Source organism: Acanthaster planci, linkage group LG08 (assembly GCF_054643075.1).
Source record: "Acanthaster planci isolate LZ-2023a linkage group LG08, COTS_SCS, whole genome shotgun sequence".
NCBI classification, from domain to species: domain Eukaryota; kingdom Metazoa; phylum Echinodermata; class Asteroidea; order Valvatida; family Acanthasteridae; genus Acanthaster; species Acanthaster planci.
The window spans coordinates 16,217,618-16,347,985 of NC_141784.1; the positions used below are offsets into that span (position 1 = coordinate 16,217,618).

Sequence of the window (130,368 nt, forward strand, 5' to 3'; positions counted from 1 at the left end):
GGTTGCCCATGGTTATTGACAAATTTGAAAATGGCGTCGTTCCTGATATTAAGCTCTGGCACCGCTGTTGTCTGTCTGTAGGTACTGTATGCACAGACATGTAAAAATATTAACTGTTTCGAGTGGTATAGTAAGTATATCCTCCCGATGTGATCCATGGAACATTTACCTCGGGAAAATAGTATAATGATTTATGGACCACAGCGGGACACTAGTTTTACTACACTAAGAGATGAAGCAGTCAGTATTTGTTTTATACCACCTCACCCACAAATTTACGTTTTAAGCCGCAGAGGTGGTAGCAAGTCAATTTTGCAGGCCAAGTTAAACGGCAAAACTGATAGTTACACAAGTCAAGTCACGATTCATCAAAATAGGGACGCATCCACTTCAAATGACTCGAGTCTACTCTGATAGGCCAAAATACACGCCTGGGTACTATTCATGCGGTTTGTCGACTATGGTCTACAGCCCCCCTGGAAGTTTTCCAATACATTACGTAGACCGATGACTTAATATGTATAATTATATACGTGAAGATGAGATACTTTGTTTTTTTTCCAACAAGCTTGTCACCTTATAGTGGCTGCATGCTTCTCCTGTCCATTCACTGTCATCAATGACAGAATGTGGCGGTTCAAGCAAGGTACCCAATCTGTCCCATCCTTCGGCTTCCCAGCAAGTGGTGCCCCAATTTCCCAGGTCGCAATCCCATTTAGACCTCTTCTACCTTCCATCGCCAGCACAACCGCCCAGTTGTCCAGAGGCCCCACCGATGCAATCGCTCCCTAGCCATAACGTTCTTCTGTATGCCGTTTCATCGACAAGTTCGCTGATGTCATCCAGATACATTGCAAAGGCGTATGCCCAATTTTGGTTACCGATGACATTTTTGTTTAATGGAAGGTTAAAATCCCACATTGAGTTTTGGCACAAGATCGGTCCTCATGATATGCTCATTTCCATTATTAACGATGGTTATTTTATACCGTTCAACGAACGCCCTCCATCCATGTTTTTGCGTAACAATGCTTCTGCATTGCGAAATGACGAGTATGTTTCCAAAACAGAGCTCGAGTTGCTGGCTTCGGGGAGGGTTGTAGAAAAATTATCTCCTTATGTAACCAGCCCTCTATCAGTATCTTGTCAGAACGAAAGCAAGAAGAGATTAATTTTACATTTGAGTGCCTTAAATAAATTCAGTTCGAACGGAGCATTCAAAAATAGACGATTGGAAAATTGGTTTACAGTACCTTTCCCCTAATGCGCTATTGTTTTCATTCGATGTAACATCTGGGTACCATCATATCCAAATTGCTCCCCAACATCAGAAGTGTTTAGGTTTTTCCTGGGACTTTGATGGTAAAAAGAGATATTTTGAATATACGGTTCTCTCGTTTGACTTGTCCTCGGCTCTTTATATTTTTACCAAAATGCTGAAACCTTCGGTATCGCACTGGCGTTCATGTGAATTTTAATTGCAGTATATCTGGATGATGGTTTTGTAGTTGTCCCTCGAGAGCAGAATTCCAAAGACAAACACCTTGAAATTGCCACGTTTCTGATCATGTCGGGTCTGATTTACTAAACGCGGGTTTTATTTACAATGTATCCAAAGTACGTGAACAACCCAATCTTCACTAGTGTGGTTAGGCACGATTTGGGACTCTGCTCGGGGAACTCTGAAAGTAGTCGACAAACGTGTTGATAAACTTAAGAATTCCATGTCTTTGTGAAGTAATTCTCTTGTATGAACGGTCAGAGATTTACATTCAGTAGTAGGGCAGATTATTTCTTTGTCGCCCGTTGTGGGTAATGTAATGAGGCTAATGACTACATATTCACAAGCAGTCATAGCTTATTGTAAAGAAGAAGACATTGTTATCACCTTGGGCGGAATGTGTCAGAATTCTTTTGGCAAAGAAACCTTTCCAATCTTAATGAACGGTTTGTTTTTGCATCCTATAAGGTCAAGACAGTAAAGTGTTCTGATGCAAGCTCAATCGCTTTAATCAGCCATAATTTTACAAATTTCGTAAGTCGGCAGCATGAAAGTTGATCTCCAACATTTTGTGTTTGAAATATTCCATCTTTGCCTCAAACACCGAATTATGCTGGAAGTCCAATTTATTCCAGGTGCTTTAAACGACCAGGCTGACTTCGTTAGTAAGTTACTAGATACTGATGATTGGTCTTTGAAAACTTTTTTAATGTCATCAGTAATTCATGGGGTCCACTGACGGTGACTGCTTTGCTCCTTTTTACAACGCCAAATTACTATGCCTTTTTCCAGATTTTGGAACCCTGGTGCCCAAGCCATCGATGCGTTCGCTCAAAATTGGTCAGGGGAAAATGTCCTCTTAGTCCCTCCAGTAGTCCTGATCTCACAAGTTCTTAATCACCTTTGCTTATGTCAAGGCGCGTGATATATTGGTTTTCTCTTGGTGGCGAGCTAGTCCCTTTTGGCCCTTATTGTGGACAAAATTTTATCCTTATATTAAGGTATTATTGACGAAGCCGGGAAATACGGCCCTTGTAAAAATTATTGTACATGGAAGAAATAAGAATTCGCTACTGGGGTCGTCCGACTTTGAGGGTGTCATGGCTGCAGTTAAATTGTCGATCACATCTGATTAATTTGTGTCGTCCGACTTTGAGGGTGTCATGGCTGCAGTTAAATTGTCGATCACATCTGATTAATTAGTGTCGCATTTTCGCAACAGATTATCCTCAGTCAACCTTGTTGGACAGAGTTTCCAGCATCCCTTGGAGTACAAGAGCCAGTTGTTGGATGCTATTTTGGGCAAATCGGAGGAAACTGTTACTTCTTATTTTTATAGATGCAGAAAATTTTTGCACTGGTTGAAATCACTGGAAGTTCACTTACAATTCCCAATTCGGGACGAAGTTGTAGCAACATATCTATCCCAACTCAAAGCAAGCTGCGATTCGGATAGTGTCGTCATCACGACAGCTGCAGCTATTAGGTGGATGCACTAGAGTTACTATCTCGCCGCGGCGACTTGCTATCTCGCCTTGGCGAGTTAGCTAAAAGTACACTGGAAAGCAAAAGAAACTTGCCACTTCTGTCAAAGGCCACACATAAACATTCACTCCATAGAAATAAACAATTTTTGTACACAGGTATGCTGCGATACCCCTTACTAATCACGTGCCCAAAAGCAAGTGATTATCTTTATAACAAAGAAGAAATTGACATGCACAGCAACTTGGTTGCTGAATCAAAGGTCACACACAAAAGCACTCTCCACCAAGCAAAAATGACCCATGAACGGACATTTTAAACAACCAATGACAAACTGAACACCTGTTTTGTCAAAATGATGTGCATGAGTGGTTTCTGTATAGAGATGCCATCCCTACTGACTATGCATACACATTATTGAAAAGTTATTATTGTGACTTCTTTATTTCGTCCTGTAACATTGATTGCTGCGTAAAACTTTAGGCTCATTCTGTTACATTCTGTGACTTTTGCAACTGATTCAGTAATCAAAGTAAAGCCTGATAGTGAGTAGTTCACCCCGTCTGTCTAGAGAAAACCACGCCCTTTTTCTTGGTTTTCTCGAGTCTCTCGACCAATCAGAACGCTGGACTTTGCTGATTGACCGCCTTATTTGCCTAATTTGAGGAGCCGGCCCTTACCATGTCTAGTAGGGGTTTTCAATAAGTGAGGAATGTACTTATGATTAATTAAATTGTTCTTTGGAGTTCTTTTGTTTTGCTGTGTAGGCCTAAGTATTATGTTTTCAACTTTATGCCAACAGTACAAGACGGTACGGAGCGTGCGAATAAAATATTTAAAATGCTATTGTAGTATTTACGTACTTGTGTTTGTATGGACGTGCTTTTCAAATCGGGCATGGTGGATTCCCTTTGAAATCGCGGACTATTGTGTTAATGTTTATACTGTGTATGTTGGAAGTGAGCGTTGGTCCAACTAACCTTTGGACACTAAAGGAGAAAGAGGGCGCCCACGTGCTAACGGTCTTGCGTTTAGCTTACTATGGCTACCACGATTTGATCGATACGGGAAGACCTTAGGCAATCCTAAGGTAATCAAGGAGTAGGAAGGAGTGGGCCAGTCAGTATACCATCACACACTATATGACTCATCCTCTTTCATCATGTTGTGCCATAATTTCATAAGCAAGGTCAAATTGTACCCAAAGATTTACCCCGTGCCTTACTCCTATTTTATCCCATACACCAGGGTCAACCTGTACCAAACTTTCTGACCTTATTCTATGCCTATCCTTTACCAAAGGTCATTCTGTACTACAATTTTTCACCCTACACCTCATTCCTATTCATATCGATACCACAGTATTATTATACTTATGCGTATTAATGTGACCTTTTCTCTTTTTATGTCAAAGGTCAAACTACCAAACAGTCCCCCATATACTAACAATTTTTATTCGTTTTAATCTTTGTAACAAGTTTTACAATTTTGAGGAGCATTAAAGAAAAAGTGTTGACGTTAAACTGAATTTAATATGGACAGGATAAGTTCGAAATAATTTGACTATTCCCGGAAATCTGGAGGAGTGTTGGTTACGTGGACATGGGGTGACACAGGACCCTTGATTAGAAGAGTAGTCGGAATAATTGGGCCTTGTATCCATACCGAGTCTTAATATGCAGCGAGTTGAACTTGTTTTAGCTAACTCACCGTGGCGAGATAAATAACTCGCCGCAGCGAGATAGTAACTCGAAGTATCGCGAAGTATTTTTTTCTGAAAGTGGCCCTTATACGCTTCCGTACAAATGGGAGCGCTCGCCAATGCGGCGATATTGATGAAATTGAGGAACGATATGTTTTTTTCTATAGAAGTACAATTTGTGGGACACACTACGTGTCCGTGCGCAGGCCAGCCCTCATGAAGTATGTTTAGTAAATTCTGAAAAGCATATATTGTCTCACTTCTTATTTAATGACAGTCTGTGAAGTAAAACAGTTTTTCATGCGTATAAGCGAAGCGAAGTAGCATGAAAAATAAAAAACGCCGCAACCGAATGTGGACAATACTATCTTCAAGCGATATCAAGTAAACTGCACTGGGTAAGTTAAGTAAGCTACATTGTCGTGTTAGTTCTATGAGGTTTTTACGCTGGAACTGAGATATCAAACGGTGATTCATACGTCACCAGTGCCAGTGTCGTTCTGATAGCCAAGGTGTATGGAGCGTCAAAAGTGGACAACCCCATTTTCTCTTTTTCGACACGAAGATTTTCCGGTTTGGGACTTTGCCTAAAGCATTTTCAAAAACCGCAATTTTCCGCTGGCAAAAATCTGGATTTTACCTTAACAACTCTCGCGGCGCGTCAAAAGTGGATAACTAAAAACTTCAAATTCCCACTGGCAAAATTACTGTCAAGCTACAAAAGTGGACAACCCCATTTCCTCATTTTCTGCTAGTAGATTCGGGTTTGGGGAATTTGCGTAGAGTATTTTCAAAAACTCACTTTTCTGCTAGCAAAAATTTGGATTTTACTTTAAGAAGTCTTCGTAGCGTGTCAAAATTAGACAATTAAAAACTTCAAATTCCAGTAAGCACATTTTATTTGATGCTCTCAAAGAGGACAACCCCATTTTCTGCCGGTAGCTTTTTTTTTAAAGTTGAACCATCCCTTTAAAAAAAAACCCAATTTTTTGGCTAGCAGAAATTTGGATTTTACTTTGACGACGTCAGATTTCAATATGGTTTTACATACACCCTAGAGGGTTAGGGTTAAATTAATGTTAATATTTTACACTTAGAGATTTGCTGAGAGTACGGAATAGAAAATCCAGTGGGCCATTGATTTGTGTCGTGATCGGCCGTGTGGCAACATGAAGGCTGTCTGTGATGCGTCACAGAATTCAGTCCCATTAATGCGGGTTTGGATAATTACTCGCCATCAAGATTCATATGTGAGGTGAAAACAAAGAATGATGAAGACTACCCAGGGGAGTCTTCACGAGTTTTTGATTTGCGTTCAGCTTTGAGTTGAAAGGCATAATCGACATGTTCTTGTCGGATCCAGATTTCTTACAGCTGAGTAACTACGGAGTAATGAAAGAGCGAGCGAAGGCAGGTTTGGGAACTTACAATTTACTTTAAATCAAAGTAACAGACTCAATCGAATAACATGAAACGGCACTGGTTAAACTTTAGAACTACAAATTTAAAAGGTAGTCTTCCAATTTTCAATTTATAAATTTCAACTCGTTTCGGCCTCTTAGACAAACAAGCTGCGAGAATCCAAAATACAATTCCCAATCAAGTGCCACGCTGGTATTAAATTACAAGTTATTTACTTATTTTGTATTACAGCCTTTACTCGGTACACTGTGACTGACTTCGTACGTGCAGTTAAGTTCCCTTCGAGAATACAACAAACGTTCAAGTCCTGCTATCGGGAAACAGCCGCCGGTGAGACATCCATGCACGGTCGACCGGTCCACAGCGTCAAGCTGGGTACGGTGTAGTCTTGGGCTAAGACGGCAGAACTTGACAGCGGACTCGATCGAGCATATGAGTGCAGTGTCCCAATTCAAGGAAAATTCTCCGCCAGGTGGAGTTAAGTACTACTACACGACGCTATAGAGGGATCCCAATACGACGCATTTAGGGGTCCAGTCCACTAATTCAAGCCCCATTGAAAACAGTGTAAAATCAGCACCGTTCAGGGCCCAATAGCATGCACGCCAACATCCCTGAGATTTCTGAAACACAAATGAAATTCTTGTCTGGTCACTTATCTTTCAATTTCTTTTCAATTTTTTGTGGGTTAACCAATTACATTTTTAATTATTCCCACAAAACAAAATCACCCCCCAAAAAGTGATTTTTCCGAAGTCTGATTGCAGCCATTTTTCAAGTGGCAACCCTCAACTTTCTCGGGCACTTAGGACCATTTTTCAACCGTAGTTTTCAGCCCTTCTGCCCTCATGTGAAAGCTCAAAGACCCAGGAAGTTGATCCTGGCAACGATTTACACAATCTCACCGTTTTGGGGGCCAAACAATCTGCTTTTTCAAAAGATACTGTGGAAGGGGGCACTTTTAATGCTAATGAGCTGGTCAGAAATTCTCACTTGAATTAGTGGTCTGCACCCTTAGGAACGATCTGTGCACTTCCGCGTTCAAAGCGAGGCTGTATGTGTCAGGTTCGGGGGCCGGTGCAAAGCGGCGCTATACAATCTTTGGGTCTGTGTACGTACGTACGTGCACGATCTTCCTAAATCCACACACAGTGACTGGATCATGGCCGCTCACTCCCAACTTTCGCCATCTTGAGTGACTTTGACTGAAAATTGGATTCCAGATACAAAATACAAAAAGGTATGTGTGATAAAGACTTTTGAGCCTGCAAATTTTTGTTGAAGAGTCTCTTAGGATCTGTGAAAAGAACAAATTGTGGCTGTTTTTGTGACTCGATCTTCGAAGTGCGGCCGCACGCAGGCGAGCTAACATTGACAATGCCATGGCGGAAATCCGTAGTAGGCCTAGCACACTTCGACTTCGTTTTACCCTTTTTATTGAAACATCTGAATTCATTTGGTGAAATTACGGTTCGTAACACATGTGTTCAATCGTTGTGAGCAATTTTACCGTCGTGGAATTTCTTTCAAAATTCGAAAACAGCGTCGTCTGGAAACTGGGCACGCCATGTACATGTATTTTCTAAGTAACTTTCATCAGGCCTAGTTTCAAACTGAACGATCATTTCCAGTAATATTGGATACATAATCCCAGTAATCATTCCTTCATTCACTGACTAAGCAGCTTAGATGTGATCCAACAAGAAATTTACTTGAGTTTTTGTTCAACTTAATGAAAGCCAGGTTTAAGTTACAATAGGCATGATAGGCTGAGTGATAGGCAAGTTACAGGCACATGAACATGTACATGTATGGTTATGATGATGTTTTCCTCAGAAATGTGTCTCTTTTGATGAATTTCAAAAAGTGTACTTTATAACTATTCGTACCCAATACAGGTACTGTTATGATGTACCCCTCATTTTGGCCGGCAATGGCATGACTGAAAACTGAACTTAGCATTGTCTGACATAGGCCTTCATGTTCAACGTAATTGCACGTGCAGTTCGAATAACTGTAATCTCAGCTCCATCTACTCAGATTTTTTCCTCATGTCATAAGCTTGGGATTGGCATTTTAAGCTAAATAAACTGTTCTGTTATATTGAACAAATAAACTTGTATTTTTCAGGTGATTTGCTCCATCATGCCGCCTGTGGGGACTTCACGAGGAGTTGAATGTGCAGCATATGGTTGCAGTAGTCGCTTCTATAACAAGGACATGTCAAGATCGCCATTCCATTTTTTTTCTTTTCCCTCCGATCGGAAAAGACGAGACAGGTGGTGTATGAAAATCAAGAGAGTTCATGGTCGTAATGGGTTTGTTGTTGGCAAGTCCACTCAAATCTGCCATCTTCACTTTAAAGATGAGGACATTAGGAAAACTCTGAATGGAATCTGGCGACTCAAACCTGATGCCGAGCCAAAAGATGTACTGTCTGGTTTATCCCCCAGTAAACGCAGGGTGCTTCAAAGGTGTAACTTACATCGTTTCACTTCAAGTGGTTCAGCCAGTGAACAACCAACAGATGATAATGAACCAGTGAGTAGTGATGAATCCCTAAGTGACTCTCGCAGTGAATTTGATGCTCATATCAATGTACTGAATGAGAGTGAACACTCCAATGAAGTTACAGAACTGAAGGAAACAGTCCAGAGACTGCAAAGGACAATAAATTGTTTAAATGAAAAAAATGAGCAAAAGAAGTTCATAAATACTTTGGAAAACGATGATTCTTTGACGAAACACTATACTGGTTTTCCAAGCTACTCCGTGTTATTGGCGATGTTGTCTTTCCTGAATCCAGGGGATAATTGTGCAAATGTTATTGCCTACACTCCTAACACAGAAACTGCACCATCTGTTTTACAGCAACCTGTAACCAAAGATGCAGACCACACTTATGCAAGTTCACGTAGAACTCCTAATAAACCTGGGAAAGTGGCACACCTGTCAGCCAAAGAGCAATTCATTTTGGTTCTTTGTAGACTAAGGCAAGGCTTCTCTGTAAAACATTTGGCATATCTCTTTGGCACTTCAGAATCAAGTGTCAACAGACACTTCGTTACATGGATTAATTTTATGTATTTTAAGCTTAGATCACTCCCAATTTGGCCAAGTAAAGATACTGTCTTGAAAACAATGCCCCAGTCATTCAAAGACAAATACCCAGACACACGAGTCATTATTGATTGCTCAGAAATTTGTGCACAAGTTCCAGATTCTCTTACTCTTCAGAGCATGTTTTGGTCTAATTACAAGCATCACATGACATACAAGGGCCTTCTTGGCATTGCACCAAGTGGTGCAATAACATTCATCAGTCAACTTTATCCAGGATCAGTGTCAGATAGAGAAATAGTTATTCGAAGTGGTTTTCTTGACCCAAAGTTTTTTGAAAAAGATGATGTCGTGATGGCTGACCGTGGCTTCACGATTGAGGATTTACTCAAACGTATGGATGTGAAACTGAATATCCCTACATTCCTTAGGGGAAAAGACCAATTCGAACAAGCTGAAACTATTGAAACACAGCAAATAGCAGCCGAGAGAATCCATGTAGAAAGGGCAATTAACAAAGTAAAAAAATTTCGCATTTTTAACAGTCCTATTCCTCTTTCTATGCATGGCTCCATCAACCAGATTTGGACAGTTTGTTGTTTATTGACTAATAGCTTTAATCCTGTAATCTCATTGGCTGGTAATGTGTACACTTTGCACTCCAAGGAAAAAGCCACAAAATCTCACTAATATGTTTTGAGTTAAATATCCTGTATTTGCAGTTACTCTGGCATGTGTTTTGGCATTCAAACTGTTACTTTCAGTTGCAGAAACAAAAACTAAATTAAACTGGAGATGTAAAAGAAATTTTTTGAGTTGCACAAATGCCGTTTTGGCAAGTGCTCTGTACTGAGACTGGCAAGTTTGATCTTACATGGAAATCTTTAAAATTCCAATGATTGCTTACTCCTATTATTGGACTGTAAAGAAATTCATGAATTATTATCCACAGCTTCATAAATGTAAACAGAAAGAGTTCCACATAAGAAAGTTCATTCATTTTTATTTTTGGTAAACAATTAGTCCCCAGAAATCAGTTACAGGCCAGAAAAGTCAATTTTAGCAATGAGAGAGTACAAACATTTTCAATGAGAAAACAATTTTCAAGACTAGTCTCATAGGGTTTAAACACAGGGTGTCAAGTGAACTTTGTATATGGAACTCTTCCCATGTAAACCTTGATTCCTACATAAAAATATGGAACCATGAGATTCACATCAACCCTTAATGTGCATAAATTGAAGTCTGCAGCTGAATTGTTAGTGACCCCAGTATGCGCCATACATGTACATATACTAGCTTGAAGTTTTCACTGAAATGGTCTAAATAAAAGAAAGTACAGCGTGCATGTATAACTTTAAGGGGACATTGACTGAAATTTAACGCTAGCCACTGTTATGTAAAAGCCAAAATAAACGTCAGCTAATTTTTGGTACAGGGTGTTCCAAAATGCAGAGTCAAATGTTATCCATTGAATGATTAAGCCTTTATGTGTGTACACAACAAAATTGCACCATTCTGCTCCAGTTAATGCTAGCTGACCCTGCACCTGAGTGTAGTATGGATGATCTTTTTGGAGTACAGGCTTGCCACCTTCAAGTTTACAACAGAAATGGGGATCATGACATGCTGTCAGAGGGTCTTCGTCTTTCTGTTTTTCAGGACATTTTATTTCGAGAATTCCAAAAGGACTTTCTGCCAAACAGTCCACTACCTTGCGGTGTGGTGATGCACCCAACCAACACGCCTTTGGATCAATCACAAGTCCACACTTCTCAAGACGAACAGCATGCCCAGACCCATTCATGTACTGTGAATACTTGTGGGCAGCAACTGGCTCAAAATCATTTCCTTGTTTGAACTTTTTCTTCAAAAAGTCTGACACAGGTTTCTCCTCACCAGGTAAAAAACCTTTGGTAAATTTGCAGTCTAACTTCTTTCGAATTAATATTGAATGAAACTTGGAAGCCGTGAATCTAAACTGCCGGTGATTAAACCACTTGGCACATGAAGTTTGCTCCTGTGTATCATTTTCTATTTGGACTGTGTCAATTTGTTGAATGAAAGAATAGAAGTCTGATTCATGTTGTGAGGCAGGGACATAATTGATATTGTAGATAGGAACAGTTGTTAATGAAAATGATGGGTGATATCTCCAATCTGGCCCTGTTGCACTTGGATGGGCATTGAACGAGCACCTCTCAGGAAAATTACTGTAAACCTGAAAATTCAAAAATAGAACACTTGTAGCTTACTGGTGAGCCAAGTGGAGCAGGACCAAATATTGTGTTTTTGTACAATGTGGTTTCAACCTCCTCCTCGACAAGATACGAAAATGGGATTGAGGGACACGTTTCTTGAAGTGACTGCTGAAATTCAGTTAATTTATCATTGTCATTTACTTTACAGTAAAGGCACTCGTGTGTCAGACAATGTTGACTCAATTCCACAACCTGTAGTCATCTCATCAACCTTTAGCCGTTTAACTGTCACATCCATTACCAGCTTCTCGTCAACTGTGCCTTTACACCTTGGGACTACCCACAGACTTAGTCTCGAGGTGCATGCAACCTCTTCTGGTACAGCTTTTAACCATGAAGGTGGTAACTTGCCAACTCGAAAAGTAATGCATGGGTATGGTTGCACACATCCCCTAAGCCAGCTGGGCAGTCGCAGTGGGCGTGAACAATGTTTGCATCAAGAAATCGCATGGCAACACTCAGTTTTCTAGAGCAGCTCTTCATACTGGCCAAGCATATTGCCTTGCAGTAGAAAAAGTTGTTATCCAAACGGGTGAAAATAGAACCAGCACTGAGATCTCTCTCAGCTTTGAAGTGTGCACCATGTATTGCTGGTTTGGAAACTCTTGTCGATTCCTTCTGGGGTCTTGATTTCATGTTGGCTAAATCTACGTGCAGATTGATCTCGCGATGGGTAAGGGCTGGGAGGCTGCAGAGATTCCTCCCCCAGTCTGAAGCATTTCCCCACTGGTGGTAACAACCTTGTTGTGGGATACCAGTGGGGTCAGCACCATGGGTTATGCATGGTCTAGAGCATGGTGTCCGCTTCTCTGCCTTGTTTTTTGTCAACTGCTTGTTAGATGTGGGATCAACAATTGGAAACTGATCGCCATTTCTAACAATCAGCTGGATTCTAAAATGTTAAAAAACACAAACAGGAAAATTAGTACACAGTAAAAACCTAATTCAAAGGGCTTGTGTGCAGAAAATATCCCAACACAGTGATGCTGCCGATGAGTTGGCTAATATTTCAAGCTGCTGTTCACTTGCTGGTAAAAGCTTTCATATTTCAGCCTTGAAGATTTTGAAAGAAGGGGAAGGACAAATCTAGCATGCTTTTGTATATGAACGCAACATTAATTTGGATGCCAAAGGTGAAAGAGTCTTCCCAAAGATTATTTGTTTTGCCTCTGTATTCCTTAAAATTTAATTGAGATCATTTTTTACATTTATTTTGGTCATACTGTATACATGGTATTATGAGAAAAATGTTGAAAATGAACTGAACTGACTTGTCCCAACATGATCTTTTTGAGTTGGTCTCCCTGAACAATGACTTTCAGCTTAAAAAAGCAAGACACAAAATTTTGGTGTACTCCAAATTCTGCTTTTTTATTCCATTCAATATGAATCCCTTACTAGCAGTCAATTATCACCTTTGCTATTACATCAGTACAGTGAATGAACTTACTTATCCAGTTTACACAGCTTCATGCAGCTCATTGCTATTTCTTGAATGACATGAGTTTGTGAATTCCCAGAAGCCAATCTTTGAGTAGTATGTGGAAAAAACAGTCAGTTGCTGAATATTTTGCTGCTGAGTACTGTTCCAAATGAAGCTAGATGCAGTATTACTCCCACGTCAGGTGTTATTTTTTTGTCCCCCCAAAAGTGTACTGGAAATGCACCACCATGCTAGTTGTCACACCAATTCATAAAGTAATTGTTCTGGGATTCTACTTTTCCCTGACCATGACCCAATGTTAAAAGAGGCAATGATAGGGTCATAGTTATTTAGATTACCTCTCTATCATCTGTGCCTTGGTTTTAAGTCCCTTGCAGGAATCTCCACAGCAGCTTAACCAAAACTTGAGGTCTGAGCATTTCTTTTTCTGAAGGGCAGGTACCGTGATTGTAGGTCAACTCGCCCCCTGGCCGACTCGCCCCTTACCAGCTCGCCCCTTACCGACTCGCCCCCTAGCCGACTCGCCCCTTACCAACTTGCCCCCTTGCCAACTCGCCCCCCTTACCGACTCGCCTCCTGACTGACTCGCCCCCCAAGTTTGCCAGGCACATATGGCCGGCCCATTCACCATTTAAAAAGAAATACAATCAGTCAGAGATGGAATCGGTGAATGCTGCCCTTAAAAATAGGTTCTGGGGTTTGCAGCTGGCACTCAAAGTTGAGTGTGTTTAAAACTTGGTGGATATTCCCTTTGTGTGAAATTGGGGGTAACAATATTGTTTTTTTATATTGGTAAAACTAATTCAGTATTATCATTATCGTGTGTATGGGCCATGGCGCAGCGTTTCCTGTGTATTGTCTATGGGATTTCGTGCGCCACAACACCAACACCCTACCATAATAATTAACTTTGCGAACTATTTCAGATAAAAAAATGGTACATATTAGGCATAATGCTCGGCGACGCAAACCTACGGAAGTGTTAAGGAGACATGATTTTATGACAAAGGGTGTTACGGTCGCTACACACTTTCAGGTTCCGATAACTTCACAGGCTGCAATTATTAGTTCACAATTAACACTAAATACTGATTTATTTGGCGAGTACAGTCATCAAGGATCACATTGTTGATCGGCCATATTGAATTATATCCCAGCATACACTGTCGGTGTCATGACGTCAGGGAAAAACAGTCATGTCATCTGGTGCCCGTTACTTGTAAACAAATTAAGAGCTCTCTCAGAGATATTCAATTCCAAAAAAGGAATAAACATTCCGCAAATAAAAAAAATTAATAATGGGGCGTTAAAAATTGACATTAGTGTACAATGTACCACTATGACATTATACATCACACAAGAAGCGTATATCCAAGAACCTCAATCAATTTTTGCAGTATATGTGAGGTCCCAGTCGAGTGAATGAGCAACAGAACACTATAACTAACTGGATATCGGGTCACTTCAAGAAGATACAGTCACATACCCAAATATTAATGGGACGAATGGGTTCGAAGTTGTTGATCCTGAGGGTATGTTGGATGTACGAATAACCTAATCAGACAGTGGACGTAGGAAGCGTTTGAATAAATAAGTGATTAGTGGTGATGTCCAAACATCCATCACCGTCCGTCATCACACTTGCACCTCGCGTGGGGAGATTGACGGAACGGTTTTTTATTTTACTACCCGACTTTGAAGTTGTAAAGTGCAATACTAATAGTAAGTCTGATAGTGCCACAAAACATCCAGTAAGATGCAAAAGAGCTAAAATTTAATTCAAACACTTCAGGCTCACAATCGGGAATTGGTTTCAGAGACGAACCTGAGACGGAGACCGTCGAAAACGGCTAACAATCTCTAAAAAACACGCACTGGTACAGTGCTAAGAAACATGCGAAGATAACTATCATTATAGTCTGGATACTAGATCCAATGATTCTGACTACTCTACAAGGGTCCAGTATCACCCCATGTCCACTTTCATTTCATTTATTATTTCTCAGGGTTCAAAAACCAACACAAAATACAAAAACCGATACATATCAACATATAGGAACAATATTTGCTGACACCCCTGACGGATAGCCTAAAAGCGAACTGAATCACTGTCGAGAGGGTCTCCATAAAAATGTCAACAAATACAAGAAAAACACTGGAAAAAAAATGACCTAACATACAAAAATGCACAAAAATAAACTTGATAAATAAACAATGGAATGTACATTTCTGCATCTAGCCGCCCCCCTATAGGCCCGCAATGAGGGGCTTCCTGTGACAAATATTCCGAACTGGAAACTATCAGTCCCAAATTCGGGATGTATAGAAATATTTCTATGTTGCCTCCTGATTATGGCATGTCATACAAGAAAAACACTAGATAAAAAATGACTTAAAATACAAAAATGCACAAAAAATAAAACCAGATAAATGAACACTGGAATGTACAGTGAAAATACAGGATCAATATTATGGCATCAAACAATGTTAGCCTCAGTAGACAGCCACTGGTCTCTTTGATATAAAAGAATTAAGACTGAAAACAATTTCTGTTGTGACATCTATGGGTAAAGTGTCCCACAGTCTTGGGAATCTAACAAATCATCAGTCATAAAAAGTTTGTGTATGCAAGGAAAAGGGAAGAAACTTAACACTGTCAAGATGCCTAGTATTGACTACGGAAAGACTTTCAATATTAACATTAACATGAAACCTATTGTACATACATTTAGCAATGAAAACCACTGGCACAAAATTCAGCCTATTGAGTAAGGGAGGTAAACCCAGTTGGATGTGACGAGCAGTGTAATCTAAGTTGTTCATGTGAAATCCAGGTATGTGCCTACGGGGTAAACCTAAACAAGATCGAGTGAAATGACGAACACTTTCTATGGAATGCTGCAAAGAAACCAGACCGGGGAACCAAACCGGACAAGCATATTCGATAATAGGTCTAATAAGAACACAAAACAGTTTCATTTGGATTTGTGGATCTCTAAATAACCAACCTATTAACAAAGCCTGACATTCTAGTTGCTTTAGACACAGTTAAGTCAACATGCTTCTTCCAGCTCAGATCATTAGATATAGTCACACCAAGATACTTAAAACAGTCGATAGTCTCCAGTGCATGGGAACCCAGACATAACAACGACTAAATGATTTGGAACGAAACAGACACATTACTCTACACTTGTTAACATTAAGATTCATTCTATTTAAAGAGCACCAATTATCAATACATGTCAAATCATTTTGTAATATGCCTCTCTGCATATGGACTCTCTGCATGCGACCTGATACGAAGAGACCAAGTTTAAGAGGGAACCGCACACACCATATTTATGCAATTTATCAAGTAGAATATTATGCTTAAGTCTATCAAAGGCTTTAGCCCAATCTAAGAAGTGAATCCAAAGTTTCTGCCCAATCATGATACAATATAGAGAGCGGAGTAATACATGAGCCTTTAGGCAAAAAACCATGCTGGGTATCTGACACATAACCACGTGTGAGCATGTATTTGCGTAAATGATTTGCTACAATTTTCTCAAGGCATTTTGAGACAGTAGAACAGAGAAAAACAGGTTGGTAATTACTAAGATCATGCTTAATACCAGATTTATAAATTGGAACAACATTAATCATCTTCCACTCTGAAGGGACCTGCCCTGTAGAAAGTGAAACATTGAAAAGCTTATGAGTTAGACAATGGACGAGCTATGGAGTCCACTTGACCATGATTGGAGGAGTTTAGTGTAAGATTATCGTACGCGTAGTTACGACGAATACAGACCCTCGTCCGTCACATAGCACCCTCTGTTGACTGGCAAAATTTACTGCGCTAAAAAGTTCGTTAATAAATGAACACAGCTACAGATAGTAACGTCTTGGAACCAAGACTAGACTAACTGGCGAACGCAAACTCCCGTAGCTAATGTAGCTGTTGATTCTGCTACAATATTTGACTTTATGCTGAAATCGAAGGTCACCTAGGCCGAAATGCCAGGTGAAATGCAGACTATAATTTTCTTCGACCAGTGCAGGCTTTGTGCCTGAAACATGATACACTTGCAGTATTACCCACTGGATATAGGAAAAGCCTCATTTTTGAGATGTTGCCACTAATGAAATCGAAAACACCCGGGCTCTCAACTTGTGACCCCTGACCCTTGCGTCATATGTATTTATATCCGTGGGTGATGCCAGCTGACTGAAGATTTTTTTATCAAGAGTCGTCAGGGAATTTTTGGGCATAGAATTAACCAAACTATCAGCAAATGCAAAGCATTGGTTACCTACCAAAAATAAAAGAGGCCTTCTTTTACTGCGCACGTTTTATTTTGTTTAACTACTGCCATAGCCAAAACCATGGCAAAACAAGTAAAGTTTTGCCTAGGCCTACTTCAATCATAGAGCAAGGCCTAGTACTGATCTTTGGGTGAAATTTGGTTCTCCCGGCATTCTGCTGCGTCTGGTGGACAGGGTTGCTGTCAAGAGTGTCGTCTTTTGAAGTCCTAAAGTGAAGGTGATCTGGAGGGCACAAGTGGGTGTACTCCTACGTCCCAGTCCCAGAACTGTGAGCAACGTACGGGTCCGGGAGCAGCACGAGAGGTAGGCGAGTGAGGTGAGCTCACTCCAGAGGAGTACGTGATTCTTGGGGCATCAGGTCAACTCGGACCCAAATCAACTCGGACCCATTCCAACTCAAACCCATGCCAACTCGGACCCAGGACCAACTCGGACCCACGCCAACTCGGACCCAATACTAACTCGGACCCACCACCATCTCGGACCCACGTCAATTCGGACCCACGCCATTTCGGACCCACCTCGAGTCAACTCGGACCCACTCAGTCTCAAGGTTGCATTACACCAAATACGCGCCGGTAGACCGAAATAGCGCTGACTCTTGAACCTCGCGAAGAGGTTTGTCTTAATTATTTTGGCTGGAAATTCAAGATTATGGCCAGATTGATCACTTTTCGTTTCAATTTTATGAACTATTGTGGCGGGCATCCCCGGGCCTACCCTGAGTTGATGGGATCAAACCAAGCACTATTAGTGGCAGAGTCGATCTTCCCAACCTAAGGCTTTTCCCCAGACGAGAGACCACACAGAGCGACCTCAAGGCAAAGGGTGCGGGACCGTTTTGGAGGAAATATACCGCCGATTGTGACCGAGTGTTAATTAGTCTCTGTTGAATTACACAATCAACCTGTAAAGAAAGTAATCCCCGACAGAAGAACTGTCGGTACAGGACGTTCAATTTATTCAACAATAATCAACACAAATCAACAAATGAAATGTACAGTGAAGTGATTGGGAGATTGGTTTGGTTGCCTGTGCATTTACTTACTTGGATTGAGCACTAATTTAGCGTAGGGCCCCAGCAGCAATACGCCAATGCATCAACCATGGAGAAATAAAACACATGTGTTTTATTTCTCCATGCATCAACTATGCACCATGCGCATCAGCCATTCACTGTGCATCAACCACACACAGCGCATCTACAAAGTCACACTGCGTCAGCAATGCACCACTGCATATAAGCAACGCACCTCTGTGTAAACAATGCACACCGCTGTGTAAACCATGCACACTACATGCACTGCATCAACAATGCACACCGCGTCAGCAACGTACAACTTGTACAACTTCGTACGAGCTTCAGGGTGCACCCTGGTAATTAGGCCAGAAATATGTCCGCCGAGCTCATTAATAAAAGTTATACACTCAAAATATTCTATATTAGAGGGACCTGAGAGCCATGGAACTGAGGAATTCAAGAAATATGAGACTGGACCTCTGGGCCGGACTCGGGGCTTCCAATTCTGAGCAATTTGGATGCAATCGGGTATGAAAGTGGCACTATTTGAGCCATTTTGCTGAGGGAGGGTTTTTCAAAATGGCTACTTTTCTGGACAGGGACATTTTCTGCATTTTAGGGGTGGTCTGCTTCTGGTGAAAATTTCTCAAAAATTCATTGGTCAACCCCCCAAAAATTGAAAGGAAAATGAAAGAGGACATGTGGAACATCATTTTTCTGTGCAGCCTGAACACCTGTGAGAGTTGTGAGTATTTTTAAAATGTTTGTGAAGTATGGGGATTTATCACTGCTGTCTATGGGAATTTATTTGTAGTAGTGCACCCTTCACCTAACGTGCATGCGAGCCAGCGTCAGCAACGTACAGCTCTCACAGCTTTGTACTTCCAACGCGTCAGCTACACACACTAGTCAGCCACGTACAGTCTATACAATCACGTACTTGCAACGCATCAGCACCACGCAGCGCTTTGCACAGCGCTGACAATGCCTTAGCTCCGTGCCAACTGACCAACTTCACTCTGCGAAGTCCAACAAGCAACCAACTATAATGCGATCGCAGCGCTCACTGCAGTAGCACGACCATGTGCACACAGCGCGCTACGCTATGCCTAGCCAGCACACGTTACCAAGTCACTAGCCAATCAGGTACGCGCACTGCAACTCATTAATAAAATCAGACTAGCTCTAGTCCTATACACTTTCCGTCACAAAGGCCCGAGCATGGCTGGGTATGTTATTTTATTCGCCTTTTCCCGAAGATACCCCCCTAATAGTAGTTAAACTATGCGCTCATATGAATGTACCCGCCTTCCTCTATCCAAAATAGGCCCGCATTGTAGGGCTTTTTGTGAAAGAAATACTCTGAACCGGAAACTATCAATCCCAAATTCGAGATTTATATAAATAATTCTATGATCCCTCGTGATCGTGATTATGGCACGTCTTATTGTAAAAAATGAGAAACCGTGGGATCACAAAATATTAACAATGAACTCGCGAGCAGACATACGACGCTTCAAGACCGTTTCCAAGTTTAAGCCAATAGGAAATATTCCACATTTTTATTTTAAAATGATTTGATTTGTGTTGTTCAAAATTACCAACCTATTTGAGTTTTTTGAAGAGTCAGTTTAGGCCTGAATGGATGAATTCCTCCATCTCCCTTAATTTTGCCGGTATGGGGGGGAATGGGGCAAGGTGCAGGTGTAAGACTTGCCAGGCACTGTAAAAGGTCAGTGTTCGTGACATTGAGGTATATCTGCAGTATCTGTGGTACGTATGCAGCATCTCTTATGTACATCAGAAGGCCTATATGTGGCTTTTTATTGCAACAAAAACTTTGGGGGCTGTTTGGTGAAAGTTCATTCGATTTCTGCTGGTGATCTGGAGTGCCAAAAAAACTTTGGAGAAAGGGCGTCAATGATATGGTACTGTCAATCACACTCCAAAAGCTGCTCCCATTGGTTGTCCCAAGCTCCCACTCCCCGATCATAGGGTTTCAAGAATGGAAGGTGACAAAATCAGTGTTTGTGGTTAATCACGCCGGTACCTCGGAAGCTAATACGTGATTATTATAAGATTCCAGATTACAAGCGGCAAATAAGACATCAAAGGAAATGTGCCTCCATAAAAATATGACGCTCGTCGGTTACTTATCACTTGTTCCAAGACATCACTGATATCAAATATAGTCCTGTACGGTTTATAACCACCATGCCTGTTCAAACTCGAAAACGGAAAAATTTTGGGAAGTCTGTGCCACTGTTTCCATGCATAACGTGTAGAGAGGACATTAAATCTAGGCAGCATGCAGTGCAAAAGTGTCATTTACCAAATGCTAAAATGTAAAAGTGAACAAACTAAACATTTTCAACAAGTTAATCACGCTCTTGGGGTTGGGTCCGAGTTGACTCAGGGTGGGGCCGAGTTGGTCGTGGGTTCGAGTTAGTATTGGGTCCGAGTTGGTTGTGGGTCCGAGTTGGTCGTGGGTCCGGGTTAGTACTGGAGCGGAGTTGGCATGGGTCCGAGTTGGTATGGGTCCGAGTTGGTATAGGTCCGAGTTGGTTTGGGTCCGAGTTGACTCGAAACCATTCTTGGTTGCACTGCAGTTCCTCCAAAATGCTCCCACTAGTCCTAGTCATGCCTAGTGAAGTTTTAACCGGACATACCAGAGGTGATAAATGTGATGTTACACTTGGGTTGTAGGTCAACTCGACCGTTTACCAACTCGACTCCTGACCAACTCGACCCTCGACCAACTTGACCGTTGAACCAACTCGTCCGTTGACCAACTCAACTTCAAAGTCAAGTCAATTCGACCATTAACCAATTTATTAGACAAACTCTTTCCTTGAAAATAGATATTAAAAGGGGAAAAATAAAGATCGGACCGGTTCCGGTTTGAGAAAATTATGAATGCTAATTTCGGCTCAATAATTTTGGCTCAATGAACCCACAAAATCAACTGAAATGCAATCAATAATTGAACTTGTGCCAATGAGATACTCCAAAATAATGTTCCCAATTTGAGAAGAAGCACGCACGCACGAATCCCCGAAATCTGTCACCACACTATGCGCATGACAGATCACATCACGCACAGTACAACGAATTACATGTGTGATCCAGAACTAGGAAAAATGTGTTCCTTCGATGCCCTGTCCTGGTTGCACTGTTTGCACGGTTGAGTTGGTCGATAGTCAAGTTGGTTGAGAGTTGAGTTGGTTGAGAGTCGAGTTGACTCGAGTCGAGTTGGCAAACTGTCGAGTTGACCTTACACTTACACTCGTCTTTTACTTCCAGATTTTTCCCAGTTTTTGTATTGTTCTCCAGTCTGCCAGTACATGTACTACATTTGGGGTTCATTACTTTTAGGACCCTGTTCCTATTATAAGGGAACAAATGTTACTTTCAGGAAATGACTTATCTAAACAAGTTGTTAGTGATGTCCTCTTTCATATCAGAAAGACAAGAGAACAGGGCTTTTGGTTTTTGAGGGAAATTTTGGGGTAAAATGGCAGCGTACTGCGAAGAGCTGTGAAGGGTGCAGACCACTAATTCAAGTGAGAATTTCTGACCAGCTCATTAGCATTAAAAGTACCCCCCCCACAGCATCTTTTGCAAAAGGAGATTGTTTGGCCCCCAAAATGGTGAGATTGTGTAAATCGTTGCCAGGATCAACTCCCTGGGTCTTTGAGCTTTCATTTGAGGGCAGAAGGGCTGAAAACTACGGTTGAAAAATGGTCCTAAGTGCCTGAGAAAGTTGAGGGTTGCCACTTGAAAAATGGCTGCAATCAGACTTCGGAAAAATCACTTTTTGGGGGGTGATTTTGTTTTGTGGGAATAATGAAAAATGTAATTGGTTAACCCACAAAAAATTGAAAAGAAATTGAAAGATAAGTGACCAGACAAGAATTTCATTTGTGTTTCAGAGATCTCAGGGATGTTGGCGTGCATGCTATTGGGCCCTGAACGGTGCTGATTTTACACTGTTTTCAATGGGGCTTGAATTAGTGGACTGGACCCTGAACGACAAATAAGTGAATGTAGTCTGGTTCCTTGACCTGGATGGAGATTTGTTTCGATGAACCAAAAAAGCCTAAGTCAGGTAACCAGATGAAAAAGAAAATGGCGTAATTCGACTGAGTGGCTGTCTTTTGCGAAACTCGGAGTAGGAATTTGAAGTTTTCTTGCTTAAATATTGTAAAAGTTTACCTAAACTAGGCCTATCAGGACTGAGGAATGGTTCCTTAAGGTCAGAATGTGAGTTAGTTTGAGAAAGTGGACTTTGTTTCCTTATTAAAGGAACAGGGTACTAATGGTACTGAACCCCCTACATTCCAATTTCCAAGACAAATTCTGCTTTAAAGGTTAAATAATATAAGCTCCTCCTTGTACAGATTTTGTTCTCGGTACGTTTCAAGGAAAGAATTTTTGTTAAACCAGATTTCCGATTTGCACTTTGATATTTTTGAATGCGGTTTCTCAAAAATCCCGAGAGCCAAAAAATTAACAAAAATTTACAGAGTGATAGGTCACTCACCATGTGTGATTCTACGTACTTCTTTCAAAATCGGTATTTCGGTCGCACCTGCACCAGCTGGCCTTGACAAACCTGTTCCACTCCATAGCAATGCACGTGTATGCACATACATGTAGTAGTTTTTTTTGACTTGCCATTCTGGTTTATTTCATTTCATTTATTTCATTTTTCGGGATACACTTTTCTATTCACAGAAACGTGAACATTAGAAACAAAATATGAATTATTTAAGTGCTTGTACATATATGAGAAAAAAAAACCTGTTCTGGCAAGGCAGTGGAAAACAATGGAATATAAAAGACAGGTACATAGAGCCTTAAAAAAAGTTGGATGACCTTACAGGATGAAGCTGGATTTTCTACAAGGCATGGATGATACGATTATGGTTAAAGAGGTGTTCACGTAAAGAGTGAAAGACACACAAGGTGGACTACTGACCACATGTCACTATTACTCGAGGAATTGTTAAAGCTGAAATCAGACTGAATGGTTGTCACGATCCGGAACAAGGGAAACGACTGTATCAAAGACAAATGTCTACACTATGTTAGCCCCATACTAGTCAAAGACTACTCCGTATCCAAGGATACAGAGGAGGTATATGGAGGTAGTCCAGTAGATTGGCCCTAGTGTACATGTATAGGGCTAAATGTAAAGCACCTGTGTGTGTTCCTGTTGTGTTTCCATGAAGAGTCATTGAGCGATAGACGTAGAATGATGGGAAACAGTACTCATCAGAAGTAGGTCTACAGTACTTAGAGCCAAAGTCCCCAATTCTCCAATTTTAATACTTTTTCAAACACCAGGAGTTAAGGTTAAAGGCCATGCCAAATTTAGTGAGCCAGCAGTCATGACAATAGACAAAGGATTTTGTTTTCACATCTGGAAGGAAAGTAAGAAATCTAAATACGATTTACAAGATGAAAAACAATATGGCTGATATACCACTCAATAACTATGAACACCAAACTTGGAAGCAATCAAAGAAATACCAAAAACAGTTCTATCAAATTCGATGCGCCACACAAGCCTTTGGAAAGAGCTATCAAAAAGCCTGTAAATATCATATCCAGCTCTTCAGTTTGGACATTTAAAGATACATTAACTGAATGTTCTCAAGAACAATGTGTCTGATGATCCACACAATGCTCAACCTGGTCTGATGGGTCCAGAGGGACATTAGTTTGCTGGCATAACTATACAGAGCCAGATACGATATGCTCACCTTTCCATGGTTGACTTTGTTTTTATTCAGTAGAATGTTCAGAGACTACAGTGGAACACAGTTATAACAAGGCCCTTGGTACTTGACCAATTACCTTGTTATAACATGTGTTGTATTATCAGTAATGGAAGACAGAAAAACAAGGACTGGGAACCTAAACGTGCCCTTGTTATAAATAAACGTGACATTAACAGTGTTCTTCTTATCGGTGTTCAATTGTACTGACATATTTTCTTCTGGCTAGCCACTGCCATGAATGCCAATTGAAATGTTTGAGATTACTGTCTGAACTTTGTTTCCATCTCAAAAAAAATCCCTACAATATTCACGCATCAGCATTTGTTGAGGAAAACCTTTAAATTCTCCAGCTTTTCTGTTTCACTGCAAATGAGTGATTGATCATGTTGATGTGAAAAATTAAATGTTTGTAAAATCATGTTCCCATTTCAGAAATGGCTTCCTTTATAAGTACTCTGCAGACAGCAAAAAGCATCTTTACATTGAGGATACTGCTTGGAATTATCTTCTTGGGAATGGCCTGTGTTTCACTGGACCACCTCCTCCAATTACCAGCTGTTGCATCTAGTCGCTATTACCGGGCAGTTGTGGATAACTTCACCCATGGACTTGTTGGACTGTTGTCTTGGGCCATAGTGATTGAAACAGTTCTTCCAAGTAACTGTCACCAACTGGGAGAGATACTTTTGTGTGGTGTGCTGTCTTCTATCTTGGATGCAGATCACTTCATAGTTGCAAAGTCCATTTATTTACAGGTCAGGAACATATAGACAAGATATTTTGCCCTAATCACTGACTGGTCCGTTTGTTGCTTTTGGATCAGTAGTTTATAGCCAGTCCACAGTACCATTATGTTCTGCTTACATATATTTAAAGGCAAATCTTGACATTGAGAATTGTCTTTTAGGGACATACATGTATATAGCCACATTGAAAATGCACAGGTGGTATAAGATAAGTACAGAATGTGAGCATTCAGTTCCCAATATTCTATTCCATAATCATATTGTGCTTGTGGTCTCGAAGACAAAGATCAAGTACAGGACATACATGGCATAGAAACCTACTGAAAGTGGGGCAAACATGGATAAAAAAGGGGTGTAGAATAAAACATGATCAGGTAATTTGATTCTGAATTCCAGTATTGTGCTAGGTGAGCCCTACAATGTGCTTGCCCCTTGAATTGGTCAAGAAGGGCCGTTTGCCGAGACCAAAGGAATGTACATTTTGGTGTGTGTTGAGGTTAGGCAAGGTTTGGATCATAGCATCACATGAAATCTCTTGTATTTGAAACTGTATGTTTCAGTTCATGACTGAAAATAAATAAAAGTAACCTTGAAAGAAAATTGTTTTTACTTTTCTATAAAGGATGCACTTGTTCTACCGCACCGGCCAGCTCTTCATTCCACAACCCTCATTATCCTCATTAGCTTGTTTCTCCACCTCACGGTTCGTGTCACCGCTGCCCAGAAGCTCCAGTCACTCCCCTACATGTTCTTGACAGCATCTCTCTCCCATCAGATCAGGGACGGCTCCCGTAGGGGACTATGGGTATGGCCTCTGGGATCCACGCCACCTCTGCCCTACTGGGCATATGTAGGCCTCGTCTGCATCTTGCCAATTGTTCTAAAGTTGTTTTTGAACAGGACTGCAAGTCAGCTGACAGTAAAGCCCATTATTGGTGCAACCCCTTTATAGTCTAATGGTACTTTAAAAGTCCATTGTGCAAAAGCATCTTCACCGAGGCAGCGCACAAAAGTGCCCCCATGTGATTTACAGTCAAAATTACCCCAGTTGATCCTTTTCTTATTGCGTTGTTCTACATGTAGGTATTTTGCTTAAAATGCATTGTAATGATTCTTGATCTTTTTTACCTGAATTATCTAATATTTAGGTTAATCATAAATATCCCCCGTGCGCAAAGTACAGAATATGAGCTTAGTTTTGGTTGATCTAGATATCTTTCTTTTCATGTTTGATTTGGGTTGTAATCATAGAGCTATTTGAGTGTTCACTCGCTGTGCAAAGTGAATCCATGGGTGTATCCATGTTTGTGCACTAACAGCTTTTGTACCACTATTTGCATATCTATTTCCGTATTCTAAAACTCCACTTCAACAAAGTTGGCACACCAAAAACTTAGCTTTACAATCAGTAAATGAGCATTTCATATTGTGCTGTCATAGAGAATGGATGAGGACTGTAGATTCGTGCAAAGCATGGACAAGGCAAAGCCAAGCCCATTCTTTGCATGAATCTACCTTTCCGAGTTCTCTTCTCTGACTTCAGCTATTTCCCATTGTTGCAGGAACATGGAGTTCCGAGTCTATGAGTCTCTCTGTTCCGAGTCTCTTTGTTAACCCTTCACTCGAGTGCACACATTTGTTTCATTTGTGCATGAGTTTTGGCTATGTGAGACACTGAGAGTATTCATGCAGTCAACATCGACAGTGCTGGATACATACTGTCTTCTCTTCCTCTTGCGCCTTGGAGTCATTATTACACTTGTGTCATCGCAGCTAAACCTATCCGACTAAAACCACCTCAAGACTCTATGAAATTGAGGAATGCTATATCAACTTCATGAGAGTATTTGTGCAGTCAACACTCAGTGCAGGATATATTTATTCTTTTCTCTTCCTCTTACATCTTGGATTCATAATTATGTGTGCTATTGCAATGAAACCTTCTGGACCAAAAAACCACCACAGGACTCTATGAAATTGAGGAATGCTATATCAACTTCATGAAAGTATGGTTAGCAGTTTGCGAACCACTTTACAAACCACTCAGAATGAGGTTCACTGAGCCTTACATGTTCTTATGTATGAATCATTCTGAAATGCCCACTTACTACATATTGCTATTTCGTTTGGATAACAAGCAACCTTGGATTCAAATTACAATGCGAATTTTGGAGTTAAACAATAACAATTAAGAATTTCTTTAGAGTGCACATATCCACCTAAAATTGCTTATATGCTACAAAAATTAACTATGCAAGAAAATTTACAGGCTACGTCTTTAAGCAAGTTTATACAAGTATGTTTGATAGCCATTTGAAACGAACTGAGATAAATGTGCTGGACCACAAACTTAGGGAGCAGTAATCCTAATAGATCTGTCACCTCAGGACCGGTATGATCTTGGTACAACTAGAGGATGTACTTGAGTTTGTGTCAATTCAAGTAAACTATAACCCAAAATTTCAGAAAGACTGGGCAAAACATAGACACAGAAAAGTAGCCAAAACATATCAAATTTATTCCTTATTGAAAGGGGAAGAGAGAAGTCAAATCTTTGTTTTATCTTGTCAAATCTTGCTTTATAATGCATTAATCCTGAAAAAAGAGATAACTATATGTCATTTTCTATGGAGAAAGGCAAACATTATATTTATACTATACCCCATCCCTCCGGTGGCAACTGCTTGACTGAAACAAGGGGGGGGGGCACAGCACAAAGGTAATCTCCTTGTTACAAAACAACAACAACTGCAGATTTGTTACAAATTTACAGCTAACTGTAGATTGGTAAAAATAATCTACACTTTGAACAAAGGAGTGATGTCACAGAAATAGTTTTAACTGTAAGCAATGCACATGCATGTACATAAGCACTGCAGATGAATTTTACTGAGGCTTTTCATATGTGGTACTGATAATAACAATGTTATATTATTTGTTTGTTCTTGTACGTTGCATTAGCAGTAGATTCGGAATTTGTTCCATATTATTTTTAATGTTCTATGCTCATGAATTCAAAAGGATGCACCCATGAACTATCAAAGCTCTCTGCATGGGAATGATGAGTTAGCACTCAAATAATTTAATAATTATTGCTGTATGTTGTTACGTACATTGTACTAATTTATGTTTAAAATTACACATGCATGACATGTTATGTGCCTAGTCATTTGCATAAACACTCTATGCTCAGTGCTTGTCCGAGGGCTTGCAGAAAAAGTCACAAGCTTACTTGGGTGGGACTCGAACCCACGATCTCCTGCTTACTAGTGCAGAGGTCTTAACCACTCGACCGCCGCGTTTGTTGGGGTCGGCTGGCCGGTCCGGGTCAGGTGAAGCAGTGGGTACCACAAACTATTTTCAAGATGTATGTTTTTTAGTCAAGACGAATTAGGTGCCCATATTGATTAGTTTCCTCTACTGTTTATTCCTTTTGTAGGACCACAATCCTTTTCATTTGTAGTGTGGGGTATTTCGTTGGTTCTTGTGAACTAAAGAATGTTCCTTGAGGGGTACTTCCTATTCCTATTATTCTGGTAACCCACAAGGCACCATAAACACATGTACAGGCTTTGAAAGTTTACTTGTAGACACAGGCCTGGGGTGTGTTCCACTCACGCAAACAACGCAGAGGTTGTGTGTTTTATACACACGTTTTCAAACTGGAATGCATTTTTCATCAAGGACATAAGCAATGTTAGCAAACTTTGGCAAACACTCTCAAAGAGGTGTTAGCAATTGTCGGCCAACTTCCAATATGGATGAAAGTAGGGACAAAGTGATGGTTGTGACTCTTCAATTGGGCCTGAAACTCAACCTGACAATGAACAAAAGTGTGGCAAACTGACTAATTTCCCAGTTATATCAGGAACCAAATCAAGAATATTATTGCACTTCTTCTAAAATTCTGCTGCATCAAGATAGCGCTGCCCCCTGCCATGTTGGCAAACGTACGTACGTTTGCAAATGGTGTGTCCAGTCCAAACTGCTTTCGAACACTTGCTCAAATGCTGGAGCAAGTGAAACCCACTGCTGACCAGGATCAGCTAAGACCCAAATTATAGTTGATACTCATTCCTAGGCAGGCTATCACCAGTTGGCCACCTCCATCTTCTTGGGTCCACACATTATTTTATGTCAAAATCAAGATCTATCATTTAAATTAAATTAGCACTGTTAATCATCCAGCTTATAATAGCAAGGTTTAGGTTCAAAGTCTTTGTTTTCCATTCCTTATAACACAGGATACTTGTAGTTTGTAAATTCTAAAGGACCTTGTTATGCAGAGGTACAATGGGCATCACACTCAATTGTAGTTTCGAGCAACTTAACTTTTAGGGTTATTTTACTTCACTTTGATTTGTGGGACTGGGAAAAAGAAAATTTTTTATCAATTGTGCGGCTCATGTGTACATGGCAAAATTTGCAAACACCCAAATTAGAGGATATTTGCAAAGAATACACACACTAAGTCGACAGATCTTTAAACTTGGCATGTTTATTTCACTTTGAAAATATTTCTAAAATCCCTCTTGACGTGTATGTTTCTTATTAATCTCAAATATTGATGGATAATGCCAACTACAATCCCAGCTTGCATTTATTTTCATTAAGTCAGAGTGGCTACATTTTTTCCCAATTTTGATACAACTTTAGTATTAAATAGTCCCACTTTGTCACATTCAATTTTCATGTTGCAGAACTTTCCATTCAAAACTTTACTCAACATCAAATTCTAGGATTGCATGCCAAATATAGTTTAGGCCAGATTAAATGGCCTAAAAGACACTTGCTAAAAACTAGATACATGTAAGTATGTAACACAATACATGTACAACAGCAAATGATCTGTGACTTCAAGACTTGTGCCACAGTTGAATTGAGGACCCTTGTTAACCACTTGCTGCCGGGGAACCCTGTTTCAAGCACCATGGGTTTATACACAGAGCCAGGGTGCCCAAAACAGGACAAAAGAGCTGGTCTGTGTAACAAAAGACCGTACTCGGAACAAAAGACCTGTTGCTGGGAATTGCCATCATTTTTCGGCTTGCGTTTTTCGAAGGGAATCCATCACTGTTTTTAAACGGTATACCACTGTTTTGGGCATAGCATGCCCGTGGATTAGCACCGCAGACAAAAGTGCTCCAGGGCCCCATTGATGAACGACACAGCACCGCTGCATGCTAATCTAGCTGTGTTTGAAAAGATGCCACTCGCATTCACTGGGGACAAAGGAAATTACACAACACCTCACAATTCTGGGCTCTCTTTACAGGGCAGCAGGCCTAGCTGAAATACTCAGGAGTCAATGAAGGTTACCTGTGAGCTTAGAGTAGCCACCAAACAGTCATTCGTGTGGGTGTAAATGTTAATAAAAAGAAATAATGAATTTTTAAAAGAATTTTGAAAACTGAAAATCTCCCATATGTGTGCACTGTATTTTTAAAAGCACCCGGCAGCAAGTGGTTGAGGGAATCAATATGTGCTTGGCCTGTCTTCTCTCAGGAGAATGGACGTGACTAATGCATTATCAGCATTCAGTCTTTGAACCCGTCTTAAACGTTGGTTTAAGACTGGCCAAGCACAATAAATGACAGATTTCCAACACTTGTTGTAGAATTTTACTTTTATTTTCCCGAAAACCCCCATCCGTTTTATTTTATAGTTGTCCAAAAGACTCTCCTTACATGGACTTAGCGTGCGTGTGGCGAACCACATGCAGACTCTTGACCAATCAGAATCAAACTGTCTTGGCACTGGTGCGTGATTTACGCAGTGGGCATTGTCACTTCTCAGCGGGCATCATCAAATGTTAATACATGGTCAAATGATGCATTTCAACCAATAGGAATAGAAAACCTGTCCCATCTATTAATGAATAATTGTTTCAAGCATACCATGTCTAGAATCCCTACTTCCAATTTTCTCCCCAGTGTCTACAAACATATCCTTAATTCAGTCTAAATATAGATTTTTCAATCTGCCATACAACTTGAAAAAACATTTACCCAGTATTAAGTATATGACATTAAGTTTGGCAAAAATAATTCAGCAAAAATCGGCAAAAGATTTGCAAGTGTGCCCTAAACATTCTCCAAAGCTGTTAATTCCTTAATGCAATCCTACCCGTCTAAAGATAATGGTATTGACCAAAAGTTATTGCTTCTCATTGACTTTAACAGCTTCTTGGGTAGGTACATTTGACTGGAAGGGCTTCTGACAGACAAAGAAGACACAGTCATATTCATATTTGAGCATGGACTCGTGGTCTTGCAGGTAGCTGGTGTGTATTGGCTCTTCCCGCTGTCAAGTGTGAAACAGAGAAAACAAGCAGCTCAAAAGTGTCAGTCTTCCAATGTAACAGTAATTTCTTGAAAGTCCCAAAACAGACAATGAAAAGTAAACTCCAACTAGGTCGGTATCGCGTAACTCGTCATATTATCTAAGTTGGCCTTTTGACAAAAGTCATGATCATCTGTAATGCATTTCCACTGAAAGTTTCATTTCTAAGTCGGCATTTATAAGTCGTCATTTCGTATAAGTTGGCATGTTCCAGAAAACCACAAAAATTCCTTTGTGTAAGTTGGCATTAAAAAAAAAAATCATGCTTCGGTATCAGTTTCCTTTGCCCCAGTTGCAAAGAAGTGTCAAGTGACAAGTCCCACACTGCTTGACTGATGTCTGTTTATTAGCAGCACATGCCATGGTTGATAAGCGGCCACTATGAGTACAGTACATCAATACCAGTAACCCCTCTAGTGCTACATGCATGCGCTCTGTCCATTTTGGGGGTCGCCTTATTGAACGAACTGTGTGTGGGGATGAGTGTATGTTTTCTGTACCATAACTGTATCATGTACATGTACGTACTGCACTATTGAGTCGTGATTTGATATGCAAGTGGCTTGCTGTCCTTGCTTCGTCCTTGGGGGAACATGATCAATTATCGAATTTGCAGCCCGTGAGGATAATAAGAATGAATTTGCTGGGATCGACCATGGAGGTAAAAATAAACCAGGGTAAATCAAAGTCAATGAATTAGTGCAAGGAATCATAATGTACATGTACAAACGCAATACATGTTGTCGGGCGCCAGGAAGCATGATCACAGCAGAAAAAATGTTCCCAGCAAAAGGGTGTAAGAAACACACTCTATTATTTAGTAAAAACGGATATAATTTACTACAAAATCAACCTGGGCTGTATAAAAAGCAACCTTTGAACAACTTATTAAAGGACTTGGGCTCTTTTTTTTAAATTGTTTGCCAAGAAATCTTCATATTTCATTAAAATAAGATAGTTGCATACTTCCGTCCTTTTGCCGGGAAAAGTTTTTTGCAGTGATCTTGCTTCCAGGCTAAGCGCTTACACCCTTCTGCTGGGCACACGACGATGTGTAAGTGTAAGTCGGCATTTGTTCAAGTCGTCATAATTTCTTGAGTCCCGAGAGTGCCGACTTGGCCGGAGTTTACTGTATGGTGTGAGCATTTTTAAAATTGAATCTAATGTAACCAGTGGTTCCACTTACAGAACTGGTTCTACGCATAAATACAAAGGAAAGCACAATCTTCCTTGAGGTGACATGAAACTATGCAGTATGCACAACCAATTTCACATACATGTATCAGTAGTGTATTTGCATGGGTACCAGGTGCACAGTACCGCTGGCATTACACTGTTGTTCCAGGTGTCACCAGCGAGGGGGTACTTGCTCAAGGAGCAAATACCAATATTGTAGATTCCATGTCTTAGAATACTCCACACTAAAACTGACTGAAAGGGCCAAATTGGTTGAACCAAATTAGAACACAAACTTCACGAGCACATAATATCACAGAATTGAGCTGTCTTTTAGTCCAGTCCATCTGTGCCTCACAGCATAACTGTAGCCGAGTCTTCGCAGTCACTGGTCTGACAACTGTTTGTGCAACCATTGCCCTTAACATATGACACTGCTAAATACCGCACAGCAAAAGATCGTTGTCGTTATGCCACAACCCTAATGTTAATGTTACCATAATCCCCATGGTCACCAAACCAGAGTGTTCATGCACACTTCAAATCAAAAACATCCAAACTGGTCAAACAGTTAAACTTTTACAAAGCTAAAATACTTACAAGCATAACGAATGAGAAATCTATGATAACTTTGCGTAGGACATCATATGCTATCTCTACAGACGACTCTTTGGCCATGTTCTCAAAGTGGTACAACAACGGACCTGCACGATGAAGTACAACAATATTTTTCTGTGAGCCAAACTGACAATCAATATAAGGTGCATTTGTACACTGGGTCAGTTAAAAAGCAGGCAATCAATTGTTTTTTTCAACCTTCACGCAAAATGCAAATAACATTGGACTGGCAATTAAATCATTTGAAAAAAAAGGACCCCGGCATGCCATGCTAGTTACACCATGTACAAATTGATTATGTGCAGCTTCATCTACTTGTGGACCAGTATTTTTCCAACTGCAGCAATTGGAGAAAACACCTAAACTGAAACCAAAAGCCAGTGATGAGCTTCTGATAGGACTTGGTAGATGGAAATATTTAAGGCTTTCTGTTGGGAACCATCTTGAATCATCCACGGCTCATTTCTTTGACGAAAACAACAGTCTTTGCACAGCGACCTTCCCAAAGCTTCAATCCACATGTGCAGTAACAATGGCCGGGCTTTACCTTTCTCAATCCTTCAAAATCCAACAAAACCACTGGGTGGAAATTGAAGGGTTTAGAAGGGGAAGGGTAAGCATGGCATTGACAGAAAACTTTTCAATTTGACATTTGCAGTCGACATGCATACATGTCTTCAATTAAGCACAAACCTAGATTTATCCAGAGGCCACCAGGTTTGAGGATTTTGTAGATTGTCTCAATGTAGTCAAGGATATTGTGTGCTGTGTCTATGAAGAAACATGTTGCTACGCAGTCCCACTGAGCTGTAAAATACCAAAATCAAATACCACTGAAACTGATTAAAATAAAACAGTTTCATGGTATCTTAAAAAAGACAGTACTGTTATGGAAGACCATGTTTCACTTTTTTGTCAGCTGCATAAATCAATTTTCCAAATTTGGCCTGAACTATGGAAACACCAGGTAAAATTGAGGTGAATTTGACAGCACAGTGAACACTATTAGTGTTCATACTCATAGCTGTTTCAACCAACATATTGCTTATACCACAAAATCTGAGGGGAAAACCTTGTCTCCTCCCTGGGACTGTCAAGGTGTTTGTAAACAATGGGAAAGCTTTGATTTTATAATAAATATACAAATATTTGTGTGAGGACTCACACTTGTAAAAGAAAAAATTTCTTTTGCCAATAATTGGACATTTCTAGTGTATATTTTTGTACAAACTCATTTTCAAACTCATGTACGTTGTACTATGTCAAGTTTTCAGGCTTGGTAATGCTTTATAGTCTGGACTTGAAAAAGAATGAATTACAACACTTCTCTATCACCCTACGATGTAGATTAAAGGCCGGCTCCTCAATCTTAACTACTTTCTGCCGGAGATTCCGGATCTGGACATGTATGCTTTATATGCGTGGCTGCAGTCTCCGAACTCGGACAAAGGGAACAGGGCCATGTAACAAAAGGCCGTACTCGAAACAAAAGACCCGGCTGCTGGGAATTACCACATTTTTTCACTCTCAAAAGTGGAGATAATCCATGTTTTGAAACAGTATACCGCGGTTTGGGGCATTTACAGCAAGCAGATCACCACTGGGGACAAAAGCACTCCGACACCGCAGTGATGAGCCACCAAGCACTGCTGCATGCTAATCTGGCCCCTATTGAAAAGAGGTCAGCAGCACACTGAGCCAGGTTCGTGAACAAAAGAAAGTTATATAACACCACACAATCTGGGCTCTTTTTATAAGGCTGCAGGCCTCACTGAAATACTCGGGCATCAATAGATTTTGTCTGTCAGGCTAAAGTGGACACCAGACAGTCCTTCACGTGTTTGTAAGTGTCCAGTAAATAAAGTTAAGAATTTCTAAATAATTTTGAAAACAGGAAAAAAAATGATAAAAATCCTGGCCCAGCATCATCAATATTGATAACTGCCCTGGCAGGAAGTGGTTAAGGTCAATGGAGTGGTGGTGAACAAATTGAATAGAAAACTATTTACCCGGAGTGGTGTAAACTTCTAGAAAGTCACCGGCTACCATTGAGAAGTCTGCATCCTCCTGCAGACTCGAGGGGTTGACATCTGGTATGCTAACTTGCCTGGTTTGGTGGAGAGTGGATTTAATATTGCTGAATTGGTGAATCCACGGATAGAGAGTGAAGCAGTCTACATTTGGTGAGCTGAAACAGACAAAGATTATCATTCAGTTTACTCAAATGCAGATGAGATTGCCCTTTGGTAAAAACCAGATAAGCTGATTGTTTAGTGTGATCCTAATGGGATGAATATTATTACTGTTAAGTTGAAGTCTGAACCTACTTCTGGTGACAGTGGAGAGCTACGAATGCTAAATTAATGCTAAACCTCCAGCAGCCAATTTCATGAAACGCGCCGTAACTCTGAACCACTCTTAAGTCTTGCGCCACAAATTTATGCCGTAGCTGCACAACATACATGTATTTACACTGGATTTCCAGAAGAGGCGTAGCTGTGCCACGTTTTAATTGTATTAAATTTCTTGGACGAGGAAGAAAATGGCTTTTACAATGGATGTTACATTCCAATATCACAACAGTCATCAAACAGTTGTTGAATCACTCCACCCACCATTTTTGTCTTTTCTTTGTCCTAATCAGATAGAAATCTTGCAGTTCTCTCACAGCCAAACAAGTTCTTCAATACCCTCCACAACAAACTTATATGTGTCTCATATAAGCCATGTAAAGTTCAACAATGATGAGGCTGAACCAAACATGTTCACTTTGTCCAGCGCAAGTTACATCACCTAAAATGACTGTGTAAGTTACGCCATGATTTTGTTACATAAGTCGCAGGCTTACGTAGTACATAAGTTTCATACAACACTCTTAATTTGTTACACAAAATACACAATAAAATGATGTTATGTCATTGCATAAAGTTTTATGAAATCAGCTGCAAGCTTCTTTTAAATCACTTCGGAAGTTTGGGGGGGGGTTGAGGAAGGGACGGCTTAGCCACTTCAACTTCACATCAGCTTGATGTACACTGAAAGCCAAATTATATAAAATGTTCCTCCGTTTCCTGCACAATGAACGATTTGGGAGGATTCAGAAAAGGTCCTGACAAACAGGGAAGCTAGGGATAAAAGTGCTCAACAACCAGAGAAAATGTCTAGTTTCCTCTTATCAAAGCCAAGGCCAATTGTAGCTTCAAGGGGACCATACAGATTGAGCAGTCTATTTCTTTTGAAGTGGTCTTGTAAATTTTCCTCACTCTTCTAAGAAACTATTATTTCCATCCTTAAAACCCTTCAAAGTCAAAGATACTCATCCATGGTGCTGTGATTGTCTTTGGTTCTCGAGTAATCTTTCTTTTGTTATGCCAACATACGTTATACATCAAACAACAATCTGAAACAAGCACAAACTGGCAGGTATGGAATACAGTGGAATGTCGCTATAATGAACTAGCGGGGGTTCATACAAAATGTTCGGTATAGCTGTCATTCGGTACAGCAATATTCAATCACAAACATACGCACCCGTTCTGAACTCCTGCATTTTCCATTATGCTAATCTCCTTTCATATTTCACCTTTGGGGTAGTCCTCAATGGAAGTGGAATTGCAAAATGTAATCAAGTTTTCCTTGCATTATCGCTTAAAAAGTGCATGTGACATCTTCATGTACACGTACGTACAGTTACACGGGTTCCTGTTGGTAATATGGCACTTTAACAAATGGGACGCCCCAGGTACCATTTAAATACGGTAGCACTGGAGGCACAATTACATGCATGTACGGTACATGTCTACAGACGGCAATGAAATGTCAGGCAAGCATTTTTGACAACAATCGAAACTCGCAAGATATCTATCAAAGATTTCTTTGAGTCAGATGAGATTTGAAGCTTTTCAAGGTGGAGGTACATGTGTAGCAAGTAAACTAGATAGGTTTGCGGTAGCACCATGGATACATCTCTTTTTTGAGTATGTGGGGTTCTGAAAGGAATCAGTGGCACTCAACGTACGAGTCAAGTAAACAATGCTAGTGTCTGTCTGCGCATCTATTTCCTGTTCTGGTGATTTTTAAGGCTCAAATCTGCCTGCTTTATAGCAAATATCATGCAAGATTTTCCGCACCAGAGTGGCCAATACTGCAGAGCATCCATGCATACAGTTCTCAGCAGCTAGTCTACATGGCCGCCTATGGACACATCCACATTCCATGTGATGTACAATACCCATTCATTATACAGATCGTGCCATATGTTGGCCATTGTTCCATTGTGCGTGCGATTTTCCCCAACTCTAAGTTACTTATCATCAGTTCTAAGTATGTTTCTTTTATTTAAAACAAATTTGTAATGTTCAGTAAAAGTGCACAGAAAATTTGGGAGCCGAGGGGGATGTTCGGTACATGTATTTCGAATGTTCAGTATAGCAGTGCTCGTTATGGCGACATTCCATTGTAGATCTGTATTCAGTGGAGTTGATGCAACAAAGCTATCTTCCTGAAATCTAAATCTGATGCACTTGAGCTTACCGATTGAGTATAAAATGTGATGCAAACAGCATATACAGGCTGAATTCATTGCCTTGACAACTGTATCCGAGGTTGGCAATCTCAAAGGCTAATCTCCCAAGTCCAGCGCCAGGTACTAAAACTGATATGCTCTCTTTGCTGCTTACACAAAAAAATTATGGTAAGGCAAATTTAAGGTACAAATTAAAACCTACGTGTAAAAATTGAAAATATGAATACCAAAATGGGCTGTACTAGTTTAAGAAAGCAACAGAAATTCTGATTACTCCTGATTTTAACTTTGAAATGCTCTTAACCACTTCACACTGGATGACATGTAACCATGCATGGATTCCCTGTGTTGTAACAAGCCTAAATACGATCTTGCAAATTCTATGCGCAGTAATGAATGACATTTGTACTTGTCCCCAAGCTTGATAGATTCCAACTGAGTTTGTACATGTATACAAAAAAGGTTCAAACTAGTCCCAGGAGGTTGAGTGTGCGTTTAGTATAGAGCTACATGTATATACTTTTCCATGGTGGATTTTTTTTTTATTTTTCTGATATCTCTATGTATGTACAAAATGCACTGAGTTACTTGCGCACATGTATACATGTATGTTTTTCTTGCATATTGCATTTAGAGTCTATCGTCTAGAATTCGTTCCATCTAATTTCATTGTGTTTGACAAACACACACAAATTCACGACATCTGCGCCCAGGACGCATCAAAGTTTTTCCGAGTGAGGAATGATAAGATAGCACTCTTGTATACATATACATGCAGCTCTGTGGTGTTAAGCCTTCAAGCAACTATGGGCTATGGCTGGGAACTGCAGCATTACCCTCAAGAGCATAATCTTAGAGTTTCAAAAAAAGCCATGTCACATAAATATTGAAGAAATGACCACGAACAGTTAGCATTCTTTCATCAAGTCCAAATTTGTAAAGACTGTGGTTGTGGTAGCTTGATTTTTTTCCAGTCAGTCCTTTCAGCTGAAGGTAAAACTGTACTAGAGACAAGTTCTTTGTTGACAAATATCATCAGCAAGTGGTTAAACCCGATTTATTTGCAAGAAATCTAGGTGTGTCCAAATTGGCTAAAAGGGGGGAGGGAGTAGATAATTCTACAGATTGGACAAACTGCCAACAGTACTGCATTCACACATAAGCTAAAAGTATACAGAACAGGTCCCATTGAAGTGTGGAGAAACATGACCTGACAAAATGGCTCTGGCATGGTAAAAGTGGTGTAAGCATTGCTTGACGGCTCAAAACCACTGACCAGTCCTTGAGGGGAAGACGTCTCTGGATTTCTTCAATAATTGGCTGGTAACAGGCTTGTCTCTCACTGATTCCATCTTTGCTCCAGTCTCGCACAAACTGCTTGATTGTGGTCAGTACTTTCTCCATATCAAGCTTGGCAATACCATTGTTGACTTTTGACCTGCTGTCCTGCTTGGTTTTGTCCTGTTCAAAACACACACAAATGAAGTGAAACGACATTTACAAAGAAATTGAAGCTTTTCGAAAACTGAAAAGAATACACAAATTCCAGGCTTCTTCCACATGTAATCAAATATGGCTTACCAATAATATAACTTTTTCTGAGATCTGCAGTTTGGATTTTTGTTTGATTCCTAACAACAATGCGATAATTTGCATATCGCATTAACTCCTATTTTTCTTCTTAAAGTCTGATTTGCAAAGCCCTCTTCTTACGAAAAAATTTACAGCCCATCTTTTACCTGCTCAGGGCTCACAGAATCGGTAGTCCGACATCCCGGGACAACCAAAATATTTTGTCAGGCAACCAAATGTTCCAGGCTGCCAGCCCGACAGGCAAGCACCTGTTTTCGGCAACACCTTTTTTCCCGGCGTTTTGGATATTTCAGCACCATGTACCGAAAAAAGATCGCAAAAAAGACCACAAAAAAGATTGACTTCCTGACCTTGATGTTGCACGATTGTACATGTTCGGGTAGGTGCATTGTGGTACGTACAGTCGAATCGCCGGCATGAACAATGCAGCGACATCTGTATTCAGTCGTTTTCCTTGTTCCGGATCCCTAAAACTATATTCAGTCATATTACAGCTCAATTATCATCAAATTCCAATGAAATGGGGTCAGGGGTCTACCTTGTACATGTATATTTTAAAATTTTGAGCTTTTAGTTTGTCTTACAAGATCGACAAAAGTGATGACGACACTTCCTAGTTCTGGATCGGTTTAGCCAGTTCTGGATTGCTACACTTAAAAAGTAGTCAAGGGTAAACCCATTTCTCTGCCAAGACCATTGTCATGATTGTAACAAGCATATTTTCAATGAAAGCAAGTCTTATTTTAAAGGAGATTAGTTAATTTCAGAGCATCAACATGGATAGCCTGCATAAACTTTGACTTGACTTTGCTGCTCAGTGAGCCGTCGACCACAAATCCCCCCACGCCGCAAAGTTGACAAACCCATTACGTCTCGTCCAAATCTGTTACGCATGTGTAGTTGAGTTAATGACGTTCGTACATGTAGGCCTACTTGCATGCACGATCCGAAACTAGGAAAAACGTTCATGGAATCTTGCGTAGTGAGTGACCCACCGACCTGTAATTTTTTCTGGTGTTGATTTTTTTGTACTCCCGTGTTTTTTGACATACCGTCAACAAATGTCGAAGTGCGAATTGGAAATTCAGCCACAATTCCTTTTCTTGAAATTTTCTGGGAGTGAAATTTGTACTGCAGGACTTTTATGTTACCTTTCAAAAAGGAGTCATCTTAGTGTGTAATGCTGCAGAGCAATAGCAAAAAGGTGGGTAGGCCTAGGCCTATTCATTTCAAACGATCGGGAACTAGGAAAATGACTGTAATTACTGAAAGCTTGGAGACCATGTGTGGCTAAAAATTCCTTGTTGGGCAACTGAAAATGACGTTCAGGCAACCAGATTTTAGACTCCCCTGCCTGAAGGGCAACTACATTTTTTTAAATTTCACGAGCCCTGCTGCTGAAATTTGCGCAATATTTGCTTTGATGGGATTTTCAACAAGAAAGGGATGATATCAGACTAATTGTGAAAATATGACATTAATCTGAACTCCCCAGACCTTTTGCTTAATGTGGTTGCCTCACTCCAAAAAAATCCTCAAAAGTCCTCCATCTAAATATCAGACAGACACAGCCTCAATCCTCAAACAATTCTCAATTCATTCTTGAATGTGTTTCTTGGAGGTTGACCACTTCTTCAATCTTTAAAATCCTCCAGCAACTCCTGTCAATTTGTTGAGGCAGCATAAACAAAAAGTGCAGACGATTTCCACTGGGGGGGGGGTAATTTGGACTTGAATTTATGCATGGATAAGCAAAGACAACACAAGGTGTGGTCCAAGACCTTGACTTAAATTAATGCATCCTTCACAAACAGTCACAATTTTCTCCATACAGCCTCAATCCTACACATTTATGGAAGAAATTTTGAGGATTAGGGATTCGGGGAAGGTCAAAAACACAGAATTGTTTTTAAGGATCAGTGTGCTGCAGCTGAATAACATGCAACTGAATTTGACAAAAAAAGGCCATTTTTCATAAGCAATAAGGAAACTGTGGGGTCTGCTCACACTATACTCATCTCTGTTTACAAACATGAAGTCAGTGTTTTCAATGATGAGCTTGATGATCTCGTAGTTGTGGTCTACACAATGCCGAATATCACCCAAATGATCCCGAAAGCGCGGCAACAAAGCCTGGTGGTGGTGTGGCAAGACATCAAAGTCCTTCAATTTCTGGTTTAGTCTCATGTGCATGAATACTCTGTATAACCAAAAGAATATTTTTCAACAAAAACTATAAGCTTCAAAATTATTTTGATGCTCGATTTAACTATAAGAATATGGTCTAGAATAACAAAGAAACCAAAACTCTACCTTGATATAACAAAATAAATTTTGAAGCATGACTGATTGGCAGGCCTATCCACCTGGCATGCCTGGTGAATGAAGATGCATGTTTTTAGGCACACTTGTACAAGTATGTATTTCAACATTGTTGTTGCCTAAACCTACATGCACCATCTTACCAACATAAATTCACATTTTCTAGGTCACACTAACTTAATGAGCATCACGGTGCATAACATAATCAGTGTAAACAACATGAAAATGCACTCCAAAGCTTCCCAAAAAGCATCATATTTCGAAGACCGGTCACATGAAAACGAGTTAGCCTAGAACTATGGGATTCATCACAATGCATGACCATCCTAGCTGTGTAACTGGACTGATACCATCAGGACGCACAACATGCACTGTGCTCTGTAGCTGTGACAGGTAAAACAAGATGCCACCCCGCCTCCGAAAATGGTCGAACTGACATGCAGAGCTAGCTTGGCCAATGGCTGGCTGTGTGCATACTATGATGCACTCAAAGTGTACAGTATGGAGCATGGTCCTCCGGTAGAGAACAAGAGATTGGTCAGTGTTGGTGAGTACAAACTCAGTCTCATGGTCTAAAAACCTGTTATCATGGTTATGGAGTTTTCAAGAGCTATAAATACCTAAAGATTGCTCTAATGGGAAATGTGATTGAGAGAAGTGGAATTTTCATCACCAGTAATTTGCTTCAGGGGCTGGATTCAGCGGATACATGTACATGCACTCTTGTACATGTACATTGGGAACATGACCTAGCACATTTTTAGCTTCTTTCCACTACGACACAACGCACGTACAAACAGAGCAGCAAAATTATCATATTAATGAGAGGCAGTGAAAACGTGTCACCCAGAAGTGAACGGTCCCCTTGGTGTTAAGATGGGATTGTAAGAGTCTTTTTAAATGGGATGAAAAATGAACAGGTCTTAAAAATGAATGTTGCCTTCAACTGTCATTTTCCCCACTAGGATGAAAATGACAAATTTTGGCCAGACTTGCACATTACACAGACTCCTTTGTATGGTTTATTGATGGTAGCCTGTATCGGAGAGCCTGTCTAGTTTTCACTCAGACTTCAGGGCAATTCGTTCAGATCAGTGAGAGTACCTGTTGATCCAAGTAGTCGTGGAAAATATGGCTGTTTTGTGTCGCAGCTAACACACATAACTGCCCTTGGCAATTCCCTGTCCAGTCAAATACTGCTTGTGGCCTATCATGAAACTTGTAGCACAGCTTGCTCTCTGTGACATGACACAAAACCATCAATAATGTGCAAGTCTGGCCAACATTTGTCTGGAGTGGGGAAAACGCCATCTGAAGGCCAAATTGTTTCCTCAAAACTAGGAAAAGGTGAATTCTCTGCAATTAGCATCCTAGGGGATGATTTACCTTGTAACCGTAAGTTGTGAACAGACTAGTGCAATTTTAGCTCATAAAATCCAGCAGATGGCTGATTATGCCCCGAACATCCCGATAAACTTTTTTGAAAGAAATCACTATCAACAGGGCACAGTATATGACATAGAACTCAAGTCTTTATGAGGAATGGAATGGCATTTCTATGGGTACACAACGAGAATAAGATCCCTGTTCATGCCCTGTTAAACGTCATGTAGGGCCTATGGCAAAAAAAACCTTGTTTTCTGTGGGGTTCGTGGGCACAGTGTGGATTTCGGAACCCTCAGTTCTGGGGGTATAAGTCATCATGGTCATATGGGCAGTTTCACGGGAAAGGTTGCAAAATGAAAAATTGGATATTGATGCTTTTTTTTCGAAGAAAAGTTTGCTGGAACTTAATGCTTTTACATTGTTGCAATCTCCAAAAAAAATTCAAGGCCTTACACATTATGGTTCTCAAGATGTGAAGTAAAACAGGTGCTAAAACACAATATTTGGAGTCTCATTCAAATTTTCTAGAAACTGTAATTGATGTGAAACAAAATCAAATGGTAGTACAACTGCCTGGTCTCACGTGGACATGGAGATGTGTTCCAAGAAAATGTATACCAAATTTCATTGGAATGGGCTGACTGTTTTTTACACTGTTTTGAGTGAGACATTGGTTTGTTAGTTAAATGTTTTTTCAAACTGTCCTCTCCTGAACATAGTATTTCTTCCAGAATGAAAAGAAATGAAATGTAACTCATTATCTGTCAACACAACACTAAACATTCTAGTAAACTAAATATAAAAATATTGTACTGCAGTGATTACAAGTACATGTAAATAAGATATAAATGTGTCCTTTCCTGAACATGACATCCCATGATTTGCAGAAAGTCGGAAAAAAAAATGGGGGGGGGAGGGTCATTGACTGGTAGCTTGGCATAGACTTACAAGATCTACAGACTATAGAAGAAATCAGACTTGGACCGTGAAACGGAAGGAAAAAACCCAGTGATGTATGAGGAATACAGAGCAAAGAAGAGAAAGAAAAGGGAAAAAGCTATGAAAGTTTATGGCAGAAGTGAACTTGCTGAGGTTGATATTCTTTAAAAAGATAACGCGCAATTTATACATGTAATTTATTCCTGAACAGTTTAAGTATTCATGCATAAGCATTTCTTTGTAGGGGCTACCATAGGCCAACATCAGTAATTGCGTCACTTTTAAAGTTGTGGTTTTACCATCACACAATTAGTAAATCATCCTACTGATGGCCACCACGGCCATTACTTCAGACTACTTCATTATTACGTCTATAGGAGAACGACAGTATCATTCTACACCTTGTTAAATATTGTGTCCATTCCTGAACACACGTACACAACAGCTAACTAGAGCATAACAAGATATAACATTATCTCAAATAAACAAATATATAACTCCCAACTTCTTAAAAACCATTATTCTCGAAGACAAACTTTTTCCTATTGTGCTTTTGGTATTTCTGTATGTGTAGTTTGTTGATACCATACAGGTACTTACATGTATATGGACCATATCACACATGTTTACCAGTTTTATTTTGCACTTTCATTGCAAAACATGTTCAAGTGATTATACTGGTCCTGTCTGTCCATCTAATAAGCTTTATGATAAAATTTCTCAAAATGTTGCTTTATAAGATCAAACTTGATGGAAGGTAGCATGATATTGAAATTTTGTCCTTTCCTGAACAAAATGATCTGTTTTCAAAGCAGCAAGAGAGGCCACCATAACTCTTGAATGCAGTAACCTAGGAAAACAATTCTTTGATAGCTGTTTTCCCATATACATCTATGTAGCTCTTGGACAAAGGAGAATATACTGAGCAGGGTGCACGATTTTCTGAATTAGCTGAAATGACAGGTGGTGTTTTAAGAAAAAAGAGACAAAAAAAAAAATTTCCCCAAAATATCAGAAAATATGCATTATTTTTAAAAGCATAATTTGCATTAGTGTTGAAGACATGACTGTTGTGGTGGCTGTCAACCAATTTAACCACTTGCTGCCGGGTGGATTTTTCTTGAGCAAGACAAGATGCCGGGTCATTTTCAAGATTTTCCATTTTCAAAATTCTTCAAACATACATCATTTCATTTAATGGCCGTTTATACCAAAATGAAGGACTCTTTGGGCACTATTCTAAAGCTAACAGGTAAAATTCATTGACTCCTGAATATTTCAGCCAGGCCTGCAGCCAAATTGCGCAGTGTTACATAAGATTCTTTGTTCCCGAAACTGCTGACCACTTTTTAATAGGAGCCAGATTAGCGTGCAGCAGTGCTATGTGGCTCATTGCTGCAGTGGTGGAGAGCTTTTGTCCCCGGTGGTAATCCGCTTGCTCTAAATGCCTCAAATCATGGTATACTGTTTCAAAACAAGGCTGGATTATCTCCAATACTGAGAGCGAAAAATTGTCCATAATGCCTAGCAGCTCAGTATTTTGTGCTGAGCACAGTCTTTTGTTACAAGGCCCAACTCTTCTGTCCCAGTTCTGGGCTGCTGGGCTCTGTATATAAAGCCTATGTACCTGAAAATGGGTCGCCTGGCAGGTAGTGGTTAAAGGCAACCCCAAACATGTCTGGAATGTGAAAATAGGTTTATGATATATACCTTCAGTTGACAAAGTTTATGAAATGCCAAATCACACACCCCCATCAATCCGCTGATGTATTACTTTGGGCGACTTCCAATTTGTAGAAGTCCGTGAAATTTTGGTTTCGATTTGGGCCATTCGTTTTCTCCAGTGACTAACTCTTGATCGCTATTACCGATGCCAAACACAGTCGGAATCTGTTTGGTCTGGGACAGCTATGGGGCCTAGGATATGGAGGGAGTCCAGTAGACTGGCCCCCAGTTTGGGGCTAAGGTCCAATGTGCATGTGCTCAGTGTGTGCCAAAAAGTCAAACTGTTTACAATGTCATGTCATTTATAGATGAAGTGCCATATTTTAAATATATGGTGTCAATTGTGAGATGCATAAACTTTGATAAGGTTGAGAAATTTTCTACTGAAATTGGTCAACAATAGTTGGGCCAGCCCAACTGCAGCACTACAGTTGGGACTGTCCCAGCTATAGTTGGGATAGCTCCACTTGTGTGGCACTGACTCTCACTCTATCCTTAGCTACTCATCCGTATACGCAATTTCGTGTTGGCATACTGAAATTTTCGGTGCACCCACTTATCATCGTGGGTGCAATTTCTCTTGCACACAGAGATGATCCTTAGCCTCTCCGCTTTCTTAGCGCCATTGATTAAATGATTTCACTGAAAAATACCTGAACAACGTGAGTGAAATCATTCAATAGATAGCGCTAAGAAAGCGGAGAGGCTAAGGATCATTTCTATGTGCAAAAGAAATTGCGCCCACGATGAAAAGTAGGTGCGCCGAAAATTTTCAGTACGCTGACACGAAATTGCGCATACGGCTGAGTGGCTCAGGACAGCGAGGGAGTGAGAGTCCGTGCCACACTGGTCAACTAGTGGGGCAAGCCTAGCGCATCAGGACCAGTCAAATTGGAGCTTTCACCAATTCACCTGTAGTTTCTGAAGGCAGCAACAACTTCCTCGTAGTGTCTTTTCTCCAATTCCTCATCATCTGCACTGACATCAGCGGCCATATCAGGAAGAATTCGTGGAACTCGCTTGCAGTTTGAAATCCCGGTCTTCGTGGGCTGCGCCATTTCATGCATTTGTTTGTCATGTTTCGAAGCGATAGGGGGCGCCCTTCAACGCTGTTTTCAACTTCCTCTTTATTATATTACAGGGTACTGGATCTGGATAAATACCCTGAAAAGCTCAAAATGAGCATCACTCAGAACGGAACTGGGGTGTGTGTTCATTCCTGTTGTAGATGGTTTTGCAGTGCTGTTTTGAAGCTAGATAACTTATCCATAGAAGTCCTGTGTTTGGGTAGCTTATTCCAATCTCTTGCCATCTTAGGAAAGATTTACTCAAGATGAAGGTGGGATTGTGACACAGACTGAGGAATGACAAGTCGATTTGTCTTGCAGCTCCCAGTTTTCATTCACAGGTCAACACTGTGATGAATGATTTTGTGCAACATGACTAAGCTGCTGTACCGTCGTCTCTGCTGTAGGAGGGGAAGTTTGAGCTTTTTTAGCATTGCTGCCGCAACAGGGCTGGCTACTATAATCTTGAGTGATATATCATACGCACTGCCCTGCACTGGACAGCTTCAATCTTTACCTATGCGGAACCCATACAGAGCTACAATACTCAAGGTGGGATCGAACCAGACTCTTGAAAGCCTGGGCTTTTACATGGACTGGAGCATGACTCGGGTTCTACGAAGAAGAAGTTGAGAAGTTGAATCTACTATTTGCTGATTAATAAAGTTCCTATTATGTGAATCGTTGGAAATGACGAACTCTTTTACGGACAATTAGTTGAATGTAGCCACGTGTAAGTTGGCGAGCAGATGCACGGAATTAGCTTGTAAATGTTTTATTTTGATGGCCAACCAGAGTGGGGCTTGTGCTTGCATATGAAGCAAACTATGGGACAGAGAGAACCCCCCCGCCTTTGTGTTGGTCATTGTTATAATGGTATCTCAGGAATTCTTTTCAGACATCTGGGGGGGGGGTGTCTTAAGTGACAATAGGCTGGAGTGTGTATAGGGATTGGACTTATGGGGGGACCCCTCTGTCCATTTTGTGCCTGGTATACCCCGTTGCGGCGGCGGCTGCACCGTATCTAGTCTTGGGCCAAGACGGCAGAACTCAATAGGAGACTCGATCGAGCATTATAATAGAGTACCGAAGTGAATACGTCACGTGCACGATTAGTGTGTAAAAGGCATGAGCGCGTGAACCAGCGCGTGAAGCAACACGCGCGTGTACTCCATTCGTTTGCACTTCTTGAGATTATATATATGCCGCGGGGGGGGGGGACGTGTTAAGGGCCGGCGACCATTTAGACACGGTTTGACAAGGGCCCCCCCCGGTAAGCTCGCCCGGTTGCAAAAAATTCTTTCATACCGGCCTGGCTACCGGCCTGGGATGCTGGACTGGTTGTTGATCTCGAACTTCTCCATCCTGGGGTCTATTGTTTGCAAGTACTGGTACATGTAATCTATCTTAGAAGGAACCTGCTTGTGGTTTTTAATCCTTCAGCTCTATACAATGTTTACACTAATCCGCTTAGACCCCTATTCATCTGTGGAAGCATGGTGGGGAAGCCTTTCATCAGGGACTTTGAAATGCCAATGTGCAGACAGGCCTTATACCGGCCTGGAGTAGGCTGAATACCGGGCAGGCATTTCAGTCTCATATTTCTTCAATTTCCCAGTTCAATGGCTCTCAGGACCCTCTAATATAGAATATTTTGAATGTATAACTTTTATTAATGAGCTCGGCGGACAGATTTCTGGCCTTTTTGCAAGGGTGAACCCCAAAGATTGTATAGTGTAATTCGACCACCTGAATTAGAAGTCATTACTGCGGTGGCACGACGCTCGTGGACAAATGGTACGCGCGCGTTACATGCCTTTTCGACCAATAGGGTGTCGTGACTTGCCAAATGTACCCGCACGTCAAGCTGAAGAATGTGCGTGTGAGTGCGGTGCCACCGCAATTAGGGAGTCTAATCGGATTAGTCTATAACGCCGCTCAGCGGCGCAAGATGGGGAACTCTCCGCTGAAACGCGTAATCGCCACGGGCGCCATTCCGGTGTGATATTAGACCGAAGTATTTGCGCGCCAAGTACAAAAAAATGTACGTATCGGGGTGGCCTCTGTGCACGTCTGGATCGCGAAGCACAATGTCGGCGACGTGTCCAGCCATCAACTGCAAAAGCAGGTTCAAGAAAAGCTCTGAATTATCATTCTTACACTTTCCCAAGAACAAAGAAAATGGCGAGTAGTAATTTATATAGTGAAAAGTGAAATTTACCACAAAATAGGCAAACAATTGCGCCAAAAATCCAGACATAACTTAAGCTAGGCTGAGCCCCCAAATTATGACGTTAATATTTGTAATTAACCTCTTTGACTCGTGAATGCATGTAAAAGGCCCAGCCGCAGGCTTAATGTCACGGGTCAGGACAGGGTAGTGCAGTTTTGCACTTCGTTGTGGTGACCCGTGACATTCTGGCGTCGTAGACAGGATGCTCTAGGGGTATAACAGCATTATAGTTGGTCCGTGTACATGGTAATTTAGTCTTTTTCTGACCTGTTGATTTTTGAAATAACATTCCCCGGGCGCTGGCTGGTTTCTCTTGGTGATTAGTTGTGAACGTGGACAACACTCTCCTGCGTGCTGCATGTCACTCTGCGTCACCGTTATAGATGTTCTTGAGTTAAGGTACAGTGGCAGGCAAGAATTCTGCATGTTCAAGCCAGACGTGGCACATCCTGTTGTCAGCATTGTTGTTCCTACTGATTGCTCTCTGTGTTGTCTTCCAGGAGGATTTTTGGTGCTTCGGCAATTTTTCCGACTGATGCTTTTTTTTTTTTACTAGTATTTGTGCCTTATTGCAGTATACTAATTGTGTGTGGGATATCGTACTTAGTTTTCCCCACCCTTAGTATTTAATATACTGTCAGAGCATTTTTGTAGTCGGTGCTTCGCATTGAGCACATATATATGCTTCCTTCTAGTTTTGTATGAGACAACCATAGGGTAGCACAGGCAGTGTTATCGTTTAGATTTTCTCTTGACCGTGAGCCATACGTGTTTGGGTTATTCTAGCCCTACTGAGAATCATATCTTGTGTGTAACTTGGGCAAGACTAGTTTAATAATTTCATATTTTTCCTTGTTGCTCGACTGGTCCCCTGCCCCAGACATGGCAAACCCAGATATGGCAAATCCAAATGTAGGAGAAATCATTGCAGAATCCCAGAAGGCCTTAGCAGAAACACTGGCTGGTGCCCTTTAGGGTTTAAAATACCAACGGGTGCCAACAGCTAAATTATCAAAATTTTATGGTCAACCCAGGAGGGCCGGGGAACCTACATTGGGGGAATGGCTGTATGAGGTGGAGGCTTATTGTCGGCAGTTGGGGCTAAACAATGCTGAGAAAGTAGCAGCTGCCCTTGACCACTTGGCTGGGATAGTCAAGGAGGAAATTTTTTGCAGTCCCGATGATACACGCCAAGATTGGGAAAAGCTAGTCAAAGTTCTGAACACTAGATTTGGCTCGCGGGAATCGGTGCAGTCTCTTACCTCTGCATTTTATGCGCGCACCCAGTTGGAGGGTGAATCGTTGTCTGACTTTGGGCGTGCGTTGATGATGTTTTATAACCGTGTCGAGGCAGCAGCTGCTGATCCTCAGGAGGCTGAAGCTCATGTGCATCTCCGCGAGAAGGCTCTTAGGGAGCAATTTGTAAAGGGTGCTGCAAGGCCAGATTTGCGTCGTGAGCTGCGTCGGTTAGAGATGGATAACCCTGCAGTTTCATTTTTCGAATTTCGCGATTTGGCTGTCCGGCTTTTCCAGGATTTGGATGATGTTGGTGGGAGTCCTTGCCGTGACATTGAACCAATGGTGGTTGATAAGGTAGTTGCAGGGGGTGCAACCCAGAAAGCCTTAAACACTTTAGTGAATGGTCAGGCTCAACTCCTTAAGGTCATGGAAGGTGTGCTTTCAAACCAAGGGCAAACAAGTAAGGCAATCGCTGACTTAAGTGCAGCAGTAAACAGGCTCGCTGTACACACAAAGGAGCCAAAGCAATCTAGTAGGCCAGTACCACGATGCACTTACTGTAAGAAACGTGGCCATGACTTGCTACAAACGCCAAAACGATGAGGCCCGAAATATTAGTCACAGTGGTAGTTCTGAGACAGGAAAACCAAATTCAAATCCGCAGCCAGCATTGCAGTCAAGTTCGGGAAATGCTCCCCCTCTATCATAGAGGGCGCTGTGGCAGAGGGCAGCGAGGTGCCCACTTCTGATACCCACATATGAGCAAACCGGGGGTGATAGGGTGGATGTACACACTCTTCGTCGCGAGCTCCTTGCCAAAAGTCCTACTGCTAAAATATGCATCAGGGGTAAAACGGTAGATTGCATCCTTGATACTGGGGCAGAGACTTCGCTCCTGTCTTTCAAATTTTATCATCAACACTTAGAGCAGGTTGTAGGGAAGTTAGGCAATGTAGGGACATTTATAAATCTGAGAGGAGCAAATGACCTGGAAATACCTGTCAATGGCTATTTAAGAACACAGATCAGGATATTTGGACAGGAGCTATCTGCAAGTTTCCTTGTTACTAACTGTGCATCCACTGGAGACCCCAATCCACGTAGGGAAAAGTACCCAATATTGCTGGGTTGTAATGTGTTACGGATGATTGCTCACCACCAAGGGTGTATAGCCAATGTACAACCAGGGTCAGATTGGGATCTGGCATTGAGATGGGTTCGATCAGTTGAGAACTGTTGTGTAGGTTATGACAATGATGCTGATAAGGATCACCGTACTTATGATGTGAGGATACAAGAGAGTGCATCCATCCCCCCAGAGTCAGCTAAGATTTTTAGTTGTGATGTAGTTAGGGATGCAGCACATGTGAGTCCAGACAGGGGTGCCTTGTTGTTACATGCTTGCCCTCTTTGCCCATGTCATAAGGATGATCCTGTAATGGATACATGTAATGATGAACCATGCTGGTCTTGTTACGTACTTGAAGGTGTACATCATGCTGACAGTACCTCAATCATGTTGGTTATCATCAACACTGGCTTTGAACCAGTGTTGATACCCCGTAATGTCAAGGTAGCCACCGCTACCTTGGTGAGGTCGACTGAAAAGATTGTACTGAATCTTGGTAGCGATGAGATTACTGTCTCTGTGCAGAGTACTGTCTCTATTGATACTGACTTTGCTGAGGTTAGTGTTGAATCTCCTAAACAGAAGTCTGAGGAAGTCCCTCAGGGAGAGACTTTGGATAAACCTAGGGAGCCATTTGTATTTCCCGATGGGGAAGAATTTCTCTTGCCCCCTGGTTTAAGTTTGAAAAACCTTAGCGACAGTGAAGCCGTTGAGGCAGCTAGGCTAATCCAGAGACATAATGATGCCTTTTCGTCGAGTCCATTCGATTTGGGGTATTGTAACCTTATCCCCCACGAAATTAAGCTCACCGATGATAGGCCTGTGAACCTCCCCTACAGGAGGGTGGTGCCTTGCCAAATTACCGAGGTTAAGCAAATGTTGCAAGACTTGTTAGATAGAAATATCATTCGGAGGTCGACTAGTTCCTATGCAAGCCCAGTGGTCTTAGTCAAGAAAAAGAACGGACAGTTACGGCTCTGTATAGACTACAGATGCCTCAATGCAAAAACACACAAGGATACTTTCCCTCTACCAAGAATAGAGGAAACCCTTGAGGCCCTTGGTGGGTCCCGGTATTTCTCATCACTAGACTTGACGCATGGAAATTTTCAGGTGTCCTTGCATCCCAGCTCCATTCCAAAGACAGCTTTCCGGGTCCCCTGGGGCCTGTATGAATTTCTTCGCTTGCATCAAGGCCTGACAAATAGCCCCAGCACCTTCCAACGGGTGATGGAGCTAATTTTCGGAGACCTTAACTTATCCGAAGTCATCCTGTATTTGGATGACGTCCTCGTATTCTCTGAGACCTTTGAGGAACACCTAGTCAGGCTTGACAGGGTGTTCTCGCGCATAAAGGAAAGCGGTCTGAAGTTAAAGGGATCAAAGTGCAAGCTCTTCCAGACATCGATCTCACACTTGGGGCATGTGGTGAGTGATAAGGGCATTGCAGTCGACCCAGAGAAGGTTGCTAGAGTTAGAGATTGGCCAATCCCCTCCAGTTCCAGTCAGCTGAGGTTCTTTTTAGGCCTCGCCTCTTATTATAGGCGATACGTGAGAGGGTTTTCGTTCATCGCTGCACCTCTGCACAAACTGAGTGTTAAGTCACAGGAACAAGCAGGGAAGTATGCTGGACCATTTGAATGGTCAGCAGAGGCCAATAAAGCCTTTGAGACCCTTAAGTGTGCTCTTTGTGAGGCCCCGGTGCTTGCATTCCCTCGTTTTGATAGGGATTTTGTTCTCGAGATAGACGCATCCATGAAAGGCCTTGGGGCCTGTCTCTCTCAGTACGATGAGAGGGGCAACCTTCACCCGGTGGCATATGCCAGTAGGGGGTTGCGAGGGGCAGAGCGTAACTATAGTGACTTTTCTAGTTTCAAACTGGAGCTGCTCGCCCTTAAGTGGGCGGTGTCTGAGAAGTTCAAAGAGTACCTTTTGGGGAGGAAAACCGTAGTTTGGACAGATAATAATCCTGTCTATGACGCCAGAATGTCACGGGTCACCACAACGAAGCGCAAAACTGCACTACCCTGTCCTGACCCGTGACATTCACATTCTACTTAACAGGCCTACGCTGCACATATTTACTAACACTTTGGATGAAAACTACACCACATCTTTTAGGAGTTTTATCAAGTTTCTTTATTGCACAGTCAGTACGGACAGTTAAAATAACAAAAGTTCAGAAACCGTACAGTTTGTAAAACAAACAATATGTCCCAAATTCAAACAGCCAAACTATACAGTTTGTAAAAATTCAAATTTTTTCCAAAATTCAGTCTTGTTGCCCTAAAGGTAAAAACCCATATTTTACCATGTGCTTACATTTCATTTGATGTTTCCATTTCATTATAGATACCAACTCTGGGTTCAAAACACCTGCAAAAAGGATCATCTGAAGAGAACCCAATGGTGTCTCTACACAAACTACCGCCTGTGTTCCAATTATTTTGAACCCAGTCAGTTTACCAATCATCACCAAAACAAGCTGAAATGGAATGCAGTGCCCACATTGTTTAAGGTCCCAAACCCACCAAAACTTGTGACACCTCAGCGACAAAAATGAGGATGCAAAAGGAAGCTTGAGCCAGATGGGACATAAGAAAGTCCACTAAAACTGGCCAAAAGAAAAAATGTACATACAGATATACATAACATAATATATACAATTAAAATTACCTATCAATCTTTGTCTGTACTTTCAAGTTTTTATATCCAGTTCATCAGTGACTTTGTCATCACACGCACGCATTACACATTACACGTGCCCATTGGCTGAATGCTGAAGTTGTGATTTAAAGTTAACATGCAACATGGGTGTTCAGCCAATGGATGCTTGGTTTATCTATATGTATTCTTTGACTAAAAAAGTTGCATATCAATATTGAGCTGTGCAGTTAATTTCTGTAGCACACGATCATATACATGTATGCAAAGCTACATATAGTAGATAGTCCCTTAACTGAAGATGGCATTCAACATAGGAAAACCAAGAAAGCTCTACAAGGAACCTGTCAAGACATCTTGACTGAGAGAGAAAGTGCAATGGCTTCCTCTCACATATTACCACTCCAGCTGAGATTATGAGCAACCTCATCAAAGGTGCTACTTGCCGGTACATGGATGAGCCAGCTTCGTCTTTCTTTGCTTCTCAAATCGACAAATACGCAACTCATCAAGGCATGTAAAAGTTAGAGGTAGGAGATGGTGTGATACAGACAAAGTAATTGCCTTGTCTCTTTACCATCAAGGCCCAAGAGCTTAAATTTTTGCAGTCTATTTTTAACCTGCCCTGTTTCATCACTGCGAAAATGGTTCCAAAATGTTGAAATTTAACCTGGATTTTGTGATAGAGTTTTGAATGTTATGGAACACAAAGTCACTGCAACGAAACACCATGACAGTTTTTGTGTTGTAACACTTGATGAAATGAGTTTGCGTACTGGATTATCATATGATATTTCCTCTGACAGGGTTGAGGGGTTTGAGGATTTTGGAAGCCTTGGGAGGACAACACAAGTTGCTAACTATGGTCTTGTTTTCATAGTGAGAGGTGTGTTCTCTTGCTGGAAGCAGCACCTGCAGACAAACTATCATATCTCCTCAAGGAACGTCTGCAGAAGCTCAAAGGCATTGGGTTGATTCCAAAGTTGATTGTATGTGACCACGGATGCAGTAATGTGAAACTGTACAATACACTTGCAAATTTCAGAGGAAAAAAGGTATTTCCTGCTTGGTAAAGAAAAGGTCTTTTACATGTTTGATCAGCCTCATCTCCTTAAGAATACAAGATCAAATTAAGTAACTACATGTACCTTTTTAGATATAAGGATTCAGAAGGGGCCACTAGAAATGTAAAATGGTCCTATATACGATCATTTTATGAGTGTGATTCACAAATGCCCGTTTGAATGGCAGCTAAACTCTCACAAGGTCATTTTGACTCGAAAAGCTTCTAAAAAATGAGAGTGAATAAAGCGGCACAGGTCTAAAGTCACTTCTCTCAGGAAGCTCCAAGCTTAAGCTGCCTACACTGCAAAGTTCGAGAAAATTGATAACTTGTTTGATGCATTTAACAGCAGGACCTGGAACGAGAAAAAGGTTTGAAGAGACCTATGTCAGGAGGAACAAACCATTCATCATTTTTAAGTACAAGTACTACTATACCATGGCTTAAAAGTTTGGAAATTGTTGGATTTAAAAATGTTCTGTGTATCAAAGGTATGAATTTTGAGTATTTCTTCCCTTATCCAGCTTTGGAATGACATGAAAACATACGATAGTGTGAAATTTCTTCTAACAGGTAGATTCAACCACGATATAGTTGAAAATCTTTTTCAACAGTAAAGCAGAAGCATGGATTTCGTGATGACCCAACTGCATCCCAGTTTAGGTTTGGTCTACGGATGTTAATGGTAGCAGAGCTAATTAAACCCTTCAGTGCAGGGTGTAAAACTGGAGAGCAGGTTTAAGATTTTTTCCCCAGATAATGTTTACTCTATAAAATATCTATGTGAATATACAGTACTCAGTGCTAATGGAAGTTGGCAGTGGCAACGTAACGTTACAGGTACAAATTTAAATTCTGTAATACATCATGTACATGTACATAGGCTCTACTGCATTTTTATATCAATTACATGTATTAGACCTCAGCAGCCTATTTGAATATTCATGTGTTCATAACAATTGTTTGCCAAGAAAAAAATGAAAGATATACACAAATTGTGGCAACCAAGAAATATTTTATTTTCTAAATTACAAACACAGCTGTTCTTCTTTTATCTCTTCCCACAAACTTTATCCTGCTGATATTCAAGATCCTTTCGGTTCAGAGGTGTCAAGTCCGGTTCAGAGGTGTCAAGAAGTATCATATCTCCACTTTTTGAGGGCAATTTAGTCAGCAGTTCAGGAGAGTGGGTGACTAGAAATGAAACGTGCCGTGGGATTGCTACGCCCAGGAGACATATGTACGAGAAAGCATGTCCTTGGCTACAATTAAACACAAATTAACATTGCTGCACGATTGAATGAGTGCAACCACATAGAACACACCAAAAATCTCCCATTTCATCTCCAACGGTTTTACGTTATGATGTTAAATATTTCTATTTGCTATAAATATAAGTTTCAATCTTAATTGGGGGTAAATATTTACCTTACTGCCCTTTTTCGTGGATAGAGCCTCCCACCGCCATATGTCACGTGTGCAAACAGCTCGCCATTTGCACACTAAAATAACAGATCGTGACCTCCATGAAATTCACACATGCGAGATGGTCAGTTCTCCATCTTGCGCCGCTGGGCGGCGCTAGTACATGTAGGAGCTAGACATAATTAACCTGGGTTATTTATGTCTGTCTGTGCATGGAGTGTTCTATTTCTCCATGGTCTGTGGGAGCAACACCGTGGGTATGAATGGCTGGATGGATGGGTGATTGACAAATGGAGCCGAGAACGAAGAATTAACGTAAGTTTTCGGATTTTTAGAAATTTTTTCTCAATAGTTTTAAGGACTCAAGGATCCTGTTATTCCTGGGTAGGACTCGGAGTACGACTTTAAAAACCCCGGTTGACCCAGTTTACACCATCTGACACTAGTCTAGAGGCTTCTGATCTGTAAGTCGTACGCCAGCACAAATACTAGCCTACATTATTATAGCCCCACTAGTGACAGTGTGGCACGGACTCTCACTCCCGATCCATCCTAAAATGGTTCGGGAGTGAGAGTCCATGCCACACTAGTGGGGCTAACATCATTAGGGGTGCATTCCACCATGGAGGAAGGACACAGGAAGAGTTGTAACTCTGGCACTTCAAAGCGTCCAATGACTGTCGCCGCCAAATCTGACGAATAATAGAAAATATTCCAAAAATGACTTATTGCTGCCTGCATCTTAGCTGGACAAGTGGGGCCAGTAACACCCTGGCAATAGTTTTTTGCTTGCAATTAAATACAAACTATCGATGTGATACGATTAGCCAATTCAACAGGCAATTATCGGCATCTGGAAAGTGGACATGAGATTTCGTTTGCCCAGTAAGATGTTGGATCTGGTAATACCATTTTCCTGGTTCCGATTTCTTTAAGTGTTCAATTTTACACCTGTAAAAGTTTTGTTTTGCCTCACGAATGGCAATCTCGACCTGCTTTCGTAACCGTTTATAATCTCTTTTCTGCTTAAAGGTTGCATCACATTGCGCCATCAACCTCCGGATACGATTATTCGTCCAAGGTTTATCATTATGTCGCTTTTTAATAAGAACAGATGGAAAATAGTTCTTATACTGATTAATAATTAATTGGAATCTGTGATTCTCACTCAATCCATAGACGGGCACATTAGACATTTTAAGGACAGTTTTGGAGGTACATTCGGAGGATTTTGATTTGGGGTACGAGCCAATTTGAGGGAAATGAATTAATTCAGGCAAAAGCCTATGGAAGGTAGTTGGACCCTACTATCACCGACAATGTCCAAATGTTTAAAAGAGGCGATCAGAGTCCAAGTTACTCGGACTACCAAACGGTACTGTACTACTCAGTAGGCCATGGAGGGTCCATCTTTTTAATGGTTCCGTGCGCTATGGCATCGTACTTCTAGAGAAAATTTCCGTTTGTGCTTTTAGGTTCAGATTCACTTTATTTTCCACATAAGGGTAGAAGCAAATCTTCCTCTACAGACCCTTAAAATAAGTTAAAGGACATGGAACTACCGGGCTTGAGTGCATTTTGTAGCATTTAACCTACATGTGTATACATACATTATTGGCAAAAAATGATGTTTTTTCTACCATCCTCACCTTTCATCCCTTGACGATCCGCACACATCTGCATTCTCTGTGGCCTTACGTGAAGCAGTATATGTAACGGGCATTCTAGACCAAAAAAGGGTTCTATACCGTACCTAGCCAACCCTTTTCCTGGGTACCTACATCCACCCAATCCTTTTCCTGGGTACCTACATCTACCCAATCCTTTTCCTGGGTTCCTACATGTACATCTACCCAACCCTTTTCCTGGGTACCTACATATACCCAACCCTTTTCCTGGGTACCTACATCTACCCAACCTTTTTTAAACCTGTAAATTTCACTCTTTACCCTAACATCTCCAGACTTGCATGCTGCGCTCGCTGCAAGTGCACAACTCAATGCATCCGCTTTGAATTCCATTTTGGCACTCTTGTGAGGGTCTGTGCGGTCCCCGTGGATACCTACTCGACTCTTGCTCGCTTGCTTCAAAAACCCAAACATAACAATGTTTAGTGGTTTTGAAAAATATGACATAATATTAAAAACGTGACAAATATTAAGCAATGGATGCTCACACTATGATATCAAAACAGAGTCAAGCTCAAGCACACTCCAAAACAAGGGCAAGTGCTCCAACCCAATGCTGTAAAAACTGTCACAGAGAAAAACTACTCTCTGAGTTTAAAAAAAAAGTTAAGTTGGGTGAATTAACATCTTGTTGTAAACGCTGTGCAGAAAAGTGACTCGAGGGGCTCAACTGCAAACGTGGAATTTCTAAATATAAATGTAAAGAGTGTTGACCTGTGTGTCTTCACGGTGAAACAAAAAGAAATTATAATGATTGTCGTGCAAATCTGTTTTGTGTGCATCAAAGATATAAATGCAATGTATAAAGTTGTGTAAAATACCAATTAGCAAACGGAGATAGCTACAAACAAAACTAACCCGTTTCACAGTAAAATAGGGGTTAATTTGCTTTTAAAGTGGATAAAAATGTGATTATGTTATATAAAGTTGTACCCTTTAATAAAAACACCAACCATGTCAGCAAATCAAAACACAGCGCAAAACGTTAACAGCAGACTTATTGGTAAAAGCTTCAGCAACTGGAACAAAGCTGCATTAAAAAGGTATATCGAAACGTATAATGTCACTATTCCTGACAAATGCAGATATAACCATAAAGACTACATTGATGCAATTAGAGCAAGTTAGAGACAATATAAGAATTTGTGGACCAAGAGTTGCACCCTGCGAGATATTGCTAACACTAATCATTTGAACCCAACACCCACGGGTCAAGTAAACAGACAAACAGGGAATGCAAAACCCTCAAAAGAGACTACATTAATGCGGTTAAAGAATACATTTCATTAGAAACATTTTGAGAAGCAAACTTTTGAGAAATTAGAAAGTTCCAAAACAATCGATTTGGGAACTACTACCATGGCTTTTTAACATGGAGCCTGTGCAAATGTTGAATAGTCGTTGAGGGTTACAAAGATTATAGTTGATTAAATTACAGATGGTCATTCAAGTGATGTTTATTAAACAAGAACCTAATGAAGAAGGGCACTGTGCATCTATCATGGTCGGTTGTGAAAGCATGATTAATCTCATGTTGAGGAAAGCCGTCATCAAACAAATTTTAAAAGAGCAACGAGAAGAGTTGTTGGAAAAAAGTAGAAGCGTTTATACGCAGAGGTTCTGGTTTTGTGGTGGACGAAATCGTTGCATTTTTATATCAACCTTCTTAGATTTGTAGCTGTCGGTGGTAGCTCTTACATGTATATATACTACTACCCAAGTTTTTACAAAATAAAAAAATAAAAAAGCAATCGTGAACGTACAAAATAAAGATCAACAACGTGTATGCTGGTCTTTGAGAGCAGCTCTAGGTCTTTACAAACCAAACGTCAAAACCCAAATCCCAGAAAATTCAAAGTATGAACTCCACAAAGAAAGAACCTGTATTTACAAAGAGTCAGACAGTTTAAATTTTTCTAACATCAATTTTCTGACACCGATCGATCAAATATGTTGCTTAGAACATCAAAACAATTTAACAATCAATGTATTTGGATATGATTATGAGGAAGAAGAGTGAGATAAAACTGGTTATGGAGAACAAGCAGAAAATGAGGAAGAGTGTGATAAAACTGGTTATGGAGAACAAGCAGAAAATGAGGAAGAGTGTGATAAAACTGGTTATGGAGAACAAGCAGAAAATGAGGAAGAGTGTGATAAAACTGGTTATGGAGAACAAGCAGAAAATGAGGAAGAGTGTGATAAAACTGGTTATGGAGAACAAGCAGAAAATGAGGAAGAGTGTGATAAAACTGGTTATGGAGAACAAGCAGAAAATGAGGAAAAGTGTGATAAAACTGGTTATGGAGAACAAGCAGAAAATGAGGAAGAGTGTGATAAAACTGGTTATGGAGAACAAGCAGAAAATGAGGAAGAGTGATAAAACTGGTTATGGAGAACAAGCAGAAAATGAGGAAGAGTGTGATAAAACTGGTTATGGAGAACAAGCAGAAAATGAGGAAGAGTGTGATAAAACTGGTTATGGAGAACAAGCAGAAAATGAGGAAGAGTGTGATAAAACTGGTTATAGAGAACAAGCAGAAAATGAGGAAGAGTGTGATAAAACTGGTTATGGAGAACAAGCAGAAAATGAGGAAGAGTGTGATAAAACTGGTTATGGAGAACAAGCAGAAAATGAGGAAGAGTGTGATAAAACTGGTCATAGAGAACAAGCAGAAAATGAGGAAGAGTGAGATAAAACTGGTCATGGAGAACAAGCAGAAAATGAGGAAGAGTGTGATAAAACTGGTCATGGAGAACAAGCAGAAAATGAGGAAGAGTGTGATAAAACTGGTTATGGAGAACAAGCAGAAAATGAGGAAGAGTGTGATAAAACTGGTTATAGAGAACAAGCAGAAAATGAGGAAGAGTGTGATAAAACTGGTTATGGAGAACAAGCAGAAAATGAGGAAGAGTGTGATAAAACTGGTTATGGAGAACAAGCAGAAAATGAGGAAGAGTGTGATAAAACTGGTCATGGAGAACAAGCAGAAAATGAGGAAGAGTGAGATAAAACTGGTCATGGAGAACAAGCAGAAAATGAGGAAGAGTGTGATAAAACTGGTCATGGAGAACAAGCAGAAAATGAGGAAGAGGGTGATAAAACTGGTCATGGAGAACAAGCAGAAAATGAGGAAGAGGGTGATAAAACTGGTCATGGAGAACAAGCAGAAAATGAGGAAGAGGGTGATAAAACTGGTCATGGAGAACAAGCAGAAAATGAGGAAGAGGGTGATAAAACTGGTTATGGAGAACAAGCAGAAAATGAGGAAGAGGGTGATAAAACTGGTTATGGAGAACAAGCAGAAAATGAGGAAGAGGGTGATAAAACTGGTTATGGAGAACAAGCAGAAAATGAGGAAGAGGGTGATAAAACTGGTGATGGAGAACAAGCAGAAAATGAGGAAGAGTGTGATAAAACTGGTGATGGAGAACAAGCAGAAAATGAGGAAGAGGGTGATAAAACTGGTCATGGAGAACAAGCAGAAAATGAGGAAGAGGGTGATAAAACTGGTCATGGAGAACAAGCAGAAAATGAGGAAGAGGGTGATAAAACTGGTTATGGAGAACAAGCAGAAAATGAGGAAGAGGGTGATAAAACTGGTTATGGAGAACAAGCAGAAAATGAGGAAGAGTGTGATAAAACTAGTTATAGAGAACAAGCAGAAATTGAGGAAGAGGGTGATAAAACTGGTTATGGAGAACAAGCAGAAAATGAGGAAGAGGGTGATAAAACTGGTTATGGAGAACAAGCAGAAAATGAGGAAGAGGGGGATAAAACTGGTTATGGAGAACAAGCAGAAAATGAGGAAGAGGGTGATAAAACTGGTTATGGAGAACAAGCAGAAAATGAGGAAGAGTGTGATAAAACTGGTTATGGAGAACAAGCAGAAAATGAGGAAGAGGGTGATAAAACTGGTTATGGAGAACAAGCAGAAAATGAGGAAGAGTGTGATAAAACTGGTTATGGAGAACAAGCAGAAAATGAGGAAGAGGGTGATAAAACTGGTTATGGAGAACAAGCAGAAAATGAGGAAGAGGTTGATAAATCTGGTTATGGAGAACAAGCAGAAAATGAGGAAGAGTGTGATAAAACTGGTTATAGAGAACAAGCAGAAAATGAGGAAGAGGGTGATAAAACTGGTCATGGAATACAAGAAGATAAATCAAAAGAAGGTGTGTTTCCACTGTATATTTCTAAACACAGTTATCAAAAAGTCACATCATTTACTCGTTTGGAAACGGTAAAACCAAACGTTATTGTTGGATTAAAATATGTTGAGGCTTCTATCCATACAGACCAACAACATCACGGCTCAATGTTTTATTGTTACGGTTGTCTGTCGCATTTTTATGACCAAGTCAAACTCGATCAACTTAAACAAGACTGTAAAGGAATAGAAAGCGCTCTTTGCAAAGTTGAGATGCCTATAGAAGCAGAACAGTAGAAACAAACAAGATGCTCCCTTTGTGATTTATGCGGATTATGAACCGACTTTGTAAAGGTCAAACGATAAAGTGAGACCTCAAGTACACTTACTGTGTGGTTTTTCTTATTTGATCGTGAGACGTGATGGTAAATGCAAGGGGTGAGTGACCTAGAGAGGACAAGATGCTTCTAAGCGCTTTGTTTAGGCTCACATGAAAGAAAAAACAAAATTAACGATGTGTTTGACAACCCCAAACCACTTGCTTTGACTCAGAACAACAACGATACGAGTGAACCAACACCAGTTGGATCTTCAAGATGTAATTTTGCGTTGGGGAGATGTTAATTATATATAACGGTTTGCCCGTACCCAACGTATATTAATAAGCACTGTATCCTCAGTGCTTGTCCGAGAGCTTGCGAAAAAAACCTCACAAGCTTACTCGGGTGGGACTCGAACCCACAACCTCCTGCTTACTAGTGCAGATGTCTTAACCACTCGACCACCAAGCTTGCCAGGGTCAGCTGTCCGGTCCGAGTCAAATGAAGCAGCGGGTACCGCGAACTATTTTCAAGATGTATTTTTGCGTTGGGGAGATGTTAATTATATATAACGGTTTGCCCGTATCCAACGTATATTAATAAGCACTGTATGTTCAGTGCTTGTCCGAGAGCTCGCGAAAAAAACTTCACAAGCTTACTCGGGTGGGACTCGAACCCACGACCTCCTGCTTACTAGTGCAGATGTCTTAAAAAAAACATCTTGAAAATAGTTCGCGGTACCCGCTGCTTCATTTGACTCGGACCGGCCAGCTGACCCTGGCAAGCTCGGTGGTCGAGTGGTTAAGACATCTGCAGGAGGTCGTGGGTTCGAGTCCCACCCGAGTAAGCTTGTGAGGTTTTTTCGCAAGCTCTCGGACAAGCACTGAGCATACAGTGCTTATTGATATACGTTGGGTACGGGCAAACCGTTATATATAATTACCTGTTGGATCTGCCAAAAACGTATCTATTCAAACAAAACAATTGTCGATGTGTTACATCTCAAAAATCAGAGGAAGATGATCAATGTTTCCATTGCCTCAAAACCAAACAGAAAGGTCAGAGATCACTGTCATGTAACGGGAAAGTTTAGAGGTGCTGCCCATAATTAGTGCAATCTAAAACTCCAAGTGGTATCCGATGAGACCGCTATTCCAGTCGTGTTTCACAATTTAGAAAACTATGACGCGCATCTGATTATGCTTTTGATTGTGCTTTTGATCATGACGACGTTTCTTGTGTTCCTAAATACTCTGAAAGGTACATCAGCTTTTCTTTGGGTCAATTCAGGTTTATTGACTTGTTTCATTTTATGGCAACCTCACTCGACAAGCTAGTCAAAGCCTGTCCTCGAGATGCCTTTTCTTTACTCAAAAAAATGTTTTGCTGCATGCACGGAGCTTCTGCTACAAAAGGGCGTTTATCCCTACGAATGTATGGACTCGTTTGAAAAGTTTAACGAAACTCAGCTGCCAAACATCGACTAGTTTTAAAGTAGCCTCAAACGTGAGTCTATAAACAAACGACTATGCAAGAGCACAAAAGTATGTGTCAAGATTTAAACTGTAAAAACTTGGGTTACTATCACGACCTCTATGCGAAATGGACACTGTTACTCACGGGTGTCTTTGAAAACTTCTGCAGAGTGTGCCGAGCCAACTGCAGTTTACACCCAGCCAGCTACATGAACCTTACGCCCCAGTCTCTCTTGGGACACTCTCCTCAAACACAGTAAAGCGTCTTGGAGTTAAGCAAACAACTTGGATAAAATCGTACATCGAGAAAAAGACCAAGCTGCGCACAAAAGCTGACTCTTACTTTGAGAAAGACTTTTTAAAACTTGTGAACAACAGTGTGTTTGAGAAAACGATGGAAAATGTAAGAAAACGAGCTGACGCTAAACTCTTGAGAGACAACTACGTCAATAACAACAAAAGTTCAAAGTTTTAGTTTCAAAACTGAGTTATAAAATGGTTCTGTCTTTCAAAGAACGTGAGCTCTCTTACATTGAAATGTACAAAACAAAACAATGCTCAACAAACCCATCCACTGCGGGCTGAGCATCCTCAATCTCTCTAAAATGCTCATGTATGATTTTTATTACAATCGGTGCAAAAAACATTATGGTAAAAATATACATTTACTTTACACCGACACCTATTCTTTATTCATTGTGGTTTACACTCAAGACTTTTATTGGGACATAGGACAACACTTGAAACACGATGTGGATCTTTCAAACTCTTCAACCGATCACAAACTTTACGATCCTGAAAACCAAAAGGTCATCAGGAAATTTAAAGACTAGTTTGGTGGTAAAGTTGCTTCTGAGTATGTTTGCATACGACCTAAAATGTATTCCATGTTATCAGTTGATTATTTCAACCTTAAAACAGCAAAAGGTGTCACCAAAGTCGTTATGAGCAAACAACTGAAACACCAGGATTAGAAAGACTGCTTGTTTGAACGAAGACAAAAATATTACCAACAACTTTGAATTCGATCTGAAAAACATCTGCTTTATACCGTGGATCAAAAGAATCATTGTTGTGTCCTATAGATACCAAACGATATCTGTTAGATGACGGGGTAGATACTTTAGCCTATGGTCATTACAAAATTCAAGATAAAACTCAAGCTAAAACTCAAGCTCAAACTCAAGCTCAAACCAAAGCTCAAAACGTAGCTCAAACTGTAGCTGAGCCGGGCGGTAAACTCTGTGTCTTCGGGTACCACTTTGGGCCCCCCACCCGTAGTTAGGAGCAAGTAGTACAGATTTGATTGACGGAAGCTGCTGAAGACAAAAGTGTGATGCCATCAAACAAATGATATTTCTTGATTCATCTTATTGCCCGCTCTATATTTCTCATTCTTGCTACCTGTATCTCCTTTGTTTTTGACGCCTCACTTGCAGTGAATTTTCCTTTCTGTCCTAAAAGTGGGGGGGGATGATCAATGACACTTGGTTAGAATTGAGTAAATCTTCAATGAGAAAACCCTTGTCTGCCTTAACATGGTCAAATGGTTCAAGTAATTCCAATATCCCTGACCTTACAGTAATATCCATGTCTGATATTGAACCTGTAAATAGTGAACTGGCAAATGACACGACACCACATGATGTGATACCTATGGCTTTTGTAATATGAATAGATTTCAGAATTCAGAACTTTTGAAGTTGGTGTTTGCACTTTAATTTCTGTACAATCCAAGATCACTCCACACTTGGCAAAAGTCAACTTAAAGCAATGTGGCATATTTTAGTCTGTAGTTTGTCAAAAAAGCCAAATCTCCAGGCTCCCAAGCATCACATACAAACAATTTGCCCAAGTTATCAGAAGCCTGCTAACTGAAGATTGCGACACACCAAATCTAAGCGCAAGGTCTTTTTCATGGAAGCCTTGCCTTAGTCTACAGAGATACATGAAAAAGTGGTCAATAAGTGGCAAGGATGTATCACGGAAAACTCCAATTCTAATATGATCAGTATTTGTTGAATGCTTGCATTTTGTTGTCCATTTGATCATTGATAATGCTGTTGGCTGCATTGCTGTAAATACACATGTCAGCATCTCATAGTTTTTGAATCCAGTGTATAAAGCAATGGTTGAGGATCTGATGAAAACCTCTCAAGGAAGAAAGTTTTTCCCTTCAGTTCTTGCACCTGTTGCTGAAGTCTTTCAATTTCCAACTGGTCAGCTGCCAATTTGTCCTTTTGTGGCAGTGGGGAAGAGCTGTATGGTCAGCAGAGACCACCGGTGTCACTTGAATTTCAACAAAGTTTGCTGAATCTTCTTTGGAGGTACAAGGATCGGTTGAGGCTCCAGTCACGGTGGATCCTCTGTAATGTGTGAAGAGTACAGATAAGAGTCAGTCATAATGTGACAATGTTCATTGATACTGTTCTCTGTGTTGTTTAAGTTGCCCATGTTTAATACGTGAATGTCTGAATGTTGGAAGCTGAAAATGGACTAAAGTATGGGGCTGAGGTGAACCTGCTGAAAACCCCGCCGTATGAGAAAAACTGGGCTGACCAGGCTATACCACTGTCATGACTGTGACAAACTGATATGCTTCATATCTTCCCTTATTACCATACATCAAGTAGTAATTGGCCTCTTTTTATTCTTTATGCTGACATGTCTGATGTTACTTAATGGTTGAAAGAGAACAAATTAACTTTGAACCTAAGCAAGACAACATGCATCCCAATGTTCATGGAAACAAGACAGAAACTGTGTAACGTTGAGGTACCCAGAAGAATTGTTGGCAGTGAAGCACATGTACTTGAGACTGTTGAGTGTTTTAAATATTTAGGCATTTGGCTTGATTCAAGCCTAGACTGGACAGTCCATGTGGATAAATTGACCAGCAAAGTTTCTGCTAAAGTATCTCTACTGTATAGATTGCATTACTATTTAAATGATCAGAGTCTCCAGTTGTTATATAAAACTCTATAACTAGATAGCTTGCTAGATGCATGTAGCTAGCTAGCTTTTAGAGTGCACAGATCCAACAAGGTGCTAATACATTGAAACTAATAATAATAATAAGCCTTAAATGCCTCAAGGAAGAGATGACTTCTCAGATCCCTCTTAAACCGCTAGAGAGATGGGGATGATTGTAGCCCAGGTGGACTCCATGGCTGTACTACATGTATGTTATGGAGGGTGTCCAGGCTAGTGTTGAAAACAGGGCGAAAAATTTTGTGACTAAAATTTTCAACACTTCTACCTTTTTAAAGAAGTCACTTTCACGTCTGTAAATCATATGCATCCTTATTTCCACAACTGGTGGACTAAGAAATTTGACACATCACCACCGCAGACAGATGCAGAAAACTAAACTCAGAAGTAACATGAATTCTTCTCATTGTTGTGGACTGTTTTCAGCTGTTCTCTGGGGCATGCAGTCTGTACAGTGTGCACGTGCAACTATTTGGCGTAGGAGATTCCAAGCTGCATACACGCAGGTAAAGCAAGCATGACGTGGTTCTCAGTCTGAAATGCACGCAACATCATGGGCGAGGCTGTGGCATGCTATTGGTGACGGTAAGCCTATGTAACTGCATGCAAGCTTACACTTAAGGGAAACTGAAATTTAGGATTTCTACAAATCCTGGCCATTTTTGCAACATCTACATTGCAAGCTTTTGTATAATGTGTTAACAGTTGGACATAAAAAAGACCGAGCAATGGTGTACATAAAATTTGATAAAACTCCTAGCACTTTCGAGCAAGGCTTTGGGGAATTTCTTTTGCTAGCAATGTACTCATATTTGTTGAGTTGTCCCATTTGAAAAGTGAAACTAAATAAATTTTTGATGGCCAGAGAACTTTCCTTTTTCTTCCTTTTTCAAAATGCTTAGGCACAAGTAAGTATTCTTAAAAAAAAAAAAAGACTGGTGTGACATGAGAGTCAATAACGGTAATTAACCATCATAATCTCTTGGTCCTTAATTTAAAAGTGAAAAATCACACACTTGTATTGTTTTCCAGATTCATCACTTTTTCTTAAATGCCACACTTTTAAGGGATCCACTGTCTGATAATCAGACAGAGTTCCAGCATGACCACAAACTTCAACCTTCCCAAACAAGCCTATGACTTTTACATGTAATAGAAAGATGTTCTGATTCACTGAAAAACGTTGACAAAAATATCGGAAGACATTCTTGATTACTGAAGATTCCAAACATACTACACGTGAAAGTTTCCAGCTAATTAATGTGAAGCAAATTGAAGTAGGCCTCCATGAGGTTTATGGTTTTAAGAGAGTATCTCTGGCTCCTCCCTCCCCCCCACAAAAAAAATTGCCAAGGATCAACTTACTTAGACATTTTTACAAGTCAACATCGTCTGACTGTCTGCTGCTCTAAAATTCAACTTGTCACCACCAAAAAATACCAACTCAGTCTTGCTTTTAATGTTTTTTGATTACCAGTAAAAAAAAGGCTGATCTCTCAACATCACAATTTGTGCATGATTGCTACTTACCACACATATGCTAGCACTCTGCATACCGTGTTCCTGATCTATAGCATTGCTCTTGCTGTGCATCATGATCTTCATACCCACAATGTAATCCTTTTTTATGCCTCTTTATCAAGATAAGTTACTGTGTCATTTTAATAAAAATCAGATCTCTACAATATTGTGTACTTATACATCTTTAATAAAAATCTATGAACAAATTAAACACTTCAAAGAGAGATTAATAAACTTATTCCTTTAGGGGTCTCAGTAAAGCAAGTGAGGCTGCTAGTAATCAGAAACTATAGGCTGATGCATGTACATATAGGTACACTTTTTAAAGTTTGCTTAGGATCCATGATGTAAGCCCAACACATCAATCATGACATCATTAGTGTTGTGCTCATCATTGTCTTTGCAACTGAAACACATTTCATGTTAGAAATGAGTCACCATCTCTGTCACTTGCCGTGCTTGTACAATACATGTATGCCACTTTGCAATAAATTCTGTTTTGCTGTAGAATCGTTTATATACAAACTACTTTGATGTTTTTAACTTTGCATAACAACCGATCTCAAAATGCTTCAAATTACCCTATTCCAACAGAGAATTACCCTTTTCCAACACAGACCAACTGAAAAACCCAGACTGGAAGATTCTGACGAGAACCTTGTTGGGTGAAGGTTTAACAATTCCTTGACAACAAGCCTCACTTAGTGTAACACCCAGGTGTGCATCCTGTCTCTCCCTTGGGTAAATGCTAAAATTGGTTTCTGCAATATGCAGTTACACAAATACAGTAACATCTCTTGTAAAACATATGAACAGGTCAAAGTGGCCCCTCTTGTTCAATCATTAAGTCCATAAGCTGAACAAACATTCACTTCCTTGCTTAAAAGTAATCTTATTTTGTTAATAGCAAAAAACATCCTTCATGTATCGTTGAACATTTTCCCATTCATAAATGTGACTTTTGTTAGCCCCACTGCCATTCATAATAGTGTACTTTTTGTTTATGATTGCAGTGTTTTTCATCTCCATGAGTTGAAATCTCAGTGCTACTACTTGTAGGATGTCGTCTGTAGTGCCTCTGTATCACATGGCATCAGCTGTTGTGGTCCGTACTCTGCTTGATCATAATGATCATCTCCATGAGTTGAAATCTCAGTGCTACTACTTGTAGGATGTCGTCTGTAGTGCCTCTACATCACATGGCATCAGCTGTTGTGGTCCGTACTCTGCTTGATCATAATGAGCGTCATTCAGAAGAATGCAAGACCAAGGCCCAAGATCTGATCACAAAACTCAACATGAATCTGTACACAGCAGTCAGTAAGGATCTGCTGGAGCTCTTTGTTGATAGCTATCCTGGACGTCTTCCAGCCTTCCTTCTGCCTGTACTGGCTCCACCCCACTTGAAGGTGCTGAACCTCAAGCAGTGCTGTCTGATTGAGGAAGATTCACAGATGGAGTTCAGGTACCTGAAAAAGACTCTTCAAAGGTAATCCCTTGTCATTCTTAAGTCTTTGTATACATGTTGTACAATGTACACGTATCTGAATAAATGTTTTGCTTGTACTTACCAGTACAATATTCTGAAATGGAAAGCTATATGTAGGTACTCTCATCCAGGGGTCAGTTGCTGGATTTCACTTGTGAGAGCTCCCTTTAGGATATTTTAGGGTTGCCAGTTTTCAAGCTAAAGCCGGATTTCACGCTTTCCATTTAAATTATTGGACTAATTTCAGGCCTTTACTTAGGCTATGGAAATTTTTGGGCTATGGAAAAGAATGTGGCTTCCATGGTATTTTACAATATCAGACTATTCCAGTTTCTCTCAGACTTCACTGAGAATCCTTGAATTCCACATGGTTGATTTTCTTCATGTTTCCACTTGCAACTGGTTCATCTGCAGTAGTTGCATACAAACTGCAGATGTACATGTATTTTGCAGTATTATTGGCATAAATTGATACTTTTCTCTCAGCTGTAGCAGTCTTCAGGCGTTGATTCTGGACAGTTGTAACCTGGCACTACCCTTGTTGTTATGTGATGTCATCACCCAAAATGCTCCACAGCTGGTCTCTGTCTCTGTGGAAGAATGCCGTGGAGTTTCTAATGAATTTGTGCAGGTAAGAAAAAAAGTTGTATGTTCTCTCCAGTAATATCTGCTTTGAATATTAGGATGAAAGTCTGAGGTGGTTGAGGGGGATCACTTCAAATAAATTTTGTTTCTGATCAATATATCAACAGAAGTTCATTTTATATGACAGAAACTTTTGAGAGGACTCCCAAATCTGAGCCACTTAAACATATCCATCTGTCCAGAGGTCACCGACAACGTCTTTGCATTGACTGAGACACAGGGCCTACTTGAAGAGAGGACTGGAACACGAGATGCAGGTCAGATTATCTCCAATGTGTATTTATCTGTGATTTTGCATAAAGAGAGAAATAAATGTGCACATGTAGAAAGCATGACAATGGATGCAAATAATGAATACATTAACCTGTCAATCCTTAAACCAGTATTTATGCAGATATACATGTATTTACTTTACCAGTAGCTCCCTGATACCATCTCCTGTAATTCTTAGTCTAGTCATATTGTGTTTTCAGTCTCTTCTCATTTCGAAAATGTGTTGGTCTCCTGCGTTCACATACCCCTGCCCAGCCTACATATGCAAATTTCCCATGCGCCTATTACAATTCGCTGAAAAGACTTGATTATGCATACTGCCCCTTGACCCTCCACAATGCACTGCGGTCCTGCCACCATGTTCGTCCTTCTTTTCTCAGGGCCTTTCGTTTACGGACGTGTCTTTATGGCATTTTCAGAGTTTTGAGTTCCGTAACCTTTTGCGTTTGTGAATTGACTTGATTCTTGAGTACGAATAAAGAGTGTTTTCTTATCTATCGGTAAGAGTGCTTATTTTTATATTTTGTATTTTTGTTGTTCTTTTCAGCCCCTTTTTCTATGCATTATCTACAGGTTTGGGTGTGACCTATCATTGGATTGTGCTGTGTATGGCCGTTGAACGGGGCTAGCAGACAGCCCTTTGTTCTCAATGTGGTGCATGCATTTGAACAATAACGGCCAAATGCTGTATGGGTCTGGTTCTGGAGTGGGACCTGGTGAGCTGCCCCGCTCCTTTGTGGTGCGGTTTGCATTATCGGAGATTAACGGCCGTGTCGGGGAAAGACCCAGTGGGATGAATGGGCCTGGGTTTAGTGAGCTTTGCTACAACACTACCCTTAATCACTGATGACTACTCCGTGTACATACCGGTCAGGCTTAGCTGACATCCACCCTGCATACTATAGATTGGGTTGAGCATGCTGTGCTGCAACACTACCCTTGACCATTGATGTCCACTCCACATATCTACCGATCGGGTTGAGCATGCTGTGCTCCAACACTTCCCTTGATCATTGATGTCCACTCCACATATCTACCGATCAGGTTGAGCATGCTGTGCTGCAACACTACCCTTGATCATTGATGTCCACTCCACATATCTACCGATCAGGTTGAGCATGCTGTGCTGCAACACTACCCTTGATCATTGATGTCCACTCCACATATCTACCGATTGGGTTGAGCATGCTGTGCTGCAACACTACCCTTGATCACTGTGCAGTGCCGCAACTGAACAGGGACCCCCTTGACCAGAGCATATCAAACTGTTCCTTTTTGCTCTATGCTGCGGGTGCCCAGTATTGCTACCTACCACATTCCTGAGCAATCCTGCCTGCTGATGGCCCAGCGGGCTGGTGGGGTGACGGCCCCCCATCTGCCCCGGGTCCCTCATCGGCTTCTGCTCGCCGTGCTTTATCCGCTCGGAAATCGGGCCAGTCAACCCGCTTCAAGCGGGCAACAGGCTCCACAGCGGATTCGCCATGCTCCACTGCTTCCGCAAAGGGCAAGTCAGTAGCGATAGCAGGACTGATCCCAGCTCAGTTAAGGTTAGCCATGCAGCACTTCATGGACTGGGCTAACACTTGGATTCCACTATCACCACCGCTTCGCAGTCAGTGTTAGTGCAGAGTGGTGCTGCACTCAGGGCAGAGTAAACTTACTCCCCCACTAGCCAGGTCTGGCCGTCCGACATTCACCCCCAGTTCTCGTGCTCTGAAGTCTTCTGGCAGTCTCTCTACTACCAGCACCTACCGTGGAAGACGTCTTTTCATTGGTATGGCCCACCAGTTTACACACCGGGATGGCCCCATGCCTCCTGGGCCAGCTACAACGACCGCCATATGCCATGAACTATACTAGTCAGACAAACTCCACAATGGTTCACTCAGGCTTGACACCCCATTGTCCCAGGAGTGGCCCACTCAGAGGCACCACCTAACTGTTCTGGCTCTTCACCGACCACTTTTCGGGCTTCAGAATTGCATCATAGCCATGGTTTTCGAACACCACTCATCGCTGTGGCTTCTGGCTACTGGCTCGGGCTACCCACTTTGACCTTTCATGACCTGCATTCCAGACCAGGTTTTTAGGTTCTTCCTTCGGTTCTACAGCCGGATCACCCGCACATAAGAAGCGTAAACACTCATCGTCTTCTGCAGGTCCAAATGCAAGAAATCTCGCTTTACACCTAAGCAAGATATTTCTTCATCGGTTTTTATGACAGCAGTCTGCTCTCTCGGAGACGTTACCCTCTTTAGCCAGCCGCCTCAAATAAATCTCCACTCCCCGACAACTGACCCAGATTCCCTGTGTGTGGATCTCCTTTTGGATCCTCAACCGGATTTGTAGCCAGCTCCACTTCTGACTTCACATCTGGTTCCAGCTTTGCATACGGCTTCACATCCAGTTTTATCTTCGGCCTCACATCTAGCTCCGTCAGTCTGTCTAATACATGACAGGGCCCATTCTTTTTATTTTTTAAAAATTGAATTTGCACTCAATAAATTCATTCAATAATAATTCTTCAACTTATCCGGATTCTACTTATGACTCACATCTAGCTCCAACCTGTGAACATGCTAGGCCTTGGGGTGTCTGCTTTCCCGTATTAGGTACAGCTGGTGATGTTTCCCATTCAGGCGTGCACCTCTGCCTTGATCAAGGCATGCAGGAACTATATGTACACTCTATGGGCCACCTTATGTCATTAGGTGAATGTGAGTCTGGGTCATGCATGCTAAACCCTGACTGCGGTTCGAACCCACTACGCTACATTACTCATTGCTACTCTACACATCAGACCGCCGGCTAGCACCCGAGACTCCCCTACCGGGGGCCAACTAGGTGGAAAACAGAGATATATGCTAACCGGGTGAAGTGCCACCATTTCCTGGAGCTGTCCCTGTGAATAAAACACAACTAGGTGGAAAACAGAGATATATGCTAACCGGGTGAAGTGCCACCATTTCCTGGAGCTGTCCCTGTGAATAAAACACAATACGATCAGCCTACCATGTGTGTTTTATTCTGACCATCGCTCTTTTGCTCATTAATGCCTGTCGTAGATGTCAATGCCCTACTCGCAGACTCATTGTCCCATCGAGCCTTCGGATGTCATTGGAGGCACTCAGGTGTGTACCTATCAACCGTAGTCTCCTTACAGGTTCCCCTCTATCCCTGACCAGTGATCACACCATTCAGTTCAGTCTCCATGCCTTGGGCATCCTAATTCACCGAACTTCACGTTGTCATGAACTGTACACACCCCTTTCATCTAATAATTCACGGCTCTTCATATATTTTTCCGCTCGGCCTGGCCATGCCCCACATTACGTTCCGGACACAAGTTCCTCTGTAGTGAGCACGTCCAAAATGTATGTATATGTACATTTACTGTGACTGTTACGAGGTCTGGCAAAAGTGTGCCTACTGTCCGTACTCACTTTTGTTAATGGTTTGCCATGCTTGCCTTTCCGACTGCGTCCCCCGTAATTCGAAATGAAGAGGCGGGCTTGGCAAGTATTTGTCAAATTCACCATTTAACCGCTCGCGCTCTTTGTTCCCGTGAATAAATGGAAATGTTTTAATGCTTAGATGTAAAATGAAGTAGGATATTTGGCTACTTAAGTTTTGGAGTGATCTTCCATCTTTGGACACTCCTTAAGTACAGTTTCTCTATTCTTGCAGTGCACGAATGACCTTAATTCTCCATGCATGTAATGATATGGCCGTAGTCCTTCAACTCAAAGATACAAATGGCCACTTTGAACCTAGTACAATGTAACAGTGCTCATCATTCATTTCTTGATGAATACTTTAGCGTCTTTTTACATGTGGGCTGGCCTTCCTACACAATCACCTTCGGTGGTGGATGGTCACCGAACACTTGTCGGTCAGCGTTCCTTTTGTATCTCCAGGTCAGAACATGACTGTGACGACGGATGTGTAGCTATTCAGATGGGGCCTCTCTTCCTCCACTCTATGCCTCCGGGATCTGGGACATCGCCTCTTAGGACAAATACATCAACAAGTTAGAACTCCAAGCAGTGTTCAACGCTCTTTGCCACTTCCGACAACATTTAGTTGGTCATTCTGTTCGAGTCAAGAGCAACAACTCCGCGGCAGTTGCATACATAAATTGCCAGGGCGGCACTCGCTCTCCTCAATGCTGTGCCTTTGCGTGGCCGCTCTTCATGTGGATGAATGATCAAGGGACCACCCTCTCGAGGTGCTGTCCAACTGACAGTGGACTCTTCATCTGAACGTGGTCGGCCAGATTTTCGTGAAGATCAAGCATTCTCATATTGACCTCTTTGCATCTGCCAACAATATCCATTTCCCGACGTTCTGCCCCTGGTTCCCTCACCTGCAGGCATGGACAACAGACGCCTTACAGATCAACTGGTCAGGCCTTCTGGCGTACGCCTTTCCTCCAGTCTCTCTCATCCCGCTGTTCCTGTCCTAGATAGAATGGGAGCCATGTCAGATCCTCCTCATTGCCTCGTTCTGGCCTTGCCAACTGTGATTTCCAAGACTGACAAGACTTCTGGTGCAACAGCCGCTGGTCCTTCCAGTCAGGGAGGATATCCTTTGTCAGCCCAAGTCGGGTATCCTCGGCCCAGCACCGGAGGGTCTTCACTTGACGTGTTTGTCCAATAATCCTTCAGAGCGTTGGGCCTTTCTGCAGACGCTGCGTCCATGGCGGCCCGGGGTCAAAAGAAATTATGTTCAGTTCGGACTCTCAAGTAGTATCTTGCCAGAGCCAAACTTCGCCAGGAATCTGATTCCCAACTTTCCGTCACCACGATGAAACCCTTTCACCCAGCGTCAAGGGACACTATTGCCTGAGGGACGGTCTCCGCTATCATCTTTGCTAACCGAGACTGGCCAGCACAGCATAATGAGATGACCTGGACTGACATCAGGGGCCCACGATGTTTGGGTCGCCTCTGCGTCCTGGTCGTACTTCAGAGGGATTCCCCTTGCGGAAACCTGCCAGGCGGCTTGTTGGAAATCTCCCTCTACCTTCAAAGATTGCTACCTGAAAGATGTTCTGTGGAGCGAAACAGCCCATGGTAGAGCGACCCTATGTTCAGCGGTCCAGGCAACGTCCAGTGCTGTTCCAGACAGGGCTGTGGATAGTTTGACTTATGAGTTTCGTCTGGTGAGTACCCACTCTTGTGACACCCACCGTATGCTTCTTCTAGTTATTACTTTCCCATTGCCGACCCACCTCCAGGGTACAGTGCCACTCTGCATATGTAGGCTGGGCAGGGGTATGTGAATGCAGGAGACTCCTCCCCCACGTTGTGTGGGTCGGGTCTCCTAGTGATACTTACCTCTGCCCAGCCCTTCCTTCCCCACTTTGGCCCCAGTGATATTCACTGCTTCGAAAGAAGGACAAACATGGTGGCAGGACCGCAGTGCATTGTGGAGGGTCAAGGGGCAGTATGCGTAATCAAGTCTTTCCAGCAAATTGTAATAGACACATGGAAAATTTGCATATGTAGGCCGGGCAGGGGTAAGTATCTCTAGTAGACCTGACCCACACCACGTGGGGGAGGAAACTGCGACTCTGTGTTGACTTTAGACAGTACATGTAAATGAGGTAATAATACCTGATAAATACCCACTTCAAAAGATTGATGAAATTTTCAGTGAGTTGAGAAATACATCAGTATTAGATTTGCAACTTGCATATCACCCATTATTATTGCATAAAGATTCTAGAAGCCTGACTACGTTTATTAAGCATGAAGGTTCCTGTACAAAAGGGTATGTTCTGGCTTAATATCATCCGCACCTTCAGGGTTCCAAAAAGGGATGACCTAACATGCCCTAACAGATGTTATTTTGAACTATCCCACAGCTGGGGGGGTTCCCCAGAACTTGGCTGTGCCTCTCTTGACTTTTAAAAATTTGTCATACATGTATTGCTCCCTTATTGCCACAAATGTTTAGTTTGGACTCAATTAGATTTTTTACAGTTTTGTTGTGACGGTCATCTGAAATTCAAGGCTACATGTGTAAGCACTGCAGTAGAAAAGCATACATTTTTGGTATGTACAATTTTCACAAATTGATTTCAAAATGACCGCCAGGAAAAATGTTGAGGTGGGGAGATTCCCCCAGGCTCTTTTAGAGTTATGGATATGCAGAGTTACCAAGACAATTTGATCATCTATGGTAAAGATCAAGCCAAGCATGATGCAAACTTGCAGCAGTTTTTGAAAAACAATAAATGTGTGGTGTTAAACTGAAGAACAAATTTTGTTCTTAAGATTGAGTTTAAAATTCTTAGGCCATACTGTACATTCAACTGATATTCAGGTTAATGACAAATACAGAGCCATCACAAATGCTCCAGTGCACCATGACTAAAAAGTCTCAGGTCAGTTCTAGGCTTTCCAGTGTATTTCTCAACATACATGTACATACCTCAATTTGCCACCATGGTAGAATCTTTAAGAGCACTATTGCGTAATGACCAATATTTGTTTGCATTGAAGAAGCCCAACAAAGCGTTGAAGTGTTGAAAAGCAAGATTGCGAGCAGTCCCACACTTTCCATGTTTGATCCAGATGCAGATATCATCCTGAAAATAGAGCATATGACTTAGGTGCAGTACTCACACAAGTGAAAAATGGTCAAGAAGCCACAGTTAAATGCGCCAGCCGCACATTGTCTACTGCTGAAAGAAACTACAGGCTATCAGCATATGACTTAGGCGCAGTACTCACACAAGTGAAAAATGGTCAAGAAGTCACAGTTAAATGCGCCAGCCGCACATTGTCTACTGCTGAAAGAAACTACAGGCTATCAGCATATGACTTAGGCGCAGTACTCACACAAGTGAAAAATGGTCAAGAAGCCACAGTTAAATGCGCCAGCCACACATTGTCTACTGCTGAAAGAAACTACAGACTATCAGCATATGACTTAGGCGCAGTACTCACACAAGTGAAAAATGGTCAAGAAGCCACAGTTAAATGCGCCAGCCGCACATTGTCTACTGCTGAAAGAAACTACAGGCTATCAGCATATGACTTAGGCGCAGTACTCACACAAGTGAAAAATGGTCAAGAAGCCACAGTTAAATGCGCCAGCCGCACACATTGTCTACTGCTGAAAGAAACTACAGACTATCAGCATATGACTTAGGCGCAGTACTCACACAAGTGAAAAATGGTCAAGAAGCCACAGTTAAATGCGCCAGCCACACATTGTCTACTGCTGAAAGAAACTACAGACTATCAGCATATGACTTAGGCGCAGTACTCACACAAGTGAAAAATGGTCAAGAAGCCACAGTTAAATGCGCCAGCCACACATTGTCTACTGCTGAAAGAAACTACAGGCTATCAGCATATGACTTAGGCGCAGTACTCACACAAGTGAAAAATGGTCAAGAAGCCACAGTTAAATGCACCAGCCACACATTGTCTACTGCTGAAAGAAACTACAGGCTATCAGCATATGACTTAGGCGCAGTACTCACACAAGTGAAAAATGGTCAAGAAGCCACAGTTAAATGCGCCAGCCGCACACATTGTCTACTGCTGAAAGAAACTACAGACTATCAGCATATGACTTAGGCGCAGTACTCACACAAGTGAAAAATGGTCAAGAAGCCACAGTTAAATGCGCCAGCCACACATTGTCTACTGCTGAAAGAAACTACAGACTATCAGCATATGACTTAGGCGCAGTACTCACACAAGTGAAAAATGGTCAAGAAGCCACAGTTAAATGCACCAGCCGCACACATTGTCTACTGCTGAAAGAAACTACAGACTATCAGCATATGACTTAGGCGTAGTACTTACACAAGTGAAAAATGGTCAAGAAGCCACAGTTAAATGCGCCAGCCACACATTGTCTACTGCTGAAAGAAACTACAGGCTATCAGCATATGACTTAGGCGCAGTACTCACACAAGTGAAAAATGGTCAAGAAGCCACAGTTAAATGCGCCAGCCGCACATTGTCTACTGCTGAAAGAAACTACAGACTATCAGCATATGACTTAGGCGCAGTACTCACACAAGTGAAAAATGGTCAAGAAGCCACAGTTAAATGCGCCAGCCACACATTGTCTACTGCTGAAAGAAACTACTCTGTTGGTGTTAGAAATAGAATTGACTTATGTTTGGGCATGCAAAAAAGTCAACACTTACAAATACATGTACATGTATCTGGCCTACAAACTCAAAACTTGAAGGGAAAACATCAGGTGAGACACAGTGAAAGGCAGAGACAAAAGCCAAATTGGATGCAAGATTAAGTTGTGTAATAAAGGCATTAAAATGCTTGCAGTGGTGAATCCACAAGTTCAGCAGGCAAAAGCTAATAAATTCAATTAATTGTGAATAAACTTCACTGGGTTTGACAAAATAACAGAAAATTCTAATGAAATTTAACTAAGCTAAATTACTTATGTGTCTAGCATGAAAGAAAAAATTAGTCTGATCTCGAGCTGTAGACCCTTATAACATATAATTAGGTTTGTTTTGCAAATAATCACCGGAAGTAAATTAATATTTTGTGTTTGAGAATAGACTACGGTTGACCAGATACCGAAGATATGTGGGTAATTTCAGAAATTAGGGGTCCAATTTTTGTGTCCCTGTCACATCTGACATATTATTTTCCAAGAGTGATGAATTTATGCAAAATACCTGCTAAACAAATAGTAATAGTTTGAAATCAATTCCGGTGATATTTCCATGTCATATAACAGTTGAGATGTAACAGGGACATAAAAATGTCACACTTTTGGACGGCTCTTTTCTGGAATTACCGTTATGTATGTTAAGATTAATTTGAAAATGGTGTGAATCGTCTTTAATATGTGGAGGGAATATGTGATATTCATTGTTATGTTAGGCCACTTACAATTAATTCCTTGTTTATCATCACTGCCCTGACCCAGTTTTCCCTACCATCGTGAATTTTTGGATATTTCCAATTTTTTTCACAAATTTCCGGTGCTGTTCAACCTTGCAGATGTGTCTGCACCACTAAAATGGTCCTGTGTTTTTTTAAATTCTGTAGTCTTGCCCTCAACCATGACCAATTGATTTGATCATGCTGATTTATGGAACACTCAAGTATTAAAATACTGTGCAAGAAAGGTATTTTTTACATTTGAAATATCTAATATCAAAGGTTCTCCCAGCCGAAAAATATAACTTTGAGTGATGATAGACAAGGAATTAATTTGAATCGGTCTTAAGTACTTCTTTACATTATTGGTTTGCACTGGCAGCCAACCCAAGTGTGTAAAAGGAGGAGTACAAGTGATTATATTTTGTTAAATTTAGTTCCACATATCAGACTAGATGTCTGCATTTCTTTCATTCTGTTTGTTTGGTTACATTCATCCCTTCATTTAAGTTCGCATAACCAACGGCCACACATGCATAAGTATGCATGCACCCTATAGGAAAACACATTGAACAGAAAGGTCAGAATGTTGGAAAATGTGAATTTTCATTTTCATGAAAGGACAAGCATCTTTGCCAATTAATTTCTGCTAATCAACTGCTATGTTCATTCTGATTACTGGGTTCATCATTCAAACAAAGGTTTCCTTATTACATGAAGTTGTTACAAAGTAGTACTTTCTGCTGTTTTAAAATTGAAGAAACTTCTCATGCGTTTATCTTGAAGTACTGTTTTCTTCAAAATCCATGTGTGTGTTTCTCCATGAAAACAGCAACATGTACATGTACATGTGGATTTTTGTCCCGATTTTCCACTTTACCAGATGCTTCAAAAATCATCAGAAGGCTTTGGAGGATTTTCGGAATTCAGGAACATATGTAACCTGGCCACAGTTTCTTGATGTGGCTTGATGCCCATCGCCACTGTCTTTCCGGACATTGAGAATTTTGTATGGTTTTAAGTGGGTCAGTGGTAAAAATTCTAATGGAGTTTTTGTGAATGCACCGTTATGCCTTTTTGCTCCTTGTTTGTTTTCTACCTTCCCAGCCAGTTGGGGTTGCAATCTTAAGAGTGTGGATTTATCAGGGAACCAGCAGCTGACGAGTACCTGCATCCGCCATCTGACTGAGCTGTGTGGGCCAAGGTTAAGGAACCTGAATGTGGCTGCTACACGGGTAGGTCATATTCAAGTCCAAATGTTTTATTTTCTTATGTGATACTGCTGCTCCTCTTTCTATTGAAGACAGAAGGCTTTAGCTTAAAAGATGATATTCCTGTCCTCAGCACAGCACTATCATTTATAAAAAACAAACAAACTTGTGTTTTACTTATGGTTTGATATCAGATATTGTGTTTTTTCCTCTGAGCTTTAATTGTGAATATCTTATATTGTAAATTACTTAAGCAGGGCTCCAGCAGTTATTTGTCAGAGTTGCCAAGTGATGATAACATTCATTTACAAACTTTGTTACAAAGTTTGGTTGTCATCCTTAGCAATTGGTGAGTAAAAATAAATGTATCCAGCTCCTTATTAAGAAAGTATGTGGCTACAAAAATATGTATTCTGCTAAAGCTTTGGGAGCTGTTTGAAATTTGCCAGCTGGAACCCTGATTAAGCTAATAATAAGAGTATCATATTTGAACAGTTATTTCCGTATGAATACATGAATATTTACATATTCTACTTCAATGTTCTTTTTTTCTTCCAGATGGATTGCACGATACTGTGGTTTCTGTCTGGCTACAGCCTCTCAACAGCAGTACAGTTGGCAGCAGAGGCAAACAAAGCCAATCTAGATAAGGATTCCTCAAAAGGAGAGACATTGTGTCAGCTGATAACAGAGTTCCGGCTGCTTCAGGAAAGACTCAAGAATCTCCAAGAAGAGGGAAGTCAGAGGCATCAAGAGATTAGGGAGGCAGAGGGAAGGAAGGTGCTAGAAAAAGGGGATGTGCACGATGATGGTGACATTGCTACTATGGTAGAGGATGTTGGAGTACTGGCAGCAGAAAAACAGGAGAAGATGAGAGAGGCTGGAGCAGGATGTCTGGAGAATTTTCAGAGAATAGAGGAAGAAAAAGTGACACCTGAAGATGAGGAAGATGACGAGGAGATGGATGAGGAAGATCAGAGAGTGCAAGAAAAGGAATTGTCAGCTCATACTGGGGAAAAAATACAGGCAAATTGTGACAAAGCTTGGGGATTTGAGAGACAAGGGTTTGACCTCAAAGAAATAGCACTGAAAATACAGGAAAATCAAGGGGACAGAAGTGGGAGTCTTGAGGTCCAGAGAATAACCAGTAATAAGACGGATAATGAGAATCAAAAAGGCAGCTTTGAAGGCAGCCAGAATAAAAAGATCCTACATGTACAGGATGGTTTAGGAGGGAATGTAGGGGAGATGACAGACGAGTCAGTTCAGCAACAGGATTATGGCAGAAATGGTTTAAATCTTGGTGGCACTAGAGATGCACATGGACCAGATTCTGAAATTGGACATTTTGTGAAAAGTGTCATTGAATACTCTTGTCAGAGGTTGAGGCATGAAAGAGATTCACAACTTTGCTCACACTCTCTTGAACAGCAAAGATTGGGCTGGAATGATGCTGCAAAATTTGAACATAGTAAAACATCACCTCAAAAGGCTGGTCTTCTGGTCAGAGGAAGTGCACAAATTGAATTGGAAGAGCAGTGTCTTCATTGTAAGACACTACGAGGATCATACTATGAGAAAGGAGAAAGACTGGGTGATTTGGAGGACAGTGCAGGTGAAACAGGTTTAGTGAATGAGGGGGCCAAAAATGCTATATTAGGATCAATGCCTGAGGATTGCCCAAGCAATTCAGTGCCTGTCCAGCCAACAGATAGCTTATATACATTAACTTGGCCAAAGTTAGGCAATAATAGTGAGTGTTACATCTCAGATTTAGAAGCTGCAAGAAATCAAAGACTGTCAAAGTCCAGTATTGAATATTCCTTCAACAGGGATTCTTTACCCACTGCCAGTTTTCCAGATGATGCTTGTAAAACAAGACCAGCAGATTCAGTCAATGAGAATGATCTAAAGGTCTTGCAAGATACTTGTACCCTTGCAACTGGAGAAACCCTGGATGAGAAAAAGGCTGCAGTATGCCCATGGCATCGCCTGTACACACCGTGCCTAACAGCCCTGGATATGAGCATCATCGACTTTGATGCAACCTTGGTCATGACATGTCTGAAGGAGTTCTTTGTGGCAAATACGCAGCTCCGAAAGCTGACCATTTGTTGGAAGGAACTGAGCGATACCATGCTTGAGATAATTGCTGCTGGAGGAGCTGAGCTACGATCTCTTTGCCTGGTGAGAACACTTTCAAGTTCATGTACTTTTACAGCAGTGTATATTCGCAGGTACATGTAAACGGGCAATTGTCATTCCACACCTCTGAATGAATAGTTCTGCCAGATCATTTTCTTTGGCACAGGTTAATGAAGCATGTTTTAGTTGCAAAGTACCGTCATCAATCTTACAAAATCTAATAAAACTTCTAGATAGATTTTCCAGATTGGGTTTTTTTTATTTGAAAAAAAATTAAAAATTGGATTTTGAAATTTAAATCAGATTTTTTTTATTCATATCGGATTTTTTTGATTTTTATAAAAATGTGAGACAAATTGGGTCAAATGTCTATTCAAAAGCAAGCAAATTAACTGCATGTGTTATAGGTTTCTTTTATTTGTTTTGTGACAAAATTTAACAAAGTTTGATTTAAATTAAGAAATTTAAATCAAATAATTTGATTAAATTCACAGACCACCATTACTTAGCCTTGGTGGAATGCATGTAGTAAAACACCTACCAGTACATGTACCATCACAGAAGACACGTCCTTCAGAGACAAGTACATGCACATACACTAAGGATAAAGTGCATACCAGGTTTTAAACCGAACTCTAAGTTTAGACAAAAGTAGAGTTCACAAGAATTCCATAAAAGGGTATGTGTCAAATGACTAATGAGTGAGGAACATGCCGTGAACAACGGTACATGCATTTATTTTGCATGCTACATACGTAGGTAAAAAATGCTGGTATTTTACCTTGCTCAATGTGCAAAAAGCAGTCTCATTTTATTTGAAATCCAACTTCACTGAGCAATGATTTAGGCTTGATTAAAAATCACTTTATTAAGGGTGTGAATTTAGTGGTTTTAGCTGTAACACTATAATGACTAACGTTGCTAATCTCAATAAAATACATATATACTTGTAGAGATGTACATGTACATGTAAAGGGTTGATGTACACTGACACGTTACCATGTTAAACCATAGAGGAAGGACACAGAAGGAGTTTGAACTGCCCAGGCTATAACATCTGGCCAATTACTGCTTTCTGGCATGTCCAGTACATCCACAGCCTGAGTGCAGTGAATGCTTACTACACACCACCTGTTTCACAACCATAAACCCCTTTTGTACCCTATAATCATGGCCGCAATTTTTCGCCGGTAATCTACATCCTTAAAATGTAGTGCACTGCAGTATAGGAAGATGAATATTCATGCTATCGATGGTGTTGGTGCTTGGCATGATCTGACAACAGTATCAAATTTAATACTTGCACAGTTGCTTGTATTAGGCTGTGCGCCCTTAGTGTTCATGTGGAGTCATTGCCCTTATCGAACGCTTTCTTCTGGAGTTATTTTAGGAATGAATAGCCAAGTTGTTTATAAGATATTGTATTTTTTTAAATCATTTTTATTACAGCATTTACACAAAAAGGTATTTCATGAGATCTCTTCAGCACTTCGTATGATGAAATAGCACTTTTGTTTTTTATGAACTTAACTGTCCAATGGTGGTCAACATGTTGTTGGCCAGTCTTAGCCTTTGAAAACTGATGTTTTGGAGAGACAAAATAAAATTACCAACATTGCATGGATAACAGAACAGCGTATCAAAGTAAAAGTTTATTCATGATGGCAAAAGTAGATCTAATAATTCTTTGCTCTCGATTTCCTGGTCATGGTGATAAGTTGTAGTTAATTGCAAACAAAACACACAAACTATTGCTAGGATATTACTGGTCCCACTTGCAATTGTATGGCTGAGCTGCAGGCAGTTATCAGGCAATTTTGGAATGTTCACTATTGTTTGTCTGACTGGTGGCAATACTCACCAAGCACTTTGAAATGCCAGAGATCTAACTCCTGTGTCCTTCCTCTATAAGTAAACTCTGAAGTGGGCAATTTAAATGAAGTAAAATTATAAATTATTATAAATCCTTTGCATCAAATACACTCACTGAATCCAAAAAGTTGATTTAAATCAAAACAAGTGAACAGAATTGAACATAAAAGTCTTGCCAACCCAGATTTTGTGTAACACATGTGCACTCATACTTCTTTAATACTAGGAACTGGAAGGCTCACTGAGGGGGGATTTACTGTTTAAAATGTGCAAAACCTGCAAATATTTCCAATCAGTATGAAAGAAATTCAAACTTTTTTGCCTTTTTACCCCCAAAATTAAATATATTGATTTTCATTTAAATCACGATTTAAATTAGTGATGTAAATTAAGGTGATTTAAATCAGACAACCTGTATATTTTAAAAGATCTAGGAGGGTTTGGATTAAGACAAACCTGCATTTGTTTTAAACATACTCTATCTGACCCACTCACAAAATTGTTAGTACATTTGTACCTCTTCAAAACTTGCAAGCAAGTTTCATAATGTTGCCTTGTCCTCCATGGTTCAACAGGTCGACTGTAGCAGCCTGACAAGTTTTGGAGTGGCAAACTTGCTTAGCAAATGTAGAAATTTACAACAACTTGATCTCCAAGGTAAGTGATCAACATGCATTCACCTTCCTTCACCCTGTGAGCTTTTGGGCATTAAAAGAGCAAACTGGAAGATAACTGATCACATGTACTGTTGGTTGTAGGTGTGTGCTATATTGCAGATGCAGCCTTGATGCCAGTCTTCATGCAAGGTAACACATGTAACCTTCACAGTTTGAAGCTCTCAGAGACAAACATCAGTGACTCCACTCTCGCCCGCATCGCAAAGTATCTAGGAGAGAAGGTATAATCTAAAATCCTTTAAATTTTTTTCATTCAGTTTTCCGAGTTGCATGATTTGATGTTATTATCCATGCATTCATATTCTAGCTGCCAATCCCCATCTTCATATTCCTCACAAAACACAATTTTTCAAGTTGTCCGTTTCTTTCTGAAAACAGTTTTGAGTGATGCGATCATTCGTGATTTTTCCAGCTTTGAATTCACATATACAAAAAGCTCAATTTTTGCATTATTGGGCCAAGCCCTATTTGCTCCAATTGGCTTTATCACCTCGGCAACCAGTATCTTTGCCTCAACATTCCAAAGCCAGGCCAAAGTTACAAGGTATTATCTGATAAATGATACCAACATACACAAACAGTGCAATTCCTGCCTGTAACTACAAAGCTTTCTGCTGACCAAATATTTTACTGTACATGATTTTTGAAGTGTGAAAATTCTGAGAAGGGGATAGTATTTGTCAAATGTCAGTCTGGTTTCTGGGGGTATTCAGTCAAATGTCAGTCTGGTTGTTGGGGGTATTCAGTCAAATGTCAGTCTGGTTTTTGGGGGTATTCAGTCAAATGTCAGTCTGGTTTTTGGGGGTATTCAGTCAAATGTCAGTCTGGTTTTTGGGGGTATTCAGTCACATATTTTGAGCATCCAGAAGCTGCAGGATTAAATGATTAATCTTTTCAGATCACGACTTTAGAAATTTCCTGGTGCGAAGAGATCAGTGACCAGGGGCTGGCAGAGATTGCTAAACACTGCACTGCCTTAGAAACACTGACACTTCGCCAGTGCTCCATGCCAGCAAACACCCTCATGTCCCTAGCTTGGAACTGTACTGGTCTGGTCTTTCTCAACATGTCTGGCGTGGAGAACTTGACAGATGGGGTGGCCCAAGCTATGATGCCCAATCTGAGACACTTGAAAAACCTGGACATCAGCTGGAATTCAGGTAAGTTCATCTCTGTGTTTTTATGAGAAGAAGAATTTTCAGGATTTTTGAAATGCCTGTTTCTTTGAATGTGCATGTATAAAGTCATGCTCAGGTGGTTGATATCTTCAAGAAGAAAACCCATCTGTGTTCTCTTTTGTATAACTTATATTTTAAATTTGTAATTACATGTACTTGCTCTCTGCAGTTGACTCCAGTTGTTACAAATCCACAGACCCAGTTAAAATTTTCATTGTATCTGAAATTTGCTGTATGGTTTACCACATGTACAGATTCTATAAAATTTATGCATGCATTCATGCATATACATGTACGTAAATATGCATGATTTAATATTTTAAACATGCCCTCCTAGGGTATTGTGGTGGAAAACAGAAAGAGAGAGAGAGATAAAACAAATGGGGGTTCCTTTAAGAAACATTGATAGCGCTGCCACCAGGTAGAATAGTTAAAGCCTAAACCTCCGGAGTTCGGCCCCTCCAGTTTAGTAATTCACGATGGCGTATGTGGATCTGGGTCAAAATATATGACAAAATTTCTCTAAAATAGAACCAGGCGTAGAGAGAAAAGACTAAAATAAATGCAGTCAGAACTTCAGCAATTCAGAACGAATCAAGAACAATTCTTTAACTGTAAATCCACAATTCCAACCAAGTCAGCACTCCTATTTACATTCTATATTTACAATCCTTGGAGCTATTTATAAATTGTCCTGCTTTTCCCCTCAATAATAATCCAGTGTGACAAAAATGAAGCTAAGCTCTTCAACATTCCAGTGTGCTGAGGGGAACACAGAAGGGAGATAAGTTGAACGCTGTGGTCTCAAGCAACCATGTCTCACCTGTCCTGGTCTCTGATTGAATCAAGTATCATTTAAACTTGTCTAATCAATCAATAGATGAATGACTGGGCATTGTTTAAGCCTCTATCATCTTCAAGTGCACAGACTCGCTATTGATAAAAACTTGACTTAGGTTAGTGTTGCCTGTAATCAAAAGAAAACACATAGGCCCCAGGCCTTTCTCAAATACAAACTTTAATGTTAGCCCTAGGCCAACACTAGGAACCCAGGCCTATGTCAAACATCAACTCTGGCCCAGGCCCATTCACTTAGGGAAGGGGACCATTTAGACCCGGTTTGAAAAGGCCCCCCCGGTAGCCCACCCGGTATAATGCCTAGGCCTACCAGTACTTGCAAACAATAGACCCCAGGATGGAGAAGTTCGAGATCAACAACCAGTCCAGCATCCCAGGCCGGTAGCCAGGCTGGTATGAAAGGGGTTTTTGCAACAGGGCGAGCTTACCGGGGGGGAGGGGGGGCCTTTTCAAACCGGGTCTAAATGGTCGCCGGCCCTTAAGCTTTAGGCATTCAAGCCCACTTCAAGGTCCTCCAAGGCATCCAGACTCTCTAGCCTGACTCCAAAATAAGTCTCTCATATGATCACCAACTCTAGTTCTTCCCCAACTAGGATTCCAGGTAATCGATTGAATGACTTACAGTGACAATGTGTTCTTAAGCTCCCCAGCTCCCCAGCTCCCTAGGCAAAAGCTCCCCAGCTTCTTGGTAAAAAACTCATTCTCAAACCAGTTCTCAATTCAGTGCTCTCTGATTCAGCTCCCCAACTCAAAATATAGTTAACACTATGACAAAAATCTCAACGATCCGGAATTCCTGTGAACAGCTCCCCTTTCCTGTAACAGGTAAGGCCTACTAAATAACTCTTTTGCTCCCCAAAACTAATCAAACCATCAGTGATCAGCAGTACAATTGCTTACTCTTGGACGAATATCAACCAACTAGCCTCGATTCACACAAAATTTACCCTATTTTTACCTTTAAACTGCATGCATTTTCCAGAATACTACACACACAAGTAGGCCGCGCCCACTTCTGAAGCTCACATTGAACAAATTCACAATAAGATTCCCTTAATTTGTCACATATTATTCCAGCAAAATCTTACTCAAAAGGCTGAGCTAATCTTCAAGAAATTCTATAACTTATCATTTTCTTTGCTTATGAATAAATTATACAGTAGTAACAAAAAACTCACTTATCAGGTGTGTTAACAACCCCAAATCCAATGTAAACAAATCCTAAGTTCATTAATAAAAGGACAGTGATGTCAATACCAATATTCATTTATCATTAATCAGTTTAAGAACACGCTGGATGACATTGACCTCAAACGGGCACTACTCCGAGAGAAGCCATCCATGCTTGATGAATCTGTACAGATTGTTGTGGAGGCTGAAGTATGGTTCAAGATGGAGAAGGCTGGATGATCAAGGCAGTGAAATCTGCGGAGCCTGTGCAAACTGACAAGGTGGCAACAATGGTGTGCAAACTGTTGGAAATACAGTGCCGTGGCAAGGGAACAAAGAAGGCCGATGACTGGAAGCCAGGATGCTGGAAGTGTGGTAGCCTGGACCATTTCCAGGCCCAGTGCCCCCTCCTAAAGAACGACCAGCGTCCGTTATCAGCATCCGTTAAACCAGGTAAGGCCAGTCTTGGGGCCAGAAGCCCTGCCGTAGATGTCCAGCGGCCCAGTGTACCTAAAGTGCAGGCAGTCCCGCCGCCAGCGAAGGTAGCCTGGCCTGCTGGTGCAGGCAGTTCCACCGTTGGCACAGGTAGCCTTACCTCCGGCGCAGGCAGTCCCGCCTTTGAGACAGATAGCCTCACCGCCGGCGCAGGAAACCCTGCCACCCGCGTGGGCATCCTCGCCACAGATGCGGACAGCCCCACGGCCAACAATGGCAGCCCCACCTACGGTGTTGACAGTCCCACCACCTCCCAGTGTTGCAACATGACCAACATCTTCTCATGAACTGGGACTCTATGTTAGAAGGGTGATTATGGACATGGCTGTGATTTTCCTGATTGACACTGGTGCATCAGAAAGTTTCATCTTCACCCACGTGAGTGATAATGCAGACCTGCCAACCTTTAGAATCGCAAAAGTGTATTCGGAGGTTCCAAAATGTGTATTTTTCAAAAAAATGTGTATTTTCCCAAACAAACAGGAAAGACAAGCTTACAAGTACCTTTGCGTGACCACATAATATTTGAACTTTAATACTTACTCGTGCAGGCTTCAATGGACCTTATAATTTCCTGGTGTTGCTCACAGCAGTTGCTTTCGTGCATTTACGCAACAGTTCATTTTGGTGTGCACGTCACTTCCATAGCCTGGCTGTGGCTTGGGTGGATATTTTGTTTGTGAGAGAGTCTGACAGACCATAACATCTCTGAGAAAACCAGTTCTTACGAAGCACTTGTATCATTGGTTCATCTCTCTGAAGTTCTAAATTCAGATGGGTGAAGAGTGGTAATGTTTGTTTTAAAAACAAACAATAAAGTTTATTGCAGTCATCCAAAAGTGTTGCATTAATGTTTGCAGCTTTTAAGGTTTCTCTCTTGTCAGACTTTGGAATTGAGGCTGCATTACCAGTTGGTTTGGTAGTGGTTGATGTGGTGTTTTGCTTGCTTTTCTCTTCTCTTGAGGGGAACTGCTTCTTTCCTGGGACTGCAGCTGTACTCTTGGCCACAGGAGTTGATGTAGGTTTCTTCTTGGGGATTGTGTAGGCACCGATTGCCCTGGCAAAATCTTTGCTGCTGCTCTGTGAACTGTGAACTGCAGAGCCCTTCCCAGCGCATGATGCTGTTGTAATGCTTGCACTCTCTTTGGTTTGCTTTGATTTCTGTGTTTATTTTGGTTGATTTGAATCGTCCTCTTTCTTTCTTTTGCTGACCCATGACCAGCTTCCCGCTTGAAATATTCTAGCAATGCAGGCCCCTGTCCCAACAGTCTGTTCAAAGCTTTCTCAAGGGAGAGCAATCGGATGCACACATGTTTCAATATTTTGTGATTTGCAGTGCCACACACAGGCTCTGCACTCCTTTCAGTTCTTTGTGGCGCTTGGATGACTTCTCCAAAAAATAGTAGATGGAGATCAGTACATCAACTGGAGTGAAAGGCAAAGTGGAAGCTCCTTTTTCTGCTGGTAAGTGAAGACAGTGGCAGAGGCATCCAAGAACCAATCTATCTGGATTCTCCTTCCTCACAATTGCTGCTTCACCTGCATGAATGCCCATCATCACAGATGCGTTGTCTTCCATGGGATCTACTTTTCTTGCAAGGCTTTGTTGAGTAGTTGAAAACTGTTCTCCCCTGTTGACCTTTCTTCGGTAGTGGCGATCTCCAGTAACACATTCACAACTTTTTTCACTGTTTCATTGAAGTAGCGAACGACAATTGGATCTTGCTATCTTGCTGATAAGTCATTAAACTAGACACAGAAATGTCACAATCCCATCTTCATATACTGGAATTCCAATTGTCACTGTAGATTGATTCATGCTTTTACATGATTTATAAACCCATCAACATTTTGAACATTCATTCATTATGCATTTATGCATTAATTGTAATTGATTCACTGAAATAGAAATGTTGGCCCCAAAAGGCCTAGGCTGCAGCTACGCATCATTGCATGGCACTGAATTAAAATTCACAAAAAAAAAATTACCAACAACTTGCATGCATGGTAAGTAAAGCCTAAAAAAAACAACAATGGGTTAGCGTATTCCGACCTACCCAAAAAAATATCTCCGACCCTAGCGTTTTTATGGCTTTTTCTAAAAAAACTTTTGTAACCGCCCGACCCTAAAAATTATTGCTGACCCTAGAATTTTTTGGCTTTTGTTTTTATTTGTTTATGCATACTAAAAATGTTTGCATTGCAACAGATTGGAAAAAAAAATTTAAAAATTTGTGACCGACCTACCCTATTTTTCAGTGACCTGTTAGGCCTACTCCAACCCAACAATTTTTTTAGGCCTAATTTTCCACAAAATTCTCTGATAATTCCAAATGCTAAAACAAATAACAGTTATGTGAGTTACTCACCTTTAGTCTGTTCACCTAGGGTTCGTGCAATAGCGGTAGTTTTTGTCCTACAACGAGCAAACTGGGATGCAATTTTGCTGTCTGGAAACATCGTCTTTACTGTGTCTGTGAAATCATCCGACAACGTGAATGGCAGAAGGGAAAATCTTTTGCATGCATATGAACCACGGAGGTGCAAGAACGTACTCTCCACAATGCATGCCAATCGGTTTGGTATGCGACGTTCCGATTGGTTGATACTTGCGCTACCAGGGGCATGTGTACATCACGTACACCAATCACGAACGGTCTACTTGACGAATTTGTGATCGAACCGTGTGACATGTGGCTTAGTCTTGCTCGCAGCCGCTTTAGCTATTTTAGCTTTGATTTCACACAGCGCCCTCTTTTTTTGCCGTGTCAAAATGATAAAAATCCGTTTTTTATGGTGATAAAAATGTACGGCCATATTTTCATCAATTTTTCGTACAAAATACGCTAAAATCATACTACTTGGCAGGTATGATAATGCCATCCTGGGACTGGACTTCTTGCAAGAAAACAAATGCCAGCTAGTCTGGCAGAGTGTCTCACTGTTGATAACTACAATACCCCTCTGCTGAAGTATCCACAGGTGCCTGCAGTCTGCTGGGTACAGATTACTGAGAATGTCGTTGTGCCACCTTCATCTCAAATGCTACTGGAGTGTCAAGTTGTCAGCGATGGAGGTGAGCTGCCAATATGGGGTGTGCTGTAGAATAGAGAGACAGTTGCCGAGAATCGTGAGATTCTCATGGCCAGTGCTCTTGTACATGTACATACCCAGGACAACCATGTACCAGTGAGACTCCTAAACCTATCGCCTGAAGCACTCATGCTCAGAAATGGGACTGCTGCTGCCATGCTGGAGCTGGTGGATAGTGTTGCAGAACTGGAACACAAAGAACAGAACAGACGGGAGACCAGGGAGAGTGAAGAGCTGGGGGTACCTGAACACCTGTCTTCACTGTTTGAGTTCAGCTACAGAGGGTTAAAGGTTGATGAGTGAGCTGGACTTGCAGCCTTATTGAGATGGTTCGGTGATGTGTTCTCTACTGGGATGGAGACATTGGCCGGACTAACCTGACCCAGCACCGCATTGGGACCGGGACAGCCCCACCCATTCAACAGAGACTGAGGAGAGTACCCTGTACCAAACAGGAGGTGGCAGACGAAAAAAATAGCCCAAATGCTCTTGCAGGGTGTCATTGAGACATTTGAGAGTCCATGGAGTTCACCACTTGTCCTGGTGAGAGAGAAGGACGGGTCTGTCCTAGTGTGCAGTGACTACTGAAGGCTGAAGGAAGTTACAGTGAAAGACACACAACTACTCCTGCACATAGAGGACAACCTTGACTCACTGGCAGGGTCCCAATTCTTCTCAACCTGGACCTTGCTTTTGGGTACTGGCAGGAAGAGGTACATGTAGCTGAGGAAGACAGGCTAAAAACTTAATTTCGTACGGGGTGAGGTGGGCTCTACCAGTTTGTTACCATGCCTTTTGGGTTGTGCAACGTGCCCTCCACTGTTGAGCGCTTGATGGAGCGTGTCCTCGCAGAGTTGCAATGGCACATGGCTGTGTTGTACATGTACCTTGATGCCATCATCGTATTTGGATGGGCATTTGATGAACACATGCAAAGATTTTGCCAAGTTTGCAGAGGCTTTGTGCAGCCAACCTAAAGTTGAAGCTCCTCGGTCATGTGGTATCACCTGCTGGGGTTGCTAGTGACCCTGGAAAGGTTTGTGCTGTGCGGAACTGGCCTTTGCTGGCCATTGTTGCTGATGTCTGAAGCTTTCTTGGACTGGTGTCTTACTACAGGTGGTTTATTTAGGGCTTCGCTCACATTGCTCGATCGGAGCAGGCAACTGACAGCATACAATGACTTGTTCAGATCAAAAGAGCACACCACGAACTTGCCGGGGCAGAGCAGTTTGCAAGCCCCCGCGGTACTTGCAGCAAGTCTATCCTTGCCCTAACATTATCGAGCCTGCAGAGGGCGCTAACAACCGTCGTCATACACACAGCAAGCTGGGACAGGAACAAACAGTGATGGAGCATCAAACAACATACAAGTGCACAGTTCCCAGACTACAGTCCATCTTACAATGAATGCAGGCACGAGAAAGCGGCACATGAAGAGCGATCTTTTTGTTGTGGACAATGCCCCCAGACCTACAGGCCGGTTGACTACCTGGCTCAACGTGCCAGATCCCATGAGGCAGCAGCCAGTGGAGGGGTGGCAGGTGAGGGAGCAGCTGTTGGGAGCGTTGCCGCACCAGCCCCGGTGAGGAGAATTTCTCTAGATAGATAGCCTTGATCAGCCTTGCCTTGGATGAGAGAATCATCAGATCTTCAAGGGTGGTGGTACAGGTCAGACCAGGTGGAGACAGCAGGCTAGAGTAGGTGCTCCCCAACAAGAAAGTTACAGCATGCAGAGGTGAAGACTTGGGAGGCCACTGCCTCTGATGACAGAGGAGTTATCTACTTTCACCAGGGAGACCAGGACGGAACCAGACGGCACCCTAGTATGCAAAGAAACTGAGGCCGTTGGATTCTAGGAACTGGGGGACATCTAGTGGAGAACATGGCACCGTGACAGCCTGGGAGAGGGGCCACAGTAGATGGCCCCCACTAGACCTGTCAAGCCGTAATGGACTTACTGTGGGTAGTCCTCGATGATTGTTGTGTGTTTGCTTGAATAAGGAACCAAATTGCAGCCTAAATCAACATTAACCAACATTCTCACAGACACCCTAGTTAAATTGATGGACACTAATTCAGACCAACTTCTGGACAGTGATTAGTGATAAGTTGTAATTCGATTTCGTCTTTTCTGATCATGCTCATTAAACCTTTCAAAATAATAATAAGAAGAAGATAGGTGTATTTTGCCCCTATTCAGGAGAATAGGCCATTTTTGGGAGGGGGCAGTGTAGGGGACAGTTTGTTTTCCATAGTTTACTAGTTGATGGCACCACCAGCTCCAGCAGCATGCACCTGGCCTGGGCCAGTCAGTGCTCTGGAAATAGTTAACTATAAATAGACTACTTCAATATGGAAGGGAAGGGTTTGGCCAGGTTCCAGGGCAAGGTTAAGTTGTTACAAAATGTATACTTTTCCACATAGTGTGTTTTTGTATGCTTAGAGGGTAACCAACTGTTTTGATTACAAACCTGTAAAATGCACCTTTGTGCCTCAGTAAACCTTATTTTCAACCTTGGTCTCACTATTTCAAAGGGTATTTTAATGCCTTTATGGTTTATATTCATGAGAAAAACTGAGAAGTCATTTCAGGAGGAAGCCTAAATGTTACACTGGTTTGTACACAAGTGCTGCGCTGTTGTAGATTTTACTGGACTAAGTTTTCCCTGCTTTGCTGATTCATTGCTGTTTATGTGCATAGCATTAAGAAACCATCTATCCCTCTTTCAGAAATGTTCTCATTTAGTAAACTCTGGGTTCACAATTTGAATAGAAATACCTATGCACTGAACCATGTCTTCCCTTGACTTCACAGCAACAGCACCCTCAGTTGTCCAGGAAAACATGGGTAATTTTAATTGTTTAAAAGTGTGCACTTCTTAATCCATTTAATAAAATAGGAGTGTGTAAGATGTTTCATTGATGAAAATTACTAAGATGCAGAAAAATTGTGCTCAAGAAAAATTTATTGCAGCTACACTTAAAAAAAATGAGTTGTGTTTTTGGAAGCATTGCGGCAGTAGGCCCATCTTGGGAGAATTCAAAAAGAAAAAACAAGTTTAGTTTTGGAGTTAAAATCCCTGAGTCAACTGTGTCCCCCTTTTCTAGTGTTGCGCTAAATTAGAGGACAAAAACCCAACTAGATTTACGCTACAATACTGACTACTAATGAGCATACCAGACGAAACTGTCCAAAGGTGTTATCAAAGTTATAAATTTCTATAATCCCATCAGAATTGACCAATTTACATGCAAAGAAGCTATAATTATTCCTAACAACTTTTAATATATTACATCAGTTTCTAGAAGTCTCTGTCGTCTAGAATTAATTGAAGAACTTCTAACCAATCCACAAGCTCTTAGTTACACTTGAATAGTTGCCATTTTGGATTGCACACCAAGCCTATTTATAGTACAGTTTACACAAACCTGGGCAGTTTTTAAATGTACAATTAAATAAACAAGTACAGTACTGAGATGGAATTATTGTTAAAAATGGACTCTCAAACATTGGATTTTAATAGACCTGAGCTCCTAAAGACGAAAATACAGGACTGCTAGAAGAGAAGGTGAGATTTGGGAAAGATAAAATAAAAAAAAAGAAAGTTTGTTGGCATTTTCGTCACAATATTGTTCATCAAATGTAGTGTGACTTTTTAATAATAAACCTTAACACATTTATTTATCTTAAAAAAATGAAAGTTGCTACGTTGAGTTATTAGACAAATGATATAAAAACACCAAGACGGTCCATCGTAATTCATGGCTGAGGTCAGTGATAACAAAGTCAAAGTAGCAATGGTGAGAATGCCATGACTGATGATCAACTAGCAAGTACTCTTTCTTACACAAATTGTGTCACAGATTTTTTTGTCCCTTTGTTTTGTATTGTTCAGTGTGTAACAAAAGTTTTCTTTTGGGCACATTGGTGGTGTTTGAAATTTCAAATAACCATTAGTGCACAATTGTCAGCTCATATAAACATTAATGCACTCCATGAAAACCTTGCCCGAGAGTGATACACTGATCTCTAAACTGTGCTTTGTGATTGGATGTGACATCTAGCAAAGCATACCCCATACAAGTGCACAAGGTCATTGACAGGTGCGTCAGTTACCAAAGTCCTTTGCGATATGAATAATTCAGTGTTTGCGCAATCAGTTCCTGGCAGGTTCCTAACTTAGCGCTTAATTATTATTGTAACTATTTTCAGAGATTTAGGCTGGGGTGAGTTTACTTTTTCTGAGAGGTTTAATGTAGCACCCTTTATATGTCATATTTATTTTTTGGACGAAATGGGGTTATGGTCTTGGGGATGTTTTGTAACTTTGGTCTTTCTTTTTCAAGTTATCTGAATGGATGAATGGGGCAGGTATTTAGTAATTTATCACGGGTTTGGGTTAAATAGCCCTATTTTTCAGAAGTTTAAAAATGGCAAAAGCCCTTTGTAAAATTGATCATTGCTTATGTAATTTCCCTGTAGCGTGTAATGCGCATGCAGCATGGGTAAGTGGAATGCGTCTCTGGTCTGGTCCGAGCCAATTTGGCTTATCAGACCGGTGTTTATCTCCAGTTTCCTTGGCATGAATTGAATGAGAATATTTATTTTCCCCCTGGATGGGATGCCAGTCCATTGCAGGTTGCTTCCCTAGCTAATGCCGGTACCCATTTATACTCCTGGGTGGAGAGAGGCAAGTAGGTATGAAGTGACTTGTCAAGGGCCACACCATACTACCAGCAGCTGGATTCAAGCCTCCAACCCTATGATTGGAAGCCACAGACCCTAACCACTTGGCCACATGCCCCCTGGAATATGTCACTGGAGCAAGACATTCAATGACTGGCTGTAGTTGGTAACCACAGCAGACGATTAGCAACTGTACACAGTCCAACAATTAAGTACCTTCACAGAAAAGATTCTACATCAGGCCATGATTAAATAATTAACATTAGAGACCTATTTGCAATGATGTGATCCAGTATTTGTGAACACTCATTATAAATGGGTCACCAACCATGCTTTTTATGCAACAGTCACAAAAACCTTGCACTGTAAAAGGAATTTGTACTATGCAATTTTGCTGCAACAGATTTTCTCCCCATAGGAACATGCATAGTTTTTCGCTGGGACCAAAGACATATTTTGTTATTTAACCAGAATTTTTGCCACAACCAAATTTGTCAGAAGGAAAGTCAACTGTATACTAAAAGGAATTATCAAAAAGGAATCCATCGATGACAAAGTGGTCATTTCTTCAAAATTCTTCCAATTTTCTGCAGATGTTGGTAAAGTTTGTGTCAACTGTAGCATTCTATCTAAGAAAGTATAAAGAAACTTACTAGTAACCAAGTGGACTTCTTCCTCCCAAACTTATTCTACTACAGACCTGACAGATGCAGCGATATCATCAGTGTTGTCTTGCTGTCCTCTTATAGTAGAGCTCTACTTGATGGGACTCAAACGCATAACAGAAAAGCCATTTATGCCCATCATATCAGGTGTGAAATCTTAAATATTTTTACAGAACTTTTATAATATCTGTGTGGAGATTTTTCCATCAGAATTAATGCAAAAATGCCAGTGCCAGTTAGTGGAGGAGCCTCCCTGGTACACAGTAAATGTCAACACGTAATAGAAGCGCGCATTAACCAGTTAGGTAAGAGCAATCTCTTTTGGTTTCCACCTCCTCTATTGAATGCCTAATTCCCTCTCCTAAAGCTCAGGTTTCATATTCGATGTTGGTAACGTATCAGACCTACAGTAGGAGCCGTTTTTACAACACTGGTCTTTCAGTGTTTACAACAAATGAGAAGAATCCCATCCTTGGCTTTCTTTTGGCACCGTATTGATTCGTATTGAACCAGTATCCCCTATTTTCAAGATGTATTTTTGCGTTGGGGAGATGTTAATTTTGCCCTTACCCAACGTATATATTAATAAACACTGTATGCTCAGTGCTTGTCCGAGAGCTTGTGAAAAATATCACAAGCTTACTCGGGTGGGACTCAAACCCACGACCTCCTGCTTACTAATGCAGACAACTTAACCACTCGACCACCAAGCTTGCTGGGGTCGGCTGGCCGGTCCGAGTCAGGTGAAGCAGCGGGTACCGTGAACTATTTTCAAGATGTATTTTTTTTATATACATTTTTTTTTTTTTACAAATACGTCTTGAAAAATCTTGAAGCCAGGCAAAGCCCAAGACTGAGATGAAGCCATTGATGAGTCATTTTAACCACTTGACAGTGGTATTATTTCATATCATACTTGTGCCAGGCTCAGCATTACATGTATTTACAGCTGGGACTACAAATGTTTTAAAACAAGATTACACAACCATAGTGCTTTTAAAAGTTGAACTTTTTTCAAAAATGCTGACCTTTGGTGGTCCAAGCTGTGGCCCACAGTGTCATGAGGGCTGAAAACATGCTGAACCTTGAAGGACTTCAGTTCATGTATTTGGAGCCTCTATTCATGTACAAGTTCAACTGGAATCACTAAAGCATGGGAATGAGAATGGATGTCACCCAGCACTGCATACATAATTTACTGGAACATTTTATATATGCTTCAGAAATAGGAAATCCCAGCATGTGTATATGCCATCTGGTGTAAAGGTAAACCAGCCTAACTTTTTCTCTTTTCTGAACTCTCGCAGCCATTTCCTCCCCTTTTAGATTTGCAGAGTGTCAGAAATGGCTTACATGTAGCTAATTGTAAAATATTTTGCCCCAAATTTTCAAAATACGTGTACTAAAGTATTATGAGTGATATTTCTTGGAAGGACGATATCAGCCACAGAGGCCATAAACTCAAACAGTTCCCTATCCTTTATGATTCAATCCCTCAGAATTGGCAAAATGGCAGCGCTGTAAGAAGTTAATCAAACTGAAGATGACAGAAAGGACTCTTCTCCAGAGGAATGGTGTGGAGCAGTTGTCAAGCGATGAGGTACAGTCTTTATCCCCCTTGCTGAACCAAATTCATTTTGAACTCCAATTCTCTGTACCATCATTGCAAAAAGTGTGGTGCCAAGTGGACTCCATGCCCACTTTCTTACTACATATACAGTCGAACATGTATTTTAGTCTCAGTACTCAAGAAAGATCTCAGTTAACAACTGCAAAATGAAAGACAGTCAACATAGCTGTTGCCTTTTGATAATCAGCAAATGTGAAGAAGTGCAAGATGGACAACCCGTACATGTTAATCACTGATTCCAAAGGGTCTTCCATTTTTTTTCCAAACAGGAATACGAGGATTTATTTTCCCCAGTGAGGTCGACTTGCTATGCCCCATGTCTACGCACCCTTGAACTGCAGTACTGTGATCGAGTCAGTGATGATCTTCTGGCAGAGCTGGTGGCTATCTGCCTTGGTGCACTCTCCATTATTGACTACTATGGTATGCAGATCAAACCAAAGCTATTGAGATGGAACACACCCGATACCTAAGCAAACTTTGTCTGACTTACTCTGTGTTTCAGTAGAGATACTGAATATTTTCAGATTGTTTGAAAATTGATTATTGTTAGCAGCCTCACTTGACATTTTGTAGTGAATATCAAGCAGTGTGTGTTCATTTATAAGTTTGTATAGGTTTTCTCAGTCAATTTTAGCAAATGAGCAGCCAATTTAGTTTTCTTGCATTCAAATTAAACCGATTTTGCTTCTCCAGTTTTTACTGTTTCAAACTCTGAATTCAAGCATTCGATTTTGTTTTGAGGCATTTCATTCCTTAAGCAGTGTGTTCAATTTAGCATTTTGTTCTTTCTCTTGATGCACAGTCGTTCAATAATAGCAGATCTAGAGATTTGTACTCATTTGTTTGATTTCAATTTTACAAGGCAATCAATTTCCCAAATGTGAACAAACAGACAACAAACTGATTGCACTAGACAACCGTTTCATATCTTCACTTCAGTAACGACTGTCACACTTTTTAACAATTTTATTTGGGCCTATTGGTCATTTTCCTTTTTTTAAATTTTACTTTTTTGGGTGAGGGGGGCTAGTCCTTTTGGTTGACTGACCAAGACCTAATCCTTTGGGTTTATATTTGTGAAAAATTGAAGTTTGTTATTGTTTGGTTGCTTCTTTTTGTTAAATCCTGATTTCTTATTGTTTATGTTGTTTCTTTCTGTACCATCAATCTGTTGGCATGCCAGACATCTTGGCATGGATATTTGGGTATGGTTATACCACCAGATGCGCTTCAATTTGGTGCTGGCATCAACACTCTCAATGGAAGCTTGTGTTTTAGATTGCACAAATGAAATAAAAGTTTGTCCAATATGCCTTGAAAAGATCCTGCAAATTGGGAAGCTGTTCTGTTGAATTGTTAAATTGAATGATTACTTTGTTCAATGGAATGACACAGCAGTACCTTTACTTTGTCACAGCAAAATGTTGTGCACTATGAAGTTAGTAAGTGTACAGATTACAAGCTTGTCAACAGAAGACGGCAAACACGTGATTAAGTTTTGAGTTCTTTGTACATATCGAAGACAAATGAGTGCAATTTGTCATTCAGTCAAAATTCAGTGATGTGTTGTATTCATTGAAATCAGGGCAGTAAAAGAATGGGTAAGTTTAACCCAAGCCAGTTCCATATTTCCACTCCATTGCCGTTAGGAATCAGTAGTTACTTTGTGACCTTCATTGCCATAGAGAATTTGAATACATGTACATGTATCTTGAGAAAAAATCCCATCATTTTATACAAGCTGTACTGTATTTTTTTCCATGCGTTAAATAAAAAAATGTACACGTATTTTTCCCTAAAATTATCGTCTTTAGTGATGCAGAATGGCACTTTTTCTAAAATTAGAGTGCTTGTTATAGTAAAATATATGTACATGTGCTTTCAAATTACAGTAGGCTCGTTATAACTAATAAGGTTATGATTAAATTCCTGTTATACAGGCGAAATTGTACAGGACGTTTTTGAGACTCCATTGCGTGACTTCCCAAGCATTGTTGGTGACCCATTTATAACGTACTGTGTGAGGCTTGCCGATGCACCATGTAAAAACTGGCAAGTGAACTTCATGTTTCGACCACTGAGGATGCTATGGTCGTCCTCTGGAGAGTGATGCTGCATTGGTCGGAGAGGGTTGGCTAAGTATTTATGAAAGCAGGGTGGACGGACGAGGTGTGAAATTTAGCGTAGAAGCTGGTATACCCAAAGTTGGTATAGCTGGAGTGTGGAAAGTTGGATGCCAGATGCTGGTTGTTGGGGCGCGGAGATGATTTTTGGCTGAGCATGCTGGAAGCTTGTAGGAGTGGACGCTTGGAACCTGATGTCTTGGGAACCAGTTTTTTGTCTGTAAATTCGGTTGGCATCTCTGATCATCCTTCTGAGCCAATTACTAGAGTGATGATTTCAGCAGAGTCCTAACTGATGTGGGGGGTCCCTGAAGTGTACATGCTTAGGTGACCAGATTAAAAATAACACAGTTCTGCAAACTGCTCTTCAAAATTCTTTTGGATTCAACAAAAATTTGTCAAATCACCTAAATTACACGAAATTCGTTTTAAATACCCAAACTCTTATGCAGATGTAATAAAACTGCCTTATCATTTCTGGCAAGTTTCGCTCACAGAACCTCAGGGGCCCAGGTAATTCTGTCAGCGCATAAAGTGGCTTGCCAGAGCCTGTTCCGTTGTACTTTTGTATGGGAAAAAATAGTTTACAAGTACTTGGAAAAAAAAAGCTGTTTATAACAAATCTGCTATATTTTCTGCTGCACTTGCCGATTGTACAGAATTTGCAGGGAATCTGCTTAAAAATCCGTTCTGCTAAAGTTTAACATTCGATTGTTTCTTTCCCCCAAAGTTCGACCGTTTGCCAACTCAACTTGGGGCAACTCGTTCGTTGGGACTACTCGACCGTTTACCAAGTCGACCGTTAAGACAGCTCGACCGTTCAAGGCGTGTACATGACGGTGTTAGGGGCGTTTAACTCGGATTGCAGACCATGCGTTTGGTAAATTTGTGTGTCTGGTTACATCATGACTTGAGTCACCGGGTAGCGTTTTTTTCTGTACATATATTCTCTATGGGCCCATCAAACGCATTCTGATTGGACATATTTCATGAAGCCAACAGGTCTGATTGGACCGCTGTATCAAAGGTCATGCTTGATGCATGAGCACACTTGGCTATTATCTACGAAAGAGTCTTGAGCGCTATGCATATGCGAGGCTATGTACATGTACATGTACAGTACATGTATACATGTATGTACTATACAGTACAATCGCGGTGTTTTTTACTGAGTTCCTCAATGATCGGAGCTTTGTTTGACTCGCACATTTTTGAGACTTTTGAATTGACTTGTAGTGGGAAAATTTAGTTAGTTACAACACCAGCAGTATACGTATATAATTACAAAAAAATCGCAATCATTGTTTTTAAGATTCACTCTGGAGTTAAATCTGACCGTAAATGATTTGGTTTACCATGAAATGCGGTTTTAGGACATAACACAGGGTTTATGAAAGTCGTATCCAGTATTTGGACAACTCAGGGGAAATATGTTTTCTTAAAACAATTACCGGAGGAAAGGAACCTGTCAAAACCAAGGCTATTTCCAGAACAAAGCAGCTTACTCATGTACATGTATAAGTAAATAAATGACTGAATAAATAAATAGTAATAATATCCCAACGAGGAATATAAAGTTGGTGATTCTTTAGCCCGACAGAGAGACCAGAAGTAAAATTTTCAGTAACATCTGAGGGTAAGCTGTCACAGAAGCAGGGAAAACCAACAAAAACAGAGTGGTGAAAAGTAAGAGTTAATTAGGTAGGTGACAAAAGCTAACCTTATGGACATTAGGTTGAGCAACGTATTAGAAGTATTACTTCAACCACAGGGGTCTTTTCTGCAATAAATACCATTCTGCAATAAATACTATTACTACATTCGTGAAGGAAAAGACTTTTGAGTTTTCGGTGCAGTTGGGTCTTGCTCACTACAATTTTATTGTTCGCACTAAACACATCTGGAACTTCTTTCCCACATTGTATAAGCTGCTGAGGTAGTTTTGGTTATTTCTGTAAATGTTGCATAAGCCAACGTGACACCCTGTCCTTGCTGCAACGACATTGTTACATCGAGATGAACAGAATATTTACTGTAGTTTCTTGCATAGTCTGATTTCCCGTATAGTCCAAGGATTACGTACAATACAAACAATAAAGTCTCGTTAACAAGAACACTGTTAATTCGAGTTTTTAAGGCTACCAAGGAAATTTAAGTTGTTATCATTTGTTATTTTTATTCCTGGTACAACAAAGTTCACATTATAACAAGGTACAGCCCACAAAGTCTGAGGGATCTCTTCTTAACGAGGAACGTTGTTCACGAAAATCGATGTACATGTTTTACAACTGCAACAGAACTTTGTAAAATGCAAATATTTCTACACATTCTGTAACCTAACTTGCATTTACCAATTGCATGTAGCCATTGTTTGGCATGTACGAAGGTTTATCCACTGCAAACACAAGGCGGGGGTTCCCTTCGTTTTCTCAGAATGACGCAATCTACAATCAGAATTCGCATCTTGGCATGAACCAAAAAAAAAACCTTTTTAAGCTTGTTGAGCTCTGAAGACAAATGAAACTGCATCCGATCTTGAACATGAATAAAGCGAGTCATACTCTACATTTTGCAATACTTGTAGTTTTCATCCGGTTTGATAAATTATTGATCTCGCTCACTTTGGGGTTATCGGTTATGGACGTCCGTCAGACCCCCCCCCCCACGGAAACTGGCTGTCAACAGCACCGCATGGACCCTGAGTTAGACATGCTTGGATCAACGGAGGTTTTAGACAGTTAACTTATGGGTTGAGCTAAAGCTGAAATTTTTAGGTCACTAAAAAACTGCCCTTTTCTGTGACCTCCACCACGGACGATCTGGCAGACGTCCAGCGCCTTTAATAATGGTATTTCATTTCATATAAGAAGTTATAGAGTTATATTCGATCTTAATTTGTCATTTAGGAGAAAGAAACTCACATGTTCTTTCAGTATCACAAAGCTGACTAAACTCTTCTCCTTGAATTACTTGATAAGGTTGATTGGGATTTGTATATTTCTCCTGATTTGGACATGGATATTATGTGGAATACACATAAAACACAAAACACTTTTTGTTAACACAAAAAGGCTGCAGGCGCAAACCCTGGGTAAAACGTGATTTAGTTACTCTCATCAGACATAAGAAGAGATCTTACAAAAGAACAAGTATAAATCCCTTCGTGACCAGATCAAGTACAAAACAAGGAAATGTTACTCTGATTACCTGAAGGAACGTACTTCGAATTGTGCTGAAAATCCTAAGCGTTTCTGTTTTTTTGTCAGCTCAACTCGTAAATCTTCCACTCTGAACGCCCTCCACGTAGAAGGTGAAACCATTTCTGACCCGTATAGTGTTGCTAATGCTTTTTTGAAAAGCTTTCAAACCAAATTTTCCGTTTCTGAGGTCCTGAAATTCCCAAATTGTGATCATTACAGCTCTGACTTCCGTCTCAGTATTTTTATGACTTCTGTTTTCGAAGTGAAACGCTTGCTTAAGGTACTCCCGACCCATAAAGCATGTGGATCTGACGACATTCATCCTCTCCTCGAGATTTCAGTTGACTCCATAGCTCGTCCATTGTCTAAGCTTTTTAATGCTTCACTTTCTACAGGGCAGGTTTCTTCAGAGTGGAAGATGATTAATGTTGTTCCAATTTATAAATCTGGTATTAAGCATGATCCTAGTAATTAGCGACCTGTTTCTCTCTGTTCTACTGTCTCAAAACGCCTTGAGAAAATTGTAGCAAATCCTTTACGCGAACACATGCTCACACGTGATTATGTGTCAGATACCCAGCATGGTTTTTTGCCTAAAGGCTCATGTATTACTCCGCTCTCTACATTGTATCATGATTGATGCCATCTTCTTAGATTGGGCTAAAGCCTTTGATAGAGTTAACCATAATATTCTACTTGATAAATTGCATAAATATGGTGTGTGCGGTTTCCTCTTAAACTTGGTCTCTTCTTACTTATCAGGTCGCATGCAGAGTCCAATCTTGGGGAAGTTATTCGGACCGGGCTCGTGTCCCTTCAGGTGTCCCTCAAGGCTCTGTCCTTGGACCAACACTGTTCAACGTATTTACATTTGATCTTCCATTCTGCATTCAATCAAGTATCACACAATATGCAGATGACACTGTTGTTTTTAGAAAAATCTTTAGTCCCTCAGATGTATGCATATTACAAAATGATTTGACATGTATTGATAATTGGTGCTCTTTAAATAGAATGAATCTTAATGTTAATTAACAAGTGTGAAGTCATGTGTCTGTCTCGCTCCAAATCATTTAGTCGTCCTAGTTATGTCTGGGTTCCCACGCCCTGGAGACTGTCGACCGTTTTGAGTATCTTGGTGTGACTATATCTAATGATCTGAGCTGGAAGAAGCATGTTGACTTAACTGTGTCTAAAGCAACTAGAATGTCAGGCTTTGCCAATAGGTTGGTTATTTCTAGTGATCCACAAATCCAAATGAAACTGTTTTGTGTTCTTATTAGACCTATTATCGAATATGCTTGTCCGGGTTGGTTCCCTGGTCTGGTTTCTTTGCAGCATTCCATAGAATGTGTTCAACGTCATTTCACTCGATCTTGTTTAGGTTTACCCCGTAGGCACATACCTTGATTTCACATGAACAACTTAGATTACACTGCTCGTCACATCCAACTGGGTTTACCTCCCTTAATACTCAATAGGCTGAATTTTTTGCCAGTGGCTTTCATTGCTAAATGTCTGTATAATAGGTTTCATGTTAAAATTGAAAGTCTTTCCGTAGTCAATACTAGGCATCTTGACAGGGTTAAGTTTCTTCCCTTTTCCTCGCGTACACAAGCTTTTTATGACTCATGATTTGTTAGATTCCCAAGATTGTGGGACACTTTACCCATAGATGTCACAACAGAAATTGTTTTCAGTCTTAATTCTTTTATATCAAAGTTAAGAGACCAGTGGCTGTCTACTGAGGCTAACATTGTTTGATGCCATAATATTGATCCTGTATTTTCACTGTACATTCTATTGTTTATATATCTGGTTTTATTTTTTGTGCATTTTTGTATTTTAAGTCATTTTTATCTAGTGTTTTTCTTGTATGACATGCCATAATCATGAGGCAACATAGAAATATTTCTATACATCCCGAATTTGGGACTGATAGTTTCCAGTTCAGGTATTTCTGTCACAGGAAGCCCCAAATTGCGGGCTTATAGGGGCGGCTAGATGCAGAAATGTACATTCCATTGTTTATTTATCTAGTTTTATTTTTGTGTTTTTTTGTATTTTAAGCCATTTTTTATCTAGTGTTTTTCTTGTATTTGTTGACATTTTTTATGGAGACCCTCTCGACAGTGATTGAGTTCACTTTTAGGCTATCCGTCAGGGGTGTCAGCAGCTATTCTTCCTATATGTTGATAGGTATCGGTTTTTGTATTTTGTGTTGGTTTTTGTACCCTGAGAAATAATAAATGAAATGAAATAAGTCCCTGTCCACAACTTCACAAATAGCTAGTCCTTGACAATCCACCATTCTTAAGAACTTGTATACAATCTTCATGTAATGCTTTTGCAAAACAGCATTCAAGCCAAGGCGACCACGAATTCCACGAGATTCATCTAAAAATTTCTGGATTTTAGTATGTTGGGATGTGTTCACTTCAGTCTTCACAAGCTCAACACAACTGCCCAGCGGTTACAGGTGATTGTTTCGACGGTAGTTCAAACGTGACGAAGTGCTTTTTCTGTCATAAGCTCCGGTAGTCTTTGAAGATCAATGGGACGGCCGACATTGCTCTGTCTTCGTCGCACTGAACAACCGTCAGTATAGAAAAATACATGTAGTCTTGCAGACCCCGTCATGCCGCCCCCTCCCGCGCAGTTGGATCCCATCGCTGTTAGCTTGGAGTCTCCATCAGAGGATCTGAAAATGAACCGTGCCTAATACTGGACTTCACGCGACTACTATGCACACTTCCGTTGAGATGACTTATTGACGTTAGAAAATTATTTATTAATAGGCCAGGTTAATAAGATACATGTAGCTAGAGGGAGCTTTATTCAAGACGACAATGGGTGTTGCGATGTCGCATCATCAAAGGTGTTTCAATCACAGTGGGTCAGGCCCAAAAGAGGTTTTTTTTTTTAAATTTAAAGCAAACAATGAGTGAACTCGAACTGAAAATCATAAATAGGACAGAAGTTTTGATGGGGAGGAAAACAAATGCACAATCTTCATGAAAGCCCTCACACGGTCAATGGAGAGAAAATTAGGAAATTACAACTGTCTACACTCTTCAGCTCATGAAAGCCCCCACACGGTCAATGGAGAGAAAATTTGGAAATCACAACTATCTACACTCTTCAGTTAATCGATGTCCCACATTCCCCTTTCAAAATAAACTCACACGACCCTGTCGCACAGTAAACATGAAAGTTACTGTTCCACAAATTAAAAACATTTCTACAAAATAGATTCCCTCCCGCCAATTAAAAACCAACGGAAATCCCCCATTTCAACGCCCCCTTACACGCATGAACTGGTTCTCAAGTTTAAAAAACCTTTACTTACGTGCGACATCGGGTAGGCCTATCAGTTTCCAGGTCGTGCTTCGCCACGCCGCATGGCGCGGCCGGCCACTCGTACCACTATTCCCTGCTGTCGCGTCAAACAAGTAGGCATATTCGAAACCTTTGTTTTAATCATTTGCATCATATTGATAAATACGATTTAAAAGTTATTAAAAATTTAAAGACTGGCACGTGTACATTGAATACTAATCCACTGCGTATATTGTACCGTACAGTACATGTTGGCTTACGGTACATTGCCGTAGTGTGTAACAATACTTGCTGGTGCATGACGCCAGGCTTGCCCTTTATGAATGGGGTGTTAACTGTATAAAACGAGGTTCATCATAAGACGAGGTTTTTCGGAGAGTCCTTTCAACAGTGTGATTAGTGTTGTGAAAGTGCATAAAAATAGAGTCAGCCTCTGGATATTGCAAAGATGCAATTGGAAAAAACTGTAATGTTTTTGTTTCATCCATACACTCCCTGACAATGCAAATTTGTAGTATACGATACCTTTCATTGAGCAATAAAATGCTGAGAGAACTGCAGAGCAAGTTAACTAACGATTAATGCTGTAGCTAGGAAGTCCAGCTCGACTGCAATGAGGAAGAAGCCCGTACTTGGGATGTGTCGGCTCACTTTTTCTTGTTGCAAAAGAAAATACATGTATAGTGAACTATGTACAAGCCTGTTTATTGGAACCCCCCTAGTTCTTAAATCCTGACGTCTACGTCGCTAATTACACTGTTTTCTTGGCACTAATAATATTTATAGCCGATACCCCACCGTCTTGGTAGTTACGAGTCCTAAAGTCAGTTACTGTGGGAAGCTGGAGACTTCCCGTCAGAGTTTCTGCCGTTGCTGCCAGCCACACTCTACAGATGTCCACACATGCAACAACTTTATAGCCGATCCTCCGTTGAGTGATGCATGTACTTATTCTGCTCAACTTCTTAAGGATGGTTACCATCAACAGAACTTATACGCTCAATTACCAACTTCAAGTTGAAGGATTTGCACACACGAAAAGGATGTGGAAGAACACTGAAAGTGTAATCAGTCATGTGGGTTCAATATCCATGGATGCGGCATGTACGGTTGTAGCGCACAGGCGCTTTGACCACACCGTACCGATGATCAGTTGCTAGGTCTGCTGGTGTGGGAGACAGTAAATCTGTCCTCCAGTCCTTTCTCCTTTTAATTTGGAGAAAGATGTACGCGTGGGCCATGTGAGTGCAAAGCACAGGTGCGCTCATAACGAGTCAATTAATAAAAACTCTGGGTGACGGTTTTTTTTGTCTCGTATGTGCTGTGTTTTATTCTATGTACAAAGGGTATAGTTACAAGATATAAAAAAACGACAGTCGTGTGGTGGCCGGGATGGTGAGAACCTGGACAAAATACACAGAATACAGAAAAGTAAATAACCAATAAATTATGCTCTCCAATTCAATTTACTAGTTAATTTAAGCCAGTAATTTCTTTGAAGAAAAGGGTTTCTGAAGAAGAGCATATAGCAACAAGAATTTACCCATTCCAAGAGACAAATTAATGAGAATGTTATCAATACCAGTCTCCTGGAATTTAAGAAAACTTGACATTATTTTATTAGAGTGGACATTATAAATCATTCCATAGTCACGAGTTGAAAAGGCAAATGCATAAAACTAAGCTATGGCATTAGAAACGGCATAAAAAAAGTTATGTACAGGTATTTTATTCAAAGGTCCTACTTTCCACCCGGACTGGCCGTTCATGCCTTTAGGCTCGATGCGCGGCAGAAATGAGAGTGAGTGCTGCACAAAATGTGTGTAGATGCCCAGCGATAGCTGTGGTAGCTGGATCGAAATCAGCCTTGTGCTACTGCGTTACTTAACAAGCTAACTCAACGACGCCCAGACTGCCCGTACGCAGCCGACACCCAAGAATGCCTGGTATTCAATTTAAACAAAAGAACGACTTCTTAAATTTTGGAGACGCGCGCAGTGACAAAAAAGATTTGTGAATCGCCAGAGGGCGCTATAAATATTTGCGCGCAAGCGATCGAGAGAGGAGCGCCACCACGCACAGCACATGCACTACCCCGTACAAAAGGTGGAGCGTGACTAGAAACAGAAGAAAAATTCGCAGGAAATGGTGTCGGGTAAGAGTAAAGAATACGAAAACTCGACCTGGTAAGAGTTTGATGGACCTTGCATAGTAACAAGTCGCCTAACTCATCACGGTCAATGCTCCACAGCATACATCAGTCACGTTTCTGTCATCGGAACCACGTGCGCATTGCCGAAAGCAGCCCGTTTCTACGACGGGCTTTTTACAATTTCTTGATAAGACCATTAGCCTCTAAATTACCAATAAATAATTGAACCCGTTCAACATTCAATTTTAAAAAGAAAAATCAAAGATACAAAAATCTCAAATTGCAATTCCATTCCCATTAAAAATACATTTGCTAAATGCGTAGGATTTGTACTATTTTGTTTGTAGAACGCATTTAAGAAATTTATTTTAACCGCACCCGTCTATTACAATCCGATAAGCTTCAGTAAAATTCTTCTCGTGATTCCACTACATGAAGGCCCCACATTTCAATTTTGAGCTTTAGCTATTCAAACGAGAAGCAGTTGACGATGGAAATTTGCCAGACTTTCTGCATGCATGATGCATGTAATCGCTTAGATATGATTTTTCAAATGAAGATTCAGGCGCCTTCAGGATTTTCTTTCTGGCAGTTTTCTCCGAATTTAAGTTAAAAGATATCAAAAGACCTGGCACATACAAGCGCATGCATTACTGTCAGCTGATCGTCGATGAAAAAAACACATTACAGATCCACAAGCGTTTTCTGTGCATTTCACTTAAAATATTTAAGTCTAAACTTTATGAAATTTTAATTTAACAAAAGAAAAAAGTAGCCTTAGGGTAACATAATGCAACAGGTCGGAAACAAAATCAGGACAAAGTAAAATTTACAATCCTTTCTAGTTCATGAAGGAATTTAATTTTGGATAATTTCATTTGGGCGAAACTGCTAATACAGTCGAACCATACTTCATATTCTTTGATCAAACTGACATCAAGTAGTATCCTGCTATTTTTCTCCAAGCGTTAAGAAGTGCAATCAGGAACTACAATCTGATCGAATTTTTTTCTGTAATTAGAGTTCCAACTAAGGAAGCCTGTTCCCTTGAGCCTTAATACAAAATAATATACATGGTTTGTAAACAAAATGTTGTCCAAACAAAGTTGGTCTACATGTGCAGTGTAAAAACGTAATAACCTGTTGAAGGCAGCCTTGAGATTAAGGCTTCGAAAGTTCAGTTTCAAATATATCATATCATATTTGAACTGAAATACAAGTATTGCCAGGATTTTTTTCCGAACGTGTGACTACTTATGATTCGTTTTTATTGTCTCCCGTTCAGTACGGACCCTGCACATTCCTCCAACAAACAGCGGTTCTGATACGTCCCGTAATGATCGTATTCAACTTGCCGATGGAAAAGTGTAAGAACAACGCAGTTTGCCCTCTTGCTCCCAAGCGTTGTTCAGCTGTTAGACGTGATGATTGTGTGCGATGTCGCTCTGGCCGGGACAAGTGCAATACTTGAACTCGCGGACAGGATTGAAAATGTCCCCACCAGCGTGCCATCACCAGCTTTACTTCCAATATTAACGGGAGTCATCCTTGGTGTCTTCTGTGGACCACAAATAAGTCCATGCCCCTGAATTTAAAGAGATGTGAATACATGTACATAGGCCCACACGGCATGTTTCTGCACTCAATAACTGAAGATCGTACCAAAATACATGTACATGTGCAGTACGCCCCGAAACGATTTGCGTGAACCGCGGAAATCCTACCAGTTCTCTTCAAGGGGGTTCTATGACAAAATGGTGAGGAAGGTCAACAATATAATGATAAAAGTATAATCGGTAAATTTCAAGTGCTGTAATCTTCCAGAGTAGCAAGTAGGCCTAATGTTTGTACGAGATGAAATTCTTTAAGCAATGACGATAACCTCAAATGACTGAAACCTGATGTGAATTTGATGCCATATAAAATCGATCTACGTACAATTACATGTACATAATAACGAACAGCACATACATTATAGCACTGCTTTGGAACGTAATGAATATCAAGACACTCGGAGTAGTTCCAGACAACATACTGAGAAAGAGTTTGAGGGGGCCTTTCACACGTTTAAATAAATTCACACGTTACATGTGCTGCAAGCTACTCACTACGCCGTCGGCCACGAATCCCAAGACGGTCGGGCCGTGTTCTCTAGGCCGGGACGAGTGCAATATTGGACTTGGGGCAGAAATCACAACATTGTACACATCACGACCTAAACAACACTGCGCCAATCAACAAACGGCCGGGAGTCTGCTCGGCTATGTTGATGAATGGAAAACATGCAAATGAAATTATAACGTATACACCAAAGAATGTAGGTGCATGGAAAAAACATGTAAGCTTATCTAGAACACTCTTTGCGACGTAATTCACATTAAATAATTCATATCGTTACGTTTTTGTAATTCTTCCAGCTCATGATGTTCATTTAATTTTCAACTTATTTTTACTATCTCATTGGGACTTTTGTCCCATGAACATGTTTCGACATGGTGCACAATTAGAGGCGGATAGGGGAACCCCCCCTTCAGCCGCGGACTAGATGGAACTACCACTGAAATGACGGAAAACAAGTAGGCATACAAAGAAAAAATAATTACATCGATTTCCGTTGGATCCCCTTAAGCGAGGCATCACCTCAGTATGCGCGCTTAACCCCCTCCCCGTTTCCTGAAAACTAGATCCGTCCCTTGCCATTTAGTTTACAAACCACATTGTACACACACACCCACACACATATAAAATGCGTCAACTTTCTCCCATATCCTGCGCCGTCAAAGTTAACAAAGCGCCGTCATACTTTACATACAAGGGGTTAAGATGGTCCTCAATAAAAGGCACACATAATTTTCCAATGCGTTCTTATACGTTACAGGATTTGGGTATTTAGAAAGGTGAGAAAGTTGAGGTGTTGAATAGCTGTTGAAAATATGTACATGTAGGCCGACTTACCAATCAGTCAAGCTTCCTTAGAATCGTCAGCAGTACATTTAGTAGCCAACCTACAAATTCAGTTTCCTGTTGGTGGTGAACACGTGGCAGGCAGGCAGGCCGAGACAAGTGCAATACGACTCACTTCGGTTCACATATGACACTTCTTTCGGCCTGTCTGTCACGCCCATAGTCTCGTATCATGGAACTGGAAGCTTGTCTGTAATACTGTGTGTAGTCAAGGTTAGTATACATCGTACATATCAGTATCTCCAGCTTTCGGAGTACGGAGATTATAATGTCGGAGAGCAACTTGATCAAGCTAATCAATGCCTTCCACGGACGGTGCTAGTTGCAGTGAAACAAATTCGTTTTACAAGTCCTGTAAATATCGATTTTGCTCTGTTCCAATGGAAGACTGTTTTATTCAACACATTCACTCAAGGTCAAATATAGACCCAATGCCTTAATGCAGGGAGAATTACACTCTCACGAACACCGAGAATGCGTACTGAAATTTGCGACTCCAAATGGGATTTGCTAGTGGAAAAGTGATCCCAGTATAAGTTCAATCTACCGATTCTGAATAGTCGCAACATCATACCAGTGGACCCAGTGGAAGCAGTTCTGCAATACATGTGTGGAAATTTCGGACGAATTCCGATAAAAGGAAGAACTCTTTGAAGCAATGAAGTTCGGTTGAATCAAGTTCATATTAACAAAGTTCACCATACAGACGCCTCGACTCATGTTGTGCTGGCTAGCAGGCCGGGACGAGTGCAATATTACCCTCAAAATGACAACATGGCGCTCGCCAAGACCTGCCAGACAGCACCATTGTCATGCAAGTATGTATTGTATTTAAAACAAAAGGCCACACCATCTCACCAAGACCTCAGGAAATGCCACCTGATTCTCCATCTTGGTCTTCACCGTGATGGAGTACTCGATATTCTTTTGCACTTTCCAAGGTTGTTCCCTGTTAAATAATCAGGAAAAATTAGATTAATCATCGACTTTTGAATGCAGTTACTGTCATTTAGTCCTAACATTCATCCATGCAATCATCAACCATAACCGAATGGGGTTCATAATAACCTCTCTAGCCCGAGTTTCAGGCGACCATTAAAAGCCGGATAATTTTGGTTTGGGCCCCCAGGCTGTGACCTTATGTGCCTGGGTCAGTTTTCTTTTGAAAACTTAAGTACATGTATTCTTTCAAATTGTTGAGGCAAAAGATAACTATTGTTGGCTATCAATTGGTTCTCCTTAGTCCCTTTCACCATTACCTAGAGGACCGAACGTGTGATTAGCCTTTTTACAATTACTGCAATTTTTCCACATGGTGCCTGTAAACTACTGCATGTAGTTTGGACAATTTTTCTCATTCATCAAACAAAGGCTTCAAAACCAAAATGTCTTTACTAGTTATGCCACATTATACACTTTAAAATCCCCAGAATCCAAGCTCTTTTTTACCGTTTTTACTTGAAGTTGAAAAAAGAGTGGGAGTGACCGCTACCTTGCCACCTGTTGTTTCAAACATACGTACATGAAAGAATTCTTGTACGATTCCGAAAATGTCCTTGAAAATTCATTACTAGGGAGTACGGGATGCGCCTGCAAACCTCAAGACAGGCATTAAGACAAGCCCCAGTAAGCTAACCCGTTTCATTGGCTACGTATGTACATGTACATGAAACATTCTCTGATGCCAGCACCCACATGCCAATTCCGGGAAACCTCTATCCATGGTATGCATGTATAAATATGTACATGTACACGTACATTGTAGGGTACACCATGTACAGTACAATGTTAGTGCTTTGGCCGTGTTCAGGTGCAATCAGCAGGAAGCCAAAGGCACCCTGCATGCCAGCCGTCCAGCCCCTCTGTTTATCTTTCCAGTCAAAGTTGACCTCGCAACAAACCGTGGGATTTTTCCTTTTACACATATACTGCCTGCAACTGGCAAGGAAAGTTCGTCACGTCAAGGGTTATTTTACGTAATGCAGGTCCGCTAGGGCAGGTAGCAACCAGGTACCAACCACACATGCCCAGGTGTACAGTTTAGACCATTCTGATTATTTTGGCAATTACATGTACATGTAAATAGATATTTCTTGGAAACCAACAGATGTATTTTAGGCGTCACTTGTAACACAACCCACCAGAACCGTTACATTGCTCCTGACACACTTAACAGACCACTGAAAAAGTGGTATTATACTATTAAACTGACAGACCGCCCGCTCTTCTTCCGTGATTTACAGAAGCCAGCCAGACAGGCATTCATATCAACGCGTGTCTCTGACGGCCCTCGATCAACATTCGCTACGTATGTACGGAGACACTGGGCACGTCCTTGAATTTGACCGTTCGTGTAGTCCTTACAAACAACACCTGGCATCTGAAGTTCTTGCCTAGGCCAAAGTCAAATGCCTCAAATGAGGAACTGGAAAAGAGTACAAGTTTATAGTTAGACTAGTCGATGCTTTCTTTTTTGTTATAGTGCCATCACAGGGTAACTGTCATTACTAAAATCATGCTGAGACAGACTTAACTTACTGAACGAAAACTTCGGTGAGCAACACAGCTGCACTGCGAAAAGGTATGTTTAGAATGATATGTTCGCAATTCTTTGCAATTTTGAGGAATGGGATAAATGTAACGTTTCCACTGCTAGTACCCCTCCATGATGGCACCATTAATATATGTTCTTTCTCTAATGTGGCACCAACCGTCACACTGTCGATTTGGCAAATTGTATTCGACCTTGGAATAACCACGGACACTAAAAAGCCGCGCTCTTGCCATGCGCGGCATTCTCCGTTGTTTGGTGCGGGTCGCTTTGGTAACCACTAACCGCCACAATAAATAATGGCAGAAATTCAGCAACCCCTTCGTAATTTGGGGCGCAAGGTCAAAGGTCAGAAAGCATAGCAGCACTTGGTAAGGCAGGTGGGGACTAACCTACGCGATCTCTATAAATATACATGTACGTACATTTACATGTACAGTTATTATGTATACATGTATTACTATGTGCAGTCCTGGTTCGAACGTACAGTACAGCACAAGCAAATACGCACATTAACACATGTTCTCGCCTAAATTAGATCATGGTCCCGTTATTTTTTTAAAATTCTGCGATGATAGTCACGAGCGATTGACGAATTAATTCTAAATTCACTAACAAGGCCTAACTGACCGGTGACTTGATGCTGTACATAGACGGACAATATTTGACCTGTTTCAGCATTGGCAATAAAATGGTAAAATTGTGTGCCGGGGAAACAATTCAAAAATTAAAATATCCCAAAGTCTCTTACACCCAAAGTCGATGAAGAAGTGCGATTATAACAAGTCTGGGTGAACATTTTCTAGTTGAGCTGTTCCATTTTGTACAAAAGGACAGAATACAGATCTATTCATATGCACAGTTGTTTGAACTTTGAAGACGGTACAGACGCCTTCAATTATTATGGTAACATGCTTCAATTTAGCAATAGAAAGCCTAAGTAAATACTCGTACATAATGCAGACAGCACTGATTATTCAGAGGGACTTGTGATAAACGAGGGGTCCTGGCGAAAGACGATCGCCTCGTGGGATTGATAGAGCGCGTTTGGCTCGGCTGGTTTGACCATGGAGCTTATTAAACACATTCATGATTTGAAGGCCTGCCGTTTAAAATACTAATAGATAATATAAAGAGGTTCTACTTCACTAGAACGTTTCTTAGTTTTAGGGGATAAAAATAAGTATAAAATACCAAATAAAAAAAATACCAAAAATTGGACACCTTACTGGCTATGAAACTCCCGGATACCTTAACTTTCGTGCCTGGCTAAGTTTCGTGTGTAGGTGTTGTACGTGTGTACGTTTTGAAGCATCCAAGCCATAGTCGTGTAGCCTCATTTCTCACGTCCTTTCTAACGACGGTTTCCTAATCACTTATCACCAGTCACCACAAATAAGTAAAACACCTCAATTCCGACAAAGTGAAACCAAAGTTGGAAAACTAATTCAAATATTTTTAATTTCTCACACCCCCACAAATATTGCGTGGACATCAGGCACTGCCCAAATTTTTGTCAAGTGCCAAGATGGGGCATGCCCAACTATGTTGAAACAGTTTGGCATGCCCAACTTTGGGTGGAAATACTGAATGAAAGACAGGGCGCGGGCAAGTAGTCTTGCAATATACATGTACACTGCAAAATTAATCAACTGAGAAAAAAGGATCACATTAAATGAAAAATGACAGATTGCAAGAGGAAAACTTGACGAAAGGGGAGACAGCAAAAACTAGCTACCCTTACCATTAAAACGGGTAACAGCCCAGTTCTCGCAATAATAAATATTTAGTTCTGATGGATTATGGATAATGACGGTTGGGCGTGCCCAAAGTTGGCGATGGATAAAGTTGGGACAAAACTTACACACCTCGAAGTGAAGCAAGAATGGCGTGGTTCTCGGGTCAATCCAGGTTTGGGGACAGAGCTTTTTGTCATAGCGCACACGACTTGCACAAGCCCACTCACAATGACATGGGTGAGGTACTCGAGTACATGCGCATTTTTGTTGAAGCAATCACAATTCGTACTCATATTGGACATGCCCATGGCCGATTTCATTCAACACAACACAATGGCCAATATAAAGGGCCCTTGCGGACTTTTGTTGGACTACACAGCACGGAATGGTTCGATCCAGGACAAGTAGCACTTAAGGCATAGTGTGATATGCGCATATGGCTTCATTGTACATTTTAGGCGAACCGCCAAAACAGTTCCCGAGGCGCCATTGATAATGGTATATCAGGATTGCCCATAAGTGACCTACACAGTACACTAAGCGGACGCATAGGGATCAATAAAAGGTCTAAAGGTTATTCCTTGAGCTGAGGGATAACACACGAAGAGTACTTTTCGGAGGGTTGGTGGTTTATTATCTAGCTGATAAGCCGACCAACAAACATAAATCGGCAAATGCAAATTGCGAGAAGTTACCGCAGCGGCTTGTACAGATCAAGTAAATGTAACAAGCCTTCAGACTTCATGAAACGCAGCCAACCGCATCACATTAAGTTGGACTTGTTGAAAATGTCAGCAATGTTATTCGTATCACACCACGATCATGACGATTGCACGTTTATATCACTCTGGACTGAAAAAATTTACTGAAGATTCATCAAAACACTTGTTAAAACAAGTACCAAATTTACTTAACATCGTTGATATAGGGAAAATGGGTCGGTATGCAAGTATGCACAGTAACACATTTAATTGTGAGAAATATAATGAGAACTTTTTCCATCAACCATCGACTTGTAAGTGAACAGGAAATTTCTAAAATACATGTAGGCTAGCTCTTACCATGCCAGCATAATGATGCTGTGCGGTTCCAAACGTTAACCTTTCTATCCACAGTGAACAAGCGTGTACTGAACACTGGCAAGACAGCTCCGCTTGTGCAAACCACTCAAAACCCCCAAAACGTCGTAATGTTGTACCAACGAATTCACATCGCTTGTGTTATCAGCCAAGGGCACGGCCCATGAAGGATGTCCAAAATGTCCAGCCGTTGACCTATTGCAGGAATATAATGAATGGGATTAGGTAAATACGCGCTTTTCAAACATCCTGTCGAGAGCTATGGGGCAGACCATTTCAAGTTTGGGGGTGGGAAAATTTTAACCAAGACGGGTCACATTTCAGTGAACAGGATAAAATGTCACGGAGTCCACGGAGTGTAATTTTGGTGAATCAACGTAACTTTGAATCGAGGCAGTAAAAATTGCACAAATATAGGAATTTCTTTCCGATATAATTTTCCTTTAAATTTATTCCTCGAAGATAAACTATCATCCCTAAAACACTATTGTGTTGGGAATGAACAGGTTCATTGGCCAGTTGCGCATAGTTTAACATGCCGAACGAAGCGATAACAAAAGCCTCACCATTTTACACGTCTATTGTGCCCTGCTGCCGCGCTTATATGCCTCATGGAGATATGCAAGGCCTTTGAAAGGAAATAAATGAGGTTGAGGATTTAAGTATGAACACCAGAACCATGTTGCTGTTTCATGGCGTGCACAAGTTTACAAATGGTGAAAGTGAGCATGGAGTATTCATAAAAGAGTTAAAAAGGTGCATCAGAAAATAATTTCTTCGTCTAATCTTGGTCTTTGAATTCGAATTCTGGTGTTGTTTCCTCATTTAGTTTCCCCATTTCCTACCTCCATGATTTACCGCTTCAAGAACTGACGAATATTCCACCGCATCGTAATCCCAATATTAAAGGTAGAATCCCTCGATTAAAGGTAGAACTGCCCAAAACAAGGGGAACGGCCGTTCACACGATTTCAGAGAAGATTTCTGAGGCTGAGTAAATTTCCCACATTCACAGCTAAACTTCACTGACCGCAGATTCTACCACCAAAAAGTGCACCTTTAAACACGCACTATGTTGAATTAATTTGCATGGGTCGCTGAGTACGTAATATTGGTTATCTAGAATTTGAACAGTGGTAGGCAATCGGGTCCTATGTCCACTGATGTTCCGAACAAGACAGTCTGTAACATGATGCACACCGCTCAGTTAAATGACCTCTGTGCCTGTTAGTCATGCCTCCTCCTTGACAGAGTATCCCTGTCGGAACAATGATTGGAGAACACTTGTTCTTTGTGCAATTTAGCGGACAGAAAAAACGGTTTTGAGGCAAACCTTTGAAAGGAATTAGAATCACAAAAGGTGTGTGGAGTTACGTTTGTAACTTCAAGCTTCTTTCTAAGTTGACATCTGTTTATTAGTGGTTGAATGCCGGAATAAATTAGGATGCGTACAGAGAGAACTGCAGCATGGAGCAAATAAAACAGAACCCTTGCGAGAAAGGGAGTGGGTAATGGGGGTATGCTTTAGTACGAAATTCTTCGGTTCATTCAACAAAGCTAGACAAGGTTAAATGGCTCCTGTGCAAGCTGCCTGAGCTTAGTGGACCACTTCGTCACAATTTCCACTCTGAGAATAACTTTCCCTTTTCAATACATATACACCGACCAAGCCTCGGGTGCAAGGAACTTTTCTTTGGCCTAATTTATAAAATAAATGCAAATGTTTGGAGAAATTTATGTTCATTACCAGAGAGGATTCAAAGAAACAAATCAATAAATAGCAGGCTAAATGGATAGAAAAGAAGGAAATGGACACACAAAATAGGCCAGATGAATATTTAAGACTTGCACGTCTGCAGCAGGTCAAAGACATCATTTTACTGCAAGTGAAAGTCGAATTTATGGGCATAAATTATTTATTCCGGATGTCCAATTGCTATCACAAGCTTGCATGCCTATACTTAAAGCCTTATATTGAGTGAGTGACGCATATTTTAGTTGTTTATCATGTACACAACTGGTAACTCACTAGATATCCACATAATGACAAATAAGTCACATACAATGTACAAAGTAAAATTCAAAGATTGGTCTTCATATTTACGATCGCTATTTTCCAGGTAAATTGATTTTTTAAATGTCCATGGAACTTCGAATGCGGAAAACAAACAGTTCGGGTAACTGATCTGATGTTAGTGATGTTATTCATGCAGCTAGGTAAATATAATTCCAGCAGGGGATTTCCCAAATACCTATGTATGAACTTTCACACTTCAAAATATGTTGTTGTCTCATGTATGACAACGCTGCAAGCAGTACATATAACTTGACATGTTAATCATTAGTATTACCGCAATAACGAAGGTAAAAAGAATTGACATCAGTACTCGTACGCAGTGTCAAAACACTCAGTCAGAGAGATTGGAATTTTTTCGGCCTGCTTTCTTGACAGCATCGATGTATGGTTTCTGCGCAATCAGACCGAGATGAGTGCAATGTCGACTCTTCAAGACAATTGCAAAACATCTCCATCTCACTGCACAGTGAAGAGCTTCATCGTTTCGTTGGCAGCTTGGCCAGAATGCTGGATCCAAAACAGTAACTTCCACCTCTCTTAATCTCACTGCACATTCCTAACTGGTTGTTAACATAAGATTTAACCACTGATCAGAGATGGACATAAAACTTAAAACTGTTTTTGTCTTAACGGACATCTTTCCTTTTCTTTTTCCCTTTATTAGGTTGTTTCCACGTTGTCATTTACTCCACTGTGTTTCTTCACTGTTACAGCGAGAATGTGATGACTGGAAACAATGCTTATCCCGGTAATAAACTGGGTCAAGGGTCAATAACTGTGTTCAAAGGTTCGATACGCAAGATGGAAACTTAATTAAGCAACATTGGAATTTGGCAATCACAGTGCTTAGATAAGCCACTGCACTTCACAGTCCATCCGAAAACACACATTTTAAGACTCACAACGCGTACGGGGGAAAGGTGCTAAAGTATTATCCTGTTAAAGAAAGGTTACAAATGTGAGTATTACTTCAAGAATGGAGGCTTCAAGACACTTGATCGCACCACACTTTCCAGTGATCATCGTTTACATGTACATGTACATGTATAGCAAAATGAACACGTACACTGTACATGTATGTACATGTACATGTACATACCAAGTTGGGGCGAGTGCTGCCGTCCATCTTCTAGGACCTTTGACCTCTTTGCAAGCACCACGAAGCTAGCTGAGCACGAATCGACATCCCTGACCTCACTCGGTATGTTTATTTCCAGCCATTTCAGAGTCTGTCCGGCCCGGACAGTGTTCCACCAGTGTTTTGAAAGCATAACTGTTAACTCGAATATACATCTAATCTAACGACGTTTCAGAAAACTGTGTAACATTAACATTAACATCCTCCTAAAATCAGATCTGCGTCAAAAATATAAACTGGTTTTACCCACTGCAGCTTGAAGTTTGGGCCTAAGGAATGCACACACATTTTGTGACCGCACACTTTCCTCTGTGATTTTTAACTGTTGATGGGTTGCAGTACATACACTATGCACGTACACGCAAGCACATGTTGCTTCTCTACTTCTTTCCCAAGGCAAAAAAACTGCAGCTAGCGCAAAATCGTCAATTCAAATAACTTGACATATCAATTGCAAGTCATTGCAAGTGCAGCTTGGAACCCAACGAAACCTCTGAAAACAAGCCAAGCATGGAGGAGTGGGCGTGACTATGAAAGAATACACGCACCCGGGTCAAAAAGGTAACCTACTGAGTGGAGTCGCGGGTCACGCCGGGGAGATTACTAACTTTAATTTATAATCTCCATGCCCCAAACACGCATGTACTTTCTAAAACGTTCATTTTGGTTGTAGTGCTAAACACTGCTGTATGCAGTAATATGAAGCGGTCACAGTGCAAGCAGGGATTCTTGATCTACTAGAACTACGACGATGCAAAAAGCTTTGGCGGGAAATACCAAATAAAAAATAATCTTAAAACTTCAAAATTCTAATTGCAGAATTCGAATGAGACTCTTTCCTGACATGAATAGAACCATGGTCATTTGTTTTCACTAAATGCACCGGGGAATTTCTGCATTTACTCTAACGCTGGCTATCTTCGAAACAATAAAATAATGTAAACTAGTTTTCAAAATCTGCATGGACAATCGTTGAAATTACTTTTCCCCACATGCCAATAGTACTCGTTTGTCGATATGGATATTATTTTAAACGCACAAGAGCACAAAACTTGTTTGTACGGTTCCAAGGATGGACTTTGGCTTTACTGAACAAAGGCATTGGCCCAGATAAAATAAATTTCTTATCTTACTCACAGATACGTAGATAAACCATTAATCATGGAACCCATTCAATTGTTGGCATCACTGTAAGCGGTGCAAACCTGAAAACTGTAAAACAGGAACTGTAAATGATAGCCAAATCCACCTGGCCAAATGCAATTTTCATATATAGTTTCATTAAAGTGATAAAATGGGCATCAAACATCCTTTTGAAGTTTGACAAATTAGGGATTCACTTTAAAGGTTTCATGAAATAAAATTATTTTATTGCAACTCTTAAAATTGCATCTTTTTTCAATTTGGTTTTCCAATTTTTAATCTGTGTTAGAATAGAGCTGTGATGTCACAGTCATCCCAGGCATTGAACCTCAAAATTGCACTGACGTTTGCACAAAAGATGATGGCTCTTCATATTTTGCTGTTTCATTATTATGGCAATAAGCCAGGCAGCAACCTTTCCTAAGAAATGATATCAGTGAGAAAAATTGGAGTTAAAATTTGAATATGTCTTCCCTTGTTTACATCATGGCGACGTTGCCCTCACTTGTCCAGAAAAATACTAGACCATCGTTAACCTTTAAAAAGTGCAAAATTTCAATACATTCAACTCTAAAACTATTTCAAACAGTTTTTTTTACATTAAAGGAAAGTATAAAGACGCACAAAAGATGAATCTTAAAAATTCATTTTATAGATCCTTTAAACAAGGCTTCTCAGTGTTCTGCACAGAGGTGAAACTCGGCATAAAAAACCGGAGGTCATGCTGCCAACATTGAACAACGATCTTCTACTGTTCTCGAAAGGTCAACATACCAAATTTATTACCTAACTTTCTTATGAAAGAATTGCAGTAGGGTTATTTCACATATTCAGTTAAAATCCTATCCAGTCGTTTAGTTTCCATGCAGGCATTTTAATACCGGCACACGGGTATGCAGTCTGAATACCTACTGTGACCTGACCCGACCTTCTGCATATCAATACCACAGGGAAAAAGCCCTTCCAAGAGCAAGAACGTTACGCTTATCAATCTAACAGTTGATTTCAACTTTTAATGATAGGACGTATTACGAATAAGTCATTTAGCCGATACAGTTAAATCATAACAATTGAAGTGCTCCATTTGGTGCGTTGGAATCACGTAAGTAAAAGAAACATCATGTATAAGCCTTTCATGGCTTATAAAGACAAACGCTGGTTGAGTCTTCTAACATTCGGTACTGGTCATAGGACAATGAGACTGGGACTGCATTTCACAGAAGGCTGTTTGGTGCTTGGACGCGGCCTTTGAACTATTTTAGGCGGGAAGACACTCAGGCCTTCGTTGATATACGTTTGTTCAGAATGGTCGGCTGGCCTAAAGTCACCAGTGGGTACCTGAAATTATTCAGTGAAAATAGGCCACGGCCGATCACTTCAGACAATGGTTGCCTTTTAACCACAAAAATGAATGAACAAAAAAAAAAGACTCGAACCAGCATGATAAAAACCATTTAAACTCTAAATCTAACCTGACGTTATGTTTATAAGTTACGGTTGAATACAATGGCAGGTTAAATTTTATCACTATTGCTCACTGCGGAAGCAGGCAGGGATCCAGATGGAAGTTCCGTGGGTCAACCCCCTGCTTGAACACCAATAATAATAAAAATAACAACAACAATAACAACACTATGTGAATACATAAATAAAGTGAAATAACACTTATAACTAGTAAAAAATATGACATCCTGTAAGGGAGATTATTTGTAAATCAGTAACAATGTAATGCATTACCTATGCGTCTGTCTGTCCCAGACAACCGGATAGGCCTATAAAAAAATCTCACAGGTCTGAGTGACTACCCCTGGGAAAAAAATCCTGGATCCGCCCCTGGAAATGTGGACAAAAGGTAAAAAAAGTAACTTCCTTTAATTTCAAATAATCACATTGCTTTCGATACACACAGACTAAAACTATATTATTGTACACAATGTAGGCCCTTTTTAAAGTAACCCTGATGACATTCTATCGGGGCCCCTTGATTACTGAAATCTGTTTTATAAAACACCTTTACCAAGTCCATGGCCATATCGATGACCAATTAGTACAGACGCAACTTCGAAGCATTTGTGGTCATATAGGAGGGAGCACCTGAGCCAGAATTCACTTTCCACGTTTGTCCTCATGAGATACAATTCAGTTAATAAAATAACTTGTCGGGCTATATTTTCAAATTACTTATACAACCCGTTTTAACTACATGTACATATATGTTCAAGCTCAATTTGAAGAACAATCGAAATAGACTTAGAACAGTGTTGTTGTTTCTTGTTTAAATAAATGCATCTGAAGAAAAGAATTGCGAAAAATAATGGCAGAAAATAGGATTAAATATTTTGACCTTTCAACTTAGAAATTAAGTTATGCTGCAAAAAAAACCGTAAACCTTCGCACAAGATAAAAATGTAACTCTTCCGTATAAATAGCACGCATGGTCCAATGTTTTGACAAGTCCATCCGGAAGGAGATGAACTTCCGGGTGTACCGAACTTGTTTCATGACTAGGGACTGGCCTGCTACAGGCAATTCATAAAATCACAGCTGGCAGTCTCTATCGTGCGTGACAGTTTCGGAAGTTACTGACGGGGTAACAATGATGATCCAATCTTACAAAATGGGGCATAAGTCACCCAGTCTTGGTTTTGCTTTAGAATGCTAGCTGAGATTCTTTGCAAAGGAGAAAATACCCAGGGTTTTGGATCTCACAATAGGGTGGTTCTTGAAAGATTTGATACTCCCTAGATACGAAATAATTAAGTATAAAGATATTCGTCTTTGCTGTGTTTGTAGAACCAACCATGCAGACACAAAAAGTGCATTCGAAACTCATTTCGGGGGATTCTGTGATTGAAGTTCAGCAATCGAGGAAATCCTGATGAACAGTCTAGCCAGATTGAAAATTGTCTTTACAAGTTCCATGACATTATCAAAAGGATTACGTTTCTATGCAGCCTGAACAGCTCAATTCCTAGTATCGGAACACGGATCACAACAACCAAAGCAATGAAAAACCCTGGAACAATCGCTGTGTTCAAGTTGGAGCATGGTTGCCGAATTAATTTGTGTTGGTCAAAGGTTAGGAATCAAAACTGGTACGTAATTGAAACATTGAGTTAAAGGGTCGGGGTACCAGTCTAACACTTGCCACCTCTCACTAGTCTCAGTATAATGCCAATACAGGTCAGGGACACGATCTTACCATCTCTGTTAATGCTACATGAACTCCAATCCAACTCTGCTGAGCCATAGTTGGACATGTCCTCAACTTAACCATAACTTTAAAGAGGTGGGTATGGAGGAAACTTTCTCTCAGATTTTAAAGTGATACCAATTCTTCGACCCTGAAACCTTTTCCTTAAGTCCGACACCTGAGGATTTTAAAATGAAGGAAGTATTATTTAAAAAAGAATATGTCATTTCTTAGAATTAGCCTGCTTTATCACTGCTTCAAAAGCTGGTAAAACACTACAGCTCTTGGCCTATTGCGGTTTCGTTAGCGGCAAAATATAAAAGTTCGAAGTTTGCAATAACACTAATACGAAAATCTAATATGGTGTGAGCCTCAAAGCCTACGGGGTTTAAAAAATGGAGCTAACTCTATCACTGAATACATATAGTAAATAAATACATGTAAGGGTATGTTCAACCGTATGCCAAAAGATACAGACGCCGGCGCGGCTCGTATAATCCGTACCGACTGTTGTAGAGCATACAAACTGTGACTGATTTTGTTGTTTGTTTTTTTGCACCGACCACGGCAATTATAACGTAATCACCAAGGCTACACAGCGAGAATGGAATAAACGATCATGGCCACACATGGTTATTTTACCAATCTGCTTCCTCATTCACACAACACATCATTTAATGTTCCTAAAATCCTTCAGTGTGAATAAAAGAACCAAATCCTACCTTGACCGAATACTCACAACAGAGGAAACTTCCCGTTTCCAAAGCGCACGAGCATGCTATCCGTTTATAAATGCACAACCGCTCTTTAACTGAAAATACATCTGAACTTGGACCCAATTCACGAACCTACCTTAACAATGGATCCACTGGCCCTACGTAAATAAGCCGTCCAATGTCGCCGAGAGAGAGAGAAAAGCTTGAGTGGAGTGCTCGGGGCAAAAGCCATTCTGAAAAGCGAGTGAATCGGATGTGCAGGTATTCTGCAAATGAACTGTACAATGTACACGTATACTGACGGCGTTGAATTCCCGATTATTTGAATTTAACGGGCGCGAAGTAATACACGGGCAAGTGGTGTGCATATTCTGTAATCTGAGTACATGTACATGCAGCTTAATTCTGACGAGTCAACACACGCTTTTTTCTTAATAAATTGTCTGTGTGCCTTTCCTTGACTTTCATTTCGCTCTGCGGAGGTTACTTACATGTACATGTACATTTACTCCAGTACAGCACGGCATGGTTGTTGTACCAGCACTGGCACAGCGATGAACTGTTGTAGTCGTACTCTCAATCAATGGACTCGTATTTAAATATTTCAAAATTCAATTTTCTGTTTATTTTTTGTATGCTCTTGACAAACTGTTCGACGGCACGAAACGTTGATCGTAGTTTGTAGTACTTGACTACAACGCTAGTGCAGTTCAAGTTAGTTCTTATTAATTAGTTTTCAAAATACATGTAGTGAAAAATACCGTTGTTTTTAACCATGACCTATCTCCCTTGAGCAAAAGCACCCCTCTCATCGAAAAGAGCCACGTTGGTCGGGAGCGTTCAATTTACCAGTAGCGACGCGACCGTAACGCGTGCATTTCAGTGTCGTTGGTAAACCAGCAAAGTGCAGTTCTGACTAAAGGAGGAGGCTAATCCTTTGGAACCCGACGCTCGCGCATATTTGGCAAATCACAACATCTAATAGTATTGTTTGAAGAGGCCAGTAACGCGTGTGTACAACCTATCAATGAGTGATTTGTCACCGCAATAATGACTTTTAATTCAGCTCGCCAAATTACACTATACGCATGCAAAACAAAAGTATGGGTGCGTTCGGTTATCTTCTCTGAATACACCAGGGTTACACGCAAGGGAAGCCTCGAAATGAGGGTAATCGCCAAGGCATTCTGGGAAAAAGGTCAAGTCCCTGCCACGTTCCATCATGTACGTCCATGCACGAACAGTCCATGCTTGACGTCATTACACTCGGGCAGCTTCCAGAGACCCGCTCGCCAGCCGGGGTAGCAGTGGCTGACACCAGGGCACGCACGAGGATCACGTGATGGCTAAACGAACGCTCTCGTGTAAGTTTGACTTACAAGTGTAAGCTAATCGAACGCACCCATTATATAGTCCGGAATACAGCCGTTACGCACAATAACGACGCACAATACGCACAATGACGATGTCGGTTTAATGACAGTGAATTTTTTTTGGCTGTGTTTGAGGAAAAAATTGACCTGAGAGTTAATACTCACCCCAAAGAAACAATGTGCCGGTTTAGGTATTTGACAAGCAAGCAACAAGAAAAAAATGCGCCCTCAGCGGTAGTGATTGAACAAACGTGAACTGATAGAGGGCGGTGCACCAGGCCACATTGTTCTGTGATTCGCATTTCGGGGAGAAGCAATTACAAACAAACATTATGAGTACGTTCATGAGCTCGTAGCTTGCACACATAACGTACATGCATGTTCATGCCCCGTAAAGACGCCCCGTTTTCGTAAGAGCAAACGACGTTATAGCGCGGAATTGTTTGACCACTGACCTACCAAAGGGTAGCAGCAGAAACATAAATTTTCGCCGAACAACACACAATTTTCGTCCAAATCTCAGAACAGTACAAAAAAGTGGATTTCACGGACCCAGTTTCTAACAAAATCAAAATTGCAAAAGTTTGCACTAAGTTTATCAATTAATTTCTAACAGAAAATAAGTTTTCTGAGACAAAAATGTGGCACCAAACTAAGGTTTAATGCATTGATTTTACTCATTTATTTTGAATAATCAGGTCATTTTGAATCACCCCTAAATCGTATCATTCCAACGGTGCACGGAAATTAAAAGCCGTTTTGTATCCATTTGTGTTACTAAAATGGTATACCCAACACTAGGACGATGGTTTTCTGTTAGATTTTACCGATTTTGTCAGTTCTGATACCATTGTATAAGGTAGAATCGTTAAATTAGAGACATTTTCTGTTCATCACTTCCGCTGCTATGGACACTGACCAGTGTGGTACCGAGACGACAAAGTCATCGCGTCCGCCTCAGCACATGTGCATGAACACGTAGATGTACATGTACATTGTACGTGTCACGCGTACACATGTAAACACAACCACGACTGCACTTCACCCATGACTCGCCGCTGCAAGAATGTTACCTAAAACTCTGCCCTTACAAGGGTATGGTTCAAGGGTATCCTCTTTTTTTTGCAAAGTTCGACAAAGAAATAACTCCTGACTCTAGAATTAAGTTTTATTAGGATATAAAATAATTTTAGATTAGATATGTGACGGATATTTCCATTACAAAATGTCTGGATTCACGCGATTTGGCGCGAAAATCTGGTTCAAATTCAAATTTATTTCACAAAAATTGTCATCCAGCAAACTCCCAGTTTTTGATTAAAACAGTCTTCCACTTTATATGAATCTATAGTTTCCATAACTAGGAAAACTCAATTTGATAAAAATTTTAATAAAATTTGTCAACACTCAATTTTTCCAGGTGAAAAATAAAGTAATTTTGGGGTTATGTAAAAAACAAAGTTTTCATTCCTTTTTTGAGGCAGGGCACAAAATCAATACTACTGAAAAATAAACTGATTAATTCAGTCTAGATTTGTCATGAAAAATTTCCTTTCTTATGCTCATTTTCCTGGAAATCCATTAACAAAGACGACATCTCATTTTGTAATCAGAGCGCAAATTAGACATAGCCTGTTAAGTTCAAATCTTGCACACGCGCACTTTCGTGATGAGCGCCATGAACATACGTGTGCAGTGCCTAGGATACCAACAAAGGCTGTTCGGCCAAGCAGCTTTCGATGAGAATGATTAGAGTTCATACATAACATACCAGTCTTCTTAACCATCGTTAAGGTACGTTTAAGAGAGGTACTTGCAATATTTTCCTCTCTCTGTTTACATAGAAAAGGGGAGACGTTGTGCAATAATATCCAATTGCACACGGTCGCCAATTAAGTTAATTAATTGTGGTTTGGTTACACTTAACATTCATTAAAGGTGATCTCTGTGGAAACAGAAGCAAAACAAAAACCCTGAATCAGCCTTGTAAATACTTGAAGCTGTTTCCGATTATATATAACACATTGCCAGTAAAGATAGCACAAGTTTTAATTTCTTTTCGCTGAAAAACTTCATGACTTTATTTTCTAACTTTTGACAAAATGAGTTTTAAGGCCACATCAACCAAACAGAGAACCTGTAGCATAACAATGAAATTGACCGCTGAACATCAAGTTGATGTATGAAATTTCTATATGAAGACTTGGAATTATTGGTATCACGCAAGTTTTTAGTCGTGCTCAAACTGTCCATGCGGGTGTTGTGCTTTCATTG

The 130,368-nt window shown here is 40.8% G+C and overlaps 4 protein-coding genes and 1 long non-coding RNA gene across 24 annotated transcripts; 4 read left to right on the top strand and 1 right to left on the bottom strand.

The window, feature by feature from the left end:
- Positions 1-7,177: 7,177 nt before the first annotated feature.
- Positions 7,178-10,531, top strand: LOC147798432 (uncharacterized). Its single transcript, XM_087140431.1, has 2 exons — positions 7,178-7,350; positions 8,241-10,531. Exon 2 carries the CDS (start codon positions 8,256-8,258, stop codon positions 9,858-9,860), a length of 1,605 nt encoding a protein of 534 aa, XP_086996557.1. The 5' UTR covers positions 7,178-7,350; positions 8,241-8,255; the 3' UTR covers positions 9,861-10,531.
- A 6,781-nt stretch (positions 10,532-17,312) lies between these two features.
- tmem267 (transmembrane protein 267) lies at positions 17,313-31,773 on the top strand. Of its 5 annotated transcripts, none has more exons than XM_087140437.1 (3): positions 17,313-17,502; positions 24,426-24,748; positions 25,362-31,773. In XM_087140437.1, the coding sequence occupies exons 2-3, from the start codon at positions 24,428-24,430 to the stop codon at positions 25,689-25,691; spliced, it is 651 nt and encodes a 216-aa protein (XP_086996563.1). In that variant the 5' UTR covers positions 17,313-17,502; positions 24,426-24,427; the 3' UTR covers positions 25,692-31,773. The 5 variants fall into 5 exon arrangements, with proteins under 5 accessions (XP_086996563.1, XP_086996559.1, XP_086996560.1 ...); XM_087140433.1 differs by lacking the exon at positions 17,313-17,502 and adding an exon at positions 21,858-22,315; XM_087140434.1 differs by lacking the exon at positions 17,313-17,502 and adding an exon at positions 22,324-22,470.
- carnmt1 (carnosine N-methyltransferase 1) lies at positions 29,220-56,305 on the bottom strand. Of its 4 annotated transcripts, none has more exons than XM_022250912.2 (8): positions 56,189-56,305; positions 41,001-41,193; positions 38,677-38,861; positions 37,409-37,546; positions 34,885-35,063; positions 33,569-33,682; positions 32,858-32,961; positions 29,220-31,042 (listed from the first exon to the last, which is right to left on the bottom strand). In XM_022250912.2, the coding sequence occupies exons 2-8, from the start codon at positions 41,184-41,186 to the stop codon at positions 30,896-30,898; spliced, it is 1,053 nt and encodes a 350-aa protein (XP_022106604.1). In that variant the 5' UTR covers positions 41,187-41,193; positions 56,189-56,305; the 3' UTR covers positions 29,220-30,895. The 4 variants fall into 4 exon arrangements, with proteins under 4 accessions (XP_022106604.1, XP_022106602.1, XP_022106603.1 ...); XM_022250910.2 differs by lacking the exon at positions 56,189-56,305 and adding an exon at positions 46,278-46,449; XM_087140432.1 differs by lacking the exons at positions 29,220-31,042; positions 56,189-56,305 and adding exons at positions 31,916-32,210; positions 46,278-46,449.
- A 32-nt stretch (positions 56,306-56,337) lies between these two features.
- LOC110987806 (uncharacterized) lies at positions 56,338-101,263 on the top strand. 13 transcript variants are annotated; one of them, XM_022250900.2, is made up of 14 exons: positions 56,340-56,500; positions 67,237-67,395; positions 68,926-69,072; positions 69,345-69,820; positions 70,307-70,451; positions 70,593-70,722; positions 80,731-80,858; positions 81,393-83,021; positions 85,427-85,508; positions 85,610-85,749; positions 86,427-86,688; positions 97,708-97,821; positions 99,174-99,274; positions 99,574-101,263. In XM_022250900.2, exons 4-14 carry the CDS (start codon positions 69,504-69,506, stop codon positions 99,775-99,777), a joined length of 3,252 nt encoding a protein of 1,083 aa, XP_022106592.2. In that variant the 5' UTR covers positions 56,340-56,500; positions 67,237-67,395; positions 68,926-69,072; positions 69,345-69,503; the 3' UTR covers positions 99,778-101,263. The 13 variants fall into 13 exon arrangements, with proteins under 13 accessions (XP_086996556.1, XP_022106601.2, XP_022106600.2 ...); XM_087140426.1 differs by having other exon boundaries at positions 68,926-69,048; XM_022250899.2 differs by having other exon boundaries at positions 68,949-69,072.
- Positions 101,264-115,565: 14,302 nt separating this feature from the next.
- Positions 115,566-125,521, top strand: LOC147798433 (uncharacterized). Its single transcript, XR_015426220.1, has 3 exons — positions 115,566-115,666; positions 120,907-121,052; positions 121,196-125,521. It is a non-coding gene; the product is annotated as an uncharacterized LOC147798433 (long non-coding RNA).
- The last annotated feature ends 4,847 nt before the right edge of the window (positions 125,522-130,368 follow it).

Excerpts from the sequence above, each read along its gene's own strand:
- carnmt1 (XM_022250910.2), bottom strand. The coding sequence starts at position 46,432 with ATGCATGAAATGGCGCAGCCCACGAAGACCGGGATTTCAAACTGCAAG. Across the intron at positions 37,547-38,676 it reads CGTCTTCCCCTCAAGGACTG|CAAAGAGAGCATATCAGTTT; the intron begins GTCAGTGGTTTT and ends TTGTGTAAGCAG. Across the intron at positions 35,064-37,408 it reads TCACATTTTATACTCAATCG|CTCACCAAATGTAGACTGCT; the intron begins GTAAGCTCAAGT and ends TGTCTGTTTCAG.
- tmem267 (XM_087140433.1), top strand. The coding sequence starts at position 22,276 with ATGGAGATTTGTTTCGATGAACCAAAAAAGCCTAAGTCAG. Across the intron at positions 22,316-24,425 it reads ACCAAAAAAGCCTAAGTCAG|AAATGGCTTCCTTTATAAGT; the intron begins GTAACCAGATGA and ends TTCCCATTTCAG. Across the intron at positions 24,749-25,361 it reads CAAAGTCCATTTATTTACAG|GATGCACTTGTTCTACCGCA; the intron begins GTCAGGAACATA and ends TTTTCTATAAAG.
- LOC110987806 (XM_022250900.2), top strand. The coding sequence starts at position 69,504 with ATGTCGTCTGTAGTGCCTCTACATCACATGGCATCAGCTGTTGTGGTC. Across the intron at positions 80,859-81,392 it reads TGAATGTGGCTGCTACACGG|ATGGATTGCACGATACTGTG; the intron begins GTAGGTCATATT and ends TTTTTCTTCCAG. Across the intron at positions 86,689-97,707 it reads GGACATCAGCTGGAATTCAG|ACCTGACAGATGCAGCGATA; the intron begins GTAAGTTCATCT and ends ATTCTACTACAG.
- LOC147798432 (XM_087140431.1), top strand. The coding sequence starts at position 8,256 with ATGCCGCCTGTGGGGACTTCACGAGGAGTTGAATGTGCAGCATATGGT.